Raw genomic sequence first — 135312 nt, forward strand, 5'->3', positions numbered from 1 at the left:
TACTGACACCAATAGAACTTGCACGTCCACCCATCCCTTTTTCTCTATTTACATACTCACATCCCCATCTACCTAACCACACCTCACACTCACCCTCATCCTACTGAAATCATACCAACTAACATCACACAAGGAGGATATTTTATTGGCACTTTGGCATTGGCACCACACTCCCTCATAGTCACCCTGTACAGATGTAACTTGGTGCGTAACTTGGAGGAAACTTCCAGATGATGGTGTTCCCATGCGCCTGCTGCCCTTGTCATTCTAGGTGGCTGTGAGTTTGGGAGGTGCTGCCGAAGAAGCCTTGGCGAGTTGCTGCAGTGCATCTTGTAGATGGTACACACTGCAGCCACGGTATGCCAGTGGTGGAGGGAGTGAATGTTTAAGGTGGTGGATGGGGTGCCAATCAAGCGGATTGCTTTGTCCTGGATGGTGTCAAGCTTCTTGAGTGTTGTGAGGGCTGCACTCATCCAGGCAAGTGGAGAGTATTCCATCACACTCCTGACTTGTGCCTTGTAGATGGTGGAAAGGTTTTGGGGAATCAGGTGGTGAGACACTCGCTGCAGAATATCCAGCCTCTGACCGGCTCTTGTTGCCACAGTTAAGTTTCTGGTCAATGGTGACCCCTAGGATATTGATGGTGTGGGAATTGATGATGGTAATGCCGTTGAATGTCAAGGGGTGGTGGTTAGAGTCTCGCTTGTTGGAGATAGTCATTGCCTGGCACTTGTGTGGCGCAAATTTTACTTGCCATTTATCAGCCCAAGTTTGAATGTCATCCAGGTCTTATTGCATTGCATTCATTATCTGAGGAGTTGAAAATGGCACTGAACATTGTGGAGTCATCAGCGAACATCCCCATTTCTGACCTTATGATGGAGGGAAGGGCATTGATGAAGCAGCTGAAGATGGTTGGGCCTAGGACACTGCCCTGAGGAAACACTGCATCGAAGTCCTGGGGCTGTGATGATTGGCCTCCAACAACCACAACCATCATCCTTTGCGCTAGGTATGACCCCAGCCAGTGGAGAGTTTTCCCCCTGATTCCCATTGACCAGTTTTATTAGGGATCCTTGATGCCACATTCGGTAAAAGGCTGACTTGATGTCGAGGGCAGTCACTCTCACCTCACCTCTGGAATTCAGCTCTTTTGTCCATGATTGGACCAAGGCTGTAATGAGGTCTGGAGGCGAGTGGTCCTGGCGGAACCCAAACTGGGCATCGGTGAGCAGGTCTGGTTCCAGTAAGCTGCAAATGTCTGCAATGACCTGGCGCGATAGCCTGAGCCTCCTTTGGCACTGCTGCTCAGTCATGTTTGGGAAGCTTATCCTATGCCTGTATATCCTGTGGTGGGGATATTGCCTCTGGCGCTGATGCCTTCTGCCTTGTGGAGCATCAGGTCATTGAGGACAAGGTTCTTGGTGCTGTTAGTGCTGCTGCTGCTGCTGCTGGTGTTGGGGTTCTTCCTGGTCCGATGCTGAGGACCAAGGTGACACAGCATAATTGGCACCTATGCTGATATAATAGACGGCAGGTCAAGTAGAGATCAGAGGCACAATCTGTCAATGTTGTGATAGTTAATGGCAATGAGGTAAGAGTGGCTTCCGAAGTTGCAGAAAAGACTTGCCAAGTCCAAACACCTAAATCTGTGCTCAAAATGCACTGAGCAAGAGCCTTTCCAATAGACAAGTAATGAGGTGTCATGTGGGAGGATTTATTGGGATTTCCATGCTCTGCATTAATGACCTTGATCAATGGACGCTGAACTTCCGCCTCAGGTTGACAGACGTGGTTCCTGAGCTGCGTGATTCCCGTGCTCATCCAGTGAAATTCAAAAGGTCTGGTTAAGTGTCTGACAATAAGGTTTTAATTCGGTCAGCCGCCACTGCTGTTTGGGTCTGTGCTGCGCTTTCAAACATGCCTAAGTTAAAGGCACGAGGAGGCGGGATGATGGCAGATTCCCGACATGCTCCCACTTTCAGCGACTTTTACTGCCGACCCACCTCCAAACCCCCCAGTGGGAAAATTCCAGCCATTATTATTAACCAACCGTTCTATGCCAAATTGTTCGTTGTCCAATTTCTAAATGAGTTCCTATTACTCAGTCATTGCCATAAAATCATATCAACATTTCCAAATTAATTAATTAGATTAAAGAAATGCAACTAATGTATTTTGCAGAAAATTAGTCTTGTGGTGCCTTCTAAGTTGTCAAAGTGACTTCATGGCTTTTCCAACAGTGTAAGCAGACGTCAATGGTACAAAGCAGACAGCGTTATCAGATCCGATCTGTGCTGCAGCATCATAACTTAGTGACTTGGCTAATGCCTGAGAAAACTCAGCACATTTCTAAGCAAGGACTTAAAACACAGAGGCACAGAGGTATGACGTATATATAATAACCTATAACCTTTACCCTCATCCAAACAACATTTGCAGCAATGAAGTTTTTCTTTCCCCTGTGACAGAAAAGTTGATTACTGCATCGCTATACTATTTGCACACTATATTTGTAATCTTGAAAATTTACAAGACTAAGTTTTTCAATGCTATTACAACTTTAAAATAGCAACAGAAATTTGGTTCCTGTTGACAATTTGTATGCTGCACTTCAATATTTAAAAAAAATTTGAAATCAGTTTTCTTTCCCCTCCCCCCTCTGTTGTGAATCTAGTCACTTCTTCTCCGGTTCCATGAGTGTTGAAAACCCAGACCGTGAGTAAGAGCAAGCTGTTTGAGCATGGGGGACATCATAGCTATACCCAGTCCTGTCTCATTCCACACCCACAAGCAAAGTTTTTAACACTGGATAGTGATCAGGGGATTGGAGCTCGAGCTGATTTTCCTCTCACTAGCCCAGGGAAATTATTTTTTTTAGTGTTGATCATGCAGAGCTGTTCAATAAAACATACTGGCCTAGAAACTGGTGCAGCACAGTGCACGCGCGCAATTAGACCAGTGCACGGTGCACACGACCAATGAGGCCAGTGAGAAGACTACATAAAAAATCGACCAGCCGGCCTCATTAGGATAGGACTGATGAGCTACTGGCGCTATTCGCTGCTGCTGAGCGCCTGAAGAAACAGATTTCAGCAGGCACGGAGCACACTGTGGTCGTTCGCAGTTCACTTTTGTCTGAAATAGGTGTTGGACCCCTGCTCTGCATATGGAATGGGCCGAATGCCAGTTTCAGGTGGCTACCCACACCAGAGCCCCAACAACTTCTGACATGGAATGAGCGCACACACCAACTCTCCCCCCCCACCCCACCCCAACATATTTGACCCTTAGGCGTCTGTTTTACACCTGTAAAACAGGCACAGTGCGATCCAATTTCTAGGCCAATATTTTTAAACTTCTTAACTATTTATAAACTTCTCATATCGTTACCAAATTTGATACTTTTTGATTTATTTTGATCCCTTTCTAAAACACAAGACAGAAAAATAGTTGTTTTATTGCATCATATTGGGTTACTCTGAATAGGTGTCATCTTTGAAGTGTATTGCTAGATTGAAAATGACAGCTGCACCTTTTTTCAAAAATATGACAGCTGTATAGACGTTGGCGTTCAGAATCAAGTGGAAACAATAAAGGCCTTGAAACAACATTGATTGCTTATGATGCACTCTTGTTTGCTGGAAATGATTGGAAGAAACTGTGTTATTCAGCCATGTTTCATTGGGGTAAGAATTTATTGCAATTTTTTATTAGTCACTGTATAGTAAATATTTCCTAAATTATATCTGAAAGCTTCAGACCAACAAAATTGATGACAGCAATAGAAAATTCAAGCATATACACAGAAGATAATGAAACAGGATGAACATTATGTGTGGAATGTTAGTGAATATTCAAATTTATTTCAATTAAAAAATATATGTGTCACAGAACGTTTTTAAGAAGTTCTAGCATTTTAATGTGTGTGTTAAATTCAAAGAGCTGCCAAACATAGATATAAATAAAACCAACAAGGTAATTGTATTTTAATTGAGTGGCTTGGCCCTTCCATTGGACATAATGAGGAAATACTTTTCACTTACTTGAAGTATTAATTATTTCATGTTGCAATTTATATGATGACCCTATAGGGGAGAGTGATGCAACAGGTGCCATTGCAGGCTCTCTATATGGAATTCTTTATGGATTTGACAATGTTCCTACAAGCCTTTACCAGAACCTGGAGTTCAGAGGCCATCTAGAACAGCTGGGGAGACAGCTATACCATGTTGCTAGTGCAGACAGGTAAGTCAAACTAACATGGAGGTCATTCCAAGTCTAGAGTTACAATCTAATAATAACATTTTAGCTGCACAAATATTCCAAAAGTTGGAAACTAGTTTTCAGCAGTTTTAACAGGTAACCTTACTAGCCTGCCTTCATGTGGAGTACCTTATGTATGCTAGTCATATATAGTTAAGTGGTTTCCAAACACTTTGGCCAGGAGTTTGCTCACCTCAGCGGGTCCAGTGCGGGCAATGTCGATGGCGAGTTGTGGCCGCGCTGCTGGCACCATCCTGCTGCCTAAAATGAACTTGCGTTGATAGGGCTTGTTAAGCCTACCCAGCGCATTTCCTGGTCCAATTAGAGGAAGCGGGTCTGGTAACGTCATTCATCATCAACTTTCTTTTGGCATTTGTGCTGTCAGTGTTCTACAGCATTGAAGTGCTGCAAAAACTGACAAGCACTGCACAGAGGTGCAGGGCTACACCCAGGTTCTCCCATGACTCCCTCTATATGGTTATGGAGGGAGCCACAGCAGGTAGGGAGGCTCTCTTTCTTTCCCATGGGTGGAAGAGACCTCCCCAGGAGACAAACACAGCCTGGTTGCACATTGCAGAGGAGGGCACAAACAGGGATGTCGTTAGGAAGACCTGGGTGCAGTAGCACAAGTCTTTTAATGATGTAATTAGATCACAAAACATTAGTTCAAACCCTCACTCACCTTCATCCTCCTGTGCCTCTCATCACATCACTCTACCTTCCCTACCCTACTCCTGCACATCCTTACTCACACCAACTTACCTTGCACCTCCACCCATCCCGTTCTATCTATATTATCATATCCCCATCTCACTAGCAACCACTTACACTCATCTTAGTGGAATCATACCAGCTAACACTTGGGTGTTTTATCCAATGTTCATGTGAAGTTTATTTAACATTTATTTTCAACATTTCCCATTCTTGGACAGATTTGTGTGCCTTAGTGAGTTGCAGTGAATGGTGAGACATAACGGTACCCACCGCAATGGTGATGAGTGTGAATGGAATGACTTGGGCATTGTAGGGATGCTTTATGGTGGTGGTGTGGGGTAGTGTCAACCTGGCGCATCATGTGGTAGTGAAGGTGCACAGCGTCAAGTGAAGTAAATCTGACCATGGTGAGGCGATCCCTGGCCTCCTGGGCAGCAATGTGCTCAGGTGCTGATGCCTTCTGTCCTGTGCAGTATCAGGTGATTGCGGAGAAGGTTGGTATTGTTGTTGGTGCTGCTGGTGTGCCTGGTGCCACTGGCGTTGAGGCTGGTGGGATTCTGAGGTGAGACAGTATAAAGGGCACCCATATTAATGGAATAGATGGCAGCTGAAGTAGAGATAACAGAAGCATTCCGTCAATGAGAGAGTTCTTCCAATGAGGTGAGAGTGGATGGAGATTGGAAAGTGGAAAGCTTGCAGAATCTGTGCTGGAAATGGATTGAGAAACAGCTTGTGGCTCAGGAAAGTGATGATCTGTCAGGTGGGAACTTTTTTGTACATTTGAAACGGTCAAGTAATCAGCTGGAGCAATGGCCATTCAACTCCTGCCTCAGGTCCATAGAGGTGGTCCCCGAGCAGCGTGGACTCTGTCAGTGAGCAGTTATAGCTAAAAAGTAAGGTTAAAAGCATTATTAAGGGTCTGTCAACAACTAAATAATTGGGTTAATTGGGTCTCTTGCCTCTGCGGATCAGATCGGAGATCACGCACACGTCATTGGGAAAGGTGTGTTGTGGCGGCTTGACAGCGGGGTCCCAACCCGCTGTCAAAAAAAAAAATCACATTTCTCACCCGACCTACCACCAATCCTGCCCGCTGACCCCCCGGAAAATTCCAGCCACTGTTGTGAGCCCCATGCAAATATTTACATATTCCTAAGGATGCCCAAACTATACATCCAAAAATGGGCAACAACTACCTGAAGGAAAATAGAATACAGAAAATGTTTATAATTATACAACAGGGATAACACACTAGTAAGTCAACATATACAGACATCTAACAACCCTGTAGAACCCTAGGGTTCTCTTGCTGACACGAGGTCAAAATGCTACTTACTTTACTGATACTGAAAGATACAGTACTCATGGTATTTTCAGTACTGTTTACTTACCATTTTACAAACTTGCTTAAGATCCAAATAACTTTGCATCCCCCACCAAAAAACTTTAATTGCAGTTATTTGCAGAATAAACTATTTTTTTCCTCTACTTCCTAAGCTGGAATTCGCATAGTTTCCTAAAATGCAATTTTTCTTCTGGTTATTTGATCCTCATTGATACTTTTTATTCGTTCACATTTATCAGTCAATTGATAATTGGTTGTTAACTTCAACAACATGCATTTATACAGCAGCTTTAATGCAGAACAACATTCCAATACACTTTGCAGAGGAGGAGAATGCAGGGATGCCAACCCTTACTGAAGAACGAAGAGAGATGATTGAAAGCTTTGTTAAAAGCCGAAATTGCCCCTAGCCCGAAACAGGGCGCACACGCCCCTTTTCTATGGTTTTTACCGCCACGGTGGTTGAGGTCGCTTTGAGCGAAATTCCGCTTTGTTTTTTTTTCATTTGGATCTGGAAGTCACACTTAATGGGGCTGGATATGTAGTGGTGACAACACTAGAGGGGCGGAAGTTGGGGGCAGTGCGGGATGGCCGCTGCGATGACGTCACCAGGGCGCCGCGTCACCACGGCTCTCCCCTTTGCGTGATCTTTAAACTTCAGTCCACTGGGCCGCCGGGGAGGGCATTGGCCAGGCCAGCGGCCTGGCACACAAGAGGGGGTGCCAGGCTGCCTGTTGGCGGCCTGGCCGAACCCAGGGCATAATTGTCGGGCCAACATGGCACATGGCCAACAAAAACAAACATGGCGGCAGCGGCAGTGCGTCCTCCCCTTTAAGGGGAGCCACACCATTACAGAAGGCCTCAGCCTCACTGGACCGCCACAAAAAGGCTTGTTTTGGCACCGCTGGGCGGCCCGAAGATTTTCATGGCGGAATTCAGCCATCGGGGGGTGGGGGGGGGGGGGTAGATTGGCGATGTGCACTGTGATGACGCACTAAGCACGGATCAGCGGTAGCAGAGCGGTGAGGGGGAGCGGGTCACTGCCGGGATAACATAGAAGCGGAATTTTGATAATGGCAGCCATTACACGAAAAGTCGGCGGCCATTACACCCTGCAGTGTGGCCGCCGCTTTCCAGTGTTAAGAGGCCTGAGGAAAGGGGCAATTTCGGCCGCATAGGCTTTTAAAGGTAAACAAAAGTAGCTAGGTAGAGGTATGTAGGGAGGGAATTTTAGAGAGTACGACCAAGACAAATGAAAGCTCTGTTAGCAATAGTGGAGGGAGGGAGGAGGGAGATATAGGAATCCAGAATAACAGGACTGGTGAGTATGGAAGGGAATTAAAGCTGGAGAAGGTTGCATAAGGTATGGTGGGGCAAGCCTATGAAGGGGTTTGTAGAGAAAGCCAAGGATTTTAAATTTGATTCATTGGGTGACAGGAAGCCAGTGCAGGCCAGTGAGGATAATGCGATGGATGAACAGATCTTACTATCAGGCAGGATTCAGTTTTTAATTATTTGAAGATTATAGAGGTTTAATGTCAGGAGACTAGCTTGGAGGGCATTGGAAAAATGGAGCCGAGAGGCGACAAGAGCATGGATAAAGGTTTCAACTGCTATAGTTGGAAGGCAGGGTGAAGGCATGCAATGTTGCAGAGGTAAACTCTTGAATCCCATTCCTCGGTTGAACAGAACATAAGAACATAAGAACTAGGAGCAGGAGTAGGCCATTTGGCCCCTCGAGCCTGCTCCACCATTTAATAAGATAATGGTTGATTTGATCATGGACTCAGCTCCACTTCCCTGCCCTCTCCCCATAACCCTTTACTCCCCTATTGCGCAAAAAATCTGGCTATCTCTGTTGTCATGTATCCTACATGGTTACTGCTTGTATTATTACAAGGTGTGCCACCAGGGGGCACCTCAGTGGGAGACTTGCAGGTTACCTGTACAGGTGTGCCAGGCCTGGTATAAAAGGCAGGCTACCAGGTGTGATCCTCACTCTGGAGTTATCAATAAAGGACCAAGGTCACTAAGTTCAAGTACAACACATTGCCTCGTGGAGTCATTATCAGAGCATCTAAAGACATAACATCCGCCTTAAATATATTCAATGATCCAGTCTCCACAGCTCTCTGGAGCAGAGAATTCCATAGACCTACAACCCTCAGAGAAGAAATTCCTCCTCATCTCAGTTTTAAATGAGCGGCCCCTTATTCTGAGACTATGTCTCCTAGTTTTAGTTTCCCCTATGAGTGGAAATATCCTCTCTACATCCACTTTTCCACTTTGTCGACCCCCTCATTATCTTATATGTTTTGACAAGATCACCTCTCATTCTTCTGAACTCCAACCTGCTCAACCTATCTTCATAAGTCAATCCCTTCATCTCCGGAATCAACCTAGTGAAACTTCTCTGAACAGCCTCCTTAAATACAGAGACCAAAACTGTCCGTAGTACTCTAGGTGTGGCCTCACCAATACCCTGTGCAGTTGTAGCAAGACTTCTCTGCTTTTATACTCTATCCCCCTTGCAAAAACGGGCAACATTCCATTTGCCTTTCTGATTACTTGCTGTACCTGCATACTCACTTTTTGTGTTTTATGCACAAGGACCCCCAGGTCCCTCTGTACTGCAGCACTTTGCAATTTTTCTCCATTTAAATTATAATTTGCTTTTCTATTTTTTCTGTCAAAGTGGATAATCTCACATTTTCCCACGTCATACTCCATCTGCCAAATTTATGCCCACTCCCTTAGCCTGTCTATACCCCTTTACAGATTTATTATGTCCTTCTCACAATTTGCTTTCCCACCGATCTTTGCATCATCAGCAAACTTGACTACATTACACTCGGTCCCTTCATCCAAGTCATTAATATAGATTGTAAATAGTTGAGGACCCAGCACCGATTCCTGCGACACCCCACTAATTACTGTTTGCCAACTGGAAAATGACCCATTTATCCTGACTCTCTGTTTTCTGTTAGTTAGCCAATCCTCTATCTATGCTAATATATTAACCCCAACCTTGTGAACTTTTATCTTGTGCAGTAACCTTTTATGTGGCACCTTATCGAATGTCTTCTGGAAATCCAAATACACCACATCCACCGGTTCCCCTTTATCCATCCTGCTTGTTACATTCTCAAAGCAATCCCGGCAAATTTGTCAAACATAATTTCCCTTTCATAAAACCATGCTGACTCTGCTTGATTGAATTATGCTTTTCCAAATGTCCTGCTACTGCTTCCTTAATAATGGACTCCAACATTTTCCCAGGGACAGATGTTAGGCGAACTGGTCTATAGTTTCCTGCTTTTTGTTTGCCTCCTTTTTTTAAATAGGGGTGTTACATTTGTGGTTGTGTACAGCTTGGTAAGCCTCAGTGAACAGCCAGGGTAGGGAATGGAATTGGCACCAAGCTTGCAGAGTTTTCTCAAAGGGGCTAAAAACAATGGCCTCAGTCTTCCCGATTTCACTGGGGAATATTTTGGCATATCCACTTGTCAGACAGGAAGTCTGCCAGCACCAAGGTGATCAAGGGTTTGAGGGAAGTGGTGAAGAAATACTGTTGGGCATCTCGGCATGCATATGGAAACTGATGCCCTCTGACCCTTTCCCATCTGTGGTTCACATCACTGAGGGAAGCAGGTAGATGAGGAATAGGAGGAAGCCAGCTTTGAAACCTTGGTGAACTGTAAAGGTAAGTTTACAGATGGCAGAAGACATTGCTGAAGAAATGCTGGATGTGTTCACTTAAAAGGCAAGTGGATATTTGAGGCACTCACAACGTTTTCCCTCGGTATGTGCAATACTTTGAGGTACAATGTCTGAGAGACCACATTTTAAAGTGTGATGCTGTGGACATATGCTAAATGGAAGACTTTTAATTATATAAACTTACATAAAGTATCGAACTCTTATTATAATTCCAAACTTTGTTATTATTTTGGTGCAGATCTTTGTGTCTCAGTGCAGATCATACTAATGGAAATGAGTCTATAGATGTGCGTCAGATAGCCAGGATGTTTGTGAACAAGCGCACAACAGACGAAATCAACAATCTGATCAATTACATAGCTCAGCTGGAAAAGGTAAAGAATACAAGCACCAAAAAGTCTGTGTGCTTAACAAATGTGTTTGCTGCACCACAAGCCGGCACGAAAGCAAAAACATCTAAAACTGAAGGAAAGCCTAGGCCCACTAAATTTCAGCTCCTACAGTCAAGGTTTACAAAGATCGGTCTTCGAAATAAACTTGAGAAACTGGAACTTCCTGAGCCGAAGAGAAAAACAGTTTTAGAACAATCCAACATCGCTGCAGATTCTCAGAGCATTGCAGCCAATCTTCCCACAGTGGACAAAAGAGACACCAACTTTACTGAAATGCATAGTCCTACTGACTTGATAGTTGAACAAAAATGTGAACCTACAGATAGTAAAAAGGAAGATGGTGTTCTTGAAAAACCAATTGCTAAAAACAATACCACAGCTCCATGTCACGCTACTCCACAAGCTCACAGCATTGCTCCCAAATTTCCCACAGTAGACAGTAGACACATCAACTTTTCCAAAGTGCATAAAATTACTGATTTGGTAGTTCAACAAAAATGTGAGCCTGCAGTTGGTAAAAAGGAAGATGCTACTCTTAAATCATCATGTACTGAAAATGGTACTGCAGCTTTTTGTCCAAACACGCTACAACCCATGGGAAAGCAAACATTTCGTACAGATAAACCGAATGATACATATTCAGAGACTGACAGTGAAACTGATGTGCACATTCAACTGGATTCTCAGATTAACAAAGAAATTATTTTAAATGAACCAATTGTGCAAATGCTCACTGAAGTGTTATATCCAGCTACACAATTCCAAGCAAATGATCAGACTAAAAATAGATTCATAAAATCAACCAGGATCAGTAATGATATTGATGAAAATGGTGTACAAAATGTAAATTTTGCTGAAAATATAAACCAGAAATTTCCTTTACAAGAAACAGTTACAAACTCTTCATTAAATATTTCAGAAATAAGTCCTTCTGATGTAACCAATATTCATGAAAACAGCTTCCAGGTACCCAAGTATGATGAAGGCCCAGGAGACACCAGTAAGCCTATTATTGACATTCCCCATATTATGACTAATGCTGGACTGCACTGTTCATTACAAAGCATTGAAGACTATTTTTTAATGAAAAATAACGCAGAAGAAAATCCAACACAAACAGTGAAGGAAAATACAGAGGAAACAACAATATCACTAACCGCAAGCCCAGATTTACTCTCCGACCCATGCAAGACGCAAACGTTAAAAGATATTCCACAAACATCTGAACCTGCTCTCACTAATGAAATTCTAACTTTGCAAAACAATGAACCACATGAAATAAAACAAAATGTTGAGCAGAATAACTACACCCTCAATCAGTCCAATGACTTGGTTATTGCAGTTGTACAGCACAGTGCCGTGCCAAAAGAACAACCTCTGCAAATACGAAAGGAAAATGTGGAAAAAACCGTTTCACAAACAAAAAGCCTCGAACCATTCATCAACTTGTGCAAAAAGCAAACTTTAAAAGAAATTGGACAAAATTCAGAGCCAGCTACGTCTCCTAAAATCCTAATGCTGCTACACAATGAAATACAGGAAATGAAAGAAGAGGATTCTCAAAATAAATACAATCTAAATTATACTGGAGAATTAGGCAACACTGCTATACAGCATACAGTTGTACTACAGGAACAACCTCTACAAATACAGCAGGGAAATACAGAGAAAACAGCTGATTCACAAACCCGAAGTTCACAGTCATTCACTGACTCACAGGAAAAGCAGAAGTTGAAGAGAAGTCCTCAAAAATCAGAGCCTGCTATCGCTACTAAAATTCATATGCTCCCAGAGAGTGAATCAAAAGAAAAGAAACAGGATGATAATCAGCTCAAATATATCCTCACAGTTGTGCAAGAGGAACAGCCTCTCGAAACACTAATGGAAAAAACAGAGGCAACAACAATTTCACAAACTAGAAGCCCTGAGTCATTCACTGACTCATGTGAAAAACAAAAGCTAAAAGAAATTCCACAAAAATTACAGTCTGTTATCACTAATAAAATTCTGACACTTCCAGACAATGAATTGCAAGAAATAAAACAAGGTGATTATCAACACAAAGACATGTTCAATCAACCTAAGGATTTGGTTAACGAAGCTAAACAACATGGAGCAGTGGAAGAACCTCCTTCTGCTGTTGATCAAGATACCAAAGCTGAGAGTGCTGCCTCAGCACAGAACAATTGTGCAGGCAACACAGCTTTTATCACAAGTAAACCATGGAAATACAAAGCATATAGTTACGCTGACCCTTCGGTGGTTTCAAAATCTAACCGTAGAGTATTGATGAGGGCCACTGATGTCATACAGTTTTCTTCACCACAAACAAGCTTTGATTTCCCCTAAAAATGGGCAGACCACCAAAGTGCAATGTAATTTCTGGAATGTGAAGGCCAGTTAATATCCTAGTGAAGTGTGATACCAGGAAAAACTGAGTCTTTGGACTTCATCTTAGATTTTCAACAGTACTAAAATTGTATTTATGCAACATTATTTGGTTGTTTTAAATTGTGTTTTATGAGTCACAGCTGGATCCCAAAGGTTTCATTCCAGTAATCGTTAAAAGAGTATTATTTTCATAAGAAAACATTTACCAATGCCTTTTCAATAGGGCAGGTATGATGCAATGTCACAAATCACCCGGAGATAGATTGGTCAGTCATTCGCAGATCACATTAAGATGGAAATGATGCATGATCCGGTTCCTTCTACTCCTTGTACAATCAGAGATTTGCCAAATTATTTTCCATGAAGTTGATTTCCCTTTAAGACAATCATTTTGGTGCCGTAACCTTAATGCTAAATCAATCAGCTTTAAAAAATAATTTTAAAAAGTAATGCAACTAAAGTCTTTCCTCCTCTCAAATGTGATTTGCAGGCACTGATAATCAAATAATTCCTGCTATTGCTTGTGCTGTCAGCATCCATAGCTTCTTAGCTTAGACGAGGAAAATAATAATTGATTAACAGAAGTAACATAATATCATTAACATATTCATAGGATACTGCAGAGGAAAGTGGCATAAAGCATATAAAAATATAAATCCATAAACTCTTAGCATTGCACTAATAAGGAATATAATTATTAGCATACTAGTGGCCCACACATTTAGAAAAGTGATTTTTTTTTAAGCAATAATATGCAATAATTATCATTTATTTGTACTGTTCATCAGTCACAAGTTATTCCATACTTAAATGCTGGTGCAGTTAAATCCAGAGTATATGCAGCCAGGTTCAAGTTTCTGATTAAAATTGTTAATAATGTCCCTATTTCCATAATATATAAAGTCATAAAGTAAAGGATAAAAATAGCGTAAATTACCATACCATACAATCATACTACACAGAAACTAAAATCAAATCAACTTCATTGCATTCATAAAGCTCATAAATTCAAATACAAATTAGTAATAGCAGAACTAAGTACATGCAAAAATATGCACCAATGCATAATAATGTATCTTTACTCTCCCACCCTGCCAGAGAGTTCTTCCCTTTAAGGGGCACAGACTTGAATACATCTTGTACACAACTGGTTTAGCCATCTTGGCTAAAACAACATCTTGCTGGACCCTCTACCAAAACCACCCATTACTCTAGGATTATCCTGGAAAGCAAGAAAACCCCCAGCTTTTTTCTCTACTACCAATTGTCTCCTTAACTCCCTCTCCCCCTACCCTCACCTCTAACAATGGTGACGAGCAAATGGATGTTGTTACTAAGATTGAGAACATCTGTTGAGCTGGTCCTGTTGCATTCTCCCCCTTCCTTTGCCGACCAAGCCAAACTTCCCCCAAGGATCCTTCCTTCGGTAGCACTGAATGTGTGTCTTTCCATAGCTTTCCAATCTACCCTCATCCTCTCCAAGCTCAACTTGTTCCTCTCTTGATCCCATTCCCACTAAACTGCTGACCATCTAGCTGTCTTTCCTGGCCCCCATGACAGCTGACATTGTAAATATTTCTCTCTCCTCAGGTACTGCAAACTACTGCCACCATCTCCAACCTCCCTTTCCTTTCCAAAGTCCTTGAACGTGATATCGCCTCCCAAATCTGTGCCCATCTTTCCCGTCATTTTGTTTGAATCTCTCCAATCAGGTTTTTGCCCCTCCACAGTGCTCAAACAGCCCTAATCGAAGAATCATTTTGCACTATTTCTCCTTCGCCTCTCTGCAATCTTCAGCATGGTTGACCATACCATCCTTGCCTCCATTGTCCAGCTGAATGGAACTGCCCTTGATTAGTTCCACTCTTGCCTATTCAATTGTAGCTACATCATCTCCAGCAATGACTTCTTTTACCATCCCTTGCTGTTACCTTGAGTGCACCAAGGATTTCTTCTTGGTTCCCCCACTCTTCCTCATCTAAATGGCTTCCCATGTACATGGACAACACCCAGCTCATTCTCCCCCCATCTCTCTCAACCCCCCCCCCCCCATCTCCATCACACTGCCTCTGTGTTGTTAGCCTCCTTGTCAGACATCCAGTCCTGGATGAGCCACAATTTCCTCCAGTTAAACATAGGGAAATCCAGTCTTTGGTCACCACCACAAACTCTGTACCTTTGCCACTGATTCCATTCCCCCTTAACCGCTGTCTCACGTTGAAACAGACTGCTTGCAACCTCAAAGTCCTGACACTGAGCTGAGCTTTTGACTTCATATCCCTTCCCTCCATCGTGACCGCCTACTTCCATCTCCGTAACATTACCCGTCTCCGCCCCTGCCTTAACCCATCTGCTACTAAAATCTTCATCCATGCCATCGTCACCTCTAAACTCAACTATTCCAATGCCTGCTTTCAATCCTCCACCATCCATAAATTGGAGCTCATCCAAAACTCTGCTACTTGTATTCCAACCAACACAGAGCCCCACTCACCCATGTGCATACTAACCTACATTGAACGCCCCCACACCCCCGCCCGCTCCTGTTTAAAATTCTTAGCATGTTCAAATCTCAATCTCTAACCTCCTGCATCCCTAAAACCCTCCAAGAACTCTGCATTCCATCAACTTCTCGCCACATGTATCCACCACTCACTTCGTCCTACCATCAGCATCCGTGCTTACAGCTGTCCAGGTGTTAAACTCTGCAATTCCCACCCAAAATTTCGCCACTTCTCTCTCATCCTTTAAGCCTACCTCATTGACCAAGCTTCTTGTCACCCCTCCGAATATCTCCTCCGTTGTCTCGGTGTCAATTTTTATCCAACAGTGCTTCTGTGAAGCATCTTGGCATGTTTTTTCTACATTAAAAGCGCTATTATAAATGTATCGAGTTGCATAGGTACTTCATTGATGATTTTTTTCATAAATTACCTTGCATTAGCTGGAAGCAATTTAAAAACACAAGTTCCTGAAATAAAATCATGAATGTAACCAGCTAGGAATGTTGCATGAACAGGCTGCACCTATAATGCTTTTCTTGTAGCAATGGCAATATTACAGCTAGAAAAAGAACTGTGTAAAAATGTTACTTTGTTTATTTCACATTTCATCTAACTTTGTAGTGATATCAGTATTTGGAAGACTTTTTGAAATGTTTTTAAAATTGCGATTAATTAAGAGGGTGTTTTAGGTTTTGGTATTGTAAAAATGAACAGGTATTCCTTACCTTTGCAAAGGCTGATTAAGAACAAATAAATAGAAAAACTGCAATGGATTGAATTGTAAAATAAAAGTTCTAAATGGGTCACGCTTGAAATAAATAACCTGTTCTCTTCAAAAGCGTTGATCAACCCAGTGTATTTCTACTGTTTTCCATGTTTTTAATTTCTGATTGAACTTATACATTTTATTTTCTATTGTAAGATTTGCAATGATTTCCCTGTAGAAAAGAGCAATTTGTGTCAGTACTCATTTATTTTTTGCAATTTTTATTCCCCCCGCCCCTTGATGCTTCATGCAATTCCTTTTATGAAACCTCCAAAGTTATTTATATACTAGTCTAGTTAGTATTACAGTTTTCATTGCTCCTCCTTGCCTCATTACCAAAGTGCATTTTGCAAAAAATGCAGGCCTGACCTAAGAGAATGTCATGGGGGGGGGCAAAATTGGTGACACAGTGGGTTAGACACTAAGTTTTCACATCTGTGTACAAAAGCAACTCAGACTGATGAATTAAAAATAGTTTCTCTGTGCTTGCTGTAAATTCCTGCCTTTTGGCAGTCTCAATCAATCTCATAGATGGATGGCCCGGTGCAACAGAGTACAGAGGGAGCCGAATTCTGTAACTAACTGCTATACTTGATATGGGAATGCCTAATGCTGATAGTGGATGCCTAAAATGGAATGTGGGACTAACACTCTCATGTTGATCTTTAAATACTTGAGGTTGGCATCAACAAAAGCCACTAAAAAAAAACTCCAAATGTGCCTGTACTATTTATACTGCCATGATTCAATCATCAAATTATGTAGTGATTATATGGTTATGAAGGTGTAAGTGCACTATAGAAAATGCACTGCTACTGAATATTAAAGAAAGTGAAATCGAGCCAAAAAACATGAGTCTTCATGCAAATATTACTCTAGAACCTGTGGAGAAACTAAAATGCTGAAGTGCCTGTTTTTGTCACTGGATGAAAAACATTTATTTCAATAGCTCACAGATTGGTTCCAACACAAAACCTCGACTGAAGACAAACTGGCAACTTCTTTCAAATGCTGGTATACAATGCTGACAAGATTGAGTTTATTACATGCTTCCTTCAGAAATGTTGTATGTCTCAATCTTGGAGAAAGATGATTATGAGAATGATTGTGTTTAAAATTACTTTATAAGTATCCAGTAAGGCCATAATTGCTTCTTCACAATTAGGATCCAAATTGTGGTAGACTTTGCTCCATGTATTTCTCTATAACAAATTTTATCACATTGATATTTTCTGGGCACACAGAAATTGGTTTAGCTAAGACTTAGTCAGCGCACCATTCTGGTCCAGTATATCTGGTTAGCTCATGCTTCATTTGTAAGAATCTGAAGGTAGCATTGGAATTTAGGTTGACGAGTGGCAAAGGATTTGATGAATCCACCATTATTGAGCTGATATCCTTTCCATGCCTCCATTGTGGCAAAACTTGAAGCCCTCCAAGGCACTGTAGATGGAATGGCAGGACGGTCCCATATTGGTGAAGTCGCAGATAACCCTCTGAGATACAACAAAATAACCACAAGATGGCCCAGAGTGCGATTGGATGAAGGGGAGTGTACTTTGGTTACAGATATATAAATTGAAATATTAAGAGCAGTGATATACAAGCTTCTTGACTAGGGTTTTCTGCTTTGTGCTCACCAGCACTCAATTTTTTACCCATTCACATTAATGGGTTAAAAACGCAGGTTGGTGAGCAGAGGTAGAAATGCCAAGCCATTGCCATAGTGAACTACTTAGTTGTTTGTACTGGAGATCCACAGGCCATGTGTCAACAAATATTGTCCAAAATACCAAACTCATGGAATATTTAACAAGGAACACCAGTTTTGTCGATCACAAACTACTAAAATTAAAACAGTATATTACATCACTTACTGATTAAGCGATGACAAAAATTGGAAAGTTGGAAAAAATACAAATTGCCAGATTCCTGAAAATAACATTCACTGGATTTTTTTTCTCAGCTCCATCAGTACATGAAAATACAGAACACACCGTTGCAAATCTGTCTACAAAAAGAAATTACGTTTAGATCTAGAATGTGAGAAGTTAGGAAAATAAAATGACTAAAATTGAAAGTGATCGGCCGAAGTAATATAATCCCATTGACATAAGAGCAGGACATTAAAAGCTTTGATATCAGAGCAGAGCAAGGCACCAAGTGGAAGATTGTCCCGGTGAAGCTCAGGTAATAGCCTGATGGCTTTTTTCCAATCAGCACCTTTATTTATTTTGCTGGTAGAGTATAGACAGTTTCTCAGTTTAGAACATTGGGCCCAGATTCAAAAGTGAAAAAGCCAGTTTTGATCAGCTGTTCTGACTCATGACCATTTCTGCGGTCACTACCTTTAGTTGTGACTTTGATCCCACGATGATAGAGAATTCAAACAGGCTGCATTTAGACAGGCTGTGAAAAAACACAGGCCACATTGCATTAAGTCATCAATCAACTTGACATTTTCGGACCTTGGGTAGCGAGCCAATTAAAACGTTAAAAGACTTTCAATTGAGCAAATAAGGTCTCAAAGAAGGCGAGTTCTTTTCTGTAAATTGATCCAGGTATAAAATACAGCCATTTTGACCATATGTCTCAGTAAGACAAAGAAACTGGCAATCAGCCAGCAGCTTGTTACTCTGCCAAGATTAAAAAGTTAAAACTACAATCGGAGTTTGTATTTCATTGGAAATTAAGAGATCTAACAATTTTGGCGCTGCAAACAGGATCGCTGAGGAAAGAAACTGAATTTTGGACATCGGACCTATATATTGAGGCAAGGACTCTTTTTAAAAAAAGTCCTCGGTCAAAAGTCTAAATTCACCTCTCCTTCTACGCGATTCCGAAAGCCTCCGGTTTGCGAACCCTCCGGTTGGTAGTCGGCTCGAGGTCCCATAGACATCTAAACTTCGGCGGTGTGTTAGTTAATTAATCACCGACCTATTGATCGGCTAGCAAGCCTACGACTCGAGACCCCAGTAAAGAACTCAGTAAAGAAATGGCAGCAGGAGATAAGGGCAAAAAATTGCCGACAACTGTTAAAGGTGGGCAGGCACCACCTGAAGTTTCGCTAGATTTAATTCTCGAACAGTTGAAAGAATACATAGAGCAACAATTCAACTTATCTAAAACCTGTATTAAGATCGAACAAAAGTACAGAACCTCCAAAGGACAATGGTCCTTGGACGAGATTAAAAGGGTCTGGGGAAAAACGACCCAAATGAAAAATAAAGAGCGAACTAGATGGTCCCTAGCGGTTATGGGCCAGATCCGAAACCAGAATGAAATTATAATGCGTTCCCAACCAGTACAAAGGATCAATTGCAAGCTGTTTGTGCACAGCTACGACAGAAAAAGCTTGAACTTGAAAAGCTGGAAAAGGAAGTTAAAGATCTTAAAGGTGAAATTAAAGAATGGAAAAAATCATTAGGTCAAGAGACAGTAATAGGAAAAGGAAAATGTATTGCTCAATTCCCAGGGTACCCATGTTTGGATAAATTAAAAGCGCAAACCCGAAGACACGACCGAGGTATAGATAACGGTTTCTGAATCCTCCGACAATACAGTGTCGGAGGATGATGAAGAATTAGGGGTGCGCTTTGCCCCGTTTAAAAAAAGACGAGTTGTAGTCAAATCAGAAGAGACTGCGGATGAGGGCGGAACCTAAAAAACAAAGAGAAGGGTGTATGGAGAATACTTAGTTCATGCTCCGGCAGACCCAGAGAAAATTGATAAATGGTCCAAGGAATTGCCCAATCCAAAGAAAGGGGGAGTAAAAACGTGGGACCAATTGGACCGCTTAAGAAATATATATCAACTTCATCTCTGGGACGGAGTGCAAATTTTGACCATAATGGTGCCAAAAACACAGGGAAGAAAATTGCACGACAAGGTAGATGAAGCTTTGGGGCAGAATGAGCAAGAATTAGACGCAGGATGGGAGGCGATTAAACACTGGCAGCAAGCCTTCAGTCCAGCTAAGATAGACTGGGGAAAAATTGCAGCCTGCCAACAGAAAGGAACAGAGGAGGTCCTGGAGTATGACGAGCGATTTAGATGCACGTGGCTAGAACATTCGGGTATGAATAATACGGATGAGGAAATGGATGAACAAGTGTTTGGACCCCTGAAAGCAGCTTTCGTGGCAGGTCTAAAGCCAGAACTGTCCAAAATGCTTAAGGTAGTGTTACCGGACTGGGAAGGTAGAGGAACTACCTTTGCAGCATTGGTGGATCGATGTAACCAATTAGATCGGGATATGGGAGCTAAAGTCTGAGCTGTACAGGCTATGGGATGGAAATCCCAGGATTCCGATAAACAGTCATTAGGAAAATTACCCGGAAACTGTCATTATTGTGGGAAAGAAGGTCACTGGGCCAAGACGTGCAGGGCAAAACAGAAAGGTCGTGGCTGGGGAAGGGGACGCAGCCAGGGATACAATTCAGCCAACAAACCAGGCTTGTCACAAGATAACGACCTCATAGAAGCACTTAAGCGACTGACAATACAACAACAGGAGTTACTTGGGATAGCAAAAAACGATTAGAGCCCACCCTGGCCCCCACTCCTCGCACTAATACAATAAAGGGGAGATGAGCTATATATAACTGTGAGAGTGGGCGATAAGGATGTGGACTGTCTTTTAGACACAGGGGCGGAATTAACATGCTTACCCCTACAATATGGAGACTTTTTGCCGTTGGATGGTAGGGCACGTACAGCCTATGGAGTTGGGGGCCATAAAATGGAAATTAAAAGGACAACACCGGTACTTATAGGGCTGGGTCCACATGAACTAACCACACCGGTCTGGATAGGTCCAGTAGATCAACCCCTTTTGGGAATGGACGTTCTAATCCAAGTAGATTCATCGTTGCATTTCGAGGATGGTCAGGTGACATGGTCAATTAGAACTTTGAAGAAAGAAGAATTGAAGGAACACCCGATATGGGCTAAAGATAAGAACGATTGTGGCCTACTCCAGATGGAGCCTGCACCATTTACAGGGACCAAGCCTCCATGCACTAAACAGTATCCCATCAGTCCAACTGCCATCGCGGGAATCTTACCGGTTATTCAGCAATTGGAGAAACAAGGGGTGCTTATTAAAACACATAGCTCCTCCAATAGCCCCGTGTGGCCGGTACAGAAATCTAATGAGACTTGGCGTTTGACTGTCGATTATAGGAAAGCTAACCAGTGTATTGATCAAAAAGCTCCTTTGGTCGCAGATCCCTCCACCATTTTTAATGCCCTCAAACCGGAACATAAATATTTCTCGGTTATAGATATGGCCAACGGATTTTGGTCGGTGCCTCTGGCACCGGAGGTTCGACAGTGGTTTGCTTTCACTGTCCAAGGACAACAGTATACTTGGACCCTGTTACCGCAGGGTTTCCACAACAGCCCTACGGTATTCCACATGGCTTTACAAAGCCATTTGCGAGAATTACCTCCCCTGTCATCCACAGTCATCCAATATGTAGACGATATCTTGCTAGCTTCAAACACGGAAGAACAGCATGAACAAGATTTACGAGCTTTGCTGGATCACCTTCGGCTGAAAGGACATAAAGCCAGCATCGACAAAGCACAAATATCCCAAGAAGAGGTTGTATACCTGGGACAAACGATTTCACAAGGAAAGAGAGAACTTACCCAGGATAGAACTGCAGCCATTCGGGCTGCTAAAAAACCCACCACTATTCAGGAACTAAGGTCTTTTTTGGGATTGTGTAACTTTAACAGAAATTGGATTGACTCCTTCACACAGCTTAGTCAGCCACTGAATGATATTTTAAAGGGGAAACGTGCCTCTAAAGAAGCCATCACCCTCACTAAGGAACAGCAAGAGGCCTTCCCGAGTTTGAAAAAGGTTTTGTGTTCAGCACCGGCTCTGGGAATCCCCGACAGTGGTAAGCCATTTACCCTGTTTGTTCATGAGAAAGAAGGATATACGACAGCTATACTGACACAAGAACATGGGGATCGGCAAAGACCTATTGGCTATTATTCGGCAAAACTGGATGCGGTAGCCCTCGGATGGGGAAGTTGCCTAAGGGCCATGGAAGCTACATGTCGAGCGGTAATTATCACTGCAGGTCTAGTCCCCGACCAAAAGCTGATTGTCAAGTATCCCCACACCGTACACGCTTTGCTATCTATGAATAGAATGTCTCAGGTGACAGCAGCAAGATGGACCCGCTGGACAGCAGTTTTGGAAGCTCCTAATCGCCATATCGTCCGGGCCAGCCCGGTTAATCCCGCAACTATGCTCCCGATGTCAGAATCGAGGGAGCAAGAGGGGGGAGAATGTGAAGAGCATGACTGCGTGGAGATTTTAAAAGAAACAGAAGAAGCAGCCTTAGCAGCAGAGGAGCCTCTGCACAACCCAGACCTCATCCTGTTTACAGATGGTTCCTCCTTTGTTGACAATGGTACCAGAAAAGCAGGATGGGCAGTTACAACCTTATATGAGGTAGTGGCAAAAGGATGTTTACCCTCAGGAACGTCAGCACAACAGGCCGAGTTATGGGCCCTGTCAGAAGCATGTCGAATAGCAGAACAGACAGCTAATGTCTACACAGATTCGCGTTATGCTTTTGGAGTCGCTCACGACTTTGGTATGTTATGGCGGAAAAGAGGATTCCTCACTGCTGCTGGTACACCTATCCGAAATGGAAAAGAAGTCCGAGACTTACTGGAGGCCATACAATTACCTCAGGAAGTGTCCATCCTGAAGTGTAAGGCCCATATCAAGGGAAATATCACAGAAGCACAGGGAAATGCCCTAGCCGACCAGGCAGCTAAAAATGCCGCCTCACAGGGCGTTCCTCCAGAAGAACCAACACAGATTGAAAGCACTCAGGACTCTGACACGAGACCTTCAAACAATGCAAGGCGAGTGCTCCCGAGAGGAAAAATGGACATGGATTGAGGCAGGAATTAAGCTATGTGAAGATGGTGTCTGGAGACAAAGAGTTACCGACAAGCCAGTCGCGCCACAAGCGCTTATGCCTTTTTTAGCCCAACAGATCCACTCGTGGGGACACTTGGCCTCACAACAGATGACGGCACGGTTCCGGAAAAGCTGGTGGGGTCGGGGATTTAAAAAACATACCCAGCTGGTAACAGACCGTTGTGTGGTCTGCCAGAAAAATAATTCTGGACCCATCACGTTAATGCCCCAACTGAGGCCCCCTGCCCCTGTCGGACCATTCCAGCATCTGCAGGTTGATTATATATCTCTTCCTTCATGCCAAGGATACAATAACATTCTTGTGATGGTCGACAGATTCTCTAGATGGGTAGAAGCTGTCCCAACTAAAAAAGCCACAGCTAATCACACTGCAAAGATCTTGTGTAAGGATTACATTCCCCGATGGGGAGTCCCGAGTAGCATTGACTCAGATCAGGGAACACACTTCACAGGTGCTGTCTGCCAAGAAGTCTGTAGGTTACTGAACATTACGTGGGATTTACACTGTCCTTATCATCCACAATCATCAGGACAAGTAGAACGAATGAATCGAACTCAAACAACAGCTTGCCAAATATCACCAAGAAGGAACACCATGGCCCCAGGCACTACCAATAGTGCTATGTAGCATTAGGGCAACCCCGAACAGAACTACAGGTCTAAGCCCATTTGAAATTATAACAGGAAGACCCATGTCGCTGCCAGGAACTATCGATTTACGGAAAGCTGATGTTCACTTAATGAGTGACACTTTGTTATCATACTGTCAGAACTTAACCAATGCTATTAGTTCTGTTTCCCGACAGGTATCTGCAGCTTGGGGTAATCCACCCGAAGGAGGACACGACATCATCCCGGGAGTCTGGGTGTATGTGAAAAAGTTGCATAAAGAACTTTTGGGTGCCAAGTGGGAGGGACCTTATCAAGTGTTATTGACCACCCAGGCAGCTGTTAAAGTCCAAGGAAAGAAAGCCTGGATCCACGCTTCACACGTTAAACGAGCACCCGTAACTGAAGCTGAAATCTAATAAGGACAATTACTTTTTGCGGAAATGTATAAATTTACTGTAGTATTGATTGTAGGTATTCTAGGCATAGGCCTACTTCTTACTAGCCGACCCTCTGCACCAAAGGGAAATAGTAGGGTAGCAAGGGAATTACATGTAAATACCTTTTACTTTTATATTGTTTGTTTATGTTGATTAAATGTTGCGACCAGGCGGCTGTAGCTGCTGACCCGCAGGTGAGATACCTTGCAGGTCCCAGCAGACCATCTGTACGTGGCACAGGAGTATGTTATGCTTAAGAAAAGGTTGTTTATTGGTTGAATTAAGATATTGATTTGGATTAAATTGGAATAAGGTTAATTAATCTACTAAAACCAGACTTCCATTGTGGCCATGATGGAACTCGGGTTGGTGTAAATTTGTGTGGAAGCTACTAGTCCGGACATGTGGCAAAACACATCAACAAATTTTAGAAGGAATCTCCATTAACATGTATGAAGTTATTTTGTAGAATGTTTAACCAGTGATACCTGAAGTTTTATGATTCAGTTTGTGAAAGAATCAAAGGGAATAGAGAATTCAAACAGGCTGCATTTAGACAGGCTGTGAAAAAACACAGGCCACATTGCATTAAGTCATCAATCAACTTGACATTTTCGGACCTTGGGTAGCGAGCCAATTAAAACGTTAAAAGACTATCAATTGAGCCAATAAGGTCAAAGAAGGCGAGTTCTTTTCTGTAAATTGATCCAGGAATAAAATACACCCATTTTGACCATGTGTCTCAGTAAAACAAAGAAACTGGCAATCAGCCAGCAGATTGTTACTCTGCCAAGATTAAAAAGTTAAAACTACAATCGGAGTTCATATTTCATTGGAAATTAAGAGATCTAACACACGACAATTACTGTTTTGACCTTGGCAAGTTTTGTTTTCCCACAAATGAAGTTTTGTTCCAGTCTTACTTATTTCCACATTAGAGACACAACCTAAATAAATGTCATTTTACTCTTATTGGAATATTTCTTGTTTACATTAAAAGAATTCACCTTACAACAAAATCAAAATATTCCATAAAAATGCATCTGAACTCAATCTGTTCAGCATCATCTGGTTGCTGGGTAGACAACAATGTCAGCATGAAGATTTTTTAATAATCTAAAATAAAAATCACAAGTTCTAGCTTCTCTGATAAAAAATGACGTCGTGGGTTTCACCAATTTTTAATCCTGTGATTATCTAACATGTATACAGCCCGGGGTCACTCTCCCAGCTATGCCGAGTTAACTGATGTCAGACAGGGTGGCAGAAGAGACTTACAATTAGTCTTCGTGCCTTGAATCAAGGAGGATGGGGGGAAAATCAACCATGGTTTGTACTGGAAGCATGTTGGTGGATGCCACATAGGAACAGGATCAGACTTAATTATGATGCCTCCCACAAGATCAGACTTAACTGGTGCCAATACCATCAAGACTCTCATAAATAATGAAGCATTGGAGCAGGGCCGGGCTCTGGAGAGTCATTCCTCAGCAAAGAGTTAACGTATTAAGGAGTAGAGGAAAGGGTGGGAATTGGTGGAAGAAACTGGCAAAACAAAAAAAGATAAAAAGAAAAAAATTAAGCAATTTAACACAAAACCACTGATTAATGGCTGTTTTATAACAGCACTAATCTACGAGACCCATTTATTTTTTTCAATTCTGTTTTACATTCCAGGGTATTAGTTTTGTTGCACCATTTTAGAAAGCATTAATTTGTATAAGTTTTAAAATAGTCTATAAAGATTTTTGTGAACTCAGTCTACTCATTAGCAAAGGCTGCTGTGCATGCAGCTAAATTTGTATGAACTTTTCGAACAGGAATTTCTGGATTACCAACCAGGAAGTCCTAATGACACATGGGCTTTACAATTATAATTAATCCTATGTGTAGTTCACTTGTGCCAGCACATGTTTCCCTGCCACAATGACTAACACGTGACCTCCTCCAAATATACAGCTATACAAGGTATTGGTGAAGCCACACCTGAAATACTGCGTGCAGTTTTGGTTTCCATATTTACGAAAGGATATACTTGCTTTGGAGGCAGTTCAGAAAAGGTTCACTAGGTTGATTCTGAGGATGAAGGGGTTGACTTCTGAGGAAAGGTCGAGTAGGTTGGGCCTCTACTCATTGGAATTCAGAAGAATGAGAGGTGATCATATCGAAACGTATAAGATTATGAGGGGGCTTGACAAGGTGGATGCAGAGAGGATGTTTCCACTGATGAGGGAGACTAGAACTAGAGGGCATGATCTTAGAATAAGGGGCCACCCATTTAAAAGAGATGAGGAGGAATTTCTTCTCTGAGCGTTGTAAATCTGTGGAATTTGCTGCCTCGGAGAGCTGTGGAAGCTGGAACATTGAATAAATTTAAGCCAGAAATAGACAGATTCTTGAGCGATAAAGGGTTATGGGGAGCGGACGGGGAAGTGGAGCTGAGTCCATGATCAGATCAGCCATGATCTTATTGAATGGCGGAGCAGGCTCGAGGGGCCATATGGCCTACTCCTGTTCCTATTTCTTATGTTCTTATCTCTCAATGGTCATTTTTCTTCCATGTGAAGTAATCTTTCCTTCTGTTCACTCCTTCAGCTGCTTGGGTACCACTTGAGATTACCACATAAGTTGAGGCACAACATCTGATTTTTTTTAAGCTGTTTCATATTTGTATAAAGATATAAACAATGAAGACTCAAAGTTATTTCACAGACACCAAGAGACTATACACTAGAGATTTAAACAATAACCATAAATAGCTCTACACATTGTAATTGTTATGCCACTAGATTACTGGACAGGAACAATGTTTGCAGAAGTGCTATGGCAAGTTGTTACAAATGTTGGGTTTGCTCTTGATATTCTCTCAGATTTAGTACAGGTATTACCATCTTTTCTGCATGCAGATCCTGTATCCCCTACAATCAGGATTACACTTTTACTGTTCAATATCTAGTCATATGTGGCCATAAAAATAAAGTCTTGTATTCAATGCACCAGCAACTCTCATCTTCCATGTGCCTCCATGTGCACTTGTTTTCCAAAAAAGTAGACCATTAATATTTTAGTGAGACAAGGTCAATGGAAAAAAAAAAATCACGAAGCTGGCTTTATTTTAAATATTACATGTGGGTGAAAATAGTAAATCTTGATTTTTTAAATATATTCTGTAATACTGGCCACAACATGTAAAACAACATAGACCACTTGTTCCTGTTAGCTGACTAGAACACACACTTTGAATAAATATTTTTTCTCTGTGACTACTTGATCTTATTCTTCCAAGAGTCCTCTAGTGTTATATCCATTTACCAGCTTGCCTCTCCAGACTGTTGTGTTTGCCTCTTTAATTCTTGGTTGCGAAGAAAACCAGCAGCCTGACCCCTGACCCTCTCTCTATCTGGGGTTTGGCCTGTAGGGCTGTCAATCAAATGAGCTACTCCACCCTCCCTGATGAATGTTCGACAGAAATTATGTCCTTCTGTACTGTAGGACTACCTCTACACAATGAGTCTGAATAGCTCACAGAAAAGCCACATCAGGCTAATCATCCAATCTCCACTGTAGGATGAGCTAATGACATAAAAACATCCTTTGAGTAAGTGGTGCAATTAGCTTCTATCGAATAAGAGCATCAAAACTCAATGATAACATGACTCATTGGGGGTAATTTATGCCTTTACCGCTTCAGCGCTAAATTAATGGAAATAAAAATCAGGCAGTTTCTATAATGGGCCGGAGGTTCGCCACAGCAGTTTACTACCTATGCAGTGAATTTGAAAATTACCCCATTGTCTCAAGATGAAGTGGTATGCGGGAGGCAACATCCCCCTGCATTATACCCCCCTGCCCTCTCGCCCAAGGCTGCAGCGAGAGATTTTAAATTAAATTAAATTAAATCTGAGGAAGGACGTTCTTGCTATTGAGGGAGTGCAGCAAAGGTTCACTAGACTGATTCCAGGGATGGCTGGACTGTCATATGAGGAGAGATTGGATCAACTGGGCCTTTATTCACTGGAGTTTAGAAGGATGAGAGGGGATCTCATAGAAACGTATATGATTCTGACGGGACTGGACAGGTTAGATGCGGGAAGAATGTTCCCGATGTTGGGGAAATCCAGAACCAGGGGACATAGGATAAGGGGTAGGCCATTTAGGACTGAGATGAGGCGAAACGTCTTCACTCAGAGTTGTTAACCTGTGGTATTCCTTGCCGCAGAGAGTTATTGATGCCAGTTCATTGGATATATTCAAGAGGGAGTTAGATATGGCCCTTACGGCTAAGGGGATCAAGGGGTATGGAGAGAAAGCAGGAAAGGGATACTGAGGGAATGATCAGCCATGATCTTATTGAATGGCAGTGCAGGCTTGAAGGGCCGAATGGCCTACTCCTGCACCTATTTTCTATGTTAATAGTAACATTTCAATATAAAAAATTACCAAGATCCTTGTAGGGCAAAAGACAGAAATCTTATAATGGAATGCGTCAACAACTATTCAATAAAATGGATGAAATCTACATAAATATCCTTCCCTCCAGGATTTTAGGTAGCGGTCACATTAAATTAAATGAAACAATTTTTCACAGGTATTGGAGATTCTGTCTGGAGGGCATGAAGCACATTAATTCACTAAAGCAAGTAATTTTATGATCAAAATTAATTGCTCAATTTCTGTTCTGCACACAAATACTATTTATTGCTGCACTTTCAGTATTATAAAAGACTGATCCAAGTGTAGACATAATGCTTCTTTTTCGTAAGTGGTACAAATAGTTTATATGGAATAAGAGCACCTAACTTCGTTCAATAGTCACAAGAAAAATAAGGTATTGTTAAATCTCAGTCTTTGTGTACATTTGACTAAAATAAATCGAGTTGAATTCATTGTGAATTTTCTTCCTCCACAAATGTTACCAGCGCAGCATGTCGGTTAGCTTGGGAACCCTCTTTGTACAGAACTTTCTCAATTACGCCAGCCTTTGGAGCTTTTATCGTATGCTGCAAAAGAAATGGAAACAACTCAGATTTTGGCATTCTCTAAAGTTCACAATATGAATGAGGAAGGCCATTCACCCCATCGGAGTGCATCCATCCAGATAGATCATACACTCCCCCATTGTACTTGAGATTTTGTTAAAAATGATTCCAGGATTTTTGCCTCCACGACTCTATTTGGAAATCCATCACATCTTGTGTCAATAATGACTTTCTGGCACCAGCCCTAAATTTGACATCTATTATTTGAACCTGTGACCACTTGTCCTACTCTTGCAATTTGGCCTGAAGTAGCATTGCGGATTTATCATTTCCATACACTTTACTATCTTGTATACCTCTGCATTTCATCTCTCAGTCAACTCCTTTCAAGAATATAAAGTCCAAATATCTCCCATCTTTCCCAGTGATCAGCCTTGTGGCTCTTCGCTGAACTCCTTCCAGCACTTGCATGTCTCCTTTGTGCCTTGGTGACTAGAATTGGATACAGCAATCAAGGAGTGATCTGACTACTGCCTATACACTGGTTGAGAATGACTACTTCTGACCTGTACTCTACTGTTTTTGTTATATAATTTAGCATTCTATTTGCTTTAATTGCTGTTCTGCAGTGATTGGGCATGTTAATTGCCAAGTCCACTAAGAGCTCTAGATCGATCTCAAATTAATCCATATCTATTTCATATGCCACCTATTTTCTTCCCATATGCAGTCATTTTCACTTGCTGTATTATTTATCATACCATAGACAGTCAAAAATATTTAACATAGTGGGTGTTTTAAGTTTTGTAAATGACACTCCTCCAAAAAGGTAATTAACAATCTGGCCAGCAATATGTATTAGAAAGATGAATTGCTACTGTTTAAACAGAGCGTTGCATAGTGGTGAAATATTCTGTATATGCTAGTTACCATTATATTATAAATTTCATTTTGTTTTGCTTCTGTTGATTTTTTTGGAACGTTTGTTTAAACAGAAAGCTGTGCTGACATTAGTCGGGGAGTGGCTTGGAGAATTTACTAAACCCACAGGTGTGATGCAACTAGATGCTGTCATTAACCCAAGATGCTTCAATGATCTCATGATTAAACTATGTGTATGCTGATTTAGCTCTTACACATGCATGCTCAAAAACACCTCCCTGTATCTCTCATATGTCATTAACATTCACTCCCTAAACAAAAAGTCATCACAAATGGAAAGGAAGAAAATGGCCAATCAAAATGTTCTTTCAAAGGGGTGCCCATCTTTTCGTTTCAGCTTTCTTTTGAAAAAGATCCATTAATAACGGTTCTCTTAAGTGGCAGCTTCAGCTCAGTAACAGCATTCTCGCCCGAGTCAGAAGGTCGTGGGTTCAAGTTCCACTCCAGAGACTGAAGCATATAATCTAGGCTGACGCTTCAGTACAGTACTGAGACAACACTGCACTATCGAGGTGCCTTCTTTTAGATTAAACATTAAACTGAGGCCCTGTTTGCTCTCTCAAGTGTATGTAAGAGATCCTATGGCACTATTTGAATAAGAGCAAGGGAATTCTCCTGGCTAATATTTATCTCCCATCTTGCTATGCACAAATTGGCTGCCGCATTTCCTTACATTACAACAGTGACTACACTTCAAAAGCACTTCATTGGATGTGAAGTCCTTTGGGATATCCTGAGAACATGAAAGTTCTACAGAAATGCAAGTTATTTTTTTCCTGATCTGCCTCATTGAGCTCTGATTGTTAAGAGTCCCGGCTATTCATACTGGGAGTTATAGTTCCATTAATCACCTCCAGACTTATAATAATACATTTCAGCATGCTGAAAGGTAAAAACAGTTTGTGCACAAAGATTTGGAGGTAATATTTTGTCTGGACAGAGAACAAGATTCTGCATGGAGTTTGCTTACAGGTTTATACTGGCAGGATTCCATCCATACCCAATGTGGAATACACTGTGACTGCTGTCAATGAACCAGAAGTGTTCGACGCATGCGCGCTTCAGGTTCGTCACAGGAATGGGCTTGTTAAAATTTTTTAAAAGTCAGGCGGGAGCAGGCTCCTTGAAAAAATGCAAAAAATCTACCGGTTCGAGATCAATATGCTTCTGTGCAGCTGCCGCTCATTGGCAGCAGTCACTCCGTTCAAAATTGACTCAGCAATGAAATTAAATCCTAAACTGGATCTCATTGACCCAGATTAATAATATAAACATATAGAAAATGTTGGAAATGTACAAAAGTTGCATTACAACAAAAAAAATAGGCTAATGCTTCAGTTAGAGACCTTTCAACATTACTCCATCTCCAAACAGGTTCAGATATGAAATCAAATCCTCAGGTTGCTCTTGTTGACCAAGATACCACTTTCAATACAAACAGTTTTGGCTATTGTTTGGACTTGGTTAGGTTAGGTGAATGGGCAAATGCATGGCAGATGCAGTATAATGTGGATAAATGTGAGGTGATCCACTGTGGTGGCAAAAACAGGAAGGCAGATTATTGTGTTCCTAACACAGATGAGACTGCACACAGGGAGGTTAAAGTAACAGTGACCTCAGTCTTTAATAAGACACTCCAGAGTGAGGAACAGGCCTTAGGGGCCGGCTTATGGATGCTGGGATCCCTTGGGACTTCAGGGGATGAGCTCCCTGCATGCTTTGCAGATACACAACATCACGCCGCCCCCCCAAAGTCAAAGTGAAAACTATTTACAAGGTGAGGTGGTCGGGAGCCTTTCTTTCCCTGGTGGACCGCTTCGATACAAATGTCTGTTCTGGTGTGTTGGCTGTGCCCTCGCTGGGCTGGCGTGTTGTTGGCACTGCAGGGCTGCTAGGTGAGCCTGGCCTTGCTGGGCTGTTGGGCGTGATGGGTTCAATTTCGGGTCCGGTGTGGTGTCGTTGATCCTTTGGGTGTGTGTTGTGGGCTTGAAAAAGATGGTGTCTGCTGTGGGTTGTTCAGGGCAGTCTGTGAACTGCAGCCTCGTTTGGTCCAGGTGCGTTCTGCAAATTTGTCCACTGTCTAGTTTGACTACAAACACCCTATTCCTTTCTTTAGCTATCACCGTGCCCACGATCCACTTAGGACCATGTCCATAGTTTAGCACATACACAGGGTCATCCAGATCAATTTCCCGTGACACAGTGGCGCGACCATCGTTTACATTTTATTGCTGCCACCTGCTCTCTACCTGATCATGCAGGTTGGGGTGAACCAGCGAGAGTCTGGTTTTAAGTGTCCTTTTCATGAGTAGCTCAGCCGGGGGCACCCCTGTGAGCGAGTGGGGTCTCGTGCGGTAGCTGAGCAGCACTCTGGACAGACGGGATGGAGTGAGCCTTCGGTGACTCGTTTAAGGCTCTGTTTGATTGATTGTACTGCCCGCTCTGCCTGCCCATTGGAGGCTGGTTTAAACGGGGCCGAGGTGACATGTTTGATTCCATTGCGGGTCATGAATTCTTTAAATTCGGCGCTGGTGAAACATGGCCCATTGTCACTGACCAGTATGTCAAGCAGGCCGTGGGTGGCAAACATGGCCCTCAGACTTTCAATGGTGGCGGTGGCGGTGCTTCCCGACATTATTTCACATTCAATCCATTTTGAAAAAGCATCCACCACCACCAGGGACACTTTACCAAGAAACGGGCCTGCATAGTCGACATGGATCCTCGACTATGGTCTGGAGGGCCAGGACCACAAACTTAGTGGTGCCTCTTTGGGCACGTTGCTCAACTGAGCACATACGCTGCATTGCCGTACACAGGACTCTGAGTCAGAGTCGATACTGGGCCACCACACGTGGGATCTGGCTATCGCTTTCATCATTACTATACCCGGGAGTGTGCTTTGGAGATCAGAGATGAACGTCTCCCTGCCCTTTTTGGGTAGCTCTACGCGGTTACCCCACAACAGGCAGTCTGCCTGAAAGGACAGCTCGTCCTTTCGCCACTGGAACGGCTTGATTGGCTCTTGCATTTCAATGGGGATGCTGGCCCAGCTCCCATGCAGTACACAGTTTTTTTATTAGTGACAGCAGAGGATCTTGGCTGGTCCAAGTCCTAATCTGGCAGGCCGTGACAGGTGATTTATCATTTTCAAACGCTTCCATGACCATCAACAAGTCTGCGGGCTGCGCCACTATCAACAAGTTTGCAGGCTGCGCCATTTCCACCCCCGTGGTGGGCAATAATAGCCGACAGAGCATCTGCACAGTTCTCAGTGCCTGGCCTGTGGCGGATGGTATAGTTACACGCTGATAGCGCGAGTGCCCACCTTTGTATGCGGGCTGAGGCATTAGTATTTATCCCCTTGTTTTCAGCGAACAGGGATGCGAGGGGCTTGTAATCGGTTTCCAGCTCAAATTTGAGGCCAAACAGGTACTGATGCATTTTCTTTACCCCGAACACACACGCTAATGCCTCTTTCTCAATCATGCTGTAGGCTCTCTCGGCCTTAGACAAGCTCCTGGAAGCATAGGTGACAGGTTGCAACTTCCCCGCAACGTTAGCTTGTGTAATACATACCCGACTCCGTACGACGATGCGTCACATGCTAGCACAAGTCTTTTACACGGGTTATACAATACAAGCAGCTTGTTAGAGCATAAAATGTTTCTGGCTTTCTCAAAAGCAATTACTTGTTTTTTTCCCCCATACCCAGTTCTCACCTTTGCGCAATAACACATGTCGGGGCTCCAAAAAGGGTGCTTAATCCCAGTAGGAAGTTACCAAAATAGTTGAGGAGTCCCAGGAACGACCGCAGCTCCGTGACGTTCTGTGGCCTGGGCACGTTCCTGATAGCCTCTGTCTTGGCGTCTGTGGGCCGAATGCCGTCCGCCACGATCCTTCTCCCCAAAATCTCCACTTCTGTTGCCATGAAGACGCATTTCGACCTCTTCAGCCGCAGCCCTACGCAATCCAGTTGCTGGAGGACCTCCTCCAGGTTTTGTAGGTGCTCGGCGGTGTCCCGACCCATGACCAATATGTCGTCCTGAAATACTACCGTGTGGACTACCGACTTGAGTAAGCTCTCCATGTTTCTCTGGAAGATCGCTGCAGCTGACCGAATTCCAAACAGGCATCTGATGTAGGTGAACAGTCCCTTGTGCGTGTTGATGCAGGTGAGGCCTTTGAAGACTCCTCCAGCTCCTGTGTCATGTAGGCCGAAGTCAGGTCGAGCTTGGTGAACGTCTTGCCTCCTGCCAGCGTCGCAAATAGGTCGTCTGCCTTAGGTAGTGGGTATTGGTCCTGAGAAACGATTAATAGTTACTTTATAATCGCCGCAAATCCTGACCGTGCCATCACTTGAGTACTGGAACAATCGGGCTGGCCCACTCGCTGAATTCCACTGGGGAGATGATGCCCTCGCGTTGCAGCCTGTCCAGCTCGATTTCCACTCTCTCCCTCATTATGTGAGGTACCGCTCGCGCCTTGTGGTGAATGGGTCGTGCCTCTGGGACCAAGTGGATCCGCACCTTCGCCCCAGAAAAGTTTCCAATGCCTGGCTCAAAAAGGGAAGGAAATTTGTTCAGAACCTGGGTACATGAGGCCTCATCGACATGTGATAGCGCTCGGATGTCATCCCAGTTCCAGCGGATTTTGCCCAGCCAGCTCCTTCCAAGCAATGTGGGGCCATCGCCCGGGACAATCCAGAGTGGCAGTTCATGCACTGTGCCCTCGTAGGTGACCTTGACCAAGGCGCTGCCCAGGACAGTGATAAACTCTTTGGTGTACGTTCTCAGTTTCGTGTGGATGGGGCTCAGGGCTGGTCTGAATGCCTTGTTGCACCACAGTCTCTCAAACATCTTTTTACTCATGATGGATTGGCTAGCGCCAGTGTCCAGTTCCATGACTACGGGTAAGCCATTCAATTTTACGTTTAGCATTATAGGTGGACATTTTGTCGAAAATGTGTGCACTCCGTGTACTTCAGCATCTGCCTCCTCTCTCTGAGGCTCGAAATTGCTTTGATCCACCATGGACCGATCTTCCTCTGGTTAGCAGGTTTTGCAGAGCTTGCAGCTTGTTTGCAAGCTCATTGGAGATGCCCCATTGTTCCACAGCTCTTGCAAACATATCCTTTGAAGCGGCATGAATAAGCTGAATGGAAGCCTCCACAACTCCAACAAGGTGTGAACTGCCTTGCATTCATCCTTTGTTGGGGACTCAGTCATCTGGGTCACCCGAGGCCTGCTGGCAGTTGCAGACTCGTGGGTTCTGCCCTGTACATTTCTGCTCGCAAACGCAGTTACAATTAATTTATGAGCATTGCTAGCACTTGTGTGCTGAGAGATTTGTTTGATGTCATCACTGGTGGACATAAACGCCTGTGCAATCGCAATGGCCTTACTGAGGGCCGGTGTCTCTACAGTCAAAAGTAGTCGTAGGATGGTCTCGTGGCCAAAAGTCTGAGCATTTGCTCCAGGTAGCCATCAAACTCATATTGTCCTGCAAGTCGCCTTAGCTCGGTGACGTAGCTTGCCACTTCTTGACCTTCAGATCGCTAGCATGTGTCGAACTGATACCTCGCCATCAGCACACTCTCCCTCGGGTTAAGATGCTCCCGAACCAGTGTACACAGCTCCTCATACGACTTATCTGTGGGTTTTACCAGAGCCAGAAGATTCTTCATGAGGCTGCAGGTCGGTGCCCTGCAGACTGTGAGAAGGACCGCTCTCCTTTTTGCAGCGCTTCCTTCTCCGTCCAGCTCGTTGGCTATAAAGTACTGGTCTAGCCATTCGACATAGGCTTCCCAGTCCTCACCCTCCGAGAACTTCTCCAGGATGCCCACAGTTTGCTGCATCTTTGCGTTGGATTCGTATTCTCATTGCCAGTTATTGTGTTCCTAACACAAATGAGGCTGCACACAGGGAGGTTAAAGTAACAGTAACCTCAGTCTTTAATAAGACACTCAAGAGTGAGGAACAGGCCTTCGGGGCCGGCTTATATACAGTGCTCCCAGGGATGCTGGGATCCCTTTGGACTTCAGGGGATGAGCTCCCTGGTGGCGGAACATGGGAGTGCATGCTTTGCAGATACACATCAAAGATTATCTAAATAGTGACAGATTAGTAAATGGAAAAATGCAACGAGACCTGGGTGTCATGGTACATCAGTCACTGAAGGTAGGCATGCAGGTACAGCTGGCAGTAAAAAAAGCAAATGCTATGCTGGCCTCCATAGTGAGACGATTTGAGTATAGGAGCAGAGAGGTCTTACTGAAGTTGTACAGGGCCTTGGTGAAACCACACCTTGAGTATTGTGTGCAGTTTTGGTCTCCTAATCGGAGGAAGGACGTGCTTGCTATTGAGGGAGTGCAGCGAAGGTTCACCAGACTAATTCTCGGGATGGCAGGGCTGACATATGAAGAAAGACTGGATCGGCTAGGCTTATACTCACTGGAATTTAGAAGAATGAGAAGGGATCTCACAGAAACATATAAAATTATGGTGGGTTAGATGCAGGAAGAATGTTCCTGATGTTGGGGGAAGTCCAGAACCAGGGGTCACAGTCTAAGGATAAGGGTTAAGTCATATAGGACCGAGATGAAGAGAAACTTTTTCACCCAGAGAGTGTTGAACCTGTGGAATTCTCTACCACAGAAAGTTGTTGAATCGATCAACGAACTGGACTCAAGAGGGAGTTAGATGTGGCCCTTACGGCTAAGTGGATCAGGGGGTATGGAGAGAAGGTGGGAGTGAGGTACTGAAGTTGCATGATCAGCCATGATCATATTGAATGGTGGTGCAGGCTCGAAGGGCCGAATGGCCTGCTCCTGCATCTATTTTCCATGTTTCTATGGGCCCAATTTTGGCCATGACTTGCATCAATTATTTTGGAGTAAGTTGTTTTTTCTGGCGTAAGTTTAAAAAATGCCATTTCCCCCCTAAAATTTTCTCCAGAGTAAGTCAGTTAGGTACGATGTTTTTTAAGTTCAGTTTTTTTTTCCCCAAAAGGGGCGTTCAGACATTTACGCCAGTTTTGGCCATTTATGCCACTTTGGCCAGTTAAAACTTACTCCAATTTGACTTAGGTCAGCGTATGTGGCCAGCTCTGAAAAACCTTGCGGGCAGTTAAGAAATCGGCGCAGGGTTAGTACATTTAAAGCACCAAGACCCACAAAGCAGAAAAATAAGCATTCAATAACAAATAAAAAATAGAAGGAAGCTGAGGACTTGCACCAAGACTTAAAGCACTAAACAAACCACAAAAAGTAATAAGCAATCAATAATAAAAAATAGAAGTCCTATCTTTATGCCAGAATCAAGTTTTTTTTTTTTTAAAGTCCCCCCCCCTCCCCAAGAAAACTCTTTTCTTCCCCCCTGCCGCCCCCAAAATCAAAACTCTCAAGCACACCCATCAACCCACCAATAAATAAAAAATAAAACTGAAGTCCTACCTCGGCCCGGGAACTCAGCGGACCGGCCGGCCAGTGCGGGAGGCCACTTGGTCGGGGATAGGGTGCGGCAAGATCGGGCGTCCCTTTGGCCGGGGATAGAGGCTGCGAGCATCGGGTCCTGCTCACATCCCGCAGGACACGCCAGGAGGGCAGGAGCATGCGCCCAGACTTCACTGTGCATGTGCGTAGCTGCCGGCAGTGCTTTCTGCACTGGCCTGTTGCTCCGCCCCCCACTTCACAAGCTTTGCTACGCTGGGACACCGGAGAGTCGGCAGAGCGGGCAGGATGGGGCCCCTTTTCCAACGTGCAAGGTAAGTGCGCTGAAAAAAGTGGTTGTTAAAAATTGGACCTAAAGTTTCTATAGGAAAATATTCTGGATTTCAGTGGCTTAGCAATTCCCTTTGCTAGTATAAGCAAGGATATAGTTTAAAAAAACCTCTAGGTTCAGAATGGGGTAGAAAATATACAGTGCTACCCCTCCCCAAATAACGCTGTGAGAAACATAGAAATTTACACCGCAGAAGGAGGCCATTTTGGCCCATCGTGTTCGCGCCGGCCGACAAAGAGCTGCACGGTACTTGGTCAGCAGCCCTAAAGGTTACATATAAACCTATGAACAATGACAGAAAGGCAACGAGCACCCAGCCCAACCAATCCGCCTCACACAACTGCGACACCCCTTATACTAAAACATTCTACACTCTACTCCAACCGGAGCCATGTGATCTTCTGGGAGAGGTAAAAACCAGATAAAAACCCAGGCCAATTTAGGGAGAAATAAATCTGGGAAAATTCCGCTCCGACCCATCTAGGCGATCAAAACTAGTCCAGGAGATCACCCTGGCCATATTCTATTCCCTGCAGAACTTATTATATCTGTTCCGTCCAACAAAAGGTCATCCAGTCTTAGCCCAATTACCAGCTCTAGGTCCGTAACCCTACAGGTTACTGCACTTTTAAATGCCCATCCAACCATCTCTTAAAAGTGGAGGGTTTCTGCATCCACCACTCTTCCAGGCAACGAGTTCCAGATCCCCACAACCCTCTGCGTAAAGAAGCCTCCCCTCAAAACCTTCCATCAACCACCTTAAAACTCCGCCCCCTCGTAATAGACCCTTCATAAGAACATAAGAATTAGGAACAGGAGTAGGCCATCTAGCCCCTCGAGCCTGCTCCGCCATTCAAAAAGATCATGGCTGATCTGGCCGTGGACTCAGCTCCACTTACCGCCCGCTCCCCATAACCCTTAATTCCCTTATTGGTTAAAAATCTATCTATCTGTGATTTGAATACATTCAATGAGCGAGCCTCAGCTGCTTCCTTGGGCAGAGAATTCCACAGATTCACAACCCTCTGGGAGAAGAAATTCCTTCTCAACTCGGTTTTAAATTGGCTCCCCCTTATTTTGAGGCTGTGCCCCCTAGTTCTAGTCTCCTCGACCAGTGGAAACAACCTCTCTGCCTCTATCTTGTCTATCCCTTTCATTATTTTAAATGTTTCTATAAGATCACCCCTCATCCTTCTGAACTCCAACGAGTAAAGACCCAGTCTACTCAATCTATCATCATAAGGTAACCGCCTCTCATCTCCGGAATCAGCCTAGTGAATCGTCTCTGTACCCCCTCCAAGGCTAGTATATCCTTCCTTAAGTAAGGTGACAAGAACTGCACGTGGTACTCCAGGTGCGGCCTCACTAATACCTAATCAGTTGCAGCAGGACCTCCCTGCTTTTGTACTCCATCCCTCTCGCAATGAAGGCCAACATTCCATTTGCCTTCCTGATTACCTGCTGCACCTGCAAACTAACTTTTTGGGATTCATGCACAAGGACCCCCAGGTCCCTCTGCACCACAGCATGTTGTAATTTCTCCCCATTCAAATAATATTCCCTTTTAATGTTTTTTTTTCCCAAGGTGGATGAACTCACATTTTCCGACATTGTATTCCATCTGCCAAACCGTAGCCCATTCGCTTAACCTATCTAAATCTCTTTGCAGCCTCTCTGTGTCCTCTACACAACCCACTTTCCCACTAATCTTTGTGTCATCTGCAAATTTTGTTACACTACACTCTGTCCCCTCTTCCAGGTCATCTATGTATATTGTAAACAGTTGTGGTCCCAGCACTGATCCCTATGGCACACCACTAACCACCGATTTCCAACCCGAAAAATGACCCATTTATCCCGACTCTCTGCTTTCTGTTAGCCAGCCAATTCTCGATCCATGCTAATACATTTCCTCTGAATCCGCGTACTCCCCTTTATCTTCTGCGGTAACGTTTTGTGTGGCACCTTATCGAATGCCTTTTGGAAATCTAAATACACCACATCCATTGGTACACCTCTATCCACCATGCTCGTTATATCCTCAAGGAATTCCAGTAAATTAGTTAAACATCAAAATTCCAGCAAAAAATCCAGCAAAATTCTAAAAGGACAAAGGGTGTTAAAAAAACAAGCCTGAAGGCTTTGTGTCTTAATGCAAGGAGTATCCGCAATAAGGTGGATGAAATAACTGTGCAAATAGATGTTAACAAATATGATGTGATTGGGAATCTGGAGACGTGGCTCCAGGATGATCAGGGCTGGGAACTCAACATCCAGGGGTATTCAACATTCAGGAAGGATAGAATAAAAAGGAAAAGGAGGTAGGGTAGCATTGCTGGTTAAAGAGGAGATTAATGCATTAGTTAGGAAAGACATTAGCTTGGATGATGTGGAATCTATATGGGTAGAGCTGCAGAACACCAAAGGGCAAAAAACTTTGGTGGGAGTTGTGTACAGACCTCCAAACAGTAGTAGTGATGTTGGGGAGGGCATCAAACAGGAAATTAGGGGTGCATGCAATAAAGGTGCAGCAGTTATAATGGGTGACTTTAATATGCACATAGATTGGGCTAGCCAAACTGGAAGCAATATGGTGGAGGAGGATTTCCTGGAGTGCATAAGGGATGGTTTTCTAGACCAATATGTCGAGGAACCAACTAGGGGGGAGGCCATCTTAGACTGGGTGTTGTGTAATGAGAGAGCATTAATTAGCAATCTCATTGTGCGGGGCCCCTTGGGGAAGAGTGACCATAATATGGTGGAATTCTGCATTAGGATGGAGAATGAAACAGTTAATTCAGAGACCATGGTCCAGAACTTAAAGAAGGGTAACTTTGAAGGTATGAGGCGTGAATTGGCTAGGATAGATTGGCGAATGATACTTAAGGGGTTGACTGTGGATGGGCAATGGCAGACATTTAGAGACCGCATGGATGAACTACAACAATTGTACATTCCTGTCTGGCGTAAAAATAAAAAAGGGAAGGTGGCTCAACCGTGGCTATCAAGGGAAATCAGGGATAGTATTAAAGCCAAGGAAGTGGCATACAAATTGGCCAGAAATAGCAGCGAACCCGGGGACTGGGAGAAATTTAGAACTCAGCAGAGGAGGACAAAGGGTTTGATTAGGGCAGGGAAAATGGAGTACGAGAAGAAGCTTGCAGGGAACATTAAGGCGGATTGCAAAAGTTTCTATAGGTATGTAAAGAGAAAAAGGTTAGTAAAGACAGTCAGAATCAGGGGAAGACATAACGGGGAACAAAGAAATGGCAGACCAATTGAACAAGTACTTTGGTTCGGTATTCACTAAGGAGGACACAAACAACCTTCCGGATATAAAAGGGGTCAGAGGGTCTAGTAAGGAGGAGGAACTGAGGGAAATCTTTATTAGTCGGGAAATTGTGTTGGGGAAATTGATGGGATTGAAGGCCGATAAATCCCCAGGGCCTGATGGACTGCATCCCAGAGTACTTAAGGAGGTGGCCTTGGAAATAGCAGATGCATTGACAGTCATTTTCCAACATTCCATTGACTCTGGATCAGTTCCTATCGAGTGGAGGGTAGCCAATGTAACCCCATTTTTTAAAAAAGGAGGGAGAGAGAAAACAGGGAATTATCGACTGGTCAGCCTGACCTCAGTAGTGGGTAAAATGATGGAATCAATTATTAAGGATGTCATAGCAGCGCATTTGGAAAATGGTGACATGATAGGTCCAAGTCAGCATGGATTTGTGAAAGGGAACTCATGCTTGACAAATCTTCTGGAATTTTTTGAGGATGTTTCCAGTAAAGTGGACAAAGGAGAACCAGTTGATGTGGTATATTTGGACATTCAGAAGGCTTTCGACAAGGTCCCACACAAGAGATTAATGTGCAAAGTTAAAGCACATGGAATTGGGGGTAGTGTGCTGACGTGGATTGAGAACTGGTTGTCAGACAGGAAGCAAAGAGTAGGAGTAAATGGGTAGTTTTCAGAATGGCAGGCAGTGACTAGTGGGGTACCGCAAGGTTCTGTGCTGGGGCCCCAGCTGTTTACATTGTACATTAATGATTTAGACGAGGGGATTAAATGTAGTATCTCCAAATTTGCGGATGACACTAAGTTGGGTGGCAGTGTGAGCTGCGAGGAGGATGCTATGAGGCTGCAGAGTGACTTGGATAGATTAGGTGAGTGGGCAAATGCATGGCAGATGAAGTATAATGTGGATAAATGTGAGGTTATCCACTTTGGTGGTAAAAACAGAGAGACAGATTAGGAAAAGGGGAGGTGCAACGAGACCTGGGTGTCATGGTACATCAGTCATTAAAGGTTGGCATGCAGGTACAGCAGGCGGTTAAGAAAGCAAATGGCATGTTGGCCTTCATAGCGAGGGGATTTGAGTACAGGGGCAGGGAGGTGTTGCTACAGTTGTACAGGGCCTTGGTGAGGCCACACCTGGAGTATTGTGTACAGTTTTGGTCTCCTAACTTGAGGAAGGACATTCTTGCTATTGAGGGAGTGCAGCGAAGATTCACCAGACTGATGCCCGGGATGGTGGGACTGACCTATCAAGAAAGACTGAATCAACTGGGCTTGTATTCACTGGAGTTCAGAAGAATGAGAGGGGACCTCATAGAAACGTTTAAAATTCTGACGGGTTCAGACAGGTTAGATGCAGGAAGAATGTTCCCAATGTTGGGGAAGTCCAGAACCAGGGGTCACAGTCTAAGGATAAGGGGTAAGCCATTTAGGACCGAGATAAGGAGAAACTTCTTCACCCAGAGAGTGGTGAACCTGTGGAATTCTCTACCACAGAAAGTAGTTGAGGCCAATTCACTAAATATATTCAAAAGGGAGTTAGATGAAGTCCTTACTACTTGGGGGATCAAGGGGTATGGCGAGAAAGCAGGAAGGGGGTACTGAAGTTTCATGTTCAGCCATGAACTCATTGAATGGCGGTGCAGGCTAGAAGGGCTGAATGGCCTACTCCTGCACCTATTTTCCATGTTTCTAACATGATTTCCCCTTCATGAATCCATGTTGCGTCTGCTTGATTGCACTATTCCTATCTAGATGTCCCACTATTTCTTCCTTAATGATAGCTTCAAGCATTTTCCCCACTACAGATGTTAAACTAACCGGCCTATAGTTACCTGCCTTTTGTCTGACCCCTTTTTTAAACAGAGGAGTTACATTAGCTGCTTTCCAATCCGCTGGTACCTCCCGAGAGTCCAGAGAATTTTGGTAGATTATAACGAATGCATCTGCTATAACTTCCGCCATCTCTATTAATACCCTGGGATGCATTTCGTCAGGACCAGGGGACTTGTCTACCTTGAGTCCCATTAGCCTGTCCAGCACTACCCCCCTTGTGATAGTGATTATCTCAAGGTCCTCCTTCCCATATTCCCGTGACCAGCAATTTTTGGCATAGTTTTTGTGTCTTCCACTGTGAAGACCGAAGCAAAATAATTGTTTAAGATCTCAGCTATTTCCACATTTCCCATTATTAAATCCCTCTTCTCATCTTCTAAGGGACCAACATTTACTTTAGTCACTCTTTTCCATTTTATATATCAGTAAAAGCTTTTACTATCTGTTTTTATGTTTTGCGCAAGTTTACTTTCGTAATCTATCTTTCCTTTCTTTATTGCTTTCTTAGTCATTCTTTGCTGTTGTTTAAAATTTTCCCAATCTTCTAGTTTCCCACTAACCTTGGCCACCTTATACGCATTGGTTTTTAATTTGATACTCTCCTTTATTTCCTTGGTTATCCACGGCTAGTTATCCCTTCTCTTACCACCCTTCTTTTTCACTGGAATATATTTTTGTTGAGCACTATGAAAGAGCTCCTTCAAAGTCCTCCACTATTCCTCAATTGTGCCACCGTTTAGTCTGTGTTTCCAGTCTACTTTAGCCAACTCTGCCCTCATCCCACTGTAGTCCCCTTTGTTTAAGATTAGAACGCTCGTTTGAGACACTACTTCCTCACCCTCAATCTGTATTATAAATTCAACCATACTGTGATCACTCATTCTGAGAGGATCTTTTACTAGGAGATCGTTTATTATTCCTGTCTCATTACACTGGACCAGATCGAAGATAGCTTGCTCCCTTGTAGGTTCTGTAACATACTGTTCTAAGAAACAATCCCGTATGCATTCTATGAATTCCTCCTCAAGGCTACCCCGTGCGATTTGATTTGACCAATCGATATATAGGTTAAAATCCCCCATGATTACTGCCGCTCCTTTTTCACATGCCTCCATTATTCCCTTGATTATTGTCCACCAATGGAAATAGATCCTTACTATTCACTATGCCCAGGCCCCTCAATATTTTGTACACTTCAATGAGGTCTCCTCTCAACCTCCTCCGTTCCAATGAGAACAAACCTAGCCTATCCAATCTGTCCTCATAACTAAGATTCTCCATTCCAGACAGCATCCTCGTAAATCTCCTCTGCATCCTCTCTAGTACAATCATGTCCTTCCTATAAGATGGCAACCAGAACTGCACGCAATACTCCAACTGGGCCTAACCAAAATATTAAACAATTTAAGCATAACCTTCCTTCTCTTCTATTCTATCCCTGGGCCAATAAAGGCAAGCATTCCGTATGCCTTCTTAACCACCTTATCCACCTGGCCTGCTACTTTCAGGAATCTGTGGACAAGCACTCCAAGGTCCCTTTGTTCATCTACACTATTAAGTGGCCTACCACTTAATGTGTATACCCTTTCCTTATTAGCCCTCCCAAGGTGCATCACCTCACACGTCTCTGTATTAAATTCTATTTGCCACTGCTCTGCCCACCTGACCAGTAGATTGATATCCTCCTGCAGCCCATAATTTTCCTCTTCATTATCAACCACACAGCCAATTTTAGTGTCGTCTGCAAACTTCTTAATCATACTCCCTATATTCAAATCTACATCGTTGATATGTATAACAAAAAGCAATGGACCCAGTACTGAGCCTGCGGAACCCCACTGGAACATCCTTCCAGTCACAAAAACATCCATCATTACCCTTTACTTCCTTCCTCCAAACCAATTTTGGATCCAACTTGACACTTTGTCCTGTATCCCATGGGCTTTAACCTTCATGACCAGTCTACCATGTGGGACCTTATCAAAAGCTTTGCTAAAGTCCATATACACTACATCGTATGCACTACCCTCATCGACCCTCTTGGTTACCTCCTCAAAAAATTCAATCAGGTTAGTCAGACACGATCTTCCCTTAACAAATCCGTGCTGACTGTCCCTAATTAATCCTTGCTTTTCCAAATGCAGATTTATCCTGTCTTTCAGGATTTTTTCCAATCATTTTACCACCACTGAGGTTTGGCTGACAGGCCTGTAATTGCTCAGCCTATCCCTTTCTTCCTTCTTAAACAAGGGTACTACATTAGCAGTCTTCCAATCCTCCGGCACCATGTTCAGATCCAAAGAGGACTGGAAAATGATGGTCAAGGCCTCTGCTATTTCCTCTTTTACTTCGCTCAACAGCCTGGGATGCATTTCATCCGGGCCTGGGGACTTATCTACTTTCAAAGCTGCTAAACCCCTTAATACTTCCTTTCTCATTATATTTATTTCATCCAGAATATCACACTCCTCCTCGATAGCAGTATCTGCATTGCCTCTTTCCTTTGTGAAAACGGATGCAAAGTATTCGTTAAAAACCCTCCTAAAATCTTCCGCCTCCACACAAAGATTACCCTCATGGTCTCTAATAGGCCCTACCCTTTCTTTAGTTATCCTATACTCTTAATATATTTATAGAACATCTTAGGGTTTTCCTTAATTTTACTGGCCAAGAATTTCTCATGCTCTCTCTTAGCATTCCTAATGTCCTGTTACTGGAAGAGATCAGTTAAAAACGATTCCAGTGAACATGATATATAACAGTGTCCTTCAATTAACTGTTAACTGGCTAGATATGATCGATGGTTGGTTAATGAGAAGTTAACATAGAATTAAAAATGAAAAGCAACATTCGAAGTATTGAAAACTGATGAAGAATTACTATCCAAAATGTTAACCTATCTTTTTGCTGTTCGCTATGCATTTCCACCATCTGCAGTACATCTCTGTGGTGACAATGCTTGAATTCCTGTCATAGCTGCATGGGCACAGAACCCAGGATGTTGATGGGAGATGAGTCCCCTCTTTCAGTGTGAAAGGGTAGATAATGTTTACTTGCAATGCAACATTTTATGGTATTTGTGACGTAAATACTTCCTTTAATAGTTAAGGAATAACTCAAACTTTTAGGATTAAAATTGCAAAGGCAAAATAAAGTGAAACATTCTTGAGAAAATAGGTTTTGTTTTAGAAGAGAATATGTTTGCTCACCTCCATTTTCATGGCTATCATTACCATTAATGAATCTCCAGCCTGCACGTGGTCACCTTCCTTAACAAACACCTTGAAAATACGGATAGCAATTTATTACAACTCTCAAAAGTAGCCAGAATCATCTGCATCAACAGCACAGAATGCAACAGCAGAACTATATTCAGTATCAAGTTAAATTATGCCATTCCCGCTTCCATTTTAATGTATTCGCTGATTGTCTTTCTGAAGCCTTTATACTGCACTCTAAAATCATGATTCATTCCCAGATCTTCTCGCAACATAAAGGGTTACTAGGATCGTAACATCTAATGTAATCTGACTTCAGACATTGTAAGCATACATGTGAAAATATTATCATAGTATTGTAGACAGATAGTGGCGAGCATGATCTCCTACTCTTGTTCTGTATAAAGCTACAGCACCTGAGACATTGTAGCAGTTTGTTTTGATCTAAAGTTAAACTGAAACTAATCACTTAATATTAACTTCCCTCTCCCCCCTGGAAGACCACTATAACTCTGAAGGGTGGAATCATGGCTTGTGAAGAGTGTGCACTGAAGCATGAAGACGACCTTGGTAATCTTTCTTCTTCATTATGCATTCTTTAAAGACTGGAATTAGCTTTTTTTTGGGGGGGGGGGGAGGGGGCGCGTGAGTGGGATCCGGCATAGCAGCCATCACATTGTATGTTGCAATTCAGCTCAGAAAGTTATGCTTAGTAAATATGTGATGAGTGCTCCTTGAAATGGGCTATCAATTGGAATCAGTTTGAGAGATGGTCAGGAATCAAGGTAAACAGGATGGAATGATCCTTAACCTACTCCCAAGTTTCTTTCTTGCAGAACGGTAGCTGTGTGAAATGCATTCAATCCACCATTCTGGTATCTGCTGCTTAAACCCAGGGCCCCGATTCCCAGACTGCCCCCAACTCTCAGATCCTAGGATTCCCTCTCAGAGCCCACAAATCCCTAGACTGCATTTCCTGTGCTCCCTGATACTCCCAGGTCCCGAGATGTCCCTCTCCAGTGCCCCTAGAAATTCCCTCTAATGTTTCTCAGACCACCCTTTCAGCCCTCCTAGAGCCTGAGAGCCTCCTTCAAAATATTGCTCGACTGTCAGATCCCAATACCACCAGATTCCAAACCCCCCTTTCTTCACGTGTGTAGGTCCCGAGGCCATCACCAATGCTGCTAAGTTACTGTAACTGCTAATATTTATTGACATAACACATCTGTTCTTATAAAATTGTTTATTCACCATGACAAATGCTAGAATTTTATAAAATAGTAACACTGCATTGGTATTGTTAGTTTTTTTTAAATTGTAATCCACAGTACTTACTAAAATTATAAAATAAACCTGATTTAACATAACTTTATATTATTCTTTTACTGATTCAAAACTGGAAAATATATTTTTAAAAAGTAAAGTTCATTATTTCAGTGGGATGAGAATGGATCTGGCCTGGGTAAATTGGAATTAAAGATTGGCAGGCAAAATTGTAATGGAACAATGGGCTGCCTTGAAAAAGGAAAGAGTTCGGGTACAGTCCCACTCGAAGGAAAGGTAGGACAACTACATCCCAGAGTAGTTAAGGAGGTGGCCTTGGAAATAGCAGATGCATTGACAGTCATTTTCCAACATTCCATTGACTCTGGATCAGTTCCTATCGAGTGGAGGGTAGCCAATGTAACCCCACTTTTTAAAAAAAGGAGGGAGAGAGAAAACAGGGAATTATAGACCGGTCAGCCTGACATCGGTAGTGGGTAAAATGATGGAATCAATTATTAAGGATGTCATAGCAGTGCATTTGGAAAGAGGTAATATGATAGGTCCAAGTCAGCATGGATTTGTGAAAGGGAAATCATGTTTGACAAATCTTCTGGAATTTTTTGAGGATGTTTCCAGTAGAGTGGACAAGGGAGAACCAGTTGATGTGGTATATTTGGACTTTCAGAAGGCTTTCGACAAAGTCCCACACAAGAGATTAATGTGCAAAGTTAAAGCACATGGGATTGGGGGTAGTATGCTAACATGGATTGAGAACTGGTTGTCAGACAGGAAGCAAAGAGTAGGAGTAAATGGGGACTTTTCAGAATGGCAGGCAGTGACTAGTGGGGTACCGCAAGGTTCTGTGCTGGGGCCCCAGCTGTTTACACTGTACATTAATGATTTAGACGAGGGGATTAAATGTAGTATCTCCAAATTTGCGGATGACACTAAGTTGGGTGGCAGTGTGAGCTGCGAGGAGGATGCTATGAGGCTGCAGAGCGACTTGGATAGGTTAGGTGAGTGGGCAAATGCATGGCAGATGAAGTATAATGTGGATAAATGTGAGGTTATCTACTTTGGTGGTAAAAACAGAGAGACAGACTATTATCTGAATGGTGACAGATTAGGAAAAGGGGAGGTGCAAATGCTTGCTATTGAGGGAGTGCAGCGAAGGTTCACCAGACTGATTCCCGGGATGGCGGGACTGACCTATCAAGAAAGACTGGATCAACTGGGCTTGTATTCACTGGAGTTCAGAAGAATGAGAGGGGACCTCATAGAAACGTTTAAAATTCTGACGGGGTTAGACAGGTTAGATGCAGGAAGAATGTTCCCAATGTTGGGGAAGTCCAGAACCAGGGGACACAGTCTAAGGATAAGGGGGAAGCCATTTAGGATCGAGATGAGGAGGAATTTCTTCACCCAGAGAGTGGTGAACCTGTGGAATTCTCTACCACAGAAAGTTGTTGAGGCCAATTCACTAAATATATTCAAAAGTGAGTTAGATGAAGTCCTTACTACTAGGAGAATCAAGGGGTATGGTGGGAAAGCAGGAATGGGGTACTGAAGTTGCATGTTCAGCCATGAACTCATTGAATGGCAGTGCAGGCTAGAAGGGCCGAATGGCCTACTCCTGCACCTATTTTCTATGTTTCTATGTCAGAGATCCCTGGATGACGAAAGAAAGAGCAAGGTGAAGCAGAAAAAGAGCACGTATGACAGATGTCAGATCAAGAATACATCTGAGAATCAGGCTAAATATAGAAAGTTCAGAGAAGTGAAAGAGAAAATAAGAGGGGCAAAGAGAGGGTATGAGAATATAATGGCAGCTAACTGAAAAGGAAATGCAAAATTCTTCTATAGGCATGTAAATAGTAAATAGGTAGTCAGAGGAGGGGTGGGGCCGATTAGGGACCGAAAAGGAGACCTACGCATGGAGGCAGAGGGTAGGGCTGAGGTACTAAATGAGTACTTTGCATCTGTCTTCACCAAGGAAGATGCTGCCATAGACTTAGTGAAGGAGGAGGTACTAGAAGGGATAAAAATTGATGAAGAGCAGGTACTAAAAAGGCTGGCTGCACTTAAAATAGATAAATCACCAGGACCAGATGGGATGCATCCTAGAATGCTGGGGGAAGTGAAGGAAGAAATTGCAGGGCTATCTTCTAATCTTCCTTAGAAATGGGGATAATGCCAGAGGACTGGAGAATTGCAAATGTTACACTCCTGTTCAAAAAAGGGTGTAAAGATAAACCTAGCAACTATAGGCCAGTCAGTTTGTGGGGAACCTTTTAGAAAAATTGTCACTTGGACAAGTGTGGATTAATTAAGAAAAGCCAGCACAGATTTGTTAAAGGCAAATCGTGTTTAACCAACTTGATCGAGTTTTTTGATGAGGTAACAGAGAGGGTTGATGAGGATAATGCAGTTGACATGGTGTATATGGATTTCCAAAAGGTGTTCGACAAAGTGCCACATAATAGGCTTGCCAGCAAAGTTGAAGTTCATGGAATAAAAAGGACAGTGGCAGCATGAATACAAAATTGGCTAAGTGACAGGAGTGGTGAACGGTTGTTTTTCGGACTGGAGGAAGGTATACAATGGTGCTCCCCAGGGGTCGGTTCTCGGAACGTTGCTTTTCTTGATATATATTAATGACTTGGATGTGGCTCTACAGGGCACAATTTAAAAATTTGCAGATGACACAAAACTTGGAAGTACAGTGAACAGTGAGGATAGCGATAGTCTTCAAAGGGACATAGACAGGCTGATGGAATGGGCAGACACGTAGCAGATGAAATTTAACAGAGAAGTGTGAAGTGATACATTTTGGTAAAATGAGGAGAGCAAATATAAATTAAAGGGTACAATCCCAAAGGTGGTTCGTGAACAGAGAGCTAGGGGTATATGTTCATAAATCATTAAAGTTGGCAAGGCAGGTTGAGAAAGCAGTTAAAAAAAGCATACAGGATCCTGGGCTTCATGAATAGAGGCACAGAGTACAAACATGTGTAAATTATGAAGAACCTGTATAAAACACAGGTTCAGCCTCAACTGGAGTTGTGTGTCCAATTCTGGGCATCGTACTTTAGGAAGGATGTGAAGGCCTTAGAGAGGGTGCAGAAAAGATTTATGAGAATGATTCCAGGGATGAGGGGCTTTAGTTACATGGATAGACTGGAGAAGCTGGGGTTGTTCTCCTTAGAGCAGAGAAGATTAAAAAGAGATTTGATAGAGGTGTTCAAAATCATGAGGGGTCTGGACAGAGTAGCGAGAGAAACTGTTCCCATTGACAGAAGGGTCGATAACCAGAGGACATAGATTTAAGGTGATTGGCAAGATAACCAAAGGTGACCGGAGGAAAAACTTTTTTACGTAGCGAGTGGTTCGGATCTGGAATGCGCTGCCTGAAAGGGTGGTGCAGGCAGACTCAATCGTGACTTTCAAAAGGGAGTTGGTTAAGTAACTGAAGGAAAAATATTTGCAGGGCTACGGGAAAAGGGCAGGAGAGTGGGATTAGCTAAAGTGCTCTTGCAGAGAGCCGGCATGGGCTCGATGGGTCAAATGCCCTTCTTCCGTGCTGTAACCATTCTATGATTCTATGTGCTGTAAAATGGAGTATCAATTTAGCTCTATCACGAGGCAGCAAATGACTAGATGTTCCTTTTCTAATCCTGTATTCATTTTTATTTTAAAGATAATTATGCAGCTCGCACGATTTAAACATGCACACATTGGCTGGAATTTTCTGTATTGGCGTGAGCGGTCAACGTATCTGGTCTTGACCCCTTTGTTGCTTCCACCCCGTTGCAGAAATGGACTTTGCGATAATGGGGCCTATTAAGCCCACCCTGCGCATTACCCGGCCCTATTAAATGGTGCGGGTCTGATGAGGTCATCCATGACGCGTTTTCAGTTAGGATATTTAAAGGAGTCATTGCCGCATTGCATTTGAAGGTTCATCTAGCAGTGTCCAGTGCACTGGAGGTTTTCATTGCCCCAAACAGTTGGAAAGATGGTTGCACAGAGGCAGAGGGCTGCACCCAGCCTCTCCAATTACTCTCTCCAGATGCTTGTGGAAGGAATCAGAGCACACAGGGAGGTCCTCTACCCTTCCAGTGGGCGGAAGAGTCCTCCTCATGAGATAAAAAGAGCCGAGCTCCAATTTGCAGAGAGGTCAACAGCAGGGATCGGAATCATTTCCATTATCAGGAAAGATGAGTACAAAGCTACACACCTTCATCCTGCTGTGCCTCTCATCATATCCCCATCACTCTGCCTTTCCAACCCTACTCCTGCACATCCTCACTCACACCAACATACCTTGCACATTCACCCATCCCCCTCTATCTACATTATCACATCCCCATCTTACTAGCCACCCCTCCCACAGCATCATCCGAATGAAATCATATCAGCTAACAACACGCAAAGAGGCCACTTGGCATTGCCACCCCAATCCATCGTAGCCTCCCTCTAAAGAGTAACCCATCCATTCCTTACACTCATTCCATCACCCTCACTCAACCTTCTCTTCTTTCCTTCCTTGCAGGAGAAGAGAGTGCAAAATAAGAGGGACTGAACTGGAGGTGGGCCTTCATTATTTACCACCCTCACAACAGCAGAGGAGGCTGCTCTGGAAGTATCGGGAGTGGCCGAGCAGCTAGAGGTGGGAGATGGATAGAGGAGGACATCTCAGCAACCTGGTGACAGAATTACATATCATACAACTACATGGCATACACTAGTCACTCATATGGGGACCGATGTCAGCCCTGAATGGTCATCATGTGCATAATGGTATCTATACCCATTCTTCAAATGGCATATCTAACTCATCTCTTTACTCTCCCATGGGTCCATCAAGAGGCCCCCAACCCTCCACACTGTCCAGGAGGAAGAACAAGACGGTTTCTCAGAGCCTCCAACTACTGAGGGTGCAGCATCACCAGACACAAGCGCACCCAGCACCAGTGCAGAGACGCAGATCTCGGTGGGTCCCGTGCAAGGTAGAGTAGTGTTGTCACCGGGTCAGTCACAAATGAGCAAGCAAAGATGGTGGAGACAGGGACAGCAGTGGCGACTCCTCGCCAGAGGGTGCATGACGCTCCCAGCTCTACTCAGCTGCATGCAGATGCTGAGCCTCGGGGGTCATCCTGGAGGTGCAGGAAGAAGTGCAGGAGAGTCCGACAGGTTTTGCGAGCACGATGTCTGCAAATGTTCAGAGAATGGAGGAGTCCATCTCCAACATGAGCACCACCGTGTTGTATGCTCTTCCGTGGATAGGATGACCATCTGCATGGAGCACCAAATGCACTACTCACGGGAGCACATGGTCTCGATGGAGAATAGATGGCTATCTATGGAGCACAGATTGTAGAGGCCACAGACCTCCTCAGTGTAGACGTGGGTCCTCATGGCCTCACTGATATGCGACAAGATGCTCGCCAGCTCCTTGCTAGCAGAGAAGTGCGGGTGACCCATGAGAGGGGAGAGGAAAGTGTGGGCTCTTCTCAAAGCGCTCACACTTCTCCCCCATTGCCAACCCCTCAGTCAGAACCCCAGATGGCTTCTCAGATCGCAATGGCCGAGTCTGCCCCTGCACAGTTGCAGGAGGAGCAGACTTTCCGGGGTCCTCGTTGGCTCGAACGCCCAGAGGATGTCTGCCAAAAGTGTCTAAGTAACTGCAGCAGGGAGGTGAGCAGGCTGCCTCTACCTCTGCTGCAGCCACAGTGGTAGCACCTCGTAGAAGCATGCAGAAGAGAAAGATGATACACAAGTAGATTCACAAGTGTAGCCACTTGGGTGTTTTAGTCAATAATAATGGCAAGTTTCCATTAATGTATTGTCAACCATTAAAATCTGTATTTTCACCACTTTCCCATCTTGGACACATTTGTGGAAACCTTTGGAAGTGGCTTAGTGTGTTGCAGTGAATGGTGAGACATAACGGTACCGCCAACAATGGTGGTCAATGTGACAGGAATGGTTATTGTAGGGATCCTTTATGGTGTTGCTGTGGGGTGGCACCGACTTGGCGCAGCATGTGGCAGCCATTTGAGTGTACTCCGTAAAGTTAAGTAAATCTGGACATGAGGAGGCTATGCCCGGCCTCCCAGGCAGCAATGTGCTCGGGTGCTGGTGGGATCTGGCGCACAGGTTCCTCCAGCCGCTGCTCCTCCTTCTTCTGCTCCTCTGAAGAGGTTGGGCGCTCAGTGCCTTGCTCCTCAGGCAGCACTAATCCTCGCTGCTGCGCTGTGCTGTACAGGGCACAGCAGACCATAACGATTCTGGAGACCCTGGCTGGTGGGTACTGAAGGGCTCCTCCCAATCGGTCAAGGCATCTGAAGCGTATTTTGAGCATGCATATGGTCTGCTCTATGACACGTCTGGTGGAAATATGGCATTCATTGTAGCTTTTCTGAGCCTCGGTACTTGGCCTCCTCAAGGGTGTCATGAGCCATGTCTATGTGGATAGCTCTTGCCTCCAAGCAGCCAGCTGGAAAGTCTGTTAGGAGGAGCAAAGAGCTGAGGGAGGGTGGACTGGCAAAGGACTAAAGACTGGCAGCTGCCAGGGAATTTGGCGCACACATGCATGATGATCTTCCTAAGGGTGCAGACATTAAGGGAGTGAAAGTCCTTGAGGTTCACAAAGACTCCTGGGTTATGAGGGGTGCCCTGTGTGCAGTTGATGATGTCTGCACCCAAGGGAAGCCAGCCAGAGTGGCAAAGTGTGTGCCGGGGGGGGGGGGGGGGCGTGCCTGTGTGCGAGGGAGTGCATGTGCGTGACGACAGGTTCCTAACCCGCTGCAACTTTTTTCAAGTTTCCCATCTGACACACCCGCACGGACCCCAGAAAATTCCGCCCATTATGTATACATCAATTTCTGGTGAAGTTACACAATACTTGATAGACCTGCTGATGTAACCATGACCACCATATTGGCTGCCAAAATGCAAGTGGCACTCTAGTAATGAAGTGGATGACAGCAATCAGTAAATGTGCTAAAATTATACGTTTTTTTTTTAGATACACCAAATATTTGTCAATTTTTAAAAAATTGATACAATATTCTTTTTCATGTTGCCATACATTAAAGTACCAACATCAACAGAAAGCCATCCACAATATTCAGATTCAAGTTAAAAAAGAGAAAATCTGTAACTGTCCCTAATTTCTCTTGAAACTTAACAGTAACTAGCCTTATATTTTAAAGTTTTTTTCCCCAGTGGGTTAAGCGTTTAGATATAATACAAGAACCCAAGTTCAAGGTGACCTTTATGCAACATGCTGTCATTGGGCATTGCCACAATATCCTTCTGTTGCTACAGTGACAATTAATAGAACTCTTTACGACATAAAAAAGCCACGTGGGAAAACAGTAATTCAAGAGAAAGTAAAGGCAAAAATTCCAACTGCTTCTAAACAAATGCAATATTGTTGTTAATGAAATTACTGAAATAACACATATTTATCCAATTGTTTATGATCACTAAGCCTTTTATCTCCATTTTTATGCTGGTTTGTGTCAGTTTGTCTGTGGCTCAAGTATTTAGTAGCCAGTTTCCCATTAAATTTCAATATTTTATGTAATACAAGCCTTAGAATATAAATGTTGATCCTTAAACCATAATTAGCAATGTGGACCACACATTTCTAAAACAGTTTTTCAAATTTAGTCATTTTTAATTTGTACTAATTCTGCTTTCCTTTTTCTTCCCCATTCCAACCTAATCTCAACTAGAGGTAGGGGTTGAGTAGTACAGCAATAAATATCCCTGCAAATCATCAAGCTAATCCATTAGCTAACAGCAACTAATGTGTATAGGGCCGAACCCTATACAATGAATGAAATGTCCCAATGTATGTTAAAGGAAGAATGATGAACAGTAAACAGGAGCAGAACAACATTACCATGAAAGCTACTGGATTGCTGTAATAACCCAACTGGTTCACTAATGTCCTTCAGGGAAGGTAACCTGCAAAACCTACTCAGTCTGGTCTACATGTGACTTTTGTTCGCACAATGTGGTTGACTAAAGCCTTCTAAGCAATTAGGGAAGGGAAACAAATGCAGCTTGTCATCACCACCCAAATCCTGATGTATATTTTAAAAAATGTGGAAAGGTGAAGTTAGTGAAGGTAACCAATGTCAAGATCAAAGAAATAAGTTTTGATGAAAGTTTTAAAGTTGGTGACCCACAACTGCTCTGAAAGAGCTGCACAAACACATCTCCCTTTGGACTCCATTTCCTGTAATTATTTCCTTAACAAGTGTGTTTGTGTTCGCACAAGAGATATAAGAGAATAATCAAAGCTTTGTGTGAAAAGGTAGCATATCCATCCTTTGTTGGTTCTCCTTCACTCCAAAGTTCACTCACCTAAAATTGATAAACTCATTCCCTACACAGCCTGGGAGTGTTAATGTCACTCGATAGTGGGCTTAAATCCCAGGACTTGCATACAATCCATAACTTTGATCAAAATTTTGAAAATGTAGAAAAGCAAAAGATCAGCTCTTGAGATTAATATTTTTTTTTAAACCAGTGTTCTTTCTTTACTTTCCCTGTGTTCGCAACCTTGGTGTTGTATTTGACTCCGAGATGAGTTTCCGACCACATATCCCGCCATCACTAAGATGGCCTACTTCCACCTCCGTAACGTCGTCTGACTCCACCCCTTCATCAGGTCATCTACTGCTAAAACCCTCATCCATGCCTTTGTTATCTCTAGGCTTGACTTCTCCAACACAGTCCTTTCCGGCCTCCCACTTTCTACTCTCCATAAACTTAAGCTCATCCAAACTTTTGCTGCCCGTATCCTAGCTCGCACTAAGCCCCATTCATTTCATCCATCATCCCTCTGCTAACTGACCTTCATTGGCTCCTGGATGAGCAACACCTTGATTTTAAAAATCTCATTCTTGTTTTCAAATCCCTCCCCATCTCTGTAGCCTCCTCCAGTCCTACAACCACTCCTCCAATTCTGGCCTCTTGAGCATCCCTGATTTTAATCGCTCCATCACTGAAGACGGTGCCTTCAGCTGCCGAGGCTCTAAGCTCTGGAACTCGCTCTGTAAACCTCTCCACCTCTCTTTCTTCCCTCAAGACGCACCTTAAAAATTACCTCTTTGACCAAGCCCTAATATCTCCTTACTTGGGCCGGTATCAACGTTCCTATGAAGCACCTTGGGACGTTCTACTACTTTAAAGGCACTATATAAATACAAGTTGTTGTCATTGTTATATCTTGTGCCTCCTGAAGGCGGCAACTCATAATGGGGATTAGTTTATCGGAAGCAAGATGTGTCATCTAAGTGGTCATTCTTTATAACTAAGCCCAAGAACTGAATTTTTCCAGGCTGTTCACTGTGGAGAGCATCACAGGTGCTCCCAATCCTGTTCTCACTAAACGTCTATGGACGTGTACCTTCCTGAAGCATCACTAGATAGTAATCTGGCCTCTCATCAAGAGGCATCTAGAGAACATATTAAGAATCACTGATTTAAAATCAAAATGTTACCTTTTCAATAGTTCCAGTCATTGGCGCCACTGCTCCTCCACGGGTTCCAGAGACATCAGTTCCAACCAAATACTTTGGCACAGGGCTATTAACCTGCACAGCCCCTTCCTAAAATAAAGATCAAACATTTGTTACATTCTAAATATGACAATGATAAATTGCATTGCTTGTACCGAAAACAGGAATGAAAACTTACCATTGAAAACAGGTGAATGCTGTTGTCCGTGATAACTAGTTTAGGTTTGGAAACTATCCCGTTGACTGAACACTTCAAGAATGTGGTATCTCCCTCTGTATTCAGTTCTCCAAATACATGGAATACCTGTCCATCAATCTGAGATAGAATCAAAACTTTATATAAATCTAGGCTCTAAAGTTCCTTAGACGGATACACAAACCACAACTACTGAATTATTTAATTAACTGCAAAAACACATTTATCTGGAATACCAAGATTACCAGAGAATGTTCATTCTTTCTTACATTTTGATGGTGAAAGGATAAGCAGAATACATTCGACTGAGGCAAACATAGGGTTACGAGGAGAGTGCAGAACAGTGGAATTCATTTCGGATTGTTGCAAAGAGCCATCACAGATATGATGGGCCAAATAGCCTCCTTCTGTGATGTATGGCTCTTCTGCTGCACCTGACACTGCAAGATTTAGCAGAATTACCCTATCCATCTAAAATCATAAAATGAAGTACAAGAATCATCCTATTTTGTTGCTCAGTCAGTGATTTCTGATTTTGAAAGGAAGGTTAATACATGATTGTCAAATTTAGCAGATAACAGCAGAATAGTTATGTTAGATTCTTACCAGTGTCCTTAATGTAACACTGATTTTCTTCAGGTACACATACGTCATAGATCTTACTCTAGTTACATAGCAAACAATTTTACCGGAAAAAAAAAATCAGAATTCATTCAATTTTAAAATTATTTATTTTAAATTGCATTTGGTACACATGACTAATGAATTATTTGGAAAGGAGATACATTCCTGATTTGCCCAAAACATGATACCAGTTAACTTTCATTGCATGAAGTGGAACATAAGAAATAGGAGCAGGAATAAGCCATTTGGCTCCTTGAGCCTGCTCAGCCAGTCAAGAAGATCATGGCTGATCTGATCTTGCCCTCAACTCCACTTTCCTACCGGTTCCCCATAACCCTAGACTCCCCTGCAGTTCAAAAATATGTCTAGCGCCGCCTTAAATATATTCAATGACCCAGCCTCCACAGCTCTCTGGGGTAGAGAATTCCAAAGATTCCTCCTCATCTCCGACTTAAATGGACGACCTCTTATTCTGAAACTATGTCCCCTTGTTCTAGCTTCTCCCCTTTTTAGATTCCCCCCCACCGCCTCCCCAACCCCACCTAGATTAGTACCAATTCTACAAGAAAATAAAAATGATCAATACAAAAAGAATTAAAGAAAACATTAAACCGCAGAAAATAACTGACTATTTTTTTAAAAATAATTATCATACAACAAACTATAGATACAACATCTTGGGAAACTACTTATGATGTTTCACTGGGTAAATGCACACCTGCTGTGGCACTAAGCTATATAAAGCCAGAAATGATCCTAGGTCCACTCTTTGTTTGCACTGTATTAGCTCACCTCAGTTATGTGTCAGTGGGGATATACAATTGTGTGGATGCCAGATGAGTGCATGTTTGGGTATGGCTCTAATGACAGGACGGAACAGTCTGCCAATGCTCAAAGTCCATGTATACACAAACAATAGCCACGTGGATGTTACCACTAGCCCAGAAACTACACCCCATCATCAGTCACTATCTTCAGTATGGAGGACAAAGGAGAGAAAAGCATAAGATAAGAAATAAAAATACACTCAATTAAAAAAAAATTGGTATGGATAACTGCAAAGAGAAAGATGTATTTGAATCTTCCACAGGTATCTACTATCTATATTTCGGGTTGGATTTTGCGGCGTCGCTCAGCAGCACTGCTGGAAAGTGTGAGGTCATGCAGCTTGGCAGAAAAAAATCAAAGTGCAAGTTATTATTTAAATGGAGAAAGATTGCAAAGTGCCACAGTACAGCGGGACCTGAGGGTACTTGTGCATGAAACACAAAAGGATAGTATGCAGGTACAGCAAGTGATCAGGAAGGCCAATGGTATCTTGGCCTTTATTGCAAAGGCGATGGGAGTATAAAAGCAGGCAAGTCTGACTACAGCTATACAAGGTATTGGTGAGGCCACACCTGGAATACTGCATGCAGTTTTGGTTTCCATATTTAGGAAAGGATATACTTGCTTTGGAGGCAGATCAGAGAAGGTTCATTAGGTTGATTCCAGGGATGAGGGGGTTGACTTACGAGGAAAGGTTGAGTAGGTTGGGTCTCTACTCATTGGAATTCAAAAGAATGAGAGGTGATCGTATCGAAACGCGTAAGATTATGAGGGGGCTCGACAAGGTGGATGCATAGAGGATGTTTCCACTGATGGGGGAGACTAGAACTAGAGGGCACGATCTTAGAATAAGGGGACCGCCCATTTAAAACAGATGAGGAGAAATTTCTTCTCTCAGAGGGTTGTAAATCTGTGGAATTCGCTGCCTCAGAGAGCTGTGGAAGCTGGGACATTGAATAAATTTAAGACAGAAATAGAGTTTCTTAAACGATAGGGGATAAGGGGTTATGGGGAGCGGACGGGTAAGTGGAGCGGAGTCCATGATCAGATCAGCCATGATCTTATTGAATGGCGGAGCAGGCTCGAGGGGCCGTATGGCCTACTCCTGTTTCTATTTCGTGTGTTCTTATACACAAGAAGGACAAATTCTGTGCCTAGCTTGATATATAAAAAAATAAATTCTGATTATAAGCTTACCTGAACACTATATGTCCCACCATAGTTATATGTAACATCAATATTCACCTCTTTTTTTGGGGAGGGGGGAAAAGAGGGAAGAAACAAACATAAGTATTATACACCGCAGTGTTAATAAAACTTAAAATGACATGTTTTGAACCAATATACATGAAGGCAGTGATTTATTTTCTAGTAAAGTACTCCATTTCTAGATTCTGTTATGTGGTGCTTTCCTGTTTGCAGTAGGACGTTTTGATTATGACTGTTGAGCTGTGCACTGCATCATCTTCCTGAAGATTGTGCTGTCGCCTGCTGTGAACAGCAAGAGGCTTTTCAAACCAGGTCTTTGTATAATGGAATAATTTAAGTTATTTAAGCAGCTGGTGATGATTCTGTCATTCACACCCCATCTCGACTCATCTTGTGGGCTAGGGGGTGGAGAGGTCTCCTGCACCCCGTTGGGAGCTTCGGGTCGGGTTTTGCTCAGCAGCACCGCCGGGAAGAGCCACGCCAGATGTGCAACGCCTCTCGTTGCGACACTTAACCAACCCATATGCCCTGAAGCACGCCTCGTGATGCCCGCCAGGTAAACCAGAGCAGTCCAGCCCTGCTGGCAGCAGTGAGGTAGGTAAAGTGCAGAAAAGGTAAGTGCGAGTGTTTATTGTTTTATTTATTTTTTGCGATTTGTGTTGTGGTGGCGTAGGCAATGTTTTTGTGGGTTTTTTTTCCCCTCTCCCGCCCCCACACCCCGCCCCCAAGGCTTCTCTCGGAGCGCTCCCGGCCTGGCACTTTAGTTGCAAAATGTTGTACAACGCCTCCCCCCTTCGTGCTGCGCCTGGCGCATGGCCCAGATGGTGAAAATTTCTTGAGAGCGCAATCTATTCCCGGCTGATAACTTTCCCGCCCCAACTCAGTTTTTGCCCCGAAAATAGAAAAAACAAAAATCCAGCCCTTTCGTTTCTTAACTTGTTCCATTACCATCTCATTTTGCCCATCATCCCTTTTGTCTCTTAAATCTCTTCTGCCTTCCACCCTGTCACAAACCTTCCCTTATGTGCTTTCCTCCCTCCCCCTTTCACTGCTCCTGCACTTCCTTTAGAATCTGCTACATCTCAAACTTGTCTAGTCCTGATGAAGGGTCACAGACCTTAAACTGTGGCTAAAATTCCGGTTGGAGGCTTCCTTCGGACAAACGCCTCTGACCTGAAATTTTTTTGCGAAAGTACCTGGTGGTCCTGGAAGCGCCTTCGATTCTGGTTAGAGGCTTTCATTCAACGTGCAACGTACGGGAAGTCCAGCGCACGAAAAAGCTGAAGTCACATAGGCCGAGACCAACCACCAATCACTGCAGTATTATCAATGATAATAATGGGTACTCCGTTTTTATATTCAACAGATCATCATCCGCCATCCCCAACATGGTCCCACCACCAAAGACATCTTCCCCTCGCCTCTCTTCTCTGCATTCCAAAGTGACAGTACCCTTCATGAAACCCTGGTCCACTCCTCTATCACCCCCAACACTCAATCCCCTTCCCATGCAAACGCAGGAGATGCAACATCTTCCCTTTTACCTCCTCCCTTCCCACCGTCGAGGGCCCTAAACACTCCTTTCAGATGAAACAGCGATTTACTTGTACTTCTTTAAATTACTATATTGTATTCGCTGCTCATGATGTGATCTCCTCTACATTGGGGAGACCAAATGCAGATTAGATAATCACTTTGTGGAACACCTCCGTTCAGTCCACAAGTGTGACGCCGAGCTTCCGATTGCCTTTCATTTTAATTCTTTGCCCCACTCCCACTCTGACCTCGGCCTCTTACATTAAGCGTCATTGGAACAGTGTAAGCTAGACGAACAGCACCTCATCTTTCTATTAGGCACTTTACAGCCTTCCGGACTCAACTCGGAGTTCAACAATTTCAGATTATAACCAATGGCCACATTTTTCGGACAGCAGCTGTGGCTGATGATCCCGCTGGTCCTATTTACACCTCCTCTTGACCCATCTTTTGTTTCTTTACATGTTCCATTACATCTCCTTTTGTTGTGCACCATCATCCATTTTGTCATTTAATCTCTCTTGCCTCCCACCCTATCACAGACCTTCCCTTGTTTGCAGTGCAACAAATGTTCACTAGATTGCTTCATGGGATGAGAGGGTTATCCTATGAGGAGAGATTGAGTAGAATGGATCTATATGCTCTGGAGTTTAAAAAGAATGAAAGGTGATCGAATTGACAAGGTAGATGTTGAGAGGTTGTTTCCCTGGCTGCGGAGTCTAAAACTCATTGGAATCATTGGAAAAGGGCTGTGGATGCGGAATTGTTCAGCAGATTCAAGGCTGTGATAGTTAGATTTTTGGACCCTATGGGACTCGAGATATGGAGATTGGGCAGGAAAGTGGAGTTGAGGTCAAAAATCAGCCATGATCTTATTGAATGGCAGAGCAGACTCGAGTAGTTACTGAATGGCAGAGCAGACTCGAGGAGTTACTGAATGGTGGAGCAGACTCATAGAAACATAGAAAATAGGTGCAGGAGTAGGCCATTCGGCCCTTCTAGACTGCACCGCCATTCAATGAGTTCATGGCTGAACATGCAACTTCAGTACCCCATTCCTGCTTTCTCGCCATACCCCTTGATCCCCCTAGTAAGGACTTCATCTAACTCCCTTTTGAATATATTTAGTGAATTGGCCTCAACAACTTTCTGTGGTAGAGAATTCCACAGGTTCACCACTCTCTGGGTGAAGAAGTTTCTCCTCATCTCGGTCCTAAATGGCTTACCCCTTATCCTTAGACTGTGACCCCTGGTTGTGGACTTCCCCAACATTGGGAACATTCTTCCTGCATCTAACCTGTCTAAATCCGTCAGAATTTTAAACGTTTCTATGAGGTCCCCTCTCATTCTTCTGAACTCCAGTGAATACAAGCTCAGTTGATCCAGTCTTTCTTGATAGGTCAGTCCCATCATCCCGGGAATCAGTCTGGTGAACCTTCGCTGCACTCCCTCAATAGCAAGAATGTCCTTCCTCAAGTTAGGAGACCAAAACTGTACACAATACTCCAGGTGTGGCCTCACCAAGGCCCTGTACAACTGTAGCAACACTTCCCTGTCCCTGTACTCAAATCCCCTTGCTATGAAGGCCAACATGCCATTTGCTTTCTTAACCGCCTGCTGTACCTGCATGCCAACCTTCAATGACTGATGTACCATGACACCCAGGTCTCGTTGCAACTCCCCTTTTCCTAATCTGTCACCATTCAGATAATGGTCTGTCTCTCTGTTTTCACCACTAAAGTGGATAACCTCACATTTATCCACATTATACTTCATCTGCCATGCATTTGCCCACTCACCTAACCTATCCAAGTCACTCTGCAGCCTCATAGCATCCTCCTCGCAGCTCACACTGCCACCCAACTTAGTGTCATCCGCAAATTTGGAGATACTACATTTAATCCCCTCGTCTAAATCATTAATGTACAGTGTAAACAGCTGGGGCCCCAGCACAGAACCTTGCGGTACCCCACTAGTCACTGCCTGCCATTCTGAAAAGTACCCATTTACTCCTACTCTTTGCTTCCTGTCTGACAACCAGTTCTCAATCCATGTCAGCACACTACCCCCAATCCCATGTGTTTTAACTTTGCACATTAATCTCTTGTGTGGGACCTTGTCCAAAGCCTTCTGAAAGTCCAAATATACAACATCAACTGGTTCTCCCTTGTCCACTCTACTGTAAACATCCTCAAAAAATTCCAGAAGATTTGTCAAGCATGATTTCCCTTTCACAAATCCATGCTGACTTGGACCTATCATGTCACCTCTTTCCAAATGCACTGCTATGACATCCTTAATAATTGATTCCATCATTTTACCCACTACTGAGGTCAGGCTGACCGGTCCATAATTCTCTGTTTTCTCTCTCCCTCCTTTTTTAAAAAGTGGGGTTACATTGGCTACCCTCCACTCCATAGGAACTGATCCAGAGTCAATGGAATGTTGGAAAATGACCGTCAATGCATCCGCTATTTCCAAGGCCACCTCCTTAAGTACTCTGGGATGCAGTCCATCAGGCCCTGGGGATTTATCGACCTTCAATCCCATCAATTTCCCCAACACAATTTCCCGACTAATAAGGATTTCCCTCAGTTCCTCCTCCTTACTAGACTCTCTGACCCCTTTTATATCCGGAAGGTTGTTTGTGTCTGCCTTAGTGAATACCGAACCAAAGTAATTGTTCAATTGGTCTGCCATTTCTTTGTTCCCCGTTATGACTTTCCCTGATTCTGACTGCAGTGGACCTACGTTTGTCTTTACTAATCTTTTTCTCTTTACATATCTATAGAAACTTTTGCAATCCGTCTTAATGTTCCCTGCAAGCTTCTTCTCGTACTTCATTTTCCCTGCCCTAATCAAACCCTTTGTCCTCCTCTGCTGAGTTCTAAATTTCTCCCAGTCCCCGGGTTCGCTGCTATTTCTGGCCAATTTGTATGCCACTTCCTTGGCTTTAATACTATCCCTGATTTCCCTTGATAGCCACGGTTGAGCCACCTTCCCTTTTTTATTTTTACGCCAGACAGGAATGTACAATTGTTGTAGTTCATCCATGCGGTCTCTAAATGTCTGCCATTGCCCATCCACAGTTAACCCCTTCAGTATCATTTGCCAATGTATCCAAGCCAATTCACGCCTCATACCTTCAAAGTTACCCTTCTTTAAGTTCTGGACCATGGTCTCCGAATTAACTGTTTCATTCTCCATCCTAATGCAGAATTCCACCATATTATGGTCACTCTTCCCCAAGGGGCCTCGCACAACGAGATTGCTAATTAATCCTCTCTCATTACACAACACCTAGTCTAAGATGGCCTCCCCCCTAGTTGGTTCCTTGACATATTGGTCTGGAAAACCATCCCTTATGCACTCCAGGAAATCCTCCTCCACCGTATTGCTTCCAGTTTGGCTAGCCCAATCTATGTGCATATTAAAGTCACCCATTATAACTGCTGCACCTTTATTGCATGCACCCCTAATTTCACGTTTGATGCCCTCCCCAACATCACTACTACTGTTTGGAGGTCTGTACACAACTCCCACTAACATTTTTTGCCCTTTGGTGTTCTGCAGCTCTACCCATATACATTCCACATCATCCAAGCTAATGTCCTCCCTAACTAATGCATTAATCTCCTCTTTAACCAGTAATGCTACCCCACCTCCTTTTCCTTTTATTCTATCCTTCCTGAATGTTGAATACCCCTGGATGTTGAGTTTCCAGCCCTGATCATCCTGGAGCCACGTCTCCATAATCCCAATCACATCATATTTGTTAACATCTATTTGCAGAGTTAATTCATCCACCTTATTACGGATACTCCTTGCATTAAGACACAAAGCCTTCAGGCTTGTTTTTTTTAACACCCTTTGTCCTTTTACAATTTTGCTGTACAGTGGCCCTTTTTGTTCTTTGCCTTGGGTTTCTCTGTCCTCCACTTTTCCTCATCTCCTTTCTGTCTTTTGCTTTTGTCTCCTTTTTGTTTCCCTCTGTCTCCCTGCATTGGTTCCCATCCCCCTGCCATATTAGTTTAACTCCTCCCCAACAGCACTAGCAAACACTCCCCCTAGGACATTGGTTCCGGTCCTGCCCAGGTGCAGACCGTCCGGTTTGTACTGGTCCCACCTCCCCCAGAACCGGTTCCAATGCCCCAGGAATTTGAATCCCTCCCTGCTGCACCACTGCTCAAGCCACGTATTCATCTGCGCTATACTGCGATTCCTACTCTGACTAGCACGTGGCACTGGTAGCAATCCCGAGATTACTACTTTTGAGGTCCTACTTTTTAAATTTAGCTCCTAGTTCCTTAAATTCATTTCGTAGGACCTCATCCCTTTTTTTTTTAACCTATGTCGTTGGTACCAACGTGCACGACAACTGGCTGTTCTCCCTCCCTTTTTAGAATATCCTGCACCCGCTCCGAGACATCCTTGACCCTTGCATCAGAGAGGCAACATACCATCCTGGAGTCTCGGTTGCGGCCACAGAAACGCCTATCTATTCCCCTCACAATTGAATCTCCTATCACTATCGCTCTCCCACTCTTTTTCCTGCTCTCCTGTGCAACAGAGCCAGCCACGGTGCCATGAACTTGGCTGCTGCTGCCCTCCCCTGATGAGTCATCCCCCTCAACAGCACTCAAAGCAGTGTATCTGTTTTGCAGGGGGATGACCACAGGGGACCCCTGCACTACCTTCCTTGCACTACTCTTCCTGCTGGTCTTCCATTCCCTAGCTGGCTGTGGACCCTTCTCCTGCGGTAAGACCAACTCGCTACACGTGCTACTCACGTCGTTCTCAGATGCTCCAGAGTGAATCCACCCTCAGCTCCAATTCCGCAACGCAGTCCGTCAGGAGCTGGAGGCGGATACACTTCCCGCACACGTAATCGTCAGGGACACCGGAAGCGTCCCAGAGTTCCCACATGGGACAGGAGGAGCATATCACATGACCGAGCTCCCCTGCCATGACTTAACCCTTAGATACACTTAAATTGGCAACAACAATGTTAAAAGTTACTGACTGTTATAGAAGAGAAAAAAGAAAAACTTCTCACCAATCCAGCCAATCACTTACCCCCTTGGCTGTGACGTCACCTTTCTGTTTCTTTCTACTTCTTTTTTGCCTTCTCCCTGTAGCTGCCTCTCGCCGACCCCGGACTCGCGCTGCTCCGAGCTCCCGCCTCCTCGACTGACTGCTCGAACTGCTCGACTCCCGCTGGCCTTTATAGGCCACTCGCCGACCCCGGACTCGTGCTGCTCCGAGCTCCCGCCTCCTCGACTGACTGCTCGAACTGCTCGACTCCCGCTGGCCTTTATAGGCCTCTTGCCGACCCCGGACTCGCGCTGCTCCGAGCTCCCGCCTCCTCGATTGACTGCTTGAACTGCTCAACTTCCGCTGGTCTTTATAGGCCTTTCGCCGACCCCGGACTCGCGCTGCTCCGAGCCCCCGCCTCCTCGACTGACTGACTCGAGGGGCCATATGCCCTACTCCTGCTCCTAATTCTTATGCTCTTTCCTCCCCTCCCCCCTTTGCCTTCCCTCTGTAGTTGCTTAAAATCAGTTATGTCTCGAACCTGCTCCCGTTCTGATGAAAGGTCATTAATCTGAAACCTTAACTCGGTTTCTCTCTCCACAGATGCTGCCTGCCCTGCTGAGTATTTCCAGCATTTTCTGTTTTTCTGTCTTGTAGTCATATATCTTACATTTTGTAAATAGTTGCTGGGTGCTTTGTATGTTGTCCTAATGTGTGCCTTCCTTTGCTGTTGTGTGTAGCATTCCAGCTATTAGGGAAAAAGCAAACTAAATACCTGTACTAGCACATTACATTACTTTGCAGTGCCATGCATTCAAAATGGAGTACAGTTGTGCGCATCAGTTTTTTGTTGGCTGTGGTACACATGCACCTAGTTAATCTTTTGCAAATAGTCACTAAATCAGGTTAACAATTATTTCTTCTAAATGTGGTGCTGTAACTTTCCTTATTTCAATTGTTATTTTCTGCTGTGAATTTTACAATTATGGATTCTATTATGGATGGGCAGTGATTCAATTTAAAAAGTCTATCTTATGAATGAGAAAGGTTTGTAGTTTATTCCATTAAAGCCATTGAAGATAGCTTTTCTTAAAAGAAAAAAAAAGTTGTCTCCAATTCTAAAATGGGCACTGGGAAGAGGGAGGCAGAAGGTTGTAAGCAAATGACTTCAAAACTTCAAAAAAGAAAGAAAGGGTTAGAATAGTCATGGGATAAAATTATAGTTAATATTTTAAAAAATGCATGGGCGAGAATAGGAGAAATGGCTGGGAAAGTGCAGGTAGTGTTTAGTTTTTATAATGTGAAATTGCGTTTTATGTTATTACCTTAGGATTAATTCTATAGCAATAAAGCCATTTCTGATGTTTTATCTTTATTATTGTAAATTACTATTTTATTACTTCTGTTTATGTGCATCACTAGGGAGCAAAATCATTTGAAAATTACCAGCAAAAGCAACAATTCAAGAGCGAAGAGTATGCACCACAGTTGTGCTGGCTAAATAGTACTTACTATTCTGTCCATCAAGCAATACAAGATTTCTGCTGTATAGAATATTTAACCTTCTCCCACTACTGTTTGCAAATGGAGAAAATGGATCTGAAAAATAATTCAGAAAAAATAAGATATATAAGCACATTAGTGCTTTTAGTAAGTTCGTGTATAGGTAGATTACAACGGGTTCTTACCATGTGAAAGTGCTTTGAAAGTGCTGGTCTGAATTCTTTCATGCAGTATTAGAGCAAGTGCTGCCTGACATAGGACCTCTTTATTAGTTACTTCCTTTGCTGGGAACAGTCCATCATAGTGTTGAGGGATAAAGTTTGTGTGCACATTTCCAGCCTCAAATTCAGGATGAGCAGCCAGGTTGAGCAAGAAATCTATGTTGGTGTTTAAGCCTACAATCTGTCATAACACAGAAGCAATCAACATTATATGGACTTCTGTATCCAGAACTTCCAATTTGTCATGCATATATTAATAGGGAAAGGTGAATGACCAAGTTCTCAGATGGAGTTTCTCACTGCATCAAAACTAACAGCAATGATATTTTTGATCCAACAGAACTAGGTTAAGTGAATAAAACAATATTTTTGTAGATCCTACTTCTAGTTTTAAAATATGAATTAAAAAAACAGAAAGGAGAATATAAAAGGACTAATTCCTTAATAACAATGTCAAGTGACATTATTCCAACTTCTAGGTCTGCTCCAAGAAAGACACAAGAAGGTATTGCAACCTCTGTACACATTACATGTTATCATAGCAAGGCCAGCACAAGGTGCATATATTCAGATACAAGGCAACACAAATAGCAAAAACAAAGGAAGACAGTGTTTTGATCTGTACAGTAAAGTATTAATTGGCAAAGCTTAAGGTCATTTTCAACCTATTTGAGTCCATCAAGATTTGCATTCGATGGTTTGTTTGCTTTTATTTCATCATCATCATAGGCGGTCCCTCGAACGAGGATGAATTGCTTCCACAAGAGTTCACAGATGTTTCAATGAAGGACCTGATGTTCCAGCCCTGAACTCCAATTGAGAGGTGGAAGATGTCTGTGCGTGGACTTTTTTTAAACATGTGATGACTGCTCCACATCAGCCACAACACGGGCTCGACAGAGCTAGGCCTTTATCCAGTGGCAAGGGTTGAACCAGGACGACTGAAGACCTGCTCTGCTGCACGGACCTAGTGCGCACACATATCGCAGTGTGGGCTGGTACCAATGGATCCCGCTCACTGGATCCCAGTGGTTTCCAAGCTCTGTGTTTTTATTTATACTTGAGTCAAATGCACGTTCAGTGTTGGTCTGGATCTTTTTCTGTAGCACAATTGAAAATTGAGGGGGTACTGGAGGTGGGGGGGATGCACAGAGCGGAAGAATGTTACAGAAAACTAAAAAGTCTTGAGTTATTCGCTTTGAATATACATACATACACATATAAATAAAAAGATATATCGTTATTTACCCATTTTCTGTTGTTTGTTAAATCCAATAGGCACAAAGGCTCAGTATTGCTAAATTACACTTTTTCATTCTAGAACAAGCAACATAATGGCAAATATAGAATTTCACATTTTGTCTTTTTACCCACTCTATGGGCTCAATTTTGCCCAAACCCGTTTTCTGATGTATTGCCAGAGTTACACCCGTTTTTATAGGCCAGAAATGTGGCAGAAATATTTTGCCAAAGTTTCCCTGATTAATAATTCAAATTTGGTACCTGCTGTCTGCGCTGAAAAAACGATGCTGCACCTTCTGGGCATGCGCAACAAAACAAAAATGACGTTTTTGGCATTATTTCAATGGACGCGCAAACGTAGTACAGCTCCGGGTTGGCAATCGGCCATTTTTAAAGAGCCAATTGTGTAAGAAGGAGTGCTGAAAGAGCATTGGAAAAATCAGATCTGCAGCAATACAAGATGTAACGTGATGCAAGGACCAAGAATTTCTTACAGGATGAAGTGGAGGCACTAGTTACTGTGATTGAGACCAGATGGCAGGAGCTGGACACCAGCAGAGGTCACATAAAAGTTCCACCTAAAGAAATGAAAAAATGCTGGAACCAAGTTGCAGAAGATTACTGCGCAATGGTGACGACCACCACCGCCAACAGGTGCGCACTACCGGAGATGTTAGAAAGAATAAGCTTGGTACCAACCCCAGAAACACTGCGCTCCTTCCTGTGGGCAGGGGTGGTGGAGTCACCAAGAACATGCGCGGCGAGCGGTCTTAGAATAAGGTGGAGGAGAGAGAGGTGCAGCCTTTCTTTGCTGGTGCTGTTATGATGATTATTGTTACTGTTGTTCTCAAATTGAAAGATTTTTATAAGTTATGTAAATTTACAAGTTTAAAAGTTAGTAAGTGATGTTAAAGTTTGTAAGTGATCTTAACTGAAAACTTTAAAGTTTGATACAAGAATAATTTTATTAAAGTTAAGAACTGTTTGTTAAACTTTTGAATAAAATATATTTTACATTAAATCTAAATCATTTTTATTATTTATTCCATTAACAACATAACTTTTGAAGTAAAGAATAATAATTTCCATCATTTGTTCCATTAACACAACACAACATTACAGAACAGGTCCAAACAGTAAACATGGTCCATGTGGAATTGTTGTCGCTGAGCCTTCAGGTGGCAAAGCATTCACGGATGAGCTGCTGGCGTAAGGCTCAAGCAATCGTTAAAGGGGCACAATGGCCCGCCCTCCTCGGCCTTCGTGCTTCGGGTTCAGGTACTTGCATGGCTTCCTCGTCCTCATCATCTGCATCTTCCTCATCATTATCAGTCACTCTCACCGCAGGTGAGTTTTCTCCTACCAGCTGTTGCTGCCTCATGATGGCCAAGTTATACAGCATGCAGCACACATCAATGAACTGACCAACAATCTCAGGGGAGTATAGCAAGTAGCCTCCAGAACGGTCCAGGCATCGGAAACGCTATTTCAAGATACCAACGGTCCTCTCTTATGATGCTGCGCATCGCAATGTGCGACATGTTGTATTCCCAGTCAGCTTCCGTCCGGGTTATGCGTAGGGGAATCATGAGCCAGGTGGCGAGGCCGTACCCCTTGTCTCCCAGTAACCAGCTCTGCCCTTCTGGCTGCTGGCTGAAACATGACAGATATAATGCTCTCGCATAGGATGAACGCATCATGGGTGCTCCCTGGGTATCTTGCATCGACTGACATGATGCGATGCATGTCGTCACACACTAGCTGTACATTAATGGAGTGGAACTCTTTTCTGTTCCTGTACATCTCGGAATCCTCCAAAGGTGCTCGCAAGGCGATGTGGGTACAATCATTGCAGCCCTGTACCTTTGGGAAGCCAGCAATCCTGGAGAAGCCCACAGCCCTGTCACACATTGCTTGGGCGGTCATGGGGAACTTTATGTAGTCATTTCTCCGTGCATATACTGCAGCTGTCACCTGCCGAATGCAGATATGTGTTGCATGTTGAGAGATGGTACACACGTCCCCAGTTGTAGCTTGAAATGATTTGGAGGCATAGAATGAAAGTGCAGCTGTAACCTTTACTTCAACTGACAAAGCAGTCCTCCTGCCGCTTCTAGGTTGCAGGTCTGCTTTCACCAACTCAGATCTCAGTTACAACTTCTTTGCAGGAATGCAACCTTCTGACACAGTCTGCATCACTCAGGTGCAGGTACAAATGCCTGTCTCGATATACCCGACATAGGAAAGACCTCCTGACCAGCACCCTATGGGCTCTGATGTTCCTCATGCGATGATGTTGAATCAATTGTCTCCTATGTTGCACCATCATGCAGAAGGCTCGCACAAGGTATGGTATTGTCAGTATTGCCCCCAGTTATATTTTACCTTTGCAAGAAGCTCAAAATGGCAGGAAGGCAGGCAGAACAGGTTCTTTGTGCTCTTTCCCCAAGGTCTGTATGGATGGACTACACCCAGGTCATGTGATCTCCTCTCTCTCCCCCCTCCCCAACTAACTGCAGTCTTGTGACTTCTCCCCTGCTCCCCCCACCCCTTACCCCAAACTCATTGCAGTCTTGTGCCTAGTGCAGCAGTCTTCTGATCGGCACCTCCCTCCCCGGGCTCAGTGCAAAAGCCTTCCGATCAGCACCTCCCTCCCCAGGCTCAGTGCAGAAGCCTTCCGATCGCCACCTCTTTTTCCCCCCCCCCCCCACTCCTCTACCCCCCACGCTTGTTTTCCAGCTGAGCCCCCCCGTGTCCTGGCGCGGGGCCGATTCTGAAGGCCAATGCTACGACCCCCCCTCCAGCCCTGCTTGATGACGCTCGGTGGTGGCGTATGAGTAACAAAAAAATGAAAACTTCAGAAATCCAAGAAACTTCCATGTACTTCTTTGAAAAGGTAAAAAAAGTTGAACTTTATCATGGATATTTCAAATGTTAGAGACTCCCTCTAAAAACTTCGATGAAAAACAATGGCGTCTTTCAACACCGATTTTTCAATGTGCACTGCTTTCTGTTAACTCGCCAGAAGGTTTTTCGGGAGTGGCCAGATACGTCGACCTAGGATAAAAAATTTTTGGGCAAACTGCGAAAAATGCTGAAAACTGGCGCAGACATGACATTAAAAAAAAACGTAGAAAAATCGTAACTAAAGCAGTTACGCCAGCACAGATTCCAGGGGGAAACTTTGAATTAAGTAATTACGCCAGACAAAACGGTGCGCGCCAAAGAAATGGCGCAAATGACCCGGGAAAATTGAGCCCTGTGACTAGAAAATTTCCCTTCCTCCTAATTCAGTTACTCCATCAATTTTGAAAAACTTTCTTTCCATGTCTATTTATGAGTTCCCAGTCAACTTTCTCGGCATCTATTACGCTTACATACACTTTCCCAAATAAACACTTTCTCCCAAGACCTTTACTTGTCTAATCGACATCAATGGTTCCACTTACACAAAAGCATTTTTGCTTAAATCGATCAAGTAAAAATCCTCCAGCTGAATAATATAAATATCCCACTAGTTGTCAACTCATCAGATGTTCTCTAATGGCAAACTGTCAGTAATAACACACTATACAAATGATGCTGATTTGGAATTATCAAACGGGCAACTATTCTGCAATACATTCCTGAAGTCACAAAAGCAGTCCAACTTTGTATTTTGTAACATAGGTACATTGTTCTTTCTGAAATTCTTCATCTGTGAAGAACACTGATTTTGCAAAGAATGTAGAACAGCACCAATATGTACATCAGTAAAAAAGGTGAATTAAACAATTAATTCATTTAATTATTTTTAACCATGATTTAATATTCAGAGGCATTAGAAAAGTTAAATAAATCAAGTCTATTTCACATGGCAGAATTTAGCAAATTAGGCACATGTTCAAGAAACTTGGGAAATAAAACTAGTTACCAGCACACTGGTCTCTCTTTCATACCTTCATGTAATAAGTGGAAATGTGTGGTTGCCAAAATCTGCATCACACTGGCCCTAATCATTCTTTGGAATATTGTTGTGTACTTTCTGGCAGTATAGACGGCCATACTTCAGGGATCATGCCCTACCATGAGTTGCTGCTATTGAGCAAGGAGGGGGGAAAAAGTGGTAACTAATTAGTAAAAAATTATTACAAAGAGATGCATTTATCTGGATTATTACCAAAGTTATTTCTATTGCTACTTTTAAAACCCCAAAGTAAACAAATGTGTTTGTATTTATGGCTCTTCACAGCAGATTACCTTCCTTAAGTGGAAGTGTACTAAAATGTATCAATAACTATGTAACCTACATACAACATTCTGACATTTCTTCAGCACTGATTGATCATACAAAACAAAACCAGTTTTTAAAAATCATCTGAATACTTACACTGTACTGACGCAAGCAATATTTTAATTTATGGAGTGCCGCTGTGCGGTCATCTCCCCAAACCACCAGTTTAGCAATCATTGGGTCATAATGTGCAGAGACTTCATCACCTGAAAAAAATGATGCAAAGATATGAATGTGTACTTTTAGAGAAAAAAAGTTATTTAAAAATGAACTTAAAAAGCTTTTATTATCTGGCATAACTCCAATACCTTGCCGGACTCCAGTCTCAATTCTGGTAAAAGCATCTGGTACAGGTGTTGACAAATGCAGCAAGGGCCCTGCTCCTGGCATAAAGTTATTACTTGGATCTTCTGCATAAATTCTTGCTTCAAATGCATGGCCTGTGACAGAGAGTTCTTCCTGTGTCATAGGAAGCTTCTCTCCAGCAGCAACCTGAAGTTGAAAGAAAAAACATCAATGTGTTTTCATTCCATAGGCACGATTAGTCATTTCACTACTCACGGGACTCCCAGCTCATACACATAAAATAAAACGCTCTGGCAGCATGCAGTGCTTCTGTATGACTTGATGCACACATTAAAGATTGACCGTGTCCCCACAGAATTAATTCCTTACTATGTTTTCTTTCACTCACCAACATTCCTTCGAGGGTACAGTGGTATAGCGGTTATAGTACTGACTAGAAATCTAGAGGTCATGTGTTCAAATCCATGGCAAGTGTGAAAGTCAATTGAATGTGGTAATTTGTGAAAACTGCAAATTCATTGTTAAAAATCCAACTGCTTCACAAATGTCCTTCAGGGAAAGGAATGTGCCACCCTTACCTGGTCTGGCCTACAGGTGACTCCAATTCCATACACTCTCAATGTCTTCTGAAGTGGCCCATCAAACTACCCGGTTGTAAAAACAATTGTTCTGAAGAAGAGTCACCCTCACCTTCCCTGGCAACTACACATCCCAAGGACAAATAATAATAAAGACTCGTGAGAGACTGCCAGAGCTCTCACTATTGCAAGACAAGCAACTGTCACTAGCAAATATCCTCATTCCTACATAAAGGTGTCATAAATTAATTTCAGTACAAAATTTTAGCTTATGTCCAAGATCTTTTCTCCAAGATCCAAGCCTCGAAATTTAGTTAATTAAATTCGATCGTGCATCTAAAAGTGAAAATTAAAATCATCGACATTACAACACAAAGGGCACAAGTTTTATCCCAGTGTAGGGAGTTCTCTTAGCAGTGTGATAAACCCATTTTTGTAATAATCTTGACTTTGTATTCTATTTACACCACTGTTACAAGGTTGGATTCATTTAATTATTTTACATTTATTTAATACAGGTAATCACCTTTAAAGTGGGGTGAAACAATTAAACACCGATGGTCTTTTGGCTTTAAAAAAAAATGGTATACAGAACTTGCTACTTCACAATTTATTACACAATGTACAAATAATTACATAGTGTGCATCTATTCACATGGAAATTTTATTTGTTACAGTTAAAAATATTTTTATTTGGAATAGATGCAAAACTTCATAGCAGTTAGAAAATGCAACACAAGACACATGAACACAAGAGGTCATCACTGCACTTGCAATGTTCTGGATTGTAAAGCTTTGTGATGGAGATTGGTGTGAAAATGGTAAGAAAAAAAGTTTGTTTTGCAGCAACCTGCAGTGGATGCATTTCCTTATCAGCTACTGTGACACACTTTACTGAAATGGCTCCTGGAAAGATACGAATGCTGCGACTTGCTACAGCACATGCACACAGTTTTCCTACTTAGCTCGTATTTTTTTCCTTTCAAGTGCAGACTTTCAAGGTGTTGTGACATATTTGAGCACTTGATACCACCGTGACCACAGCTGATTAAAACGTCAAAGAATCTTGCATGATACTACACTGAAAGGACAATGCCCTTTAACTATAAAACAACCAAATGAAATTGGAAACCTTTAGAACATGTTCAGGCAGATTAACGTAGCTGTGGTTTGAGACCAAAACATTTATCTACTATTTCCCTCAGCTTTACTGTAGTCTTGACCTACACATTTAAGCCTAATAGAATGTAAACCACGGGAAACAACTGTTCTCACCCACCCGAAGCTGCCATTCAACAAGATCAGTTCCTGTTATCATCTCCGTGACCGGGTGCTCCACTTGCAGTCTCGTGTTCATTTCCATGAAATAAAAATTATGTTGAGAGTCCATGATAAATTCCACTGTCCCTGAAAACCAAAACAATGGTTAGATTGCAAATTTGGAGCTTTTCAATGCAAATCACTATTTGATTTTGGCCACTATTAATACTTACAGTATAGAGTCATGACTAACACATTATTCATCATTCTGGTCAGCACAATATTTCCTAAAACAATTCATATGCAACATGTGAAATGACATTGCATCTTTATTTTATTTTGATTCAGATTCACATGAAGATGGCAGTAATCTATTATTTCCCACAAGTATAACATAGTCTATTTGTAGAAATGATCGAGGTAACCTGAATAACTGTTGTAAAACAAGGTTTGGAAAATAGTCAAATTGAAGGAAATATTGCTGAGAAAGTCAGTTACAAGATATTTAAAAAAACACTTGTGGAATAAATTAGGTTATTATTTAAAGAATGCAATACAAATACAGCTACAAAATACAATTTAAAGTAATTCAAAAGTATGGGAATGTTATATTCAAGAAGAAATTGAAAAAAATAAGACTTCCAATGGTTCAAATCACACTATGATAGGGGGCAGATACATCCAAGAGTATCTCTATGTCTAATATCACCCCAGGTTGTCCATTACATTGATGAAATTAATGAATGCAGGTCTACATGGAGGAACCTATGAATGGGATTAATTAGAAAACAAATTAAACAAAAATTATATATAACTGGCACTCATCTGATGTACTTGCCCATTTAGTTACATTCCCCTTTAAGTAAGGAAATCTCCCCGATTGTGAGGTGTTATTAAATATGTGTAGCAGACCAAGGTCAAAATGTTTTTGTTGTCAACTATCCACAAAGGGTGAGACAGTGAGAGCATTTGGCATGATTTCGCAATTACTCAGGACGCCATAGACATTACATTCTATCGGGGGGGTGCAGTACATGAAGTGACACAGCAAGTAGCCACTGTACATATCTCATCAAAACATATGGTACATTTCGAATAAAATTATAGTGGATCATGAGGCTATAAACTAAAATAAGTTGGCCCAATTGATATTAAAAACATTTCACAGGTCACATTTTTATTGACAATGGCCAATTTCAGTCACCATTAATGCAAACCTAACTGTGAAGCCAGTCACAGCAAGGCCACCATGTTCATATATTTTGAGACTGCAGAAAAAGTTTCAATTTTCAGTACTACAGGTATAACATCTCAAATCCGACAACCTCGGGACCGAGACTGTGCCGATTTTCGGTTATTTCTGGAGTTTGGACAAGAAAATCAAGAGCGTACGTATACTACCGAGACATACAAAGTTCTAATGGTGGTGTGGTCAGGTCGAGGGTCACTCGGCAAGGCTCGGACTGATCGCATGCCATTTAAAACATAACGGTGAAGCCGATAGCTAGTCCGGCCTGCCGGTTTTTGGACAATAATTCCGGATTTTATTTTACTGATTATCAAATGGGATTTTCTCAAAAATGTCCGATTTTCGGACAGCCGGATTTGAGACGTTGTACCTGTACTGCCGCTATTTCTGAAATAGGGAGGGAAAGGATCAGAGAAGAGATTGGAGACAGATTTTGAATTTCTTTAAATTTCCAGAGAACAATTAATTTCTGCATTTCTCCATTCTAAAATCAGCATAAATTCACCTTCAGAAATAGTTTACTTCAGTTCCAATTAACGATTAGTATTGATACAGGTAAAATCGTTCAAATCTACAAGAGTCCATTCATTTTACAAGCTTTAAAAATTATCATTCTTATAAATGATCCATGTCGTCTAATCTTGTGTGACTACCATTCTGATTCTCGTTTGCTGTTGACCGATTTCTTACATGCACAGAAAGAATTACAAAAGTGGAAACAATGTACATTATAAAATATTCTCACTGCAGTTAAATGGTTTATGCTGATGGGACTTGCTATTAACTTTTAAAAAATTATTGAGAAATCAAGGTAAGACCACTATGCACAACACAAATGTACTTAATTCTGAAAAGAGTAAGGGAGAAAATGAAATACATTAGGAATTAGTGCTTACGTGATGTAATCCGTAGAGCTTTAAAAAGCCTGATGATTCTAAAAGAAAGGAAAGACTGAGGGAAGTAAGGGCTCCAGTTTTGAGATCTTGGGAAAGAATGAGCTAGAGTAGAAGACTGTGTGCTGAATCTTGATTTCAACTGACTAGGGACACAAGGAAGAAATGCATATCTGATAATGTATTTGGAATGTATATGGGCAAGGGAGGAAAGTTCAGAGAGCACTAACCATAGCAGTATTGATTAAAAAAATGACACTTTTGATGGAGACAGAACTTTGGATGTCGGAAGCGCGGAACTGCCCATCGGAAGACCAGGTTTTTCATGTATCCTGTCCAGGAGTGCAAGAAAAGTGCTAGAAGAACCTCCCAAGATATGGAAACAATATTCCAATTCTTGGATAAATTGGGCTATATATAGAGTAAAGTATTAACTTAAAATATCTCATTAATGAAAAGATATTTGTGGCAAACTTATCTTTTTACTTAACATGATTTTTTTTTTTTAAAAAGGAGCTAGTTACTGATATTTAAACTCATACAGTTCACCAGCTTTCCAGGCTGGATCTGTGAATTATTGATCTTCCTCAAACTCTGAATCAGATGCTCCCGTTTATGGTATTTGTATACCGCCATGGAAGCTATACTGACTGCACAATCAGAACGACAATAGGGAATTCCATAGCAAAGTTTATATACCAAGCCGTTCATTTTACTATCATCCTGATACAAATATGCACGTGACAACAACAACTTGCATTTATATAGCATCTTTAAGGTAGTAAAATATTGCAAGGCACTTCACAGGAGTGTTAACAAAACTTGACACCAAGCCGCATAAAGAGAAATCAGGACAGGGAATCAAAAGCTTGGTCAAAAAGGTAGATTTTAAGGAGCGTCTCAAAGGAAGAGTGGTATAGAGGTGGAGAGGTTTAGGGAGGGAAATCCAGAAGTTAGGATCTAGACAGCTGAAGGCATGGCTGCCAATGGTGGAGCAATGGAAATTGGAGATGCGCAAGTGGCCAGAATTGGAGGAACAGAGATCTAAGACGGTTATCGGGCTGGAGGAGATTCCAGAGATAGGGAGGGGCAAGGCCATGGAGGGATTTGAACACAAGGATGAGAATTTTACATTCAAGGCATTGCAGGGCCAGGAGCCAATGTAAGTCAGCTAGCACGGTTGAATGGAACTTGGTGCGAGTTAGGATATGGGCAGCAGAGCTTTGGATGAGTTGAAGTTTATGGAGGGTGGATGTTGGGAAGCCAGCCAAGAGAGTATGGGAATACTCGAGTCTGGAGATAATAAAAGGCATAGTTGAGTATTTCAGCTGAGGTACTGGCGGAGAAGGATGTTACGGAAGTGGAAGTAGGTGGCCTTGGTGATGGAGAGGGTGACATGAGGCCAGTATTGGTATCCTGGCATTATTCATAATCTTGTTTTATTGAAAGCCCAAGCAACAGAGCACATTGAAACACAAATACATAGCACTAGAGTGGTGCCATGCAGATTCTGCCCTCCAGTCATGTTCCTCACTCCCTCACCCTGGTCCTTCCTCCGGTTATGGTCCTCATCTCCGCTCCCTTAAGTCCAAGGGACGCAGATTTGCAAATTTATGACAGACAACTGGTTTAGTCATTCATCACCAGATTAGCTGAAACACAAAACACTATCAGATCCGACTCTACTCTGCCAAAACTGCTCACCATCCTGAAATGCAAAGAAGACACTACAAACTGTCTTCTTAAACCCATCTCCCCTGCCTTCTTAACCCTCACCTCCAACAAGAAGTGCAAAGAGCTCATGGACTGCTTTGTAAATAAGATTGAGACCATCCGTTCTGCTGCTTTCCTTCCTTCCCCCACCGGGCCAAATTTACCTTAATGTTCTCCCCTGCTCTAGCCCTGAACTCGCATCTTTCTCTCATTTCTCTCCTATCTCCCCATATGCCCTCTCTGAGCGCATATTGTTCGTGAGATGCACCTCCTGCTCCCTCAAACCTATTCCCATTAAACTGCTGACCACCCAACTTCCCTTCCTGGCCCCCATGTTAGCTGATATTGTTAACAGTTCTCTCTCCTCAGATACTGTCCTCCCCCACTTCAAATCTGCCACCAACACCCCGCTCCACAAAAAACCCTGCCTTGACCCCTCTGTTCTTGCAAAATACTGTCCCATCTCCAACCTCTCTTCTCTCTCCAAAGTCCTTGAATGAGTTGTCGCTTCCCAAATCCATGCCCACTTTTCCAAGAACTCTATGTTTGGATCCTTCCAATTAGGTTTCCACCCTGGCCATGGTACTGAAAGGGCTCTTATCAAAGTCACAAATTACATCCTATATGACTGTGACCGCAGTAAACTACCCCTCCTCATACTGTCTACAGCTTTTGACATGATTGGCCATACTATCCTCCTCCACCATCTTTCCTCGGTCGTCCAGCTGGGTGAGACTACACTCTCCTGATTCCATTCTTACCTATCGTGTCGTAGCCAGAGATTCACCTGCAATGGCTTCTCTTCCCACACCATTATCTCTCGAGTGCCCCAAGGATCTAACTTTGGCTCCCTCCTATTTCTCATCTACATGCTGTCCCTTGACATCAGTTGAAAAAAACATCAGGGTCCATATGTACGTTGATGACACCCAGCTCAGCACCACCTCTCGACTACTCAACTGCCTCTAATTTCTCGCACCGCTTGTCCAACATCTAGTACCGGATGAGCAGAAATTTTCTCCAACTAAACATAGGGAAGACCAAAGCGTATTTTACCCCGAGACGAGCTTCAGACCACATATCCACGCCATCACCAAGACCACCTACTTCTACCTCTAACAATGCCCAACTCTTCAACACCTCAGCTCATCCGCTGCTGAAATCATCTTTGTTACTGCTAGACTTGACTTCCAACGCTCTCCTGGCTGGTCTGTTACCTTCCACTCGCCGTAAACTTGAGCTCATCCAAAACACTGCTGGCTATATCCTAATTCGCACCAAATCCCATTCACCCATCACCCCTGTGCTTGCTGACCGACATTGGCTCTTGGATCGGCAACGCCTCAATTTTAAAATTCTCATCCTAGTTTTCAAATCCCTTTATGGTCTTCTCCCTCCCCATCTCTATAACCTCCTCCAGCCCTACAATCCTCCAAGATCTCTGCGCTCCACCGATTCTTGCCTCTTGCACATCCCCGATTTTAAACGCTTATCCATTGGCAGCCCGGCCTTCAGCTGCCTAACCCCTACGCTCTGGAATTACTTCCCTAAACCTCTCCGCCTCACTCGCCTCCTTTAACACACAATTTTAAACCTATCCCTTTGACCAAGCTTTTGGTCATCTGTCCTTATGTCCTTTAGCGCCTTGAAATATTTTACTACGTTAAAGGCGCTATATAAATTCTGTAAGTTGTTGTTGTCATCACGTTTCTCTCTTTGCTCAGATCCTATTTGCAACTGCACTCCTGTAAACAGAAAAACATCCGGTTAGAATTTTCCACTGGATCACTTTTGCATGCCTCTGGGCAGCTGGCCCAGCATGGCATCAGCAATGTTTGGGGAGCAGGCTGCCTACACCATCCTCTTGTCTCTCAATGGCATCCCAGTAGACTCTAGTCTTCTTTCAATCAGCGAGAGGCTGATCCTTATTGTAACAGTGAGTGTTTACTTACCAGCTCCTACATAATGAACAGCTTTAGCAGCTCGGACTGCAGCTTCGCCAAGTCGTCTTCTCACCTCAGGACTAATTCCAGGCTACAATTACAAAGCAGCAAATGCAAGAAAAATTTACATTTTGTATTCACATGATGCTTAACTGAACAAAAACATTTTGCTGCAAGTTTTAGTTTACCAAAGTTCAGACGTAGGTACAGTAGTGCAGTGGCTATGCTACTGGACTAGTAATCCAGGGGCCTAGACTAATAATCCACAGAACACGAGCTCAAATCCCAGTTTGAGAATTTGAATTCAGTTTAAAAGATATCTGGAAATAAATAAAAAGTTGGCATCAGTAAATGACCATGAAGCTGTCGGATTGTCGTAAAATCCCAACTGGTTCGCTAATATTTTCCATTGTCAACTTGCCTGGCCTACATGTGACTCCAGTCCCACACCAACATAGTTGACTGTTAACTGCCCTCTGAAGTGGCCTAGCAAGCCACTATGTTGGATCAAACTACTCAGCAGTTCAAGACGGCGGCCCACCACCACCTTATAAGTGCAAGTAGTTGGCCTTTCCAACAATGCCAACATTGTGAGATTAAATTAAAAGAACCTTTAACTATTTTAAGCTAGTTTAGAAAATAGTATTTTTGAGATAAAGGGCCATTTGAACCTCAATAGAGCATAAATAGTTTTACAAGAATAATTTCTGTACAAAACTTCCATAAAAAAACATACATACTTAAAACCACATTAGAGAACTGACTTTTTCAATCTTTACAAACTTTCTTTTGAGGGTGTGGCTCCTTTAAGGGTATATTTTTCTTCCCTGTCCCAATCTTTTCAGGTAGAGGAGAGCAGATTGGTGACCAACCCAAGCCTCCATTAAGACCATTCTTTAACTGGCTGCAGGGAGGTGTAAGTAAGTGGACCAAGATAATTATGCCTCTCATTTCTCCACCCTCCAGCAGGGCAGCAATTGGTTTCCTCTAAGTGACTCAGTGCATGGACAACTATTGGCAAACATGTACCCCACATTTCACAACACTCTGATCACTCCATAGCATGTTATTCATATGTGAGAATCGTGCAGAAATTATACAATAATTATAGTGCTTAACTAAACAAAAATATTTTGCTGCAAGTTTTAGTTTACCCAAGTTCAGACATAGGTATGGTAGTGTAGTGGCTATGCTGCCGGACTAGTAATCCAGAGGCCTAGACTAAAAGTATAAGTGGGTCAGAATTATAGAGCACTGAGTTCCAGCAGCAACTCCAATGTATATGATTAGTGCAGGAGAACTTGGGTATAGTCAAGGACAGGGAGATTAACAGGCTTTAAACGGAACACTTTGAAGGATAAACCATTCAACACATTTAGAAGCAAAATTGCACGAGCACGAGCTATAAGCAGTGGCAGACTGGATATGCTTAACGGTTGTATCTAGCTCCAGAATTCTATAGAATGGGAGCAAAAGGATTTCTTATAGAATCCAGAGGAGTGGATTGGTACAACTGAACTTCACCCGGATCATGTATGGAATTTGTTATTTAAAGAACCACGTTGAACAAAATACAATTGTATTGCAGAGTCTTAAAAACATGCTAAATAAAGTCTTTGGGCTGGATTTTCAGCTTTTTGCGATTTCGCCCGCTTCCGGGCAGAAATCGCGGCGAAATCAACATTTTAGCACCGGGTTAGCATTAGTGCCAGAGCGCGCAACTTCGCCAAATGAAAGTTTACGACGGGGGTTAGCGTTAACTCCGGTGTTGCACGACAGAATTTGTGCGCTGGAGCTGAAAGTTCTGACCATAAAAATAATCGACCGTTCTGCGCATGTGGGAATTCCCCCCCCCCACGCTTCTGGTCTGCTGTCCAATCGCAAACGCTAATGCAGGGCGCAGCTGCATTCATGTACAGTACACCCAGGGCTGAATCAGCCATTTTATTATTTGATTTTGATGGAGGAGAGGAGGAGGAGGACACCAGGCAGCATGCCAGATGATTTACACAGGAGGCTAACGAAGCTCTTGTGGGGGCTGTGGAGAGGAGATGGCAGGAGCTACACAAGAGGGGTGGATCGAGACCCCTGCCAGTGATTTTTAACAGAATCTGGAGGGAGATTGCTGAGGAAGTCTCTGCCTCAGATACTGTGATAAGGACAGCTACACAGTGCCGGAAAAAGTTCAATGATCTTTCGAGCGAGTACAATTTTTATTCATGCACTCCTTTATCACTCTTTTTGTTCTCTTGCTGTTACTGTCTCTGAGCACTCTGTGGGTTGCCTCCTAAAATGCATGACAAATAGGTAGGCATAGTGTGTCACTGTATCTTCCATGAATGTTCTTTACACATTATTAACATTGCTTTCTGAGATCTCGTAAGATGTTTCTGCACTTCTGAACCACGTGCAACTTCCAAGGCCATTAAACAGAGGACTCAAGTACATTCAGACATTATGGTTTAAGTGCTTTGGTGGCTATCTGTGTGTGCCACAAGAGCACATGAACCCTCTGGTAACCATTCCCATTTTAATCTTTGCAGGCAAAGAAGTTCTACAACCGCTGAACAGGTGGCTGTCCACCTCAGACCCTGCCACTTATGGACCTGAAGGAGCGAGTGGCAGGCCTCATCAGCATCACAGGTCGGGCAACTGCCAGTGGTGGCGCTGACCTCCGCTTGTATCCTGAGGGTAAGTCCTGCACACTCTCTGGGCTGGGCTGGGGCAATGTGATGCAGTGTCTGTGAACTAGGGTTGGGCAATGTGATGCAGTGTCTGTGGACTAGGGTTGGGGCAATGTGATGCAGTGTCTCTGGTCTACATATAATGGAGTAGCAGCGATCCTTCAAATGAGCCAGTGCTATGCGACCTTCCTCATGTCACCCTGCCCCCTCCCCCGCTGCTAATCACTCGTCTGTTGCTTTCTACTTTCAGATGACCAGTCGCAGGCGCCGAATTCCTGGGATCAAGCCTCCATGTCAGGCCATCATGTGGAGGAGGAGGAGGAGGAATTTGAAGGGGAGTTGACGGCACAGCTGACTCCAGGGAGGGGGGTGGGGGGGGGTGGCGGTTGTAGATGCAGTCTATACCTCTCACCACTGAAACACCTCGTCTGAGGTTACATTCCCGGGCTGAGACAACCGAGGCTCCTGGGACTAGTGGCGTGCAGCAATGCAGTTCTGGGGTCGAATCCCATATGCCATTTCGACGGAGGGCGAGTCGACAAATTAGGTCTGCTGACAGACAGGCAGCCGCAGAACTGGACATGGTGGGACTGTCCAGGGGAAAACATCAGGCTCACCCATCAGCTCCTTGATGTCCTCGGTCGGATTCCCATGACCATCGAGAATCTCACTACGACCATAACGGAGGTAGGGTCGTAGAATGTTTGTGCGAGCTGCGAAACCTGCGAGGCCATCACGGCCTACGAGGCTGGTGGCCTCCACCAGTCACACTGGAGTCCCGGAGAGTGTGGCAAACAACCTTTCAGAGTTCCCCAGTGTGACACCCAGACACGCCCCCACACCACCAGTGACTGGTGAGGCCGATGAAGAGGCTCGCCAGCCAGAAGCCGAGCCTTCCATGTCATAAGCTCGTCCAGTGTCTCCCCAGGAGGCTTCTCCAATGTTTCTACCCCCAACATAGCAGCACTCTGACAATGTTGCTGCATGCTATCCTGGTGCCACTTTGGGTACAAGGAGCAGGTGATGGAGGGGGCTAAGGGTAAAGGGGGGGAAAAGAGGGGGGAGCCGGTGGGTAAAAGACAGTGGGGCACGGGTGTTGGTTATAATGTTGTCATTGTTGAATCAGTTTAATCACAATTTATGCTATTTTATTAAAGTTTCAATATTTTTAAGTTATATTAACAAAGTTATAAACGTTTACAATGTTTCATAAATTCTTTTGTTCAGAATAAGAGGGGAAATAGTCAACATGGTGGGATAGAGTGGCCAGGCAACGGTCAAACGTGCCATTCATTCATCACGCAAAGCGTTCAAATTATGAGCTGCTGACATAAGGCTTTTGCAGTGGTGAAATTTCCATGATTCCTCGCCTGTGGTTGTGGGGGTGGTGGTGGTATGGGTTCCTCGCCAGGCTCCTCTTCCTCCTCCTCCTCCCCTCCCCCCCCTCTCTCCTGAGGTGGTTCTGCAATCCCCATTGGAAAATCCTGTCCCCTCATGGATGGCTAAATTGTGTAGCATGCAGCATACCACAATGAACTCAGAGACCTGCTGAGGGCAGTATTGCAGACAGCCTCCAGAGTGGTCCAGGCATCAGAAGCACTGCTTGAGCACGTCAATTGTCTGTTTGACAATGTTGCGTGTGGCTGCATGGCTCTCATTATAGCAATGCTTGGCTTCTATCTGAGAGTTTTGGAGGGAGGGGGAGGGGTCATGAACCAGGTGGCGAGGACGTAACCTTTGTCCGAGCATCCAGCTCTGGCCTTGTGGTTGAAGCTGGAACAAGCCTGAAATACGCTCTCACGCAAGATGAAAGCATCATGGATGCTCCCTGGATATTGGGCACTGACTGCCATGATGCGCTGAGTATGGTCGCAGACGATCTGTACGTTCATTGAGTGGAATCCTTTCGGTTTTGGTAAACCTCTGGATTCTGTAAAGGTGCTCGCACGACAATGTGCATACAGTCAAGGGCACCCTGTACCTTGGGGGAATCAGCAAATCGTCCAAAACCTATAGCCCTTTCATTTTGGGTCTCCCTGGTCATTGGGAAGTTTATGAAGTCCATGCTGCATGCGTACAGTGCAGACGTCAAGTGGCAAATGCAGCAATGTGTCGCGTGCTGCGAGATGGAGCACATGTCCCCCGCTGATGTCTGAAAGGAGCCGGAATATAGAAGGCAAGTGCCGCAGTCACCTTCACGTCGACGGGCAGTGCAGTCCTGGTGCCGTTAGTAGGCTGTAGGTCTACCTGTACGAGCTGGCATATCTCTATCAGCACTTCTTTTCGGAAACGCAGCCTTCTGACGCACTGTGCCTCAGAGAGCTGCAGATATGAGCGATATTCCATGTAAAATCGTTGAGGGCAAGGTCTCCTCCCCATACGTTTGCGACCTCTTCGATTGCATTCAAAATGATCATCAATAAGCCTTCTAGCAGCCAGGAATAATGGCTGACAGAGTATAGCCCCCATCTTTTAAAATGTCCTTAAAAACAAACTATAAACTCACAATGAAAAGTTTGCAGTAACGCAGCGTTCTTCTCCTAATGCTTTTAATCACTCAGAACTCTGACTTTCTCCTCGGTTTACAAGATGGCGCCATTAGCGCCTGGTGCATCTTGGGTGCAACTGCTTTTTGGTGGCGGGCACTAAATCGGACGATATGGCCGAAAGTTCCATCCGGGGCGCTAGCGCAGCGATGCACGATGATTTAGGTCATCCAAACGGTGAAAACACCGGGCAGGTGATAAGTGTTAGCGCCGCCGCAAAACCACTGCCGAAAGTTCCGCCCTGGAGCAAATTCTTGTCTCACGCCAAAAAAAATTGTTTATGCGCACCACACAGGCACTAAATAGGACGCAAATTAGCCGAAAATTCAGCCCATTGGGGTAGAGGTTCCGCTTTGGCCGCAATCGATGAATCTGGGCGTAAATTGTTCCAAAATTATGCTAGTTTTGAGAAGTGTTTTTTTCCCCCTTAAATTTCAGCTCAAACTTATTTGCATAACGCCGAATGTTATTCGCCATGCACCAGTGCAAACGGCCAGCGTTTTAGAACTTTAAAAAAATGTTTTTGCTTTCAAATATATTCTTCGATATATTTAAGATGGCAACCTGGTGCAGTTTGATTAATACAGCGGAGAATGGGTTTATCTCAAAAAAGAAGCATTTTAATCAGAATGTCTAGTCTAGTGCCTATAAGTAATCTGACTTTAAATAACTAAAAATTATGTTAAAAACAGAACCATTTACTAGCTATATTGATGTACAGTTGTCAGTTTCTTAGTAAGTGAGATGTATATATTTAAAAGCTTTTAAAACTTGTCTATTAGTGTCCTTGCACCCAAATAAAAACAGTTTAATTTTAGAGCCTCTTCGAAGCTGCAATTAGCGGAAACTCCCAATGATGATTAATTCAATCTGGGGGCGTGACCGGTTTCTAGCGCGATATTATTTTAAACTAGCGTACAAGATTGCGGAAACTCGATTTGCACAGAATGTAATCTGCGCTTAAAATGTTGCGACCTTGGGCAAATTGCATTGAAAAAAAAAACAGCGCAACCTTGTGGAAATTCCTGGCCATTATATTTAAACTATCCGGATGCAAATTTCTATATATTAAAAATCATTTACCCCAGGTGCTTCTTCAATAATTTTTTGATGTCTCCTTTGTACACTGCAGTCTCTCTCAAACAAATAAACAGCATTGCCATACTGGTCCCCAAACACTTGTACTTCTACATGTCTATAACAAACAAAGAACAAAAGTCTATTAGCCTCCAGAACATTAAAGATGCTGCATGATCAGGTGCATCTCACTGTTCTTCTCCCTAAATGTTATACTAGCTATTAGCTGCTGATAATTGTTGCATTTAGTAAACTGGATTTTATTGTGCACAATTTTTACAACAATGCCTGCAATGAGTAATATTTAAACTAACACATTTGCATAGTACTGGACAATTTGCTTCATTCAGAATGATGAAATTTAGCTCAAGAAAGGCAAAATAAAGTGTAATTTCAGAATGGAAGCTCCATACCTTGGATTATCTACAAACTTTTCTATCAGCATAACGTCATCATTGAAGGACTTCCGTGCTTCTCTTCGTGCAGATTCCAGCTGTTCTTGGAACTCTGCCTTTGTCTGAGCAATCCGCATACCCTGAACACAAACATAAAACAAGTTCATTCAAAATAGCAATCTGGTATAGTATGAATGACAACATGCAAGCAATGATTTTCGGATTTCCACATGTTTAGCCATTTACACCGTTTCTCTGGGGGTGCTTCAGGTTTCCCAATGGGGAACCCTTGAGGAAATTCCAGGCAGCTATCAATAGAAATACTCAAGAAGCAACTGTGGAATGGGTGGAATGACCCTTCATCTGTTCCTTGGGCTTCTTCCCACAAGATGGTAGCAGTATTGGATGCATTCAACCATTCATTTAGCTATCTGCTGTTTAGGCATCTATTTGTTTTGTGTCTTTGCACTATAGCAAATGATTAATTGTTGAGATTTTCCAAAAGAAATATAATTGAGGGCTCTGCAAGTATTTGCATAATGGAAGAAATATTCTTGCACCAACCTGTACAGTGGCGCATAAAACAATGGGATAAAGTTTTTTTTCCGTTCCTGCATTTGATGGACATCAATCTGACTGACAACTACTGTACCAACAATAGAAACCACAGCAAACTAGGCAAAAAAATGTTTACAGCTCACTGTGGAGCCAGGCGGGGCAGGAGTGCTGCTGACGGACTGCGCTCTCCCCCCTCCCGTTGTCAAACAGGCAAGCTGTCTCTCAAGGCAAACAAATGCCTGCAGCTCACTCAAGTCCTGAGCTCCAATTTCAGGTGAGCCTCGGGCCTCCTGTTCGGGCTGTAGACTGCCTGCGCACCATGGCGACCGATAACCAGTTTCCACACCAGAGTCTCTACACAAAGCAGAAAGTAGCTGTACTTTCCAAAACACAAATGGTATGCATGAGCCCAGTTTGGAGTCCATAAATCCAAATGATTAAAATCTGATGAACTAAGTAACTGAGATGACAAGTGAATGTTCATGGAGGAGAGATAGAAGGAGCCATAAGTCCTTAACTCTCCTTTTGGTGGCGGTCACTTGCTGGGCCGCTTCAACAACAGGAAAACCTGAGCCTGCTCTGGGCAGAAGGTTCCTAAAACAGGCAGTAGGCCCCTCATTAACATATGCAAGGGGTTTAACACCTGTTTTAGGCGGTTGCCAGGCCCTAATGAATTTAGTAGTGGCCTGAATACCCGTGCAGATAGGGTGCAGACACTGCTAAATTAGTCATTGTCGCACCTGCTTTACACCTGGAAAACAGGCGCAACACATACTAATTTCTAACCCTTTATATCCAATTTCTCACTAAAGAATTACAATATGGTTTATCCTGAATGGGAAACTGCACAGAAGGGAACAATAACATTGCGTTAAAGTTGATCAAAATAGATTTTCTCATATACAAACGTTCTTAATAGTAACTTTACATTTGCATTTCCAGTATATAGCATGTGAATTTACTGCACAGTCAACATCTGCATATCAGTTATGAAAGCTAAAATACTACCTAGCCTATTTTATTAATGCAAGTTGAGAATGTCTTGCCTTGCCACCTCCACCTCGAACCGCTTTTATCATCACAGGATAACCAATTCTACTGGCCTCCTCCATTAATTGTTGATCAGATTGTTCATCGCCATGGTAACCTTCAACTATTGGCACTCCAGCAGCTGACATTATGGACTTCGATGTACTGAATAAAAATTTTAGAAAGGCAAATTATTTTATACATTACATTTCATTTCCAGATTTCCCAATGCCTTTTAATATGGTTGTAATCTTAAACAACCGTTGACAATTTGCTAGCTACGAAAGGTTTTTGCAGTGAAGAGCACTGGGTAGAACAGTGTGAAAGCCCCAACTCAAATCGGCCTTTTATCTCTTGCTTTGTTTTGTTAATTTTTTTGTGCTCATCCAGGTGTGGGACATTAGTGCTGGAGAATGGAACGCTTCTCATTTCAGCCACTCAGTATCAGCAGCAATCGCTCTCGGATCACAGTAGGGCCAACGAGCTCCTACTCTGCCCCAACATCATCCTTCAGTCCCATTCTCAGAAGAGCACCCACACTACATCAGTGGGACGTTGTTTTCCATCTCCCACACCAACATACCCCATGACCTTTCTGAGACTGCCAAATTAGGTGCAGTCTGGACTGAATTTAGAGCCAGGTTCCCGAAATCAAAATTCAGAATCTACCCAGTTCTTCAACCTTTCAGTTCAGTTCTATGATCTTGATCTGAATCCAACCTAGACTGATGTTAATGACTGCAAGAGTTCCATGCAAAATTACTTTGGGCACCAAGTGACTGCACCCACAGCACAAAGCTGCCCAAAGTGCAATCAAGTTGCCAATCTCCATCAAAGTGTCCAAATGAAATGCTCATTTGTAATATTAAAAACTGGTGCAGTAGGTGATGCTCTTCTAGTCAGCGAATATAGTCGATAGTTTAGACACAACAAAGTGAGCTTTATTCCCTATCTACTTGTGCTCTCAACTACCCTGGGTGTGCACAGTACTGAAAACGTGCGAAAATGGAAGTGTGTTTTATTCTGCAGCACGCATACATCTCATCTTCATAATCTCAAAAAGTATAGTTAAATGGCCTGAAATGGGAAGTTGATTACCCATGCGTGGCATTGTAAATTACCATTTAAAAAAAAATAGAATTGTGTTAGTTTTTGAACATCACAACAAACCTGGGTAAGGATCAGAAACTATCAGCCCATGCTACTTCCACATTTTGCCTGCTACAAAAGGACAATGCAACAAAAGTCACTACTTATTCCTCTAGAAAATAAAATTAATCGCAATTTATTCTCGTGTCAAACTATGTTACCCAAATGTTCTAACAAAGCACAAGTTTCTGAACCTTTCGGATACCTTTGTACACCTTTCTGAAATAGTCACTAGAAGATGCACACAGCACAGGAGACTGTCATCCTCCACTTTTCTCCATTTTGTGGAATCACTATGTGAAGCAAGTACACCTGTGCTATCACTCTATGGCACAGTATATCATAGCCCCAAATAACTGCAAGGCCATTGGGCAGTGCCATAGAAATTGTTCCTGTCAATGACAAATATTTATTCAATCTGCACCACCACTACTTCTCTACGTGACTGTTTATATTTCATTCCTTTTACAATAGGTGTTAACCAGAAATCAATCCGTTACCTCTTGATGCCCATATCTCTAATAGCTGAGGAAGGAGGTCCAATAAAAATGATACCCTCCTTTTTACACCATTCTGCAAACTCTGTGTTTTCTGAAAGGAATCCGTAGCCTGGGTGGATGGCCTACAAGAAATAATCCATAAAACAAAGAAGTCAGATCACAACAGCAAAATCGTGTTAGGATTTAGTGCTGTACTTAAATTAATACATTTATAAAAAGTGAGTGATGCTTTTAAATACGCATGGTAAACAGAAACGTCATGTGAAATAAACACCATCTATAATTCATCAGTACTGCAGATGTATGTGAATTTTTGAGTCCTTTTTGCAAGTGGAATAAACTCAATGGTGGTTGTGAAATATACTATTCAATGGGCTAGAAATTTGTTTTTCAGCAAAAACTGTATTTTTTTGGCGAAAATTACCATTGCTGCGCTACCGTTGGTAGGCCAGATATTCAACCGTTAATTTGCGCAGCGGTAAAAATCGGCATTGCACAAGGATTCACGGCGCAAACCGCGAATTTTGGCAACTTTAGTCCGAGGCCGATAGCGCTGCACGAGGCACCTTGGGAGGGGGGAAAACAAAAAAAAAATTTGGAAAAAAAAAAGTTTCACAAAACCCTTACCTACCGCAAGGTTCTGTGCTGGGGCCCCAGCTGTTTACATTGTACATTAATGATTTAGATGAGGGGATTAAATATAGTATCTCCAAATTTGCGGATGACACTAAGTTGGGTGGCAGTGTGAGCTGCGAAGAGGATGCTGTGAGGCTGCAGAGCGACTTGGATAGGTTAGGTGAGTGGGCAAATGAATGGCAGATGAAGTATAATGTGGATAAATGTGAGGTTATCCACTTTGGTGGTAAAAACAGAGACAGACTATTATCTGAATGGTGACAGATTAGGAAAAGGGGAGGTGCAACGAGACCTGGGTGTCATGGTACATCAGTCATTGAAGGTTGGCATGCAGGTGCAGCAGGCGGTTAAGAAAGCAAATGGCATGTTGGCCTTCATAGCAAGGGGATTTGAGTACAGGGGCAGGGAGGTGTTGCTACAGTTGTACAGGGCATTGGTGAGGCCACACCTGGAGTATTGTGTACAGTTTTGGTCTCCTAACCTGAGGAAGGACATTCTTGCTATTGAGGGAGTGCAGCGAAGGTTCACCAGACTGATTCCCGGGATGGCGGGACTGACCTATCAAGAAAGACTGGATCAACTGGGCTTGTATTCACTGGAGTTCAGAAGAATGAGAGGGGACCTCATAGAAACATTTAAAATTCTGACGGGGTTAGACAGGTTAGATGCAGGAAGAATGTTCCCAATGTTGGGGAAGTCCAGAACCAGAGGTCACAGTCTAAGGATAAGGGGTAAGCCATTTAGGACCGAGATGCGGAGGAACTTCTTCACCCAGAGAGTGGTGAACCTGTGGAATTCTCTACCACAGAAAGTTGTTGAGGCCAATTCACTAAATATATTCAAAAAGGAGTTAGATGAGGTCCTTACTACTAGGGGAATCAAGGGGTATGGTGAGAAAGCAGGAATGGGGTACTGAAGTTGAATGTTCAGCCATGAACTCATTGAATGGCGGTGCAGGCTAGAAGGGCTGAATGGCCTACTCCTGCACCTATTTTCTATGTTTCTATGTTTCTACTAAATCGCTGAAAAATAAAATAAAAACTTTAACTTAGCTTTTTTGCAAGTCTTCATACTTACCGCTGCTGGTAGGGCTGCACGACAGGTTTTACCCTGTCAGTATCCTGGGCGCAGAAAATGGGTGCGGAGAGAGAAAGATTTCGGGCGAAAACACTATTTCGGGTCTTGCACGGCGGCGCTCCTCTCCCCAGCGGTATGTGGAAAGCACTGCCGCAAAACGTCACCGAATTTCCCACCGACCAGTCTTTCGCCAAATATGATGAAATATCACCAAAAACCCAGTCGCAAACGCAGCGAGTTTCTAGCCCATGGTGTATGAGTTGTGAGTTTACCATACAGAAAGATGAAAAGCCATTTTTGATGTATAGAATAAATCATATGTCCCAAAACACAAAGGCTTATGTTTCACATGATGACGAGACTTCACGATCTATATTTTAATTGATGGAGTCTTTGTCCTGTACAATCAGTGCATGGGGAGCCACTCAGACTTGAGGAAAACTGATCAGACGGGTGTTTCTAACATTTGCAATGCAGCTCAAAGCAAGGCGAGAGTGAATTTCACACGTGCATTCTCAGTTATTACCAAAACCAGAATCACAAAGTTATTCAGTTAAATTACCTGTGCTGCTGCTGTTTTGGCTACCTGGATGATCTTTTCCATATTTAGGTAGCTCTGCTGGGAGGCTGCTGGTCCTATGTGGTAAGCTTCGTCAGCCTGATGAATAACAAAGGATCAGTATACAATGAAATATATTTGGTACATTTGAAACTAATAGTTACTATTGTTTTTGACTTGGCCAAACACATTAAAGCAACAATTTCTGTCTCATCTCTTGGCACTTGGTGGCAAATTATTCTGGCAAAGGGACCTGTAGTTGCTTTTAAAAAAATCAAAAGCATTAACGTAGAAATGACATAATGGTTAATTCATGTGAGCTAACTCTTGTAAACACAGGGATCAACTCCAACCGTCCAATTTTCTATACAGCAAAAAAACACAATTTTATCTTAAAGTGAATTACTTCTACTGTAGCTTTCTAAGATTTTGATTTCTTCTCAGGTTCGCTTGCCATAAATGAAAAAGCATCACACCTTACAAAAAGAACCCATTTTTTAGAATTAGGAAATAATAATCTCTGATATGTGCACCTATTAGCATGCACCACACATTATCCACTGTCTTTACACAAGGTTCAAAACTAAGAAGCATACAAGGTCGTGGCTGGCATGGTTAAAAACTAGATCTAATGCTATGAGAGGTTCTAATAGTCACTGAATTATTCAGCTTTTTTGCATTATGTTTAAGTGAAGAAAACATATTTAGCACTAAAAACAAATATTAGTCACACCAGTAGTAGGATCAAGACACACACACTCACAGAGCAACTGGAATTCTAAATGACCATTCTGATGAAGTATACTGGCTTTTACAGTACCTCATTCTACACTTCAAACACATTGGGGGAATCAAAACCCTGAGTGCCTGAATCACGATCTAAAATAGTGCTGGGTCCACTTTGGAACATTTTAGGATATTCAAACCTATCTTGAATGGTATTCTACAGTGTATAGAAGAGCATAAAAATAAAAACCACACCCAAAGTCTGAAAAATTATAATATTCTGGATAAACAAAAAAGGGCTTTGAATGCATGATTCCCAATAATGTATTTTTTCTGTCTGATTCATATAAAATAAGTACGAATGATATACCCAATGCCAATGCTGTACATGTTTACAACTTTAATTTCTCTTGTTCACTGGAGTCTGTTATTATTACACACTTTATCGTGCCACTAGAGATAGCACCCTTGAGCAAGGATAAAGCAGTAATGGGAAGGACACCTGGGCGAGAGATTCTGTATAACTAAGATCCAAAGTAAAATAAAAATAAAAATTTGAGGGGGTGGGGGGGGGGGGGGGGGGAAAGACGGGGAAGGAATCTAGCCCATGCAATACAATGTTGAATACCTAAACTGGGAGTGCCTAATGCAATTAGGTGTGCAGAAAAGAAAATGATTCAGGGGTAAAATTCAACTTCTGCGGGGATGCAAATGGGATTGGCTGCTTGTCATACACCCAGTTTTATTTTACTATCCATTGACTCCAATGTAGAGTGCATAACACGCGGCTGATTCGCTAATGCCTGTTTTGCGCCTCCATTGAAGTTGAATTTTGCACCACCACCCCCCCCCCCCCTCCACCCCGTCTCCCAGCACTGACATTCTTCACTCTGATGAGCAAACATAACACTATACCATTGGATCAATCCATAAAAGGAATGACGGTATAGTTTGAAACATCGTCATGTCATGTGTGCTCCAATATCATAACATACCATTGTGACATGCATGGAGTTTTTGTCTGCTTCACTGTAAACAGCTACAGAGCGAACACCCATCTTCTTCGCTGTCCGCATTACCCTGCAGGCGATCTCGCCCCGATTTGCAATAAGAACCTTCTCGATTCTGGAACTGGCTGCAAAACAAATGAAGGATCTATTTAGATTTTAAATGAGTTGGTTGTATAGGGATGGGCAATAAATGCTGGCCTCGTCAGTGAAGCATCCCTGGAACAAACAATTAAAAAAAAATTCTAAACATACTGCAAATGTTTAGAAAACAATCCATATAAAACTATTACGGAAAAAATTATTTTCCTTCCTGTTCTAGTTTCAGCTACCAAGGACTAATAATGGTATTTTCCTGTACCCAAATGTTCGAAAGTAATGACAAGTGACGAGATGCAGTTCAGCCTCGGATCTTACTTCATAAATCAATAATCATCTACAATTTCTGTTAAGAAAATGATAATATCCTTGGTAATAACTTTACAAACTCTGACTTCAGAATAACAAAATGATGAATCTCCCTTCACTAAGATTATCTTGTCTTTTGCTAGAATACGGAGGGTGACTATTTGATACACTACAAGTTATCAATTGATTCAAGGCTTTGGGCTGCCATCCAGAAATGAAATGGGATGGGAGACACTCACTGGCTGATCTCATGGTTGTTACATCAGTGTTACATGATATATACAAACAACGTTGAAAGCTCTAGATCTTTAAATAGTGGATAGATGCTATATTGATCGCACGGAGTCACAAGAGCGTTGAGAGCTCAAGTTAGACACTGGCCATCTCAGCCCTGCAGAATCAGAAACTGCAGAAGTGGAAACTCTAATCAGAAAGCTAAGCAACAGAAAATGTATTATTTGACAAAATATGCACTACTGATTTTTTCAAAAGGGATGTACTCTAACAATAGAAATGTTGTGACAAAGCTGTTAAATGTTCCTTTACCAGCAGACTGATAACGTTAGATCAACAAGCAGGAATGAAAAGGATGCAGACACCTGCCAAGTGAGTCCATGGCTGTCCAGGTTTTCACAAGGGTCTAGTCCATTACTTAAACAGAAATATGTTTGTTCCTAAAAAGAGACTTCCTTCGGTAAGCAGAATTATCCTATTCAATATTCTGGTAACAATATCTATTCAATATTGTTTGTAATATTTATAAAGCATTTAAACATTATTCAAAAGCCCATCAACTGCATTAACACCTCTCCTTAGCACACTAATTATTTACTTATATTGTAGTGCTCGAACACTACTCTGAATGCAAACCCTTGTTTACAATCTTTGGAGAGCAATGTTCTAACCTGAATGACCGTTTCCCTAACACATTAGTGTATCCAATCAGGAGGACAGATGTAAACTACAGAATGGTTATAAAGTGGCACAAGGCATCAGTGAAGCCAGCATAGATAAGTAACACAATTTAGAAAAAGTAATACCTGTGGATGCATTTCTTACAAAAGTCAGCGTACAAAACCATTGCCTGTGAAGTTTAAAGGAAAAAATTAATGATAAAAATATTACTTATTTTCTTAAAAAGGTCCTGCAAACCAAAAACCTCTACCCTGTATTTAGAAAAGTTATAGGATTGCATCAGTACTACTCACAGAGCAACTAGTTCAAGTGCATAAAAATGATGTCGAGAATTGATACATTTTATATTAAATCTAGTTCAAACAAATTGACCAGGATCTTCATACAAGCAATCAGTTTAAAATAAACTTCCCAGAAAATATGGGCTTTCTTGAATCTGTCCATAATCATCTTTGTTATCTATATTTGAAAGTATTGATATTCCAGAAAGCCAGCAAAGGAAACCAAACAAAATAAGATGGCACTCATTTTCAGTCCAATTTGGTGTCAAAAGGGGGCAAGTTGGATTACAAAATTAAATTATTCACAATCTGCATAGGAGAAGTATCTTAAGACTGTTTTGTCACATTCTACTATACATGAACTCTAATCAAGGGTAATAGAATCATAGAATGATACAATAAAAAAAGAGGCGGCCATTTGGCCCATTGTACCTGTGCAAACGCTTTGTTAGGTTATACAATTAATCCCCGTCCCTTGCTCTTTTCCCTGTAGCCCTGTAATATTTTTCCCTTCAAGTATTTAATCAATTCTCTTTTGAATGTTACTAATGAACCTACTTTCATCCTTTCAGGGAGTGCATTCAAATTACACCAATTCGCTGCATTAAAAAAAAGTTTCCTCATGTCACCTCTGGTTCTTTTGCCAATCACCTTAAATCTGTGTCCTCTGGTTACTGACCTTTCTGCCACTGGAAACTGTTTCTCTTTACTTGCTCTATCAAAACTCTTCATAATTTTGAATACTTCTATCAAATCTCCTCTCAACCTCCTCTGCTCCAACGAGAACAGCCCCAGTTTCTCTCGTCTCTCCACATAACTGAAGTTCCTTATCTCTGGTACCATTCTAGTAAATCCCTTCTGCACCCTCTCCAAGACTTTGACACCCTTCCAAAAGTGTGGTGCCCAGAATTGAATACAATACTCCAGCTAAGGCCTAACTAGAGTTTTATAAAAGGTTTAGCATAACTGCCTTGATTTTGTTCTCTATTCCTCGATCAATAAAGCTTCTCAACTTGTCCTGCCACCACCAAAGATTTTTGTATATACACCCCCAGATCTCTGTGTTCCCATACCCCCTTTAAAATTGTACCATTTAATTCATGTTGCCTCTCCTCATTCTTCCTACCAAAATGCATAATTTCACACTTCTCTGCATTAAGTTTCATCTGCCAAATGTTGCCCATTTCACCAGTCTGAGTATGTCCTCCTGAAGTCTGTTATTAGCCACCTCTTTGTTTCATATCGTCCGCAAACATAAAAATTATACCGTGTAATATATGCACCTGTGAGTATGCTCACAGGTTTGTACAGCTGTTGCCCGGAGGGACTGGAGTGCATTATTACCCCCGGCAACCAAATTTTAATTTGATTTTATATGTTTTAAAGTTTAATTTGTTTTAATTGCCGGTTTTAGTGTCCCCCTCCCCTTTTATAGGGGGCACTTGTAAAATTTATGATTTTAATGTCCCCAAATTTTTTTTTAACAAAACAAAAAAAAAGTGCAGTTGAAAAGTGTCTGGAGTGTCCCCCAATCAGGGGGCACTTGAACTAATGTTTATTTTGTCTCCTTTAAAAGAGTTGTAGAGCTGTTGCATTGTGAGTGGCTTAGCCAGTCACGAGATGTTCACAGGACTCAATAAAACCCCAGTCAGTTGAGTCTAGGTCATCCACGATGAGGTATGCAGTTGTGAGCCTAGTGGGTGAACTGGTAATGTGTAGTGTAATTGTTAAACCTTTGTTTATAAACCAACTAGTTCTTAATAGCAATGTGTTGCTATGAATACTTAAGCAAAGAACCTGTATACCAAAGTCCAGTCATTGATATATATCAAAAAGAGTAGTGGGCCTAATCCCAAACCCTAGGGAACGCCATTCTATACTTAAGAACATAGGAACTAGGGGCAGGAGTAGGCCCTTGAGCCTGCTCCGCCATTCAATAAGATTATGGCTGATTTCCGACCTCAACTCCACTTGCCCACCCAATCTCCTAGAGTCCAAAAATCTACTTACCTCAACCTTGAATATATGCAACAATTCAGCATCTACAGCCCTCAGAATCTTATTTGTTTCAATGAAATCACCTCTCATTCTTCTAAACTCCAGAGTATAGACAACTTATTCATCTCCTCTCATAGGACAACCCACTTATCCCAGGAGTGAACCTTTGTTGTACCGCTTCTAAGGCAACTATATCCTTCCTCACCAAAGCCCTGTAGAATTGTAGCAAGGCTGCTTTACTCTTGTACATCAACCCCTTTGCAATAAAGGCCAAAATGCCATTTTCCTTCCTAATGCTGTACCTGCATGCTAACTCTCTGTTTCTTGTACTAGGACAGCTAAATCTTTCTGAACATCAACATTTAATTGTTTCTCACCATTTAAAAAATAGTTTTCCTATTCATCCGACCAAAGTGAATAAACTCACATTTACCTACATTATACTCAATCTGGTGGATCACAGTAAAACTGCCAGATTAAGGACCTGTGGAGAATTGCCTTGCTTTCTTCAAGGCCCAATGACAACAATACAAGTTGTTATTATTGCCCACTCACTTAACCTGTCTATATCCTTTTGTAGGCTCTTGGCACCTCCTCACAGCTTTCTTTCCCACCTAGCTTTGTATCATCAGCAAACTTGGATACATTACACTTGGTCCCCTCATCTAACTCATTAATCCCTCCAGTCAAAAAAATAACTATTAACCACTTCTCTGCTTTCTGTCACTTAGCCAGTTCTGTATCCATGGTGCCACTGTCCCATTGATCCCATGGGCTTTTATTTTGCTAACAAGTCAAACACCTTTTGAAAGTCCATATACACAACATCAACCACACTACCCTCATCAACAAGCTCAGTTACTTCAAAAAGGTCTCAACCAAGTTAGTCAAACACAATTTGCCTTTAACAAATCTGTGCTGACTTTAATTTTTAGAACATACTTTTCTGAATGCTAATTCATTTTCACCTGGATTATTGTCTCTAAAAATTTCCCCACCATCAACGTAAGGCTGACTGGTTAATAAGGTCATGGCTCAAGCCCCACTCCAGAGACTTAAGGACATAATCTAGGCCAATACTTCAGTGCAGTACTGAAGGAGTGCTGCATTGTTGACAGTGCTGATGTTAACATTAATGTTATGATGAGATGTTAAACCAAAATTCCATCTACCCTATTAAACATAAAAGGCCCCATGGCACGATTTGAAGAAAGCAAGGCAATTCTCCACAGGTCCTTAATCTGGCAGTTTTACTGTGATCCTCCAGTTATTGGGTGAGAAACCAACAGTACGATCATAGTAAAACTGCAACTGGTGGAAAACCAACTTTTTAAAACTTTCATTCTAATATTGTAATGCCAATGCACTCTTGGAGAACAGCCGGCTATCTTCAGAGAAGTTTATGACACCGAAGGAGGTCATTCTGTCTATTGTATCTGTGCTGGCCTGTCTTACTGACAGTTTTCCAACAGTTGAAGTTTCACAGATAGTCAGAGGCCAGTGAGCAGTTCTGCACACGTCTGGTTATAAACTTTCCATTTCCCCATCAACCGGGGACACTGAAAGTGCAGGCAGCGCCACTGGGTGCTGTCCATTTGCTCCACGATGAGTTCACAGCACACCTTCAGCGTTGTGCAAAGCTGGTTTTGATTTATCCACAACGCTAAACCTGTGAGATACACGAAGCAAAAATGGAGTGAGACCACTCCCCCCCGAGAGTCCTGTTCCTCTATAATCCGGTACCGGGTCAGATTCACTGCATTTGTACTTGAACTGCAGCTTCCCTGTAAATCAGGACCCGAGGGTGAATGCTTGCAAAGGACGTGGTGCGGAACCGGTGGTTGCAGAACAACTGCTGGCAAACAGCAACCTGGCACCGGGAGCCGCAGATATTCCCCGCTCTCAACACTCACTGTTTCAGGTTTCTCCTCAGCCAGCATAGCCCCCGCTCACTCACCAGCGCCGCCGCCATACTTAAACCTGTGGGGGAGGGGAGGGGAGGGGAGGGGAGGGGTCGCCAAATTCAAATCGCCCTGCGTAATGACGTGTGCGCGATGGCGGCTGATTATTGTCCAAGCTGAGAATTGAATTGTCCGGGACTCCGCCACTTCTTTTCCAGTCACCGACTCCCCCTAAAAAAACATCTCAATGCGACCTCCCACCCTCTCGCCGACCCGTAGCTCTGTTAGTGTGAAGTGACCAATCGCCTTTGAGTAAAAGGCAAAGGGCCGAAATCCGTGCAGCCAATCAGATTCGGAGAATGTCGGATGGAAACTCCGGGTCCTAACTCCCGCCCTGACTGTTCCAGGAGCAAACACACCGAGCATATGGGGTGACCTTCACTTCAGACCAGGCATGCCCTGTCTCCGCTGCAGTTCGGAGCAATACTTGCTGCCCTCTGTCATCATCATCATAGACAGTCCCTCGGAATCGAGGAAGACTTGCTTAACATAAGAACATAAGAATTAGGAACAGGAGCAGGCCATCTAGCCCCTCGAGCCTGCTCTGCCATTTAAAAAGATCATGGCTGATCTGGCCGTGGACTCAGCTCCACTTACCCGCCCGCTCCCCATAACCCTTAATTCCCTTATTGGTTAAAAATCTATCTATCTGTGATTTGAATACATTCAATGAGCTAGCCTCAACTGCTTCCCTGGGCAGAGAATTCCACAGATTCACAACCCTCTGGGAGAAGAAATTCCTTCTCAACTCAGTTTTAACTTGGCTCCCCTGTATTTTGAGGCTGTGCCCCCTAGTTCTAGTCTCCCCAACTAGTGGAAACAACCTCTCTGCCTCTATCTTGTCTATCCCTTTCATTATTTTAAATGTTTCTATAAAATCCCCCCTCATCCTTCTGAACTCCAACAAGTAAAGACCCAGTCTACTCAATCTATCATCATAAGGTAGCCCCCTCATCTCCGGAATCAGCCGAGTGAATCATCTCTGTACCCCCTCCAAGGCTAATATATCCTTCCTTAAGTAAGGTGACCAAAACTGCACGCAGTACTCCAGGTACGGCCTCACCAATACCCTGTACAGTTGCAGTAGGACCTCCCTGCTTTTGTACTCCATCCCTCTTGCAATGAAGGCCAACATTCCATTCGCCTTCTGATTACCTGCAAACTAACTTTTTGGGATTCATGCACAAGGACCCCCAGGTCCCTCTGCACCGCAGCATGTTGTAATTTCTCCCCATTCAAATAATATTCCCTTTTACTATTTTTTTTTCCAAGGTGGATGACCTCACATTTTCGGACATTGTATTCCATCTGCCAAACCTTAGCCCATTCGCTTAACCTATCTAAATCTCTTTGCAGCCTCTCTGTGTCCTCTACACAACCCGCTTCCCCACTAATCTTAGTGTCATCTGCAAATTTTGTTACACTACACTCTGTCCCCTCCTCCAGGTCATCTATGTATATTGCTTCCATTCCTAAAGTGTCCTTTGATGGCTGAACAGTCCAATGCGAGAGCCACAGACCCTGTCAGAGGTGGGACAGACATTCGTCAGGGAAGGGGGGGTGGGACTGGTTTGTCGCGCACTCCTTCCGCTGTCTGCGCCTGACCTCTTCACACTTGCGCCGTTGAGATTCGAAGAGTTCAACGCCCTCCCGGATGCACTTCCTCCACTTAGGGCAGTCTTTGGCCAGGGACTCCCAGGTGTCAGTGGTGATGTCGCACTTTACCAGGGAGGCTTTGAAGGTGTCCTTGTAATGTTTCCGCTGCCCACCTTTGGCTCATTTGCTGTGAAGGAGCTCCGCGTAGAGCAATTGCTTAGGGAGTCTCGTGTATGGCATGCGAATTATATGGCCTGCACAGCGAAGCTGATCGAGTGTGGTCAGTGCTTCAATGCTGGGGATGTTAGCCTGGGCGAGGATGCTGATGTTGGTGCGCCTGTACTCCCAGGGGATTTGCAGGATCTTGCAGAGACATCGTTGGTGATATATCTCCAGCGACTTGAGGTGTCTTCTGTACATCGTCCATGCCTCTGATCCATACAGGAGGGCGGGTATTACTACAGCCCTGTAGACCATGAGCTTGGTGGTAGATTTGAGGGCCTGATCTTCGAACACTCTTTTCCCCAGGCGGCCAAAGGCTGCACTGGCACACTGAAGGCGATGTTGAATCTCCCCATCAATTTCTGCCTTTGTTGATAAAAGACTCCCGAGGTATGGGAAGTGGTCCATGTTGTTGAGGGCCGCGCCGTGAATCTTGATGACTGGGGGGGGCAGTGCTGTGCGGCGAGGACAGGCTGGTGGAGGGGAGACAGCACTTAATGTAGAGCCGTGAGCAGCAACAACAGTAATGCGATGAGTGGGACAGGCAGCAAGAGAAGAGCAGCCAATAAATTGGTGAGTAAAACCAGTGGACTTTACTGTGGGTAAATAGTGAAAGATTGTTTCCAATGCTGGGCAATGGACGGAGACCAAGGATTCTCACTTAAACAATCAAAGGAGAAGGGAGTTGGAAGGTTTTCAAACTGAGAGCGAGGGGACCACAGAGACTAGAACATCATTTAAAAAGGAATGGGTTAAATATTGGTAAAAGGGGGAATATATATGGGTCCGGAGGGAATGGGGTTACAGGAAAGAGCGCCAGTACCAGCACAGACACCGGGATCAAAGTGCCTCCTCCTGCGCTGTAATTTCTATCATTGTATTAAAACTCTCCTGTATTGAATCCGAGACCAGGGAGCGGTTTAGAAATAGTGGTGCTGGACTGAGTTTGGGGCGATGTGCCCCAAACACTGGGCCCACTGGCCTTTGTGCAATCTCTCAGTTTGGTGCAGGCCAGACTTGGGTTACAGTGAGGTTGAGTAGCAGTACAATTAATTATAATCTTTCCAAAAAAAAACATTCTCCTAAGTATTTATTGAATTCTTCTGCCAAAGAATACATTGAATTTAGCAGACAGAACATTTCCGTACATGTAACTTAATATACAAAATTTTTTTTCAGTAAATAGTGTTAACGGTTTCAATTTTTATAAGGTATAATTGTAAAAATAAATAAAATGTGTAAAAAGCATTAGTTTTGAATGTAGGCACAGCCTGGCAATAAATTTGTTCTACAAACATTGTAGAAAATTATCTTTGTGTACACCAATATTTTGTTAGTGCCACTATGTAATGCCTCTTATATCTTGGTTCGAATGTATACCAGAAAAATCTTAAGAAAACCAAAATGTTATGCATTAAAACGTTTGGCAGGCTTGTAGTACTCTTTTAGAATCATTTATCATCTGTATATTTCAGTTGTTCTGTAATCCTAAGGGAGATATCGGTAGACTTGCTTTTGTCTCTCATTTCTTTCTTATAAGAATATAGTTCACCTTCAATATTTTAATACGTAAAAAGAATATTGAAGAATTGTTTAAAGTCACACACATGATATGAATCGTACAGCGTTTAAAGTATTTGTACTATCCATTGCTCCGCATAATGGTATGTGAGATGCAACTCCAGTCAGCATATTCAATTGGCGCCAGCGTTGCCGCGGGAGTGGGCTTATCGTGGTTGCTCCTGAATCATGGCAGACAATAATGAGACAGCCACAAAATAAATTGAAGAACACGACTGATATGTCCTTACTATACAGTATAAATGCACACGAGGCCATACTTGAGAGAAGGTCACTCTGTGACCAGTTACCTTTATTACCAAGACCTCAAGTGATGAAGGTGGGTGGAGCTTCCCCTTTTATAGCTGAAAGTCCAGGTTAGGAGTGTCTCCCACAAGTTCGCCCCTTGTGGTCAATGTTCTCAAGGTGTACAACTTAGGATCAGCTTATACATGGGTTACAATGATAGTTGAATACATGACATCACCTCCCCCCCTAAAATCTTATTGGGATCACAGGTTAAGTCTCTCTGGTGGTTTACGCTCCCTTGTAGAGCGTCTGAGTTGGGGCTCCAGTTGTTGGGCGCTGGCCTGAGGTGTCTGCTGTTTGCGGTGCCTCAGGTCTGTCCTGACTGCCCACAGTGTCTGGACTCTCCTCCACTTGGTTCCGGTGTTCGGTCACCTGTGGTGGAGTAAACTCTACGCCGTGTTCTTCCTCTGCTTCTTCTATGGGGTTGCTGAACCTCCTTTTAGTTTGATCCACGTGTTTGCGGAAGATTTGTCCATTGGTAAGTTTAACTACCAAAACCCTATTCCCCTCTTTGGCAATCACAGTGCCTGCAAGCCATTTGGGCCCTGCAGCGTAATTAAGGACAAAAAACAGGGTTATTGACATCAATACATCGCGCCCTCGCATTCCTGTCATGGTAGTCACATTGTGACCGACGCCTGCTCTCAACAATTTCTTTCATAGTGGGGTGTATAAGGGATAACCTGGTTTTGAGCGTCCTTTTCATTAGCAGCTCTGCACGTGGAACCCCTGTGAGCGAGTGTGGTTGAGATCTATTGGCCAACAGGAGGTGTGATAAGCGGCTTGGATTCTGAGCATCCCCTGTTTGATTATCTGCACTGCTCGTTCCGCCTGGCCGTTTGAGGCCGGCTTGAACGGTGCCGTTCTGACATGGTTGATTCCATTGCCTGCCATGAAGTCCTGGAATTCACTGCTTGTGAAGCATGGGCCATTGTCGCTGACCAAGACATCCGGTCGACCATGGGCGGCGAACATTGCCCGTAGACTTTCGACCATGGCAGAGGATGTGCTTGAATTTAAAATGGCACACTCAATCCATTTGGAGTAGGCGTCTACTACAACCAAAAACATTTTTCCCATGAAAGGACCTGCGTAGTCCACATGGATGCGTGACCATGGCTTGGTGGGCCAGGACCAGGGGCTAATGGGGGCTTCCCTGGGTGCGTTGCCCAGCTGAGCACACGTGTTGCACCTGCGAACACAAAGTTCCAGGTCTGCATCTATCCCTGGACACCAAACGTGTGACCTGGCAATTGCCTTCATCATGACAATGCCCGGGTGCTCATTGTGAAGTTCTCTGATAAACACCTCTCTACCCCTCTGGGGCATGACTACTCGGTTTCCCCACAGTAGACAATCGGCCTGAATCGAGAGTTCATCCTTGCGCCTATGAAACGGTTTAAATTCCTCAGGGCATGCCCCGTACGTGGCTGCCCAGTCCCCATTCAGGACACATTTCTTAACTAAAGACAGTAGCAGGTCTTTATTTGTACAGACTTTATTCTGACGGACTGTCACAGGTGAACCTTCGCTTTCGAAAGCTTCAACAGCCATGACCATCTCAGCATCATGCTCAGTTGCTCCCTCAGTGGTGGCTAGTGGGAGCCTGCTGAGTACATCGGCGCAGTTTTCAGTGCCCGGTCTATGCCGAATTGTGTAGTCATAGGCGGCTAACGTGAGTGCCCACCTCTGTATGCGGGCCGATGCATTAGCATTCATGGCCTTGTTAGGGGTTTGTGATCTGTCTCCAGCTCAAATTTCCTGCCAAACAGGTAATGGTGTATTTTTTTTACTGCAGATACACATGCTAGCGCTTCCTTTTCTACCATCCCGTAGCCCCTTTCTGCCTGGGACAGACTTCTGGTGGCATAAGCTACCGGCTGTAACTGACCATTGGCATTCACATGCTGCAACACACACCCAACCCCATAGGGCGACGCATTGCACGTTAAAACAAGTTTCTTACACGGGTCATATAACGTTAACAGCTTGTTGGAGCACAACAAATTGCACGCTCTATCAAAAGCCCTTTCGTGGCTGTCCCCCCAGACCCAATCGTGACCTTTGCGTAGGAGCACGTGTATCGGCTCTAACAGCGTGCTCAATTTGGGAAGAAAGTTACCAAAATAGTTCAGGAGCCCCAGGAATGAACGCAGCTCCGTCGTGTTACGGGGTCTGGGTGCTCTCTGGATCGCTTCCGTTTTGGACGCAGTAGGTCTGATCCCGTCTGCTGCTACCCTCATCCCCAGGAATTCTACCTCTGGAGCTAAGAAGACGCACTTCGCCTTTTTCAGTCGCAGCCCTACCCGGTCCAGTCTGCGTAGCACCTCCTTCAGGTTGTGGAGGTGTTCTTTAGTATCGCGACCCGTGATGAGGATGTCATCTTGAAAAACCACCGTCCTTGGAATCGACTTGAGGAGGCTTTCCATATTTCGTTGAAAGATCGCGGCGGCCGAATGAATCCCGAATGGATATCTGTTATACTCAAACAACCCCTTGTGTGTCGTGATGGTGGTCAGCTTCTTCGACTCACTCGCCAGCTCCTGGGTCATGTAAGCTGAGGTCAGATCCAATTTTGAAAAAAGTTTGCCACCGGATAGCGTCGCAAAGTGGTCCTCCGCTCTTGGTGGCGGGTACTGGTCTTGGAGTGACACCCGATTGATGGTGGCCTTGTAATCGCCACATATCCTGACCAACCCATCCGCCTTGAACACCGGCACGATCGGGCTTGCCCAGTCACTGAATTCGACTGGCGAGATGACGCCTTCCCTCAGCAGGCGGTCCAATTCACATTCTATCTTTTCCCGCATCACGTACGGCACCGCTCTGGCCTTGTGGTGTACTGGCCTGGCATCCGGGTTTATGTGATTCACTACCTTGGCCCCCATGAAAGTGCCGATGCCGGGTTGAAATAATGAGTCAAATTTGTCCAGGACCTGTGAGCATGATACTCACTCCATAGAAGAAATTGCATTGACATCGCCCCATTTCCAGTTCATGACAGCAAGCCAACTCCTCCCCAGTAGTGCGGGACCGTCCCCCAAGACAATCCTGTTCTCCGAATCTTTGTGGGTCACGACTACCGTGGCGCTGCCAAGCACCGGAATGATCTCCTTTGTATATGTCCATAGCTGTACGTCAATCGGCAATAATTTTGGCCTCCTGGCCTTGGACACCCACAACCTTTCAAACTGTTTGATCCTCATCAGGGACTGGCTGACCCCCGTGTCTCACTCCACTAATACTGGGATGCCATTGCGGAGCACTTTCATCATTATCAGTGGCGTCCTTGTATGTGAACTGTATATGTGCTCCACATGAACTCGCTGAACTTCAGCTTCCAGCGATTTCCCCCAGTATTCATTTGGCCTCGTAGGGTTTACCTCGGGCCCGTCCTCCTCATACATCAACCTGGCTGCAGGCTTCCTGCATATACATGCCAAGTGACCGCTGACGTTGCAGTTTCTGCAGGTATTTTGCTGATACCTGCAAGCCCTGGTTGGATGTTTGCCTCCACACCTCCAGCATGAGCTGGAGGTCCCGTTGTTGGAAACAAAAGGTCCAGTACCAGTCGATCGTCTCTGACTGTCTCTGTAACTGTCCTTAAGCGCACCATTAACAGGTGTTGATGGCCTCATTACTGGCCACGTTGTCCTTTGCGATGGCATGAATCGCCATTCAGCTAGCCATTGTCTCTGTTGAATTCCCCCTTTGGGTTTGACTACATGCTGGGGCATGTCCGATTGCCCTTGTCTGCCTAGAGAACTGTGTGCCACATTAACAATGTTGACTCCCTGGTTGTTTGCCGCATTTGAGCCAAGATTTTTGTCATACATCATTCTGGTCTCTTCCTCCCCTAAGATAGATGACTGGGCTATCAGAGCCGCCGCTTCCAAGGTCAGGAAAGATAGAATAAAAGGAAAAGGAGGTGGGGTAGCATTGCTGGTTAAGGAGGAAATTAAGGCAATAGTTCGGAAGGACATTAGCTTGGATGATGTGGAATCTATATGGGTAGAGCTGCAGAATACCAAAGGGCAAAAAACATTAGTGGGAGTTGTGTACAGACCTCCAAACAGTAGTAGTGATGTTGGGGAGGGCATCAAACATGAAATTAGGGGTGCGTGCAATAAAGGTGCAGCAGTTATAATGGGTGACTTTAATATGCACATAGATTGGGTTAACCAAACTGGAAGCAATACGGTGGAGGAGGATTTCCTGGAGTGCATAAGGGATGGTTTTTTAGACCAATATGTTGAGGAACCAACTAGGGGGAGGCCATCTTAGACTGGGTGTTGTGTAATGAGAGAGGATTAATTAGCAATCTCGTTGTGCGAGACCCCTTGGGGAAGAGTGACCATAATATGGTGGAATTCTGCATTAGGATGGAGAATGAAACAGTTAATTCAGAGACCATGGTCCAGAACTTAAAGAAGGGTAACTTTGAAGATATGAGGCGTGAATTGGCTAGGATAGATTGGCGAATGATACTGAAGGGGTTGACTGTGGATGGGCAATGGCAGACATTTAGAGACCGCATGGATTAACTGCAACAATTGTACATTCCTGTCTGGCGTAAAAATAAAAAAGGGAAGGTGGCTCAACCGTGGCTATCAAGGGAAATCAGGGATAGTATTAAAGCCAAGGAAGTGGCATACAAATTGGCCAGAAATAGCAGCGAACCCGGGGACTGGGAGAAATTTAGAACTCAGCAGAGGAGGACAAAGGGTTTGATTAGGGCAGGGAAAATGGAGTACGAGAAGAAGCTTGCAGGGAACATTAAGACGGATTGCAAAAGTTTCTATAGATATGTAAAGAGAAAAAGGTTAGTAAAGACAAATGTAGGTCCCCTGCAGTCAGAATCAGGGGAAGTCATAAGGGGGAACAAAGAAAAGGCGGACCAATTGAACAAGTACTTTGGTTCGGTATTCACTGAGGACACAAACAACCTTCCGGATATAAAAGGCGTCGGAGGGTCTAGTAAGGAGGAGGAACTGAGGGAAATCCTTATTAGTCGGGAAATTGTGTTGGGGAAATTGATGGGATTGAAGGCTGATAAATCCCCAGGGCCTGATGGACTGCATCCCAGAGTACTTAAGGAGGTGGCCTTGGAAATAGTGGATGCATTGACAGTTATTTTCCAACATTCCATTGACTCTGGATCAGTTCCTATCGAGTGGAGGGTAGCCAATGTAACCCCACTTTTTAAAAAAGGAGGGAGAGAGATAACAGGGAATTATAGACCGGTCAGCCTGACATCGGTAGTGGGTAAAATGATGGAATCAATTATTAAGGATGTCATAGCAGTGCATTTGGAAAGAGTTGATATGATAGGTCCAAGTCAGCATGGATTTGTGAAAGGGAAATCATGCTTGACAAATCTTCTGGAATTTTTTGAGGATGTTTCCAGTAGAGTGGACAAGGGAGAACCAGTTGATGTGGTATATTTGGACTTTCAGAAGGCTTTCGACAAGGTCCCACACAAGAGATTAATGTGCAAAGTTAAAGCACATGGGATTGGGGGTAGTGTGCTGACATGGATTGAGAACTGGTTGTCAGACAGGAAGCAAAGAGTAGGAGTAAATGGGGACTTTTCAGAATGGCAGGCAGTGACTAGTGGGGTACCGCAAGGTTCTGTGCTGGGGCCCCAGCTGTTTAACACTGTATATTAATGATTTAGACGAGGTGATTAAATGTAGTATCTCCAAATTTGCGGATGACGCTAAGTTGGGTGGCAGTGTGAGCTGCGAGGAGGATGCTATGAGGCTGCAGAGCGACTTGGATAGGTTAGGTGAGTGGGCAAATGCATGGCAGATGAAGTATAATGTGGATAAATGTGAGGTTATCCACTTTGGTGGTAAAAACAGAGAGACAGACTATTATCTGAATGGTGACAGATTAGGAAAAGGGAAGGTGCAACGAGACCTGGGTGTCATGGTACATCAGTCATTGAAGGTTGGCATGCAGGTACAGCAGGCGGTTAAGAAAGCAAATGGCATGTTGGCCTTCATAGCGAGGGGATTTGAGTACAGGGGCAGGGAGGTGTTGCTACAGTTGTACAGGGCCTTGGTGAGGCCACACCTGGAGTATTGTGTACAGTTTTGGTCTCCTAACCTGAGGAAGGACATTCTTGCTATTGAGGGAGTGCAGCGAAGGTTCACCAGACTGATTCCCGGGATGGCGGGACTGACCTATCAAGAAAGACTGGATCAACTGGGCTTGTATTCACTGGAGTTCAGAAGAATGAGAGGGGACCTCATAGAAACGTTTAAAATTCTGACGGGGTTCAACAGGTTAGATGCAGGAAGAATGTTCCCAATGTTGGGGAAGTCCTGAACCAGGGGACACAGTCTAAGGATAAGGGGGAAGCCATTTAGGACCGAGATGAGGAGGAATTTCTTCACCCAGAGAGTGGTGAACCTGTGGAATTCTCTACCACAGAAAGTTGTTGAGGCCAATTCACTAAATATATTCAAAAAGGAGTTAGATGAAGTCCTTACTACTAGGGGAATCAAGGGGTATGGTGAGAAAGCAGGAATGGGGTACTGAAGTTGCATGTTCAGCCATGAACTCATTGAATGGCGGTGCAGGCTAGAAGGGCCGAATGGCCTACTCCTGCACCTATTTTCTATGTCTATGTTTCTAAGTCTTTGGTCTCAATCAGTTTCCTGAAAACCCCAGCGTGCCCAATGCCCTCAATAAAAAAGTCTCGCAGCATCTCCGCTCTGCATGCATCTGGGACCTTACATAGGCTCGCCAGTCGCCGGAGACCTGCCATGAAGTCTGGAATGCTTTGTCCTTCTCGCCACCGGTGCGTGTAAAACCGGTGTCTCGCCATGTGTATGCTGCTCGCCGGTTTAAGGTGTTCCCCGATCAACTTACTGAGCTCTTCGACCGTCTTATCCGTCGGCTTCTCTGGCGCTAGAAGGTCCTTCATCAGGGAGTACGTTCTGGATCCACAAACCATCAGGAGAGGAGCCCTGCATTTGTCGGCCGAATCCTGTCCCAACCATTCCTTAGTGACAAAACTTTGCTGTAGTCTCTCAATAAATTTGTCCCAATCATCACCAACACAGTACCTCTCTTCTGTGCTTCTGGCCATGCTCGCGTGGTTTAAATCCCAGTTTCTCGTCGCCAATGATATGTCCTTACTATACAATATAAATGCACACGAAGCCCATACATGATAGAAGGTCACTCTGTGACCAGTTACCTTTATTACCAAGACCTCAAGTGATTGAAGGTGGGTGGAGCTTCCCCTTTTATACCTGATAGTCCAGGCTAGGAGTGTCTCCCACAAGTTCGCCCCTTGTGGTCAATGTTCTCAAGGTGTACAACTTAGGTCAGCTTATACATGGATTACAATGATAGTTGAATACATGACAACGATGGCTTGCAGCAGCGACTACGACAACGAAGAGGACGGCGCACACAGTAAAGAGTATGTGACGCCATTGCCGCCCAGGCTGCCTGTGCTGGAGCTCGGAAGCGCTTCAGCAGGTGGGTTTCCAGGGAAACGCCGCTCATCTCAGCCTGACAGCGCAAGTACCGCCTCCCTGGCGCCGCCATTCGCCCAGTCATCATAGACAGTCTCTCGAAATCGAAGAAGACTTGCTTCCACTCTAAAAGTGAGTTCTCAGGTGACTGAACAGTCCAGTATGGGAATTACAGTCTCTGTCATAGGTGGGACAGACAGTCGTTGAAGGAAAGGGTGGGTGGGGAGTCTAGTTTGCGCGCGCTCCTTCCGCTGCCTGCACTTGCTTTCTGCACACTGTCGGCGACGGGACTCGAGGTGCTCAGCGCCCTCCCGGATGCTCTTCCACCACTTGGGCCAGGGATTCCCAGGTGTCGGTGGGGATGTTGCACTTTATCAAGGAGGCTTTGAGGTTGTCTTTGAAATGTTTCCTCTGCCCACCTGGGGATCGCCTGTCATGTAGGAGTTCCGAGCAGAGCACTTTTTGTGGGAGTCTTGTGTCAGGCATGCGGACAATGTGGCCCGCCCAACAGAGCTGGTCGAGTGTGGTCAGTGCTACGATGCTAGGGATGTTGGCCTGATCGAGAACACTGACGTTGGTGCGCCTATCCTCCCAGGGAATTTGCAAGATCTTGCAGAGACATTGTTGGTGGTATTTCTCTAGCGATTTGAGGTGTCTACTGTATATGGTCCACGTCTCTGAACCATATAGGAGGGCAGAAATCACTACAGCCCTGTAGACTATAAGCTTGGTGCCAGATTTGAGGGCCTGATTAAGAACACTATCTTCCTCAGGTGACCGAAGACTGCGCTGGCACACTGGAGGCAGATTTGGACCTCATCGTCGATGTCTGCCTTTGCTGATGGTAGGCTCGCGAGGTATGGAAAGTGGTCCACGTTGTCCAAGGCCGTGCCATGGATTTTGATGACCAGGGGACAGTGCTGTGTGGCGGGTTCAGGTTGGTGGGGACCTTTGTCTTACGGATGTTTAGTGTCAGGCCTATGCTTTCGTACGCCACAGTGAAGATGTTGATGAAAGTCCCCCCTGATTGTCAGCTGCAGTAAGCGTGCACTGGGGCTATGGCGGGCGTTGGTTGGCTGGCCCTCGCGTCCATCATCGTGGCCAGCTTCCGCTCTCAGGTTGGGCTGTTGACGGGAGCACAGGGACTGATCCCTGTTGCAAGGCGTTGGATTCGGGCTCCTTGTGCTGGAGCCTGCCGCCTTACACCAAGGGAGTCACTCGGGGCAATACATGTATGAGGACACTTTTATTTTGGACTGTCACCGTGCAGCAGAACTGGACTCCAGTCACCTTGGTTAATCCTTGCCACTGGACCAAGACCTAGCTCTGTCAAGCCCATGTGGTGTCTGATGTGCAACGGTCACCACATGTTAAAAATATCCACGCACAGGCATCTTCCACCCTTCAAGATGTAATTCGGGATCTGGACTATTAGGTCCTTAATTGAAACACCTGTGAACTCATCCCTTTTTGGCGTGGAAGCAAGTCATCCTCATTTTGAGAAACTGCCTATGATGATGAAACAACTTCACCAGATAACATCAGGTGTACTTTACCTTCAGCCAGTGTCATATGATCATTCAGAACCACGTGATGTTTCTGTGTTAATGTTAGGCTGAGATTGCTAACAGATTTCTGTGAGGGGAAAATGGGCTGCTGTCAGTTGAACTGTCGATTAAACAAAATAGCATGTTAGCTTTTGACTGATAACAGTACTATTTTGGCTACTTATCACACACCAGCCACTGGCATTGTTACATGCTTAACACTATCCATCACTCTCCCAAATAATAGATAAATACAATAACTGGGATAGAAAGAGAGGCAGGTTTAAACACTGTTGAACAAGTATATTATGAATGGTTGTGAAATTGTTGAAGATGAAACAGAAGGATCTGGGGGCGATAGTAGATTTGGCAATTAATATGTCAAATCATTGTGGAACAGTAACATATAAAGAATATAAAATACTTCACTATACTGTCAGGCCAGTTGAAGGTGTAATACTAAAATTGTACAGTAGCCTGATTTGACCACACTTTGAGTTTGGACACCAAGACACAAGACAAATATTTAAACCATGGAGGCAATGCAGAGAAGAGCCACAAAGCTGATTTCTAGCACCAAAGGCTTGAGCTATGAGGAAGGATTGGAGCTTTTTAGCCTTGAAAGGAAGTAACAGAGAGGGAACCTCAGAAGTACACAAAATATTAAATGGCATAGATAAATTTAATCTAGAGCACTACTTCAAGGTATGCCAGGATCATGGAACATAGGGGGCACAAGTCAAAACTGATTAAAGGACAATTTAGGATGGATACCAGAAAGAAGTTTTTCCACACAAAGTGGTCAACACATGGGATGGTCTCCTGGTTATGGTAATAGGGGCAAAAATCTTAGACTCATTCGAGTCGATAACATGATGAGGTGAATTTGGGTCTTTTATTCTAGAGGGATTAACTAACATGTGCCAAATGACATTCCTCACCTGCACCTACCTTGTGATCTTGCATTCACCTCGCTACTGGAATACAAATGCATCCGAGAAAACTTGCATATCTTTCTCTGCAGGTTGTTGAAAGGGTAAAGTTTAATTAGCCTGAGTACTAACAAATATAATTCCATTTCATGAATAGGCATTAGTTTGTCATGGAGTACATTTTATGCTGTTCACTACTTTTTCTCCCTTTATGCTTTATCAATAAAATATATTTATTTAAGGAAACTATGATAGAAAGTGTGATCGAAAATGAAGCAAAACTGGAATCAACATTCAGGCACTTTGTTAGGACAACAGGAAAGCAGCCTGCATTTCACCTGATCGCTGCCATACTTGCTTTGATTATTAATGCCAGCTCGAGGCTTGACTGGGTGCAACACAAAGACAAAAATTGTTATTTTCCGAGAAATGGTGTAAGGGGAGCTTGGGGTGTAGGTTCGAATCTACACTCCCCTGGGGTTCTTACGTGCGATTTATGAGGATAGGTGAGTAAAGAGGCACCAGACACAAAGTGGCTAATGTTGTTTATTTAGAATAGTAAACACAAAGATAGAGGGCATAGGAAGAGGTCATAAATAGCAGTAATGGCACAATCTCACTCAACAACACGAAAAATCTCGCAACAGGGAAGGGGAAAATAAGAGGTTAAAACATTCCACTCACACACAACCACACCTCCACTTCCACCCTTCTTACCAATTTCTATCCTAAATTGAGTCTGTGAGGGGGTTTAGGCTATACTCACAATCCTATCAATTCCAGGGTTCTGGGGGCACTTATTTCAGCTCGGGGTCCCTCTGGGGTGGCTTTTACGTTGTCGGTCATTTCCGTTTTCCTCCTCGATGTTGCGTCGGTTTCTTCTCTTTGCCTTTCGGTTGGCTCCTAAGCAAAAAGCTGCTGGAGTTAAGCACACCTTCCCCAGAGCGAGGGCCCTGTGAAAAACTGACTCAACTCCCAAAAGCTGACTCCAACCTCCAACCTCTGGTTGTTTTCCTTGCTCAGCTCAGCTGTGGGAAGTCACTGCCACTGCCTGCTGGTTTTCAGTCTCGGTGGCTTCGTCTGTGGAACTGCTGCTTCTTCCTCTGGTGGAGCGAGAGCGAGAAGGAGAGAGAGCTCTCTCTAGATACAAGCTGCAAGTAGCAAGCTCCAAGCTCCAAGCTCTCCAACTTCCAAAACCTCCTCCCTCTCCAAAACCTTCCCCACCTTCCAAAACCTTCCCCACCTTCCAAAACCTCCAACCACTCCAGCTTCCTTGTGTGTTTTTGCAGCTTTTCTTATAGTCCGTTCATGGGGTGTGAATGGCAGTTCGATGTTTATCAATCTGTCTGGAATGAAGATGATTGTTCACTATCTCGACAGAGGTGACACTCTGTCTGGGCTGGCCAAATTGATTGCATCAGACCTGTGGGCCTTTGTTTAATTATTCAAACTGATACCCTTTGTGTTGGAAGACCAGCAGGAAGAGTAGAGCAAGGAAGGTAGTGCAGGGGTCCCCTGCGGTCATCCCCCTGCAAAACAGATACACTGCTTTGGGTACTGTTGAGGGGGATGACACATCAGGGGAGGGCAGCAGCAGCCAAGTTCATGGCACCGTGGCTGGCTCTGCTGCACAGGAGGGCAAGAAAAAGAGTGGGAGAGCGATAGTGATAGGGGATTCAATTGTGAGGGGAATAGATAGGCGTTTCTGCGGCCGCAACCGAGACTCCAGGATGGTATGTTGCCTCCCTGGTGCAAGGGTCAAGGATGTCTCGGAGCGGGTGCAGGACATTCTGAAATGGGAGGGAGAACAGCCAGTTGTCGTGGTGCACATTGGTACCAACGACATAGGCAAAAAAAGGGATGAGGTCCTACGAAACGAATTTAAGGAGCTAGGAGCTAAATTAAAAAGTAGGACCTCAAAAGTAGTAATCTCGGGATTGCTACCAGTGCCACGTGATAGTCAGAGTAGGAATCGCAGGATAGCGCAGATGAATACGTGGCTTGAGCAGTGGTGCAGCAGGGAGGGATTCAAATTCCTGGGGCATTGGGACCGGTTCTGGGGGAGGTGGGACCAGTACAAACCAGACGGTCTGCACCTGGGCAGGACTGGAACCAATGTCCTAGGGGGAGTGTTTGCTAGTGCTGTTGGGGAGGATTTAAACTAATATGGCAGGGGGATGGGAACCATTGCAGGGAGACAGAGGGAAACAAAAAGGAGCCAAAAGCAAAAGACAGAAAGGAGATGAGGAAAAGTGGAGGGCAGAGAAACCCAAGGCAAAGAACAAAAAGGGCCACTGTACAGCAAAATTCTAAAAGGACAAAGGGTGTTAATAAAACAAGCCTGAAGGCTTTGTGTCTTAATGCAAGGAGTATCCGCAATAAGGTGGATGAATTAATTGTGCAAATAGATGTTAACAAATATGATGTGATTGGGATTACGGAGACGTGGCTCCAGGATGATCAGGGCTGGGAACTCAACATTCAGGGGTATTCAACATTCAGGAAGGATAGAATAAAAGGAAAAGGAGGTGGGGTAGCATTGCTGGTTAAAGAGGAGATTAATGCAATAGTTAGGAAAGACATTAGCTTGGATGATGTGGAATCTATATGGGTAGAGCTGCAGAACACCAAAGGGCAAAAAACGTTAGTAGGAGTTGTGTACAGACCTCCAAACAGTAATAGGGATGTTGGGGAGGGCATCAAACAGGAAATTAGGGGTGCATGCAATAAAGGTGTAGCAGTTATAATGGGTGACTTTAATATGCACATAGATTGGGCTAGCCAAACTGGAAGCAATACGGTGGAGGAGGATTTCCTGGAGTGCATAAGGGATGGTTTTCTAGACCAATATGTTGAGGAACCAACTAGGGGGGAGGCCATCTTAGACTGGGTGTTGTGTAATGAGAGAGGATTAATTAGCAATCTCATTGTGCGAGGCCCCTTGGGGAAGAGTGACCATAATATGGTGGAATTCTGCATTAGGATGGAGAATGAAACAGTAATTTCAGAGACCATGGTCCAGAACTTAAAGAAGGGTAACTTTGAAGGTATGAGGCGTGAATTGGCTAGGATAGATTGGCGAATGATACTTAGGGGGTTGACTGTGGATGGGCAATGGCAGACATTTAGAGACCGCATGGATGAAGTACAACAATTGTACATTCCTGTCTGGCGTAAAAATAAAAAGGGGAAGGTGGCTCAACCGTGGCTATCTAGGGAAATCAGGGATAGTATTAAAGCCAAGGAAGTGGCATACAAATTGGCCAGAAATAGCAGCGAACCTGGGGACTGGGAGAAATTTAGAACTCAGCAGAGGAGGACAAAGGGTTTGATTAGGACAGGGAAAATGGAGTACGAGAAGAAGCTTGCAGGGAACATTAAGGCGGATTGCAAAAGTTTCTATAGGTATGTAAAGAGAAAAAGGTTGGTGAAGACAAACGTAGGTCCCCTGCAGTCAGAATCAGGGGAAGTCATAACGGGGAACAAAGAAATGGCGGATCAATTGAACAAGTACTTTGGTTCGGTATTCACTAAGGAGGATACAAACAACCTTCCGGATATAAAAGGGGTCAGAGGGTCTAGTAAGGAAGAGGAACTGAGGGAAATCTTTATTAGTCGGGAAATTGTGTTGGGGAAATTGATGGGATTGAAGGCCGATAAATCCCCAGGGCCTGATGGACTGCATCCTAGAGTACTTAAGGAGGTGGCCTTGGAAATAGCGGATGCATTGACAGTCATTTTCCAACATTCCATTGACTCTGGATCAGTTCCTATGGAGTGGAGGGTAGCCAATGTAACCCCACTTTTTAAAAAAGGAGGGAGAGAGAAAACAGGGAATTATAGACCGGTCAGCCTGACCTCAGTAGTGGGTAAAATGATGGAATCAATTATTAAGGATGTCATAGCAGTGCATCTGGAAAATGGTGACATGATAGGTCCAAGTCAGCATGGATTTGTGAAAGGGAAATCATGCTTGACAAATCTTCTGGAATTTTTTGAGGATGTTTCCAGTAAAGTGGACAAAGGAGAACCAGTTGATGTGGTATATTTGGACTTTCAGAAGGCTTTCGACAAGGTCCCACACAAGAGATTAATGTGCAAAGTTAAAGCACATGGGATTGGGGGTAGTGTGCTGACGTGGATTGAGAACTGGTTGTCAGACAGGAAGCAAAGAGTAGGAGTAAACGGGTACTTTTCAGAATGGCAGGCAGTGACTAGTGGAGTGCCGCAAGGTTCTGTGCTGGGGCCCCAGCTGTTTACATTGTACATTAATGATTTAGACGAGGGGATTAAATGCAGTATCTCCAAATTTGCGGATGATACTAAGTTGGGTGGCAGTGTGAGCTGCGAGGAGGATGCTATTAGGCTGCAGAGTGACTTGGATAGGTTAGGTGAGTGGGCAAATGCATGGCAGATGAAGTATAATGTGGATAAATGTGAGGTTATCCACTTTGGTGGTAAAAACAGAGAGACAGACTATTATCTGAATGGTGACAGATTAGGAAAAGGGAAGGTGCAACGAGACCTGGGTGTCATGGTACATCAGTCATTGAAGGTTGGCATGCAGGTACAGCAGGCGGTTAAGAAAGCAAATGGCATGTTGGCCTTCATAGCGAGGGGATTTGAATACAGGGGCAGGGAGGTGTTGCTACAGTTGTACAGGGCCTTGGTGAGGCCACACCTGGAGTATTGTGTACAGTTTTGGTCTCCTAACTTGAGGAAGGACACTCTTGCTATTGAGGGAGTGCAGCGAAGGTTCACCAGACTGATTCCCGGGATGGCGGGACTGACCTATCAAGAAAGATTGGATCAATTGGGCTTGTATTCACTGGAGTTCAGAAGAATGAGAGGGGACCTCATAGAAACGTTTAAAATTCTGACGGGTTTAGACAGGTTAGATGCAGAAAGAATGTTCCCAATGTTGGGGAAGTCCAGAACCAGGGGTCACAGTCTGAGGATAAGGGGTAAGCCATTTAGGACCGAGATGAGGAGAAACTTCTTCACCCAGAGAGTGGTGAACCTGTGGAATTCTCTACCACAGAAAGTAGTTGAGGCCAATTCACTAAATATATTCAAAAGGGAGTTAGATGAAGTCCTTACTACTCGGGGGATCAAGGGTTATGGCGAGAAAGCAGGAAGGGGGTACTGAAGTTTCATGTTCAGCCATGAACTCATTGAATGGCGGTGCAGGCTAGAAGGGCTGAATGGCCTGCTCCTGCACCTATTTTCTATGTTTCTATGTTTCTATGTTTCTATGTTTCTATGCCTTGTGTATTACTGGGGAGATTTTGCCTGTACAGGGTGGCCAGAGTCCCATCATCCTCCGCGGTTTACAGGCTGTTGGCTGCAGTTCGTCATTTTAAACATGGCATCTTCCCATTCTTCCTGCCACATGTCTCCGTGGTTGGTTTTGCAGAACCTTACAGTCCCCCATTAAAACACTCTGTCTCAGGGTGTTTTCAAAATGTGAAGCAAAACCTTTTCCCTCTCACAGAGCCAATCTTCCCCAAATCTTACCTAAACCCACGATAAAACATTAAAATATCCCAATGGTATTCATACATTTGGAATCAATACAATACTGAAAATGTAAGGATGCTTCTCAACCAATACCCTTCACCAAAATCATAATTTAGAATAGTATCACACATCATAGTATTACAGATAGGGAGGTACGGACCTTTTACAAGGTACAGACTTTTCCTTACAGTGCAATACATTCAGCTCGTACAATCAGTCCCGTCATACAGCATAGACTTTGCTAGCTCTCCCTTTTCGTTTGGCCTTTGACTTGGCCTCCCGCATAGCTTTCTCAATTTTTAAATGACGGCCCTTTCTCCTAAGCTGGCAGCGGATCACCAGCAAACAGGTTACAATGATCAGCTGTGCCAGGGCGTGAGAGAGGATGTGATCCCAGGCCGGGACCTCTACGTCCAACCCCCAATCCCACCAGGGCCTTGAATTTAAATCAGCTATCTGGGCTCCCAATTTTACTGTTTCTTTTGTTGTAGGGTGAAATAATGTTTCTGGAATTTTTATGCTGCTTTGAACAGATCTGTCAGCTCTGGTAAAAATGGAATGTGGTATCCGAAATGTGCTACATAATTGTCCATGCTATTAATCATTGATGCCCCAGTGTTGAAATCATAATTCCAGATCCCTCTCTGTGACTTTTCGGTTTGACGTTGTCTTTGGGTTGTAGACGGTACAGCAAAGTCTTATTCAAATAGCCAAAACCGAGCTCGTAGAATGTCCTGAACATTTCTTGAAGGAGAGCCTGGTAGAGGCGTTCTGTCTCTTTTGGGCACCACTCAGGTAGGTGCACCTCGGTAAGGTTTAGGATGATGGAGGCCACGGCGGAGTGGACCCCCTGGTGTAGCAGCTTGTCCATGGGGACCAAAGCCAAACCGTTTTCTGGTCCCTGGGTGGTGGTAGGGCATCTGTCCGTGTCAGTTGGTTCGGTCGGGACTGTGGGCAGGGGCTGTCTGGGGTGTGCGCTTAACTCGGTGGCATGGATGGAGCTGGGGTGGCTTACTATGCATGCGACCTTGCTCTGGTCCCATACCATCCCCTCCCCTTCATCCCGCCACTGTCGGGAGAACGCTATGGAGATGCCTGCCGGGCATATCTTCTCTGATCCCCACATGCACACATACACTCCTACCTCCGCCTCCCACCGTTTACCCCAACACACTCACTCCGCCCTGGGTGCCCGTGATGGTCCGGCAGGTGCGGTTGTCCAGTCTCTCCCAATCTGCTGTCGGGTTTCCCATGTCCTTGCTCAGCTTCCTGAGCCACCACCACCTTCCCACCAGGATGTGCCCCTTGCAGGTCAGGCGAACCCTCTTCCCAACCACTACCCTAACCCGGGATGCTGTCACCTCAATGCTGGGACAAGAGACTGATGCTTCCCCATACGCGACCCCCGGAGTAGCTAGTGGAATTGGACCCCAACCACCTTGGCCACCTTCCCCTGTGGGTATATATTGCGGTCCCCTCTACCCCTGGTGTCCCTTCTCCTGTGGTGACAATCGGTGCCTGCCCTCCTGAGCATCCAAAAATAATAGTCCCTCCCCAGTAGCCGATGCAAATGAGCAGGATTTTCCTCACCTCTGGTTCCTCTTCTGAAAGACAAAACCTCATTTGGTTCAAAAACCCTGAGCACCCTGGCTAATCCCTCCCCCATTTTCCACTCTGTCTACACCTCACAGTACCCCTGCATGGGTTTAACCTGTGTGTGCCTATCGGTCTGACCGCAAACCACAATTTTACTGTGGAAGTCAAGGGGTTTCAACTAATAAACACTTGAAACAACAAACAAACCTTACACAAAAGAGGAAGTGAGAGAAAAAAAGAAGTCCAGGCTCCCTATCCTATTGGCTCAAAAGTCTCACTCTTATACTCCCGATATTGCAGAGGCCACCTGAGCCCCACTACACTAGAGAAAACTTCATATATATATATATGTACACACCTACTGCTCTCTTTTTTAACCTGCTTGCCACCCTTCCCGGGTGGCTGTGCTAATCCCTGCGACGTTCCTTGGTTTTCCTTTTATGCGGGGGAATGTAGGGGGGAAGACTACCTCTCCTTTGGCCTCTTGGGCTGGACCGACCTCCGCGGCCCCTCTGTCTCCCCTGCCAAGGTGTCCCTCCAAGCTTCGGGTGGTACTTACTGGGCTGGTACAGCCCTTCACCCCCTCCAGGGATGGCTCACTGCCCTCGAGAGCAAAGAAAATTCCCCCGGCAGGCTCCTCACTGCCGGGACTCCCGTATCTTCTGGGGGCTTTGGGTTGTAAAAGGATTCCATCCGAAACCACTCGCAGTTGATACTCTCACAGCATTTCCTCTGTTCTTCCAGGGACCACTCACTGCTGGGACCCGCCACCACCCTCTCTCCTGCAGGCTCTGGGCTGTCTGCACCAAAAGCTAGGCTATCCCCGACAGGCTCCTCACTGTCGGCGGCCCCTTCCTCCAGTACAACCCCTTCCCCATCAGGAGACCTTGGCTGTGGGGTCACGTCCGGTGACCGGCTGCCTGCCCTGCATGGCACTTTTCCCCTAGTGCCTCTCGGGAAAGTAAAACAGGCTGCTAGGGACGCTGGCACCCTTGGCTGCGGAGTCTGAGCGGATCTCCTAACGGGTGGAGGTGAGTCCTCGTCCTATATGTAAGGTGGGAATCACCCTTCCTGTGGGTCCCAAATCTGTGGGTAGTTTGTACCTGTGAAGCAACTCACTGCTCCTTGTGATGGGATCGGTGGGGCTGCAGTGGTGAGCTGGGGGCCTGGGCTTCCCGTCGGGATTATCCCTCCGGGCTGCCCTTTCCCACGAGGTTTTGCCTTGTTGGGGTTAAACAGTTTACATTGGTTAATGTGAAACCATTTAACCCGGCGGGGCATCTTGACCATGGGGCTTGCCTTGTTGACAATGCTGTAAGACCCCATGTATAGTGGCTCAAAGACTCCCACCCTGGCAAAGTTGCGGACCATGATCTGGTTCCCCACCTGCCACTCGTGGTGTTTGCTCGGTTGCAGCAGCAATCGGTTGGTCTGATGCTGCTTCCCCATGTTAGTGGCCGCCTGCCAGTGAATCTGCTTGAGGTGCTCCAACAGACTCTTGTTGAAGTGGTCCCTATTCACCTCGATTATCTGAGCTTCCGTCAGGACCGGGGAAAGTACATGGGTTGGGGTTCGCATGGCTCTTCCAGTCATGAGCTCGTATAGGGAATACCCCGTGCTTGTCGACTGGCTGGCCCGGATCCCCATCAAAGCCAGGGGCAACCTCTCCACCCACCTCTGCGGGGAATCCCCAGTCTCCTTCCTGAGTTTTTCTTTCAAGGTCCTATTCATACGCTCCACTAGCCCCAAGGACTGGGGGTTGTAGGCGACGTGCCACTTCCCCTCAATTCCCAGCACCTTAAGGGTTGCCTACATGACCTGCCCCATGAAGTGGCTCCCTCAATCGGACTCCATGTACTGTGGAAGTCCCCACCTGGAGAACACCTCCCCAACCAATATCCTGGTGGTCCCTGCTGCTGTGGCTGTTCAGCAAGGGAAGGCTTCAACTCACTTTGTGAAAGTGTCCACCAAAACCAGGCAGTACCGGTACCCTCCCTTATCCACAAGTAGGGGCCCTATGTAATCGATTTGTATCGATTGCCATGGCCCCTCTACTCTCCTTGCGTGTCCTAGAGACACCTTTCTTTTCTGGGGATCTGGATTATTGGTTGCACAGACAAGACAGTTCGCACAAAATTCACGAGTGTTTTCCCAGAGCTGGGGCCACCACCCGACCTGTTTCACCCGTTGCCAGGTGACCAGGTCCTGCGTGGGCCAGCTGAAGGAACTCCCTCTGGTGCTGCTGGGGCACTATCCACTGCTCTCCTTTAAACAACATCTTCTCCCTAACCTGGATTATGTGCCTCCGTACGGTCCTTCGACCTTTTCTCCCGCAATCAGCTTGTTCATGACGGACTTGAGGACGGGATCTCGTGCCTGTACCTGCTGGAGGTCCGGGGCCAAAGCCACCCCTGCGCTCCATTGTGTCCCCTGTCCGCCCTGGACAGCTGCTATGGGGCCTGCATCGAGCGGGTTCCACTTGGTTCCCGTTCGGGTTCCCTCTTTGGTCAGTTGATCTGCCTTTTGGTTCCCTGCAGCCCTGGGCCCATGTTTGTAATGGGCCTTTACTTTGTGAATGCAAATGTCTGCCCGGTCCCTACTGCCTGCATGATGTGCTGCAGTAGCAGTTTTATGTATACCCGCGACGGGACCAGATGGCTAGGTACTCCGTGCAGGCATTGCAGGTGAACATACTATCTGAACAAATAGTATAGGGCTGTGGGAATTCATCGGGGTGGGTGACTACATACATGACTGCCGACAGTTCAGCCTGCTGGGCGCTCATGGTGTTTGGGAGCTTTATGGCCCTGGCAATGCCTGCCTGGGGATCATAAATCCCGCACTCGGTGAGCCTTTCCCCTGCCACCACCGTGCTGGAGCCGTCAACATAGATGGATCCCCACCCGGAGGCCTATGTCCACGTCCCAGACCCCCTCAATGGAGCAACGGTGGGCTTTCCCGGGGTACAGCATGTTGGCTGCCAGTCGGGGCTCACACATCCATTTTACTCTCAAATCCATCTCTGAGAGCATGAGGGTCCAGCGAGCATAGAAACATAGAAACATAGAAAATAGGTGCAGGACTAGGCCATTCGGCCCTTATAGCCTGCACCGCCATTCAATGAGTTCATGGCTGAACATGCAACTTCAGTACCCCATTCCTGCTTTCTCACCATACCCCTTGATTCCCCTAGTAGTAAGGACTTCATCTAACTCCTTTTTGAATATATTTAGTGAATTGGCCTCAACAACTTTCTGTGGTAGAGAATTCCACAGGTTCACCACTCTCTGGGTGAAGAAATTCCTCCTCATCTCGGTCCTAAATGGCTTCCCCCTTATCCTTAGACTGTGTCCCCTGGTTCTGGACTTCCCCAACATTGGGAACATTCTTCCTGCATCTAACCTGTCTAACCCCGTCAGAATTTTAAACGTTTCTATGAGGTCCCCTCTCATTCTTCTGAACTCCAGTGAATACAAGCCCAGTTGATCCAGTCTTTCTTGATAGGTCAGTCCCGCCATCCCGGGAATCAGTCTGGTGAACCTTCGCTGCACTCCCTCAATAGCAAGAATGTCCTTCCTCAGGTTAGGAGACCAAAACTGTACACAATACTCCAGGTGTGGCCTCACCAAGGCCCTGTACAATTGTAGCAACACCTGCCTGCCCCTGTACTCAAATCCCCTCGCTATGAAGGCCAACATGCCATTTGCTTTCTTAACCGCCTGCTGTACCTGCATGCCAACCTTCAATGACTGATGTACCATGACACCCAGGTCTCTTTGCACCTCCCCTTTTCCTAATCTGTCACCATTCAGATAATAGTCTGTCTCTCTGTTTTTACCACCAAAGTGGATAACCTCACATTTATCCACATTATACTTCATCTGCCATGCATTTGCCCACTCACCTAACCTATCCAAGTCGCTCTGCAGCCTCATAGCATCCTCCTCGCAGCTCACACTGCCACCCAACTTAGTGTCATCCGCAAATTTGGAGATACATTTAATCCCCTCGTCTAAATCATTAAGCAATACGTGTGCTGCTCACTGTCCCATTCCTTAATTCTCCCATCCAGCAGCATCTGAGTGGGGGTGTGATGAGTGAGGAGGGTGATTTGGGACACTCCTGTGAACACCTGCAACTGCTTCACAGCCCAGTGGGTGACCAGCAGATGCCTTTCACAGTTTGAGTAACCCCTCTCAACCTCAGTGAGGACCCTGGAGGAGTAGACCACTGGCCTCAGCTGGCCGTGCTGCTGTTGCATCAGCACAGCACTTAAGCTATCCCCGTTGGCTGCTACCTCCAGGAAAAGTTCCTCGCCCTCATCTACCGCTCCCAGGGCCGGAGCTTTCTGCAGGTCTCCCTTGAGGTGGGTAAATGCTGCAACACAGTCCTCATCCCACTCCCACTCAACGCCTTTGCACAGGAGCCGGAGTAGGGGGGTTGCAATGGTTGCGTAATCCTCAATGAAGTCCCTGCAGTAACCGGTCAAACCCAGGAACAACCTCACCCCTGTAACTGTAGTCGGAGCCAGTAACTCCTGAACTGCCCTCCTCTTAGCCTTATCAATGGCTCTCTCCCCTGCCCGCACAGTCAGCCCCAGGAATTTTACCTCTGTCTGGCCGATCTGTGCCTTCTTAGGGTTTACTTTAAAACCCTCCTCGTGCAGCAGTCCCAACAGCTTTGCCAGCAAGGGACCGTGCTCTTCCTCTGAATCGGAGAATAGCAGCAGGTCGTCCACGTACTGGACTAGCTGTCTGGGTCTGCTGAACTCTTTCAGGCAGTTGGCCATACACTGATGAAAAATGCTTGGGCTGTTGTGGAAGCCCTGGGGAAGACAGTTCCAGGTATACTGCTGCTCTTTGAATGTAAAGGCGAATTTGTACTGGTCCTCCCGCCACAGCGGGATGGACCAGAACCCATTCGAGATGTCCAGCACCGTAAAGACGGCTGCGTACGCGGGGATGGCTGCGACTAGGTCGGCTACGGCTGCCACTGTGGGCACACAGGCAGCGATATTTTTATTGAGGACTCGGTAGTCCACCGTGGCCCTCCAAGAATTGTCCGTTTTCACAACCGCCCAAAGTGGAGAGTTCACATGTGTGGCTATTGGTCTCAACACTCCTTGTCTGACTAGAGATCCCAATGCGACCTCTAGGTCTGCCTCAGCCTCCCTGGTAAAATTATACTGCTTCTGGGGCTTAGACATGGGGTCCCCATCTATTCTGATCTCGACCCCATTTACCCGTCCACAGTCGTGCTTATGCCTGGCAAATGCCACCAGGTTGGCCCACACAAAAGCCTGATAGATCATCGGGGTGCCGTCTACCAGAGCGCCGAGGTCATATCCCTCCTTCGGCTTTACAGTGCAGAGGGAACCCTTGCCCTGCTTCCCCTGCTTCCCCTGGATGACTGCTGAACCTTCCCCCTCCCCGGTGTCAGCTGTGCCCCACAGACAGTGGTTCCTCAGGTCGACCAGAATTTTCTGGCCGTTGAGAAAATCTGCCCCTAGGATGCCTTTACTCACTCCCTCCCACGGCAGAAGGACACACTTCCACATGGTGTGGAGGGTGCCTATGTGTATCTGCAGTGGTTTGGAGAAGAAGCCCTCGCGTTCTTCTCCAGTGAAGCTGGTTAGGCAGTATGGATCCCATTGGATAGGGGTGAGGTGGTCGGGTCGTCTACATGAACCAGGGTGCATGAGGCCCCTGTGTCCAGCAGATACTCCCCCCGGACCCCCTCAACCCCCATCATGACACGTGGTCTACTCCACGCATCATAGGTGACCGGGCAGAGGTACACGGGTTCCTTGGGGTCTAGTCATTGGGGGGTGTTGGTCTGGGCCTGAGGGACTTCTCCTCCGGTCACGGCTGCGACCTTTTCAGTCTGGGTAAGGAGTGCCTGCAGAGCCGCGAGGAAACCCTCGAGTGGGGCGGCTGGGCTGGGCACAACTAGTTTGGGAGGGCTTGCGGCCGCGGGGACTGGGGTTGAGGTTGGGGCCTGAGGACCTCTCTTTCCCTGCCTCAGAGCCCGGCATTCCCTCCTCATGTGCCCTGTCTCCCCGCACCCATAGCAAACCACCTCTCTACAAGCCTGACAATTCCCTTCTTGCCTCCACTCTCTCTTATCAGAGCCGGGGCGGATCTCACACACCTTCCCCTTGGTGGGTTTCTCCCCCCGATTCTGCCATTGCGAAAAGAGAGGGTCAGCTGCCTCAGCACCGTCTCCTCTGTGGCTTGGGGGTCTCTGAAATCGAACCATAGGTTGGCCTGGGCGCGCAACTCAGGTAGGCTGTATGCCACCAGTGCACGGAGCCAGCGACCACGTCGATGTGCATCCAGCTGGGTTCGGTCCAAATTCCCCCCACTGGCTTCCTCATACACTGGCCACAGTCGATCAGCAAAAGCCTGGGGTGTCTCCCCGCGTCTCTGGACAGTGGCCTGTACCCGGTCGAACTGACAGCCGTCATTCAACCCCATGGCCTCCAGGATATCCTCCTGGAGAGCGGCCACTGTTCGCTGACCCCTCTTGCTCTCAGCAGAGAGAGCCTGACACAGGGCTGGGTCCAGTGAGAACAGGAGCAGTTTGCTCCGTTCGGCCTCATCGCAGTCATTTATGTCTCCTACCTGCTCTACTTCCATAAAGTGGACAGAGGGGTCTCTTTTTCGGGTAAGTTTATTCACATGGGCCACCATCTGCCGCAGCTGGGTCGCACTGTGGGGAAACATGTATTGGTTCTGTAGGGGACCCTCAACCTGACCCACTGTAGGTGGTCCGAATCTACTCTGCCTGATGGGGCACATTGGGGCTGGTCCCGGAGGTTTAGATTCCAGCATTTCACCCTGCCTCTCCTCCGGGATCCCCAATGGGGCTGTGGGAGAGGGCCTGTAGGATTCTTCCTCCCTATCCTCCTCCCCACAACCTGTTTCACTATGCTCCCCCTTCCGCACCTCGGCTGGGCTGATAAGGCACACCACTCCTTTACTGGGTGCCTTGCTTTCAGCCCAGCCAAGGGCTTTTGCTAGGGCCAGAGCTTTGGTGTTGGGCCGGATGGGGATTCGAGTCTCGGGCACTTCCAGAGCTTTTGCTCCGGCTAGAACAAGGGCTGCTATGGCTTCAGCCAGAGCTAGGGTGAGCCGATCAAGTTGTTCCTGAAAGGAACGTTGATCCGCCTCTGCCCTGCTGTGGCACGCCTGAAGCACAGCCTGTAGCTGGAGACTCTTACCCTCCCCCAACCTTCCCTGGTTCTGAGCCTGGCCAAGTTCCTCCTGCAGTCCCCTGACGTAACCTTTTCCCTCAGTTACCTGGGACTGAAGGTACTCCCTGTGGTTGCGATAGCTTTCTCCATCCCTCTCTCGTTACTGCCTCTCCCACTTTAAATCCTGATCCTGCTTTTCCCTTTCTTTGCTGGTCTTTACTAACTTCTCTCTCTGTTTAGTTAACTCTGTCTGCAGGACGTCTACCTGCCTGTCCAAGACCTGTATTTGCATCTGAAAGCACATCAGCCACACTGCCTTTTCCACTGATCTTTTATGATCTTTACTCTGGGTCCACAGGCCGTTCAGCCTTCAGCAGCGCCTGCACCCACTTCCTTGAGCAGTTTATCCTTGCTGTAACATACCTAGCAATCCTACCTTCCATTTTATACTCCTCTCCACCAAGACTGACTGTCTCTTCACCCTCACTCAACGCACGTCCCTTCGTGGTCGCCATTGTTAGGGGAGCTTGGGGTGTGGATTCGAATCCACACTCTCCTGGGGTTCTGTACATGCGATTTATGAGAATGGGTGAGTAAAGAGGCACCAGACACAGTGGGTAAGAGTACAAAATGGCTAATGTTGTTTATTTAGAATAGTAAACACCAAGATTGAGGGCATAGGAAGAGGTCATAATAAGCAGTAATGGCACAATCTCACTTAACAACACAAAAAATCTCGCAACAGGGAAGGGGAAAATAAGAGGTTAAAACATTCCACTCACACACAACCACACCTCCTACTTCCACCCTTCTTACCAATTCCTATCCTAAATTGAGTCTGTGAGGGGATTTAGGCTATACTCACAATCCTATCAACTCCGGGGTTCTGGGGGCACTTATTTCAGCTCGGGGTCCCTCTGGGGTGGGTTTTACGTTGTCGGTCATTTCGCTTTTCCTCCTCGATGTTGTGTCGGTTTCTTCTCTTTGCCTTTCGGTTGGCTCCTAAGCAAAAAAGCTGCTGGAGTTAAGCACACCTTCCCCAGAGCGAGGGCCCTGTGAAAAACTGACTCAACTCCCAAAAGCTGACTCCAACCTCCAACCTCTGGTTGGTTTCCTTGCTCAGCTCAGCTGTGGGAAGTCACTGCCACTGCCTGCTGGTTTTCAGTCTCGGTGGCTTCTTCCTCTGGTGGAGCGAGAGCTCTCCCTAGATACAAGCTGCAAGCTCTCCAACTTACAAAACCTCCCCCCACCTTCCAAAATCTCCAACTTCCTTGTGCAGCTTTTCTTATAGTCCGTTCATGGGGCATGAATGGCAGTGCGATGTGTATCAATCTGTCTGGAATGAAGATGATTGTTCACTATCTCGACAGAGGTGACTCTCTGTCTGGGCTGGCCAAACTGATTGCATCAAACCTGTGGGCCTTTGTTTAATTATTCAAACTGATACCAGTAATACACAAGGCAACACAAAGGGTAAGATTTTGCCTGTACAGAGTGGTCAGAGTCCCATCATCCTCTGCGGTTTACAGGCTGTTGGCTGCAGTTGGTCCTTTTAAACATGGCATCTTCCCATTCTCCCTGCCACATATCTCCGTGGTTGGTTTTGCAGAACCTTACAATGTCATATTATCTAGATCAGGAAACATGTATTAATAAAGACAATAAGGATTTTATTAGAAATACCTTGCATTAATGTAGCATTATTCACGGCCTCAGGAGGTCTCAAGGCATTTCACAGCCAATGAAGTGTAGGCAAACATGGCAGCTAATTTGTATAACTATCACACTAACCACAAAAGAGATGGAGTAAATAATCAGACCATTTGTTTTGGTGGTGGTGGTTGAGGGATGAATAGTGGCCCGGACACTGGGAAAATTCATCTGTTTGTTACAAATATGAAACTACAGGATTGTCGTAAAAACCCATCTTTCGGGAAGGAAATCTGCCGTCCTTACCTGGTCTGGCCTATATGTGACTCCAGGTACACAGCAATGTGGTTGACTCTTAACTGCCCTCTGAAATGGCTTAGCAAGCTGCATCAAACCGCTACAAAAGACAATAATAAGAACAATATGAGACGGGCCACCAGGCATTGACCTAGGCACTGGATTCAGACACGATAAAGGCACACCCAGCCCAGTCAACACTGCAAAGTCCTCCTCACTGATATCTGGGGACGTGTCAAAATTGGGAGAGCTGTCCCACAGACTAGTCAAGCAATAGCCAGACACAGTCATACTCACAAAATCGTATCTTTCAGCTAATGTTCCAGACTCCTCCATCAACATCCCTGGATATGTCCAGAGGTGGCAGCACAGTGTTATAGTCGGAAAGAAGTGCCCCTTGGGAGCAATGTTCCCTGTAATTTGTTTTGGCCTTGTAAGGGGTTGCACGGACCGTTCAAAATACTGCGACTGCGCGGTTTTTACATTGAAAAGCCGGGTTCCCTGGAGCGCTGCATGACCACGCAGCTTAAAGCAAGCATTGCCTGGGAGTCCTCGACTTTAGCTCTGGACCCTTCATGGCATCAGATCAAACATGGACAGGGAAACCTCCTGCTGATTACCACCTGCCACCCTCCCTCAGCTGATGATTCAGTGCTCCTCTGTGGTGGACACCACTTGGAAGAAGCACTAAGGGTAGCAAGGGGACAGAATGCACTCTGGGTGGGTGACTTCAATGTGCAGCACCAAGAGTAGCTCGGTAGCACCACTACTGACTAAGCTGGTTGAGTTCCAAAGCCCACTGCTGCCAAATTGGACTTGCGGCAGATGCTGAGAGAACCAGCACGGGAAAAATCTACTTGACCTCGTCCTCACCAATCTACCTGTCACAGATGCATCTGTCCATGACAGCATTGCTAGGAGTGACAACTGCACTATTCTTGTGGAGACGAAATCCTATCTTCACAGTGAGGACACCCACCGTTGTGCTGTGCGGTACAAAATGGGATAGATTAAGAACAGAAGCAGTTCAAAACTGGGCATCCATGATGCGTTGTGGGTCATCAGCAATAGCAGAATTGTATTCCACTATAATCTATAACCTCGGCCTGGCATATCACTGACTCTACCATTACCATCAAGCCAGGGGACCAGCCCTGGTTCAATGAGATGGAGAAGAGCAGCACCAGGCACATCTGAAAATGAGGTGACAACCTGGGGAAGCTACAAAACAGGACTACAAACATGCTGCAAAGCAGAAACAGCATGCTATAGTCAGAGCTAAGTGATCCCACAATCAACGGATCAGATTAAAGCTCTGCAGTCCTGCCACATCCAGTTGTGAATGGTGGTGGACAATAAAGCAACTAACAGGAGGAAGCTCCATAAATATTCCCATCCTAAACAATGATTAAGCCCAGCACATGACTGCCAAAGATAATGCTGAAGCAATTGCAACCACCTTCAGCCATCGCAACCACCTTCAGCCAGAACTGACGAGTGGATGATCCATCTCAGCCTCCTCCTGAAGTCCCGACCATCACAGAGGCCACTCTTTAGCCAATCCAATTCACTCCATGTAATATCAAGAAATGGCAGAACACACTGGATATACGAAAGGATATGGGCTCTGACAACATCCTGGATGTAGTGCAGAGGACCTGTGCTCCAGAACTAGCCGGGCTACTAGTCAAGCTGTTACGACAACACTGGCACCTGCCAGACAATGGAAAATTTCCAAGGTATGTCCTGTCGACAAAAAGGACAAACCAAATCTGCCCAATCATTGCCCCATCAGCCGACTCTCAGAAGTGGGGCTGTTCACTGATGATTACTCAGTGTTCTGTTCCATTCACAACTCCTCAGATAATGAAGCAGTCCGTGCCGGCATGCTGCAAGACCTGGACAACATCCAGGCTTGGGCTGATGTACAACATGTTACTTGCCACTTCAGTGCCAGGCAATCACCATCTCTAGCAAGAGTTTAACCACCTCCCTGTGACATTCAATGGCATTACCATTGTCGAATTCCCCACCATCAACATCTTGGAGGTTGTCACTGACCAGAAACTTAACTGGAACAGCCACATAAATACTGTGGCTAGAAGAGGTCAGAGGCTGGATATTCTGTGGTGAGCAAATCACCTCCGGACTCTCCAAAGCATTTCCGCCATCTACAAGGCACAAATCAGCAGTGTGATGGAATACTCTCCATGCCTGGATGAGTGTAGCTCCAACAACACTCAAGCTTGACACTTTCCAGGACAAAGCAGTCCACTTGATTGGCACCCCATCCACCTTAAACATTCACTCCCTCCACCACCGGCGCACCATAGCTGCAGTGTGTACCATCTGTAAGATGCACTGCAGCAACTTTCACCTCCCAAACCCAAGACCTCTAACACCTAAAAGGACAAGGACAGCAGGTGCATGGGAACACCACCCCATCAAAGTCACACACCATCCAGACTTGGATATATATCGGCATTCCTTCATTGTCACTGGGTTAAAATTCTAAAACTCCCTGCCTAATAACACTGGGAGCTTCACCTTATGGACTGTAGTCAAGAAGGCAGCTTACCACCACCTACTCAAAGGCAACTAGAGATGGGCAATCAATGCTGGCCGTGCCAGCGATGCCCACATTGAGAATGAATAAAAAAATATATAAAATGAGCTTTGTCTTCGTCCAATGTCAAAGGCCTCCAGATCCCTCAATCCAGCCTAGTTATCAAGGTAAGGCAGTCCGCTTGATCGGCATCCCCATCCACCATCTTAAACATTCACTCTCTCCACGATCACTGCGCCAAAGCTGCAGTGTGTACCATCTACAAGATGCACTGCATTACCTCGCCAAGATTCTCAACATGGTGAGCCTTTGATCTCAGCATTGCAGTCAGGAAAGCAAGAGACCAGAGGTGAAATGGAATGCAGATCAATCCAGATTGCTGTTACGCATATCCAAGTGCTTATTGCTCTGCATCATTGATAGCATAGTGAATGACATGTCTACCATCACATACGTGGGGTTGAGCAAAATAACAAAAATGGAAAAATTACGTTAGTGTTACATGTGATGGGTGCATCTTGAGAAGTAGAAATCATTCAATCTTTTTTGCTCAATTAGTTTGAAAATGTAATTTTACTCGGACATTAATACAGATTCTGTATTTTTGTTAATCAGCCACTAACAACTCTTTTAGGGAGTACAAAATAAACATTAGATCGAGTGCCCCCCGATCTGGGGGGACACTCCAGACACTTATAACTGCCCTCTTTTTTTTTTTTGCCAACAGCTTCACAACTCTTTTAGAGGAGAATAATAAACATTTGGTCAAGTGACCCCCGATCTGGGGGATACTCCAAACATTTCGCAAGACCCTTTTTTTGGGGGCTCTAAAACCATAATTTACAAGTGCCCCCTATAAAAGGGGAGGGGTCAGCCACTAACAACCTGAATCTCTGCAAACAGGTGCTGTCATTCAAATGGAACAAGGCATCACTAATATTTACTGTGTTCTTCAGGTGATGTTTTTGGTAGCTCTGGCTTGGTGCACATGATAATAACGTGAAAGTTTCAATTTTGCATGCCTAAACATCAGATACATAAATCTCTGATGGCAGATTAATTACAAGGAGGAAACAAAATGTGCAGCACCACAGACTTAACGTCACTAGGAATCATCTCTTGTGACACACTGAGTATTGCCAAATTGAAAAGAAAATGCTGATTATAAAAAAAATCACATGCACCTCCTACAGCCAGAACAGTGGCAAACTGGAACACACTTGAACCACAAAAGTGTTAAGATTTGGCCAACATTTACTTGATGCACTGCAGTTTCAGCTTGATATCAGAAATACCTGTAACTATGATGTATGAGGCATTCACACATTTATGTAACTACACTGTTGTGTACACAGATCATGGCGTCCACAGATTTATTTATGTAATTACAGTAGGGATGGACACAAATTATTTGCCTGTGGTAGATTTGTTAGATACCTGGGAACAAGGCCACAGGAGAGGAATTATTTTATTTTTAATTATCCTTGAAAAATCTTTGATGCTGCTCGCATAGCCTTTCCTCTATAATCTTTTGCATTAATCTTTTAAAAATAAAGCCTATTTCACACTGCTCAAGAGGCTCAACCACTACTAAGTAAGGACACTAAAAGAAAGAAAAGCAGAGAACATATGTGATAGGCATGTAGTTGAAGACAAAGATACAAATGAGTGAAAAAAAGTGAGCATTAGCGAAAAAGTAAGAAGCTAGAAAAATTAGATGGAAAACAAAG

General features: G+C 44.4%; 2 protein-coding genes across 4 annotated transcripts in view; one reads left to right on the forward strand and one right to left on the reverse strand.

Moving 5' to 3' along the window:
• LOC139265888 (uncharacterized) overlaps window positions 1-17193 on the forward strand; it is a 45033-nt gene extending 27840 nt beyond the window's left edge. For all 3 annotated transcript variants that reach the window (XM_070883428.1, XM_070883429.1, XM_070883430.1), the window contains 3 exons: window positions 3557-3689; window positions 4095-4248; window positions 10284-17193. In XM_070883428.1, the coding sequence (XP_070739529.1) occupies window positions 3557-3689; window positions 4095-4248; window positions 10284-12786 (2790 nt within the window). In that variant the 3' untranslated portion in view covers window positions 12787-17193. The remainder of the gene's footprint in view (window positions 1-3556; window positions 3690-4094; window positions 4249-10283) is intronic.
• A 10024-nt stretch (window positions 17194-27217) lies between these two features.
• Window positions 27218-101286, reverse strand: mccc1 (methylcrotonyl-CoA carboxylase subunit). The gene is made up of 19 exons (XM_070883436.1): window positions 101052-101286; window positions 96985-97028; window positions 95525-95664; window positions 93807-93902; window positions 91532-91653; window positions 89900-90047; window positions 88314-88435; window positions 87907-88018; window positions 81603-81684; window positions 75815-75942; window positions 73960-74143; window positions 73748-73857; window positions 68101-68317; window positions 67925-68011; window positions 59831-59880; window positions 57164-57301; window positions 56968-57075; window positions 46169-46240; window positions 27218-29123 (listed from the first exon to the last, which is right to left on the reverse strand). Exons 1-19 carry the CDS (start codon window positions 101108-101110, stop codon window positions 29007-29009), a joined length of 2136 nt encoding a protein of 711 aa, XP_070739537.1. The 5' UTR covers window positions 101111-101286; the 3' UTR covers window positions 27218-29006.
• Window positions 101287-135312: the final 34026 nt, after the last annotated feature.

The sequence above is a fragment of the Pristiophorus japonicus genome, chromosome 6, assembly GCF_044704955.1.
Source record: "Pristiophorus japonicus isolate sPriJap1 chromosome 6, sPriJap1.hap1, whole genome shotgun sequence".
In the NCBI taxonomy this organism is placed as follows: Eukaryota; Metazoa; Chordata; class Chondrichthyes; family Pristiophoridae; genus Pristiophorus; species Pristiophorus japonicus.

Coding starts and splice junctions, on each gene's coding strand:
- mccc1 (XM_070883436.1), bottom strand. CDS start 101,110: ATGGCGGCGGCGCTGGTGAGTGAGCGGGGGCTATGCTGGCTGAGGAGA. Junction 90,048..91,531: donor AGAGATATGGGCATCAAGAG/GTAACGGATTGA, acceptor ATTTTTATTCAG/TACATCGAAGTCCATAATGT. Junction 68,318..73,747: donor ATTGCTTGCGTCAGTACAGT/GTAAGTATTCAG, acceptor GTGTTATGACAG/ATTGTAGGCTTAAACACCAA.